Below are 141,613 nucleotides of genomic sequence, written 5' to 3' on the forward strand. Positions count from 1 at the left end.
ACCCGTGTCCCCTGCATCGGCAGGCGGACCCTCAACCACTGTGCCACCAGGGAAGCCCTAAAACAGCTTCTTTTTACACATAAGATGGTGTTGGACTAATAGCCAAGATATTTACTTAACAAGATTGCTGAGAGAATGTCAACCAAATTTGAAAAAGATTAAATAATTTACTTAAGATTATTTACAAGATTTACAAGATTATTACAAGATTATTTACAAGATTAAATAATTTACTTAAACATGATTAAAAAGAGAAATCCTTTTAAAGTGTTTCATTGTATATGCTATTTATGGAATATTTCATTTTGTAAATGTCATAATGTTTTCTGTTTGGTAGAATCTAAAGTTTTGCTCAGCATTAATGGTTCACAACTCTCTTACAGTTAAAAAGCACACAGTAGAACTGGTGGACCAGCTCCTATACCAAGAGTAGTTGGTTATCTGTGTCTCTAAAAACATCCAAGTTCCACATTTGTTTCTAGACCAATTAAATTCTGCCACCTATAATTAATTTACAAAATCCACTAAGAACCTTAGAGAATGATTAATCATTAAATGGAATGGAATACCTAGAGGTAGGATTAAATACTGTTGATATTATATCTATCATAAGAAAATGCTTGCAACATGGACAAAGCCGTGGTGAGGAAGGCAGCTGGGCTGCATCACTTTCTGTTCATCCAACTTGACCATGGGTTACCAGGGTTTTCAAAGCCAATGCTCTTTTTATTAATGCCTTATTCCCCTACATCACCAGGCTCGTTGTTTAGTCTAATATACTTTCTGCTTAGCCAGTTCCATTCAGGATTTTCTAGTTCCTTCCCATTTGGCTGTGGCAATGCATTCTTGTGAATGGGGGACATTCTGAAAAGTTTCCATTTTTCTCTTTGGGAAAGAATGTGGAACATAGAGCTATTCTAATTTTTATTCAACAGAATTCCATTTAGTATGATTTTCCTGAGAAAATAATTATAGTACTGACAATAACAATAATAGCTGAAATGTATTGAGTATGTAATCCATGCCAGGACGGTGCTAAACACTGTACATTTATTATTTTATTTAACACTTAAAACAACCATAAAAAGTAAATGCTAGTATTATCACCATTTTATAGATGAAGAAAATGAAGTGTAGGGATGGTAAGTAGCTTACTTCTAGGCCCTGGCAAAACGTGGTAGAGCCAGGATTCTAGTCTTCACAAGCTGACTCCAAAGACTGGGCACTCATGATAAGTTTTTTAAAAGATGTAGATAATTATCTCATGAGCTTCTTGGGACTTATGAGAAACTCATACATTGAGTAAGTAATAAAAATGTATACAACTAATACTGTACTTTTAGTAGTTACCACAGACAACCGAGAGAAATCAAAAGATAAATGTGAATCTAGGAATCTTCAGGGAAGATGGTCAAGTTTTTGCTTTTTTAGGAAAAAAAAAAAAAGAAGAAAAGAAAAAAATCAAGAATTGAAGGTAGGAGCATTGGAGTGTAAAAACAAGTTAGAGGGTAAAAAGGAGGAAGCATTTCAAAGACATCAAGAAAAGAGCCTGGCTCCTTCTGAAAGGCCAAAGCACCAACAGCAGACAAAGATGCATGAATACTCCTCAAGCCCAGTGGCTTCCAAGGGCTCTCCTGACCTCTAAAATTCTTGGAGTCAAGTGACACCATGACTGCTTCAAGTGAAATTGCTCTGCATCTATCTGCATATATGTGGATACAGATGTACATTCTGGCAGACACACAGCAAGCTTAATCCAGCCTCATGGCTTGTTTCTTTGCCCTAATCACTTTTCTTGAAGAGTTAATATCCACAATGACAGTTTATGTCTTTTTTTAGGTTTACAGTTCACATGAATGGGTTTCATGACATGATATCCTTTAATATTTCTTACAATCTGGAGCATAGTAGGTGTTCAGTAAATGAATTAAAAAAGAAAAAAGGAAAAGGAAATGTCATAGATATATCAGGGACTCCTACTTTCTTGTTCCCCAAGAACAAGATTTTAAACTTTCGAAAGTTTATTTTCCACTATTGTCTCTCTTCTGCCAGATTAGATCTGAAAATAAAGAAATGTAGAGTACTGGGTCTCTTTCTCCCTGCTTGTAATTATTTCCTCCAATCCGGATGTAGTTTCAAGGGTGGCCAACACTGTCAATCACCTCTACCCTCCTTTGAAACTCCTTGATTATGGGAAAGTGCTTTGCATGTAATCACTTCAGTTACTCAGTAAAACTTCTCGTGTTCCTTCTGCTGTTTTTTGAATTTGGGTATTTAAAGAGGCTTTGCTACCTTTTCCTTACATTCTTTAAAAAATATATTTGGAAGGAATACAACAAGATGGCTTTTAAGTATGATCACACATCTAGTTGTCCAAATTAGCTTACCCAGCCTGGAGGGTCCCTAGGATTGGAGCAGACTATTGGGATGGCAGAGGCATCAGAATGAGGGGCTTTTAGCTGAGGGTTAATCTGAAACTGCAGATTCCAGGGAGATCACAAGCTGGGAACTTGGTAGCAAGCTGTTGCATTTGAAACCATTCATTTTGTCAGAAATTCCCTGGCATGAAGTTCTGGGGTAACTTTATGGGCGATACACTTCTCTGGCCTTGAATTTGGTTTTTTTAAAAAAAAGCAAAAACAAAACAAAACAAAACCAAAAACAAATAAAGCGACCACAGCAAAAGACCCTCTTTGCTGGACCTCCCAGTGCAGGGAATGATAGCTTCAGAAAGAGATTCTCTCTTGATCTTTGAGGGCTATGACCTGCTCTATGATATTATAGTCACTCTGCTGGCAAAATCTGCAAAGGAAGCTGCCAGGCTCCTGATCACAGGGGGTGGTATGGGGTTTACAGGACTGGGCGAGGACTCCCTTCCCAATTGGCTCAGTGACTACAGTCCTTTCAGAATAACCAGTCACTCAAACCACACAGTGCCAGGGGTCACAGATTTCCCCACGTGAACCTCTGCACCCTTAGAAACTCAATCATGAGAAGTATGATGAACTTTCAGATTCAGTAATACATCCTCCTCTTATTTGAAAACTTACTCAAGACTGTATCAGCATCACTTGAAAATAAATACATTTATTAAGCACCTACAATGTTCTAGGAACTATGCTAGGCACTGGTGATACTGAGGTGAATGAGATCTGGCTTTGACCTTCAGGAGATCACAGTTAAATGGAGAAGTTTCTCCTTCTAATGGAGATTGGAATCCTCCTTCTAACTTGCACTGGGCTTAGGCCTTCATTCCCAAGGGATTATTTCTGGTGGAGCAAAATCAAATGATACTTGAACTGCCACAACTCTTCTCAAAGACAGTTTCTGTCCCCTATAACCAATTCCAGTCAAAATCTCCAGGCTGTATGCTCCTGTGTCCCAATTTCCATTTGCTTGATGTAAGAGAGCTAAAGGCAGAAGGATTCTGAATTTTTCACTTAACAGCCAAGAATTAGAGAAAAATTCAAGTAAGAAGAAATGAGGATTTGAATCAGATGGTGACATTGAGAAGATAAGAGCAAAACAAAACAAAACAAAACAAAAAAACCTGACAAAATATTTTACATCAACAGGAAAGTAGTTTCTATATTAATTCCTTCAGTTCCACAATCAAAAGGACAATGAAGGTTGCTTAACACTCATTAACTGTTTGTCAGGTTTTTTGGTGTAATATCTTCCCCTTATTCTTTATAAAACTCTTGTGAAGCAAGTACACCATTTCTATTTTATGAATTCTCTTTTTATAAGATAAGGAAACTGAGATTAAACTAAGTTGTCACATAGAGACGGTGTGGAGAAAAGGGAACCTTCCTACACTGTTGGTGGGAATGTAAACTGGTACAGCCACTATGGAGAACAGTATGGAGGATCCTTAAAAAACTATTAAAAATAGAGCTACCATATGACCCAGCAATCCCACTCCTGGGCATATATTCAGAGAAAACCATAATTAGAAAAAATACATGCACCCCAATGTTCATTGCAGCACTATTTACAAGAGCCAGGACATGGAAGCAACCTAAATATCCATCAACAGAGAAATGGATAAAGAAGATGTGGTACAGGGCTTCCCTGGAGGCGCAGTGGTTGAGAGTCCACCTGCCGATGCAGGGGACATGGGTTCGTGCCCTGGTCCGGGAAGATCCCACATGCCGCAGAGCGGCTGGGCCTGTGAGCCATGGCCACTGAGCCTGCGCGTCCGGAGCCTGAGCCTGTGCTCCGCAACGGGAGAGGCCACAACAGTGAGAGGCCCGCGTACCGCAAAAAAAAAAAAAAGAAGAAGATGTGGTATACACATACAATGGAATATTACTCAGCCATAAAAAAGGATAAAATAATGCCATTTGCAGCAACATGGATGAACCTAGAGATTGTCCTACCGAGTGAAGTAAGTCAGATGGGAAAAGACAAATATGATATTGCTTATATGTGGAACTTTAAAAAAAGGCTACAGATGAACTTATCTACAAAACAGAAATAGAGTTACAGATGTAGAAAATAAACTTATGGTTACGGGGTGGGGGATAAATTGAAAGATTGTGATTGACACATACACACTACTATATATATAAGAGATAACTAATAAGGACCTACTATATAGAACAAGGAAATCTCCTCAGTACTCTGTAATAGCCTATATGTGAAAAGAATCTAAAAAAGAGTGGATATGTGTATATGTATAACAGATTCACTTTTCTGTATACCTGAAACTAGCACAACATTGTAAATCAACTATACCCCGATTAAAAAAAAAAAAAAAAAAAGGAAAACAGACTTGTAGTTGCCAAGGGGGATGGGGGGAGGGAGAGGGATGGATTTGGAGTTTGGGATTAGCAGATGCAAACTATTATATATAGAACGGATAAATAGCAAGGTCCTACTGTATAGCACAGGGAACTATATTCAATATCTTATGATAATCCATAATGGAAAAGAATATGAAAAAGAATATATGTATATTCTATATATATCTCAATCACTTTGCTGTACACCAGAAACTAACATAACATTGTAAATCAACTATACTTCAGTAGGGGCTTCCCTGGTGGCACAGTGGTTAAGAATCCGCCTGTCAATGCAGGGGACACAGGTTCGAACCCTGGTCCAGGAAGATCCCACATGCCACAGAGCAACTAAGCCCATGTGCCACAACGACTGAGACTGCTCCCTAGAGCCGCTGAGCCACAACTACTGAAGCCCATACACCTAGAGCCCATGCTTCGCAACAAGAGAAGCCACCGCAATGAGAAGTCCGCGCACCCAACGAAGAGTAGCCCCCACTCACTGCAATTAGAGAAAGCCGGCGCACTGCAACGAAGACCCAACTCAGCCATAAATAAATAAATAAATTTATTTAAAAAAACCTATACTTCAATTAAAAATTTTTAAGAAGTAAAATAAGTTGGCACAAAAAAAAAAGCCAAAAAAAAAAAAAAGTAAAAACAAGTTATCGCATTTCTGAGGCCATAGCTAATAAGTGGTGAGCTACATTTTAAATTTGTTTACCTCTTTCCAAAACCCTTGTTATTTCCTCTAGAAGTGTATACAATCATTACTTCTGTTTTACAGATGAAAAATTGTTTTAAGGAAGTCATGGAACTGGTCTAGGCTGACATATCGAGGCAAGTTAGAAGAGAGATAGGAGAGCATGGCAAAAGAATAGTAGCTGATGCTTCCTGAAAAGAAAGGATGTGGGTGTCAGCTAATTCAAGATTCTGAACCTGATATGAAAAATGGTAAAGTCACCAAAAACGTTTTAAAGGTAGAAGGGTTAGTAAGTTTAAAGAGGAAGTTAATATGGTGATTTGTTAAACTGACTCTGAGTTGATATACAAATATTTTGTTGAGATGACCAGAAGGTAACTAAAGATAATTGAGAGGGTAGGTCATGTGACAGGCTTATTCTGGACATACAGCTTTGAAATTATACCTGCTATTTCCTTTTGATATTCTGGTCTTAACTCTCTTGTTAGCTCTTCCACTTAGCCTTCCCTAGTCCAATCTAAATTTTCCATTCCTACCTACCCATCACCATCTTTTTATGTTCTCATAGCACTTATTATTTCTGAAATAACCTTAATCATTATTTATTTACTTGTATGTTGTCTTTTCCCACTAAAATATAATCTCCAGGTGACCAGGGGCCTTTGCTTATCTTGTTTACCAGTGTATCTTCAGAGCCTAGAACTATTATTGGAAGAAAGGCACTCAATAAATTTTTATAGAAAAAATAAGTGAAAGAAAGAAGGAATAAATGTAAATAATTAAACCAAAATATATGTGCGTCTCTGAATTAAATACTGAGGATTCATAATTTAGTGAAGCTTATTACTTGGTGTTAAGGAGTTAAGGCATGACTATAAAGCAGTTTTCTGTGAGAAGGTATTTAGGTATAAGAAAAAAATGAAAGACTAAACTCTGGGGAGCAGCCAAAGACATGGTGTATGGGACAAAACTGATGCAATGAAAAAGAAAAAGAAAAGTATGATAGAATAATATAAAAACTAAGTGAGAAAATTGCATTGTGGTGAACATTTGTGATACAGGATAAAAAATTAAATTGCATTCACTGATTAATTTCAGAGATAACAAAAATATGTAGGGTCTAGTTAGATGCTAAGTTATTAACTCTATCTTCAGTCTTTCTTATTCAAAAATAAGTAATACGTTAAAAATTTATAGTAATTTTGCTTTTGGCCCCTAACATTCCTGAAATGTTTCAATGGTAATGTGTGAAATACAAATTTGCCTGTGCTTTTTGGATCATATTTACGTAGTATAATAAATATATAATAACAACAGAAAAAATATAATAATCTATGCTACATCTGAACAGTTAAGTGGAATTATCCTTCTCTACAGCAGAACACATTATTTGGCCTGTTACATATTATCATTTTCCTCTGAAATCAGTGGCCCTATGTGGAGATATGTGTAACATTAGTGGTAGTTCAATAGCTGGAAAAGATTAGCAAGAACGAAAACAATATTTCTCTTGGCAGAAAATTAAAATTACATTTTAATTACTACCACTAAAATTTTATTTTAGTGAAAGTTATACTCAGTTTGTAACTCATGGGGCCACTGTGTACTTTATAGTTAGTTTAGTCTCCAAATTTGTTTGAGTTTTGACTATTTTATCTTGAATGTCTTTGTTGTTATGATATATTCAATGGGAGGTAAAAAACTGACTTCTCTGTTTTTATTTCAAGAATTAAAATAAAGAACTTACAAAACAATTCTATTTTTTTCAGAAGTCATTTTCCTTTCTGTCATTAACAACAATCACTTTAAATTATAGATCCATCTAGAAAATTCATATCCTCTTTTTACATAACTAGATCCTATGCACATTTTTAACCATAGTAGCAGAAAATTAGGTTAATCATGAACACAATTAATGTACCACATTAGTAAGGCCTTGGGTAATTTTTATTCTATTGAAAACAATTATTTTTCATTCTTAAATGTATTGAGTCATTCAATTTTAAAATGGACTTATCTTTTTAAAATATTACACTTCCAGAAATCTTTAACGAATAGTTATCAAAATCTTGGTAAATAAAAGCAACACAGTAATTTCTCTGCACACATTTTGAGTAAATATTTATACATGTGCATTCATTTTTCATTAATATTTTCTTAATTTATTAATAAAGAATGGTGATTTAAATGCATTTTATTTCTATAAATGTTATGAAAGACTTCTTATCCATTGTTTTATTGTTTATTTTGAAACAGCTGCAGTCTAATGTTCCATGCCTAAAGTCCAGTAATACAGGCGTGATTCACCAAGTTCTATATAGATTCAAGTTTTAGGTGAACACAAATTTTAAGAATCAGTGTAGGTGACAGAATCATCTAGTTAAGATGCTTATCTTCATCTTTCTCCCTCATTTTCATGACACAGATTTACTTCAGTAAGATTTTGATTACATCTGCCAGAATGAACAGAACTCAGGTTGCAGTAAATCTGCTTTAGAACTTTGTTTCAAAAAAAAAAAAAAAAAAGAATGGTAAGCACATGATAGATAAATACTAAAGGAACTCATTATTTCACCAGTTAGCTGCAACCTGCTTTGCTCTGCTGCTCGACTTTCAAGAGGTTGTTTTTCTTACTCATTTTAAACTTTATTCTGAAATATGATTTTTTCTCCCACAGGCATTTTGCCAAACCTTAATAAATTTAGTGAGGTCTGACAAGTCTGTTTATATTTTTGTGAACTATGAAGATCAGGGGTTCCTGGAGTAGATGTGAAAGAGTGTAAGGTGTCATTTTGTTAATTTAAAACACATTATTGGACAGTTATTCCTGATCCTAACGGTATCATAATTAAATTTTATTCCAGTTAAAAAACAGGATCTTTAGTTTTAGATGTGGGTGAATATTTCAAAGGTTTTTCTTTGTGATTTATGAATACTTTTTGCATAGTTGTTTTAATTTTTGTGTTCCAAACAGCATTTACTTAATGATATGCATTTTCCCTAATTATGGTGGATTTCAATTTTGAACAAAAGATAAAAATTCTAACACCAAATATTTATCTGTAAATATTACATAAATCATATGTAAATATACGAGCTGATATAACCTTATAAGCATGAGTTAAAGCATGGATTACATGGGAAAATAACCGTTTAAAATTACTGCATTTATGAGGATTTATTATGTGGGAATAGTTTTACTACGTCGTTTTAATACTCCTATAAAATATATTTATGTACATTTTATATTTTATTGTTCCTAAATATCCATGAAGTATGTGAATATTCACAAGGCTGCTTGAAGAAGTGATACTGAGTGGGCACTGAGATACCACAGTGAACAAAACGTGGAGAAGGAAAATTTGCATCTGGATAGAATTGGTATGCTTTGATCCCCACAGTATCCATCTCCTGGGGTTGTTAGGAGGGTTAAATGGTATGTTGTTATACAAAATTCTTTCCCAGTTCTGGGCATATAATAGTTTGTCAATAGATGGCAGAGTCTACATTATAAGAATTGAATCCAATTGACATCTCTTTAGTTTTTAATTCATGAATAGAGTTAATCTGAGTTTCACTCTGTGTGGATTGGTTCATGTTTATGGCATTCCCTTCTCCTCTGGACTTGGTGATTTACGAGGGCAGTTGAACTTAAGAAAAAGCTGAAGTGAGTGTTTGAAAGGATTGGAATAAGGTGCACTGCTTAAAGAAGCAGTACACATCTTTATGTGTTTGAATGGGAGTAGTTTTATTTTTCTGGCTCCGGGAGGCAGAATCAGGACCAAATACATGAAAGTTATAAATGGTAGACTTCAGATCAAGATGAAAGAGAATTATCTAATGGTACAAATGCTCAACAACAGACAGAGCTACCTAAAATGATGGTGGAGTTCTTGTCTTTGAAGAAGTAAGAGGGGATGAATGACTACTAGTTGAAGGTGTCGCTTGCAACAATGAGTAATTGGGATTTTGGAATCGATATTTTATTTCAATATCGAAGAAGCCTGTAACCACTAATAGGGTTCAGAAAAAATGGAAAGTTATATAGACGTACACAGGAATGGGGCAGTCCTGAGTAATGATTACGAGAAATGACTAATCCCACTGCCATCCACCAGATGGAGAAATCAGTTATATTAATGGACAGGTTTCTCCCCATTTTCCACATTTAATTCAAGTTCAAATTAGAGGAAACCCTTTATCCCTTGTCCTTAGACAACCGTGCAGTATATTACTCTTTTTGTTTTGTTTTGCTTTGTTTTGATAGAGGCTAGTAATGTAGCCTTCAGAAGCAGAATGCTTGGGTACAAATCCTATATCTGCCATATACTAGTTTTACGTAGTAAAACTCAGACCCTCATCTGTAAAGTGGAGATAATAATAGTACCTATCCAGATGTCTGTTGTGATTTTTTTTACATATCTTCTATATTTTTCAAACATACTATTTCACATAACTCTGTGCCTTATACTTTTTTTTTAAAAAAATAATTAATTTACTTTGGCTGCCTTGGGTCTTCGTTGCTGCAGGCAGGCGTTCTCTAGGTTTGGCGAGCGGGGGCTACTCTTCGTTGCAGTGCGCAGGCTTCTCATTGTGGTGGCTTCTCTTGCTGCGGAGCACGGGCTCTAAGCACGCGGGCTTCAGTAGTTGTGGCTCGCGGGCTCTAGAGCACAGGCTCAGTAGTTGTGGTGCCCCAGCTTAGTTGCTCCGCGGCATGTGGGATCTTCCCAGACCAGGGCTCGAACCCGTGTCCCCTGGATTCGCAGGCAGATCCTAAACCACTGCGCCACCAGGGAAGCCCCTGTTGTGATGATTTTTTAAATTATTTTGTCTCATATTATTTTTTCCACATCTTTATTTGAGTATAATTGCTTTACAATGTTGTGTTAGTTTCTGCTGTACAACAAAGCCAATCAGCTGTGTTTTGAATAGTGCTCCCATAAATGTTTATTATTATTTATGATCTGGAGTTAATACGTTTAACTTACGGCAAAATTAATAAGGGAGATAACCTGGTGATTTCCCATGCACATTTCTTAAATTAATGAAAATGGCATGTCTAGTTAGTTTTAAATTAGAAAATACAGTGAAAATATTAAGGCTGCAGAAACTGGAAATGGATGGATAGTACTGACTAGCCATCATCATGACCAAAAACTATGATAAGTGAGGAAGAAAGGAAGAGAATAAACCCAGTTCTACTTGCTTACTCAACAGTTTAAAAATCACAGGAAATGTAATACAAAGAATGGAAACACAAAATGAAATGTAAAAATACATGAAATAATGTAATATATCTCTAGTGGCTCTCTAAGGTTATCATTGCTAGGCTTATTGGTAGAAGATAACTCATCCTATGGATGGGGATCATATCTCCTTTCCTTTGTATGGTCTCATATCTATTAGCACATTGGGCAGTCAAAGATTATTAACGTTATTTCCCAGCAGGTGCAAGAATTGGAGTAGGTTTTGACATATGATTTTATGTTTGTAGTAAGATGTGTAAATACAACAGTCATCCAAGAAACTGTAAATGGGTTGGAGGGGATAAAAATACTTTCAATTACCCACTTTACACCCATAGGTCCTAGAGTATGTGGCCAGGCTTTTTAGCAAAATCCATCTGTGTTTGACAGACTTTGTGTAATTCCTATAACTATTTTTCTGCTCCTTTTTAATAAATTATTTGGCTTTTTCTTTGCACTGCTAAGTCAATTTTTCAGTTACTTTTGCACAAGAACTTTGGATTTACATCCCAGAGGAGGCTCTGGGAAGTTTTAGGGTATCAGATAAACTTGGACTGGAGGAGTGCCAGACATATAAAAGAGTCTCCAACAAGGATAATACTAGTTGTAAAATCCTCCTTCCTTAGGAATCTGAATAGATAAAGGAAAAGATAGTTTTGCAACTTCCCCTTTCAAACATACAGATCTCTGTCTTTCAAAACAGCAGTATTGTTTGCTAATCTTCCTGCACTGTCAAGTGTGATTTTTTTGGGCTTTCTCCTGATTACTTGAATAGACAGCACATTGCAAAACGTCTCTCTCAGAGAGTAGTTAGTGCATTATTGCACAGGGCAAGGCAGAAACCACTATGAGGTTAAGATTGCCATCACAGACTGGTTAGTACAGACGGTTTTTTTTTTTTTTTTTAAACTTCCATATTATATCATTCAATCAGGACTTCTTGAATACTTACTAAGTGAAAATACATATGAAGTGAAAGCATCTTTCCAAATTACCTTTCCAAAGGTAATTTGGAAAGATACAAGGAAACACAAGGCTTAACTCCTACCTTTAAAGAGTTTACAAACTACTCAGGGAGGTTAGACATACACATATGTATTAGTTTTTATTGTTGTTGTAACCAGTTACTACAAACCTGGTGGCTTAAACAATAAAATTAATTACCTTAGTTAGTGTAAGTCAGAAGTCTGACATGGGTTTCGCTAGGATAAAATCAAGATAACAACAGGGCGATGTTCTTTCTGGGGGTTCTAGGGGAGAATCTGTTTCCTTGCCTTTTTCAGCTTCAAGAGGCTACCCCAATTCCTTAGCTTGTGTCCCCTTTCCTTCATCTTCAAAGTCAGCAATTTGCACTTCTCTGACTCTTTATCAGTCATCATGGCTCTCTCTCTGAAATAGCTGGGAAAGTTTTTCTGATTTAAAGGACATTTGTGATGAGATAGCACCCACTCTGATAACCAAACAAAATCTCCCATCAAAAGATCCTTAACCTTAATCACATATGCAAAGTTTCTTTTTCTCTTTTGCTATGTATATTCATTGGGTTGATGGGTTAGGACACAGACATCTTTGGGAGCAATTCTTCTGCCTACCACAACATGTGTAATCACTGTGGCATCTTTAGCACCTAGCAGAGTGCTCCATAAATGTTTTGAATCAATGAATGGAAAGATTTATAAAGCAATATATTAAAGATACAAGGAAAGTGTGTTTTGGGTTTTGGAAACAGATATCACTTGTACATAAATTTACAAGACCTGGCTATGGCTACAGAAATATATAGTTGTTTGAAGGAAAAGATTTCAAGTCAAAAGATTCAAAGATATCTATTTAGAATTTATTATAAGTACATGCTTATAGATATGTCATTGGATGTTGTTAAATTATCAAAAATAAATCTAATTTGATGCATGTAAATAGTTCCTAAGTTTTGCTATTACAAATCATGCACTGTTAAGATAGTATTTATTAGAGCTGAAATCAATCTCAATAGAGCATCAACGGACATAGACCTTGGGTTTTGCCTTAAATCAATGTCTAAAGATGTATGTCAGAGAACAGGGGATATTTGAGTGTTCTATAAAAGTAGAACTTTGCTTTCACTTTAAATTTTTTTTTTTGTAAAGAGCAGACTTTGGGTCACTTAAAAATGTAGCGGTCTACTAAACAGTAAACTGGCTTTCCTTAGAGGAGTTTATGGTAGTTTTGACCAATAGATTTTATTTATGCACTCATGTGTGTATCTGTAAACCTATGTGCATAAAATTAAATGGTGAATTTACTACTATTTTGTCATGCTGTTTGAAGACAAACGTCAAAAATTTTGGATACGTTAGGTGAAAATTCATAAAGCTTATTCAGAATCTAAATAGTTTTTGGTAGTCACTAAGATATTCCAGACAGTGCTGTAGGCTCTAACTGGCAAGGTGGACAATATCTATTCAACCATTTCCTCTGCAGACTTGAATGTAAAATGAGTGGGTAGCTTGAGTTACTTGGAAATAGGAAAAAAGCAGTGAACATTTTAGCATTGAGAAAGGGAGTTGATAAGAATCTTTTGGATAAAACATGCTGGCATTTAATACCTTTTTTACTGATTTAATGGAACAGAACACAAATACTGTTAGTTTCTTGATGCTGTATTTCCTTTAAGTAACTTCAAGGAATTTATTTTAATGACATTTATCCAAGCAAGATGCCAATGCAAAGCTGAGCATGCCCAAAACTTTTTACATTTTAAATTACCAAATTATTTTACTTATATTTAATTTTCACTCACATTACTTTATACTATGGAATTCTGTGGCTCTTTCTACTTCCCTAGATTAGTTAATACATGGATACATATGGAAAACTTAAATTCATACTTAGTGCCACTTAAAATTTATCACAAAATATTAACAGACACTTCGGATTAAATAACTGTTAAATACTAGGGGTTTTCCTAACATCATCATGCCAAGAACATGTCTTCCCACTGAATTTTAATTTAGGTATTTTCTGTTTGAGATATTAAATGACAAGAGCGTCTAAAAGGACAATAATAATTAAAATTGTATTGCATTCCTAAATATTTCCCACGTGCTTTGTATGACTATTCGCTAATCACTATGTTACCAAGGCTACTGCCCCAGCATCATACCCCTGCCTCTCCCTTGAATGGAAACCAATCACTCTTACCTAAATTTCAAGAGGAAACTGCAAAGAGAAAACAACAAGAACTGGTTAGAACCAACTAGGCCCAAGATGGTGGAAGACTTGACTTCCAGCAGTCCTTGAGCCTCATACACTCATTGTAACACATTAGCATGCTAAATGACACATCTGCCAGTGCCATGACAGTTGACAATTGCTATGACAACAACCGGAAAAGCCCAAGCAAGGACTGAAAAGGAGGGTTGCATCAGTTCCGGGTCCAAACCACACCCATGTGAATAAGTCATGACTATTCCTTCCAATTTTTCCTTTTCCCCACCCTTTACCTCAACCCTCCTATAAATTTGGTGTCTCTGCCCAAATTGGGTTGAGAAGTTGATTTGTGAACTAAGTTCTTGCTTTTCAATTCTTTGGGCATCGAATAAAGCTTGTGCTGTTTTAGTCTCAGCATCAGTTTCATTATTGGCTATGCAAATCCAATTGGAAAAAGAACCTCCCTGGCTGAGACAAGGAGGTCTAGGCTGTGGCTAGGGCCCCGGCGTGGGGGCCAGTCAACCAATTCAGCAACAATTACTATAATTAATAATTATAAAATAAATATAATTATAAATAATTGTTACAAGAAGTTGTCCTCTCCCTGGACCCACAGATCAGGCATCGCGAGATTTTTACTCTCTGACAGGCAGAGTCGATGTTCCTACTCAGCCCTGAAACAGCTACAGAAGACAGACCATTGCCCCTCTGCTTCCCATAAGATTATGGGAGTAAAATCTCTGAGCTGGGAATGAGACAGGAGGAAAGGGGGCAGGGCACAACTATTAGCCATTGAGGATAAGACAAAAACTGGTTAGAACAAACTAGGCCCAAGATAGCAGAAGATATGACTTCCAGTAGACCTTGAACATCATTATATGCTCATTGTAATATATTAGCATGTTAAATGACACACCAACAGGCGCCAGGACAGTTCTGAGGCCGACCATAAAAGGCCAAAAATTGAGGGGACTTCCCTGGTGGTCCAGTGGGTAAGACTCCTCGTTGCCAATGCAGAGGGCCCGGGTTCCTCCCCGGTCAGGGAACTAGATCCCACATACATGTCGCAACTAAAAATCCCACATGCTGCAAGTGAGACCTGGCACAGCCTAAATACATAAATAAATATTTAAAAAATTAAAAAAAAAAAAAAAAAGGAGGTGGAGAGGAACATGGGTTAAAGGCCTATGAAGCACCTCAGGGTCTTGTAAAACTGAGCAATGACCCAATTCCTGGAAATTTCCTCCCCTTCCCCAAAATGGCTGGAATAATCCTCTCTCTCATTAGCCTATGAAATTACCCAGCCTGTAAAAACTAACCACCCCATATTTCGGGGACTCTTGCCTTCTGAGATGGCCCACCCACTATCTATGAAGTGTGTATCTCCCTGAATAAACTTGCTTTCACTTAAAAAAATTATTACAACCCTAATTTTAATCAGTTTGCCAATGAATAGAGTGAATTAATTTTTCCAGTTTGCTCAGTAAGTGAAATAATTAGGACTTGAACTAGCTAGTCTTGACTTTGCACTCTTTGCATACATTAAGAAAGAATTAAATAAATCCATAATAAGGAATGTTAAATTGTAGGGCCTTAAGGTTATATATTGTATAGAAATCCTGAATTAAAAATTAAGCAAGACACTGTTTTTTTTCTGATAATTAACTTGTCAGATGATGCAGAATAACCATAACATGAAATAGCACTTCGGAGAGTTAGGAAGTTGTTTCTGAGCAAAAAGTTAGGGAGAAAAAAAGCAAAACAAAACCTAAAACCTGGAAAAAATATTAGTATACCTTTAAACACAAGAAATGTTATGATAAATATATTGTTTTGGGGTTGGATAGAATAGCTAAAGAAATTATTTTATTTACTTTTAAAAGGAGGTTATAACCTCTCTTATTCATAAAAATAAAAAATAAAAGTTTAAGATAGCTATAATCGAGTGTTCTCCATTGTGGGTGTCCTGCTAAATGTCATCACCTATTCAATAAATGAGGTGGAATTTTGTTTTAGAGTTTCAGGGTGAGAACACTTGGTTCATTCTAGAGTTATTTTTCTCCCGTCATTCAGGATTAGATTAAAGCATCCAGCAACATACTTCATCTGTCCTTTAAGGCTGGCATTTTACATAAGTTTGTTATTTTCCCCTAATATTGTGAATTGAAACAGCATATAAATTTAGCAATTAAAAAAAAAAAGTTTCAGGAACCATGAATTTGCCTCCTCATATTCAATGCCGCATTGCCAGTAAAAAGTGATGTTTCTGATGGATTTGGCTCTATAAAGTCTCCAGGGGTCCAGTGAGTACAAATAGTCCCAAACTTGAAAGGGGTAAGAAGTCAGCCAAGGACCCTACCGTTTAGAGTAAGGAGTCCCAGGCTCATAGATTAGGAATTTAAGGGTAAGCTTGCTTAACAACCTAAACCCCATTGCCTTACAAACAAACTAGATAGAAATTCAGTCATTTAAAAAAATTACCAAGGTTATTATGTTATATGGGACCATGCTATCATAGCATTAGTTAAATAGCTCTTTAAGTAACTCATAAGTAGGGCCAATAGACCAGATGAGCTATGTACAGTATAGAATATTATAAGGAAAAAACACTCCCCCCCCCGCACCCCCCAACACACATACGTCCACATTCATGTGAAAGCAGTACTCAACCAGGTGAAGCCTTTTTCTCTCAAGTTTGAAATATAATTCCTGGTATTGAGTGCCATCTGGTAAACGGAGTTGCCCTCAGATATCCCCAAGACCACAATAAACATGCAACATGTATATATAATAAAAAGGAAACCTCAATTTTATTGTGTGGCTTTTTAGATGTAAAAAATAAATGGATCAAACAGTCGCTTTGAAAAATTCCTTACTGTGAATATTTGTTTTCTTATACTAATGATTTTATCACTGTGGGATTCTAAACTCAGAAAAAAGACATGATTCCCTAAATTCATACATTTTACTAATACGTCAGTGTCCAATGTACCAGGTGTGGAATACTTAGGCTTTATAAGTTTGGGGGCACTCCACATTTAACAAAGCAGCCAACACCTGGAAATACACAAGGTGTATTGTAAACACAAGGTGATAAGTGTTAGTTAACTGGGCCCCCTGGATTCAAAGAATGGCCCCTTGTGGCTCAAAAAAGAAAACTGAAAATGCAGCATCATAGTTTAGTTTTAGCTCAGATTTCCTGGTGTTCTCAATGCCTATCTTCTCTTTACTCCCCAAAGGCAAGGGATAGCTCTAATCATGACTGTCCTTTTGGTTTCAGAGGAATTTTTTCTAACATACCCTGCAATTGCTTTATAGACATTAATGAACTGCATGAAGAAAAATGAAGATTTCTGCTTAAGTATGTATGATACATTTCTACAGAAAAAATAACCCTGCTTTTTCACACACTGGACCATTCCTACCTTGTGATGATGTTACTGTCATTTTCCTGGATGTTGCCTTGTGGTCTTACCACAAATTCTGCAGCAGATTTCCTGGGAGTGTGGCAAAAGTCAGGGGTAAGGGTTGAGCCTATGATTTGATTGAGTAAACATTAACCTTTTTAGTGGTAAATCAATGTTGAATTAACTTTAAAAACCTTACGTTACATCTATAATGCATCCTAAAGTCCTGCCAGCCGTTTTCAATTAGGTCATTTTTTTAAAAAATGTAATGGACAAAGACCTACCACTTTCCCAGAGACCCTATACTTGAATGTATGGGTTGTATCACATTCCTTAGTAGACAGGTGTTTTGTTAAAAATACCTATTTTAGGGCTTCCCTGGTGGCGCAGTGGTTGAGAGTCCGCCTGCCAATGCAGGGGACATGGGTTCGTGCCCCGGTCCGGGAGGATCCCACATGCCGCGGAGCGGCTAGGCCCGTGAGCCATGGCCACTGAGCCTGAGTGTCCAGAGCCTGTGCTCCGCTAACGGGAGAGGCCACAACAGTGAGAGGCCTGCATACCGAAAAAAAAAAAAAAAAAAAAAAAAAAAAACCTATTTTAAAAACTTTTTCTCACGACAAATTTTTCTGTGCTTGGTCTGTCCTGTGCGCCTGACATATCCTCCGAACAATGACCTGTCTTCTGTTCAAAAGACAAAGTAATTTGGAGTCCTGTTATACTTGTTCAAACTATGTAAAATACTAATAGAAAGAAAGTTGGGGGATTTCAAAGTAAATGTCACCAACGTACAGATTAATTTTTAGTATTCTTTTTCTTTCATCTTTAACAGCCATTGTTTTGCTCTACCCCTCTGCTTGAGCCTACAATCACATTAAAAGGACATTTAAATGACATCTTAGACTAGATAAACATTATCTAATAGAACTTTCTGCAATGATGGAAATATTCCATATCTGCATTGTTCATGATGGGAGCGACATACATTTGACGGTTAAGTATTTGAAACATTGATAGTGCAACTTTGAAAGTTTAGTTTTAATTTTACTTAAGTTTTTACATAGCCACATATGGCTTGTGGCTAACATGCTGACAGCACAGGGTGAGGTTTTTACATGGCCATTGTACCCTGTCTTGAAGAAATTTTCAAATAAACATGCTATCATGCCTACTTTTATCATATTGTTTTCTGATTCTGCTTCACTTATTTATAAATGTTTTCTATCTGCTCCAAAGTTTTAGTTGAACTAGTACTCAGTGTTAGACATTAGACACTTTTAAATTTTGTTTTCTGAACAGCAATTACCCAATAAACATTTTCTATCCCTAGAACATATACTCCTTCACTAGGAGCTACTGTTAAAGGTCCCTGTGTCTTAGTCTTTTTGAGCAGCTACAACAAAACACCACAGAGTGGGTGGGTGATAAAGAGCAGAAATTTATTTCCCACAGTTCTGGAGGCTGGAATTTCAAGATCACGGCACCAGCAGATTTGGTGTCTAGTGAAGGCCTACTTTCTGGTTCATAGATGGTGCCTTCTTGCTGTGTCCTCACATGGTGGAAGAGGCAAGGAATCTCTCTGGAGTCTCTTTTATAAAGGCACTAATCCCTTTCCCAAAGCACCTCCCAAAGACTCTACCTAATACTACCTAATACTATCATCTTTGGGAGTTAAGATTTCAATATTTGAATTTTTGGGGGGACACAAACATTCAGACGGTAGCACCTTGGATATAAGTCAAGGCAAATTAATGTGTCGACTAACACTTTATGTACATGCTCTGAAATGAGCTGTATTATCTAAAGGAAATCAATACAAATCATAATGAATTTTGCAATATTTCCTACATTAAAGGTAATCAACACAATTGTTTAGTGGTGAGGCCTACAGATGAAAAATTACCATTTAGAGGGTGGAACAAATAAGTAGGGAAAGAATGAGAAGATATGGTTGCATGGGAAAGATAAGCCATCTCAAAGATGACACAGGTACTTTTTTTCTTACATTGAAGGCAAGAATTGCATAAAAGTATAGTGACCACTAAAGAATTCATATAAGTAGAATAATGAAATTTTAAAGCTAGGAAGAAGGTTGGAAATCGTTCAGTCTGGATCTGTCCGTGTGGCATAGTATTTGATAGCAGTGACTTGACACCTGGATAGCTGTGGCTTAGAATCGCATGCTATTGGCAATTTAACCTAAAGCAAGTTACTTATGATCTCTAAATCTCAGTTTTTTAAATCTGTAAATCAGAGACAATAATAATACTTACCTCTTATACTTATATAGCTTCTGTTCAGGGGTGGGTGGGTAAGTGAGATAACACATTTGAAATGCTGAGCCAAGTATCAATACCTGCTACAGAGTATCCCACTTTAGTGGTAGGGAAACTGAGTTTTAGGGAGATTAATTAACTTTCTCAATTGTAACTGGGATTTGAAACCAGGCATACGACTAAACTGAGTCTACAGGAGTAGCAGTAGCAAACAGAATGGTATCACGTATGTGCCAATCACTTAATAAATGAAACGACTAGTCCAAGAGTGCAGAACTCATTAGTGGTCTGCAGAGCACAAAGTCCTATCAGTTTCACTCTGATGTAAATGCAAACATCACTGGTGCTTGAGAAACAGGAGGCTTTTGACGACAAGGACCTTTCTTTTCTTTTTGGGGGGGAACCAAGTGCAGGCTTTAAAAAAAACTACAGGGGCGTACATTTTTCCATTCAATCAATCCAGTTTACATGGAATACTAGAGACCTTAAACTTATGAAAGATTTAAAATGATATTATATGGGCAATGAATATCCATCCTGTATTTAAGTAATTACACAAATTATAGCATTTAAAGTATTCTCCTTATATTTTGTTTCATCAAAAATTTTTCAGAAACAGTTTTGGGGATTTACACAGTTTAACACCTAAGGAGTATAAAGGTAAGAGCAGGGCATGGGGAAAACATCATTATTATAATTTAGAAAGAAAAAGTATTATCAAGACAAAGTAAAATAACAGCACAATTCATTATTTTATTTGTGTAATTTATCATAGTTTTGGGAAATTTTAAATTGTTTATATTTTGGTTTGTTTTGTAAATTATTATTAAGCATCTCCTATGTTTGGTCTTAGGCTAATTTTAGTGATTATAATCTTGTACAAAAGACATGTGGTTCTTCTTATGAGGTTTACAGAAGTTAACCCCATCCTATGGGTTGTGACCAACAATGTTCAACTCTCCCACCTGAGTCTTTATTCCTTTGGGATCTTGAACAAGTTATTTAATAATAATAATAATTTACTTAAGTTTCCTCAACTATAAAGTGGGAATTATAATAATTCTTTTTAATGTAGGTTTATTGTAAGGATTAAATAAGAATCTTTTTAAGAGTACTTGGTACAATGCTTAGCATACACTAAAAACTCAATGCATATTAGCTGTCATTTCAACATAGATAAACCAAATAACCTGTCAAAATAGAAATATAAGTAAATAATTCTAAATAAGGTTAAGCATTTATTATATTTAATGTGCCAATAAAAAATTGTGAAAATATGTGACCTGTTAAATAAGTTTATTCAATGTCTTTTCAGTGCCCTGAATCTCTTATCCAGGATAGATTTTGCCCCAAGCTATAATGATAATTGCAATTATGCTTATGGCCCTGATTCTGTTTTCTCTGAGAAAGAGAAAACAAATAGAAAGACTGGTCTTCATTCTTCACCTATAAGAATTTACTTACAGAAAAATCTAGCTTCTTTAAAAGGCGTCTGAATCCCTAGTAAAGCACAGGAGATACCATGGGGCAATTCAGAATCATGGTCACGCAATATACTGAAATTGAGCATTGTAATAGAAAGTGAAAAGGAAAGTAAAATAGGCTGACAAATGATTTTTAAGTTTGCTTGGTTTTGTTTCTATAAGGAGAAAATGATCAAAGAGAAGGATTAACAATAGGAAAAGGTAAGATGAAGTGGATTCCTCAAAACTAGTTCTTAATCACTAGCTTCTCTAGCTCTCCCCCAACCTTAGGTTCTTTCTGGAGGTGGGGGTGGACTGAACTGGAGGATGAGTGAGCACTGTGCAGGGAAGGCTGTCTGTGGATGGTTTTAATTTCGCCCACTACCATCTCTGTACAGCTGCACACTGCTCCAGAGACATTCCACATTATGCCCACTTTCCTTTCTTCTGTGGACAGAGACAGTGTTCCTACCTGTACCCATTTCAGAGATACACAGGGGCAACTATCCTCCCAAATCCATTAAAAATAAAGCAAGCTCTTACCTAAAGTAATCAAAGCATCACCTCAAGGTGCAAAGACAAATCTCTAGATAACAAGTGTCTGTCCCTTATCTCCACCGCCACCCCAGTGCAAGCGCCTCCTCTCTCCGCTTAGATTTAGGGAGGCTGCTGAGCGCATGCAGGTGGGACGGAGCTAGAGAAGAGAGGGGTATGAATTATTTATGAATTCAGCCCCCTTAAGAGATTTCCAGTGAAAGTCAGTCTTAGAAGTTACCCACATGTGTGAGTGTGTATGTGTGTGTGTGCACAAGGACATCTAATCCATGCCACATTTATCTGTCAGGGAGAGGCAGTGGGTGATCCCAATGTCTTAGACGTTTTAAGAGGAGTACATGACCAGATTTTATCACAGACCCCAAATCAGACACATTTCTTCTATGTGCTTTTGGTACCTTTGTGGTGACTGGGGAGCTTAGCTCAGCTTCTGAAAAAAGCTACCTGCTTTGAGCCCATTGGGCAGGGGCAATTTTCCTGCCTGGCAATGTGGGTGCTTTTGTTTTGCTTGTTTATTTATTTTTACCCCACAATAACATACCCTTTTCTCACCGGACCTCTTGCTACCTGGGCTGGACCTGTCTGCGCTCTGCCTGCCAGCCTGCCTCCCCCCTCCTTCCCGGGCTCTGACCACCTGGGGAGCCTGTGTCCGTGTTTGGAATCCCTGGATTGCTCCAGTGGTGAAACGAGAGAGATTAGGAGCTGACGCACATTTGACAGAAAGGCAGTGCTTTGCTTTCTTCTTATGCTGCTTCCCCTTCCTCTTTTCCCAAATAGAGATGTAAACACGTGTATTTTCCTGTTTTAAATTTAGCGAATTGGTCCTCTGCCTGTGCCTTGATTTAGCTACTGGGCTGAGCCTTGCAGCTCCTTTCCCTGCTCGGATAGGAGCCACTGGGATCTGGAGCTCCAACTTCCAAATTGAAGCTGGCCTCAGGCCAGGTGACCTTCTCTTTGTAAGTTTCTTTCCTCAGCAGAGTGGGGGTGGGGTCGTGGGGAGCTGGGATCTGTTTGGTGCTGTTGGGGGGTGGGGGGTGGTGAGGAAAGGAGGGGGGTGGAAGAGAGTAAAGGGCTGTTGTTAAACAGTTTCTTACCGTAAGAGGGAGTTCAGACCTAGATCTTTCCAGTTAATCACACAACAAACTTAGCTCATCGCAATAAAAAGCAGCTCAGAGCCGACGGGCTTTTCTAGGCACTGAGTCGGAACAGGATTCTTTCACGCAGGCATCGCCAGTGGGATCCGCCAGCACATCCAGCAGCACCATGTGGGTGACCAAACTTCTGCCAGTCTTACTGCTGCAGCACGTCCTCCTCCACCTCCTGTTTCCCATTGCCATCCCCTATGCAGGTTAGTTTTCTCTTTTCTTCCTTCTTCTTCTTCTTCTTCTTTAACTCTCTCTTGCTAACATCTCCTTTTCCTAATGCTCTCTCTTTACCCGATTCCCAGCATCCTTCCTTAACTCTGTATGTGGTATGGGGTTTTAAAATCTCTCATTCAGCTTTCTTTTGACATTCTCTTTCTGTTTGAAAAGCATTTAAAAAGATACTTAGCATCCCCTCTGTTGTTTCCATCCCCCTCCCCATTGATCCAGCCCCCTCTCACTTAGCCTGATAGGGATGGTGGGACCGGAGCGAGATGCTAACACTGGCTGAGCTTTGCTGGTTTGGATAAATTTAAAGCTGAAGAGAGGGGGGGAAAGTGATGGTCAGTACAGCAGGGACATGGTTTTTTTTTTTTTCCCAGAGGAGAATTTTCCATGACAATCCACTACCCCACATCACTCAGTCAACATTCAGGGCCAAATCATGACTTAATAATTTTCATTTGGAGAAGGCAGATTAAAGTCTGAGTATATGCATGTTATAAAAATGAAAGAGAAAGCCTCTCTCCTAAGGTCTCATTCTTTCTGGGTATGGATGCCTGCCCTTTTGAAACTGCAGGGCCAAGGAGGCAAAAATTGTGTGACTCTGATTATAGCTGTAGAAATGCTCCTTTCAGTCTCCCATTTTCTCCCCAGAATTTACAGGTTGGGAAGGAGTTGCTTGGGAGTTCATATTGCCTGGAAGTTTAGAGGTTTCATTTGCTGCTTTGGGAAGTTTTCTGTTGTTATCAGGGCAAGAGGAAACATCTGTATTTGGTTGTGTTATCATTGTCGTGGCTGGGATGCCAATGGGAGAAGGTAGTGAGCATCATAGGTGGGCACAGGGGAATAAAAGAATGGAATAAATGCCCAGACAGTAGACATAGTTTTTTTAAATAAGACAGAGAAATATCTCAGTTATATCTTTTGAGGTAAGTTAAATATGACATTTATCAGACCTCCAATCTAGTTTCCAATGTAATACAAAGGTTGAAAACACCAAGAATTTGCAAAATGATGAGGAAAATCAGTCCCACCTGGCTTTCTTCGATTTTGTGATGTCCCTTTTGGAAAACAATGCTGTGTGGGAAGTGTCAGTTCGAGAACATTTATGTTAGATTTCTGAAGAGGTGAAAAAAAAAAAGTTCAATCTAGCAGGTTATCACCTTTGAGATGGGTCATGTTAAAATTGATTCTTATATGACATTGCTGCTTTGTGGGATTCTGAGTGTAAATTGAAATGACAGCTAATATTTTGAGGAGTTTCATTTTCAAAGATCAAAATGTTGATGGGCTGAAGTAGAATATGGTTACCTGGAATCATCTGTGCTTATGCATGGGGAACACAGTGTGGAAAACCCAAACAGTAGATCAACCATAGACAATGTCTATTTGTTTTTGGCATGCATTGCGAAGTTTTGGCAGGAGATATACATTTGTAATTATATTTCATTTTGGCTAATGTTGAAATGACTGCGTTTCCTGAGGATAGGGGGAATGCAGCCCAAGAGTATGCCGCAGGCAAGGAGAGGCCAGTTGGGAATTACAAGTAATAGAATAATTCCTAAAGTGGATAATGCTAAAATTGTTAACAAAATAGGGTCTGCCTTTGTCTGGGTGGCAACTTTATTTTGATAGTTTTTTAAAAAAATTACATTCCTCAAAGTGGAAAACATGGATAGTCCTCTTAGAACATATAAAGAAAGTCTGTTCTTTTTTATATCATCTAACATTGAACATTTAGAATTTTGTTGTTACTTGCTTAGGTTATACTTTTTGATTTAGCTTATGAGTCTGCTTTTTTACCTATTGTGAAATAAGACAATATTTGAAAAGAAGTGGATACTATAATGAGGTGACAACCAGTTATGAGCAGAATATATTATGGAGATATTTTTAGAGAAGTTTCAAAAAACTTAAAGAAATGTTCAATATAATAGACCCAAGCCATCTTTATAGGAATTGGTTTACATAGGATTATCCTCTGTCCACTCCCACCTACACTGGATACAAATATCCAATCCCCTCTAACAACAACAACAAAACATTAAATGAGCACCTACTATCAAGGAGGCTGTGGGAGATGTACAGATGAACAAGCGAGAAAGAAACCTACATTTGTTTTTTTTGTTTTGTTTCTTTTACTGACTCTGCACCCCAATACCTTCATTTTTCTTTTAACATTTTATTGGCGTAGGCGTATAATTGCTTTACAATGGTGTGTTACTTTCTGCTTTATAACAAAGTGAATCAGCTATACATATACATATATCTCCATATCTCCTCCCTCTTGCGTCTCCCTCCTACCCTCCCTATCCCACCCTTCTAGGTGGACACAAAGCATGGAGCTGATCTCCCTGTGCTATGCGGCTGCTTCCCACTAGCTATATATTTTACATTTGGTAGTGTATATATGTCCATGCCACTCTCTCACTTTATCCCAGCTTACCCTTCCCCCTCCCCGTGTCCTCAAGTCCATTCTCTACATCTGCGTCTTTATTCCTGTCCTGCCCCTAGGTTCTTCAGGACCATTTTTTTTTTTTTTTAGATTCCATATATATGTGTTAGCATATGGTATTTGTTTTTCTCTTTCTGACTTACTTCACTCTGTACAGCAGACTCTAGGTCCATCTACCTCACTACAAATAACTCAATTTCATTTCTTTTTATGGCTGAGTAATATTCCATTGTATATATGTGCCACATCTTCTTTATCCATTCATCTGTCGATGGACACTTAGCTTGCTTCCATGTCCTGGCTATGGTAAATAGTGCTGCAATGATCATTTTGGTACATGACTCTTTTTGAATTATGGTCTTCTCAGGGTATATGCCCAGTAGTGGGATTTCTGGGTCATATGATAGCTCTATTTTTAGTTTTTTGAGGAACCTGCATACTGTTCTCCATAGTAGCTGCATCAATTAACATTCCCACCAACAGTGCAAAAGGGTTCCCTGTTCACCACACCCTCTCCAGCATTTATTGTTTGTAGATTTTTTGATGATGAAACCTACATTTGTTGAGCGACTGTTATGGACCAAGTTCTAAAACAAAGCTTATTTAATTCTAATAAGATTGGCATTACTGGATTGACTCATCTTACATGAGGAAACTGAAGTTAAAGATCTTAATTTTTTTCTTATTATCTTACCTATTGGATAGAGCTGAGATTCCTACCCAAATCTATGTGAATGAAATATGCAATGTGCATTTTTCCCTTTTATTTATATTGAATACAGCAGCGATGAAATCAACTGAAACTTGCTCTAAAAAATCCATTTTGCTAAGTAAGAACAATTCTGTGTTAGAAGTATTATTACGTTACGGTTGAGAGTTCATTTCTAGCTCAGAAGATCGAACCAGGTTTAGGGAGTATGCAATACTCAAGTTGAGTGTGAAAATACAGGTAGTAGTACGGTCATTACTTAAGTCAGGGGAACACAAAGTAGCTGAAGGTACCGAAGCGAGGACAGGCAATCATGTAGGGCTGGTGTACTGAGTACCTGAGGAGGAGTATGGCCTGGGTTTGGAAAAGTAAGAGAGACTAGCAAGTACGCTTGAATATCATGCTAAATTACACTATTTTAAACATTATGGGTCACAGCTGGAAGGTTCTGAGTTGACAAGATACCTGACTGAAGTGTGGTTGTTTTAGTTGGTGTGTGGAGGAGAGCTGCAGGCAGAAACAGACAGTGAAGGAAGAGACCAGGAGGAGGATGAATGAGGAAGTGGCATGGAAGTAGGAGGAGGGAAATATCTAGGGAGGTCCCTATTCTCACACTGAACATCATTTCATTTGTAAATCTTTTTGGAAGAGATACTTATGCTGCTTCTCAAATACCAACATTTGATTTAAATCTGACTTGATCTCTTCCTGACATCTTTATTTATGATATTGTTCCCTTCTCTAAAGAAGGGATGAAAATTGTCCACTTGTGAAACCCAAGTCCTAGATAATAGAAATGAAGATTTGGACTGGTATTTATGATTTTTGCCTTTGGGAAGTAAATCTCCAGTCACCACCATTCCCTTCCATTAATTATTTGTGTACTTTCATCTTAACATCTTGCCACTTCAAGCTGTTAATCACTAATCATGTGGGTAGATTTCTCAGAATATGTGGAGCCAGATTCCTGCTCCTTTCCACACCCTGCAAATCCTTTCCTTTGCATGATTTTTCTTTGAAGTCAATGGTTAGTCCATACAGAGAAGAAAATATATGAGGTACTGAGAGAAATGAGTGTGAGGCCCAGGGACCAGAGGGAGAAATGTGTCTTTCTTCAAGCACCTTGATACATTTGACCCTACTTTCTGTTTGTAGCTTTTCACTAAGAGCCTAATGATTTCAGTTTTAAAATAGGGACTTTGGTTTCTTCAGGAAATATAGCTACAGAATGTTTTCCCATACTGAGGGAAGAGGGAAAAGGAGTTGCAATTTAAAATATAAGAAAGCATGACAAAGTTGCAGTGATCTCTTACCCTTTGATTTCATTTCAATGTTTTGTTTATAAACTTCAACTAGCAGTCATGCACAAAAAATAGTAGGGAAAAATCTGATCCAAAGATATTTTTGAGTTTCTTCCCAAATTAAGCTTGTTTTTTAACTGTTGTTAAAACAAGCATCAGTTGTTAATACATATGGAAGAGAAAGTTAAAAGTATTTTCAGCAAAGGAATTTTATTTTCAGATGCTGTTTTTTGAATGACTTCTGTTTTGAATTTTTCTTTTATTGAAGAAGGAATTAATTTTATTGATGTGTGGATTACATGACGTACAACTAGCTTGAACTTCGCATTTTTGAATAATTAGTTACTGACCTAATGATATGACTGAATTATAAGGGAAAGCTTCTAAGTCATGAGAAATAAAGAGTGAGAAGGGAATCTTAGTATCTGGTTCTGATTGCCCCTGATTAGATTTGTAGCCCCAGACAAGCTTTTCTCTCCTATTTATTATCTAGTAAAGGGAAATCATAGATTTATTTGCTTTTCAGGATACTTTTTGATCTTTAGATGAAAGGTAGTGATCGAAAGTTTATCAGCAAGCAAGAGTAGACTATTTTTATGACGTACAGCCAGGCATTAACACATTTCAATAGGACAGCTGAGGATCTGCAGAATTAAATATAATCAACGGTCCCACAGAAACCACTTTTCTCTAGTCATCCTCAGTGCCTTCCTTCATGTTGTATGGTTCTGAGAAAAGAAACCAGAGCATTGACCAGGTATTCTATTTTATTTGGTAATTGGTAAAATACATGTCTGAACTCAATGTTTGTCTTAGACTTTTAAAATTTAGTTTTATGTTCTTCTCTCACACTTAAACATAGGTAATAAATACATAATACATTAGGCCAATTTTAATCCTATACTTTTAGTTAATTGAATTTATTTTATATATATGTGCATATATACACACATATATATGTATATATATACACACATATATATACATATTATATATATACATATATATATATATATATACCACAATTTTTCCACTTTGGCAGATAGTTTTTTGAATAGATTTTCTGCGTCCATTAACCACTATTTGTTTCTGAGAAGTATTCCAATTTATACAGGAACTCAAATGATTTTTATGCCGTGAAACATTTCACAGCACCTAAGAAAGAGTGCACTAATGTCAAAAGAAGTGGAAACTCTTAGTGGAGAAACGTATCTCCCATTAACATGGTCCTGTGGCAAAAACCAAAATTTGAAAAGACTAATACCACTTCTTTGCTTGGGAGAATAACGGTTTCTTCTCTTATGCCAGAAATTAAAGGATGAAATTTCAAAAACAAAACTAAAACTTTGCATATTCATAACATTTTTAACCCAAATTGATTTCCAAATGATTGTAGTTTAAATAGCTCCTTTTAGTTCACATATAATATAACTTTCATTTTGTAAATTGAGTAATGGGATATTAGCATTTAAGGTAATTAAACAAAGTCACTTGGCAAGTCAATAAGAATGCCAGAATTATCATCAGTCTGCCAACGTTATGCAAGGCGTTTGGTCCACACTCAATAAATAACATGTTGAAGGATTATTTGGTTGACTGAATTTCTATGTTAAGATGTCTTTTAAATTATACCTGTTCTACCATAGCCATTCCATCTTATAGGGCAAAGAAAAGTTGAAGAAAAGAAAAGAAAAGAAAATGAAAGCATTATTACAGAAATTAGTACCAGTCTTTTGGGGATTGTGTTCTGGAGTTTTATAGAGAACCAAAATTTAGAGGAATTCATGTTTTCTCTTATTTACTGTGGACTTCAGGTTAGGATAGATATTAATGGGTAGCATCTCCATGTTTAATAAAACAACTGGAGCCAGTGGTTGCTGGCAGACCTAAGAGTATGATGGCATTCTTGGTACCTCACTCTGTTAAGCCGTATTTCCAAATTTTCTGCAGAAAAATTTTCACCCTCTTTTCTTGGCACGTTTCACCACGTTTAAAGACAAGAATTGATTTCCTGTTCTGCCATCCAAGTCACTTCTCTACTGATAGCTTTAAGCAAATCTTCAGAAACTGTTTACAAGCCGTTATTTCCACATGCTTTCTTAGCAAGTCTTAGAGAGAGATGGCATCATACGTGTTTAAGAGTGGGGGCTCTGAAGCCAGGCAGCTGGATTTTCAATCAGATCTTCTAAGTCATCAACTTTCCCGTGTCTTGGTTTCATATCTTAAAAATGTACGTATTATTACTGCCTTTGTTATAAGGGTATTCAAATGAATTGACAGGCAGGGGAGGGGCACAATTATATCCATCCTTGTTCTACAACAGCTGCAGTCTCTTAGACAATTTGATCCTCATTGTGAAGAGATGATTATCATTAGAAACCAGGTAACTTTGGGCAAATTAAGAATGAAGAAGCAAGTTCTTCATATTCTGAAGTTATCCATAAGATTAAGTCTCTTGGGATGTTTTAGCTTTGCTCTTCAGCTTTTTAATAGGAGGCTTCATGCTATCTAGGGGCCTGGTACAATACTTTGATGAAGAAAAATGATATTGCTACATTAAAGGATGAAGTTTTACATACATTTGATTTACAACATTTGGCTTGATTTCAAAACAAACACTTCAGTGATACTGAGAAATAGTGCCCAAAAGCACAGAAAACACTTATGTAGGAAATGAAAGGGCTAGAATATGAATAGTATGAAATACTTTAAAGACCAAGTCAGAAGAATTTACCCAGTGCACCATTTTTAGTGAGAAGTTTCTCACCTGTCATTGACTTGGCTTATCTAATTAGTACTATAATTTACATAAGGACCAATTGTAGAAGGAAATGACAGATTTAATTATAGAGCATGATATGATATGTCCTGGCACTTCCTTTCATACTGTTTGGAGAATACCATGTTATTTATTTCTTAAGAGTGAACTCTGTCCTAATTTTTAAAAGCATCCTTCATTTGAAAGAATGTAGATGAATGGCTCTGTATGTGAAGTTATTTTTTCTTCACTGATTAACTATTCCTCTCTTGCTCTTAAGTATCTGAGAGTATCATTACCCACATTACTCCACTCCCCAACCCCTGGAGGTCTGGTATGTTGTCAGATAAAATCATTACCTCGTAGATGATTCTTAGGGATATTTTTTTCTATATGAGCCTTAAAAGCTTTTCCCCTATGTTTTTAAAAAAATATTATTATTAATAGAAGGACAGAAGAAAAGAAGAAACACACTTCATGAATTCAAAAAGTCAGCAAAGACTACTCTAATAAAAGAAGACCCATTACTGAAGATAAAAACAAAAAAAATGAACACTGCAGACCAATGTGCCAATAGATGTATTAGGAATAAAGGACTTCCATTCACTTGCAAGTAAGTTGCTTCATTTCGTTCTTAGAATAATTTTCCAAATATAGCATGGACTCATTATCATCATCTTTTTTGTATTCAATGCAATGTACTCTTAAAATTGTAAGCTTGATTTTAGTTTTAACTCATTGCAACAGCAGACTTAGCTCTATTTGATGGAAATATGAGTAAGGGAGAACACATAAACTGAGATCTTTTAGAATCCACAGTGGCTTTAGTTATGGAATTTATATTTTCTCATCTTATGAACAGTTGAACTTTAAGAACTAAAATTCAATTAGATTAACTTTTTATCTCTCTAATATTTTACAATATTCAGAGTAAACTTTTTTTTTTCTTACAAGAGGAGTGGAGGAATTTTCAGAATAGAAGTTGGCCAACAACCAAAACTTACTGCAACTTGTATCATTGTCTTTAGGGATGTAAATAAAAAACATTGAGATAATTAGTTTAAAAAAACTAGAGGGACTGTTTAAAAGAAGTTAGCGGGTAGTGATGATGAAGTTTTAGGTGAAAAGTGTTGGGGCAATTCAAAGAGGCATGAGGGGACTCAAATGGAGAGTTTTCTTATCTTTTGAAAGTTTCTCTGTGACCTCCCAGGGAAAAATTCCTTACAACTTTGCCAGTATGCCAAAGGATAAAACTTGGAGTTTTGGGCCATGAAGGTGACAATTTCATCTGAATAGTTTTCCAAATTGCCAGAAGAAAATGCATTTCCTAGTTCTTCATAAATATTCCCTCCCCACACTTACTTTCCACCTTTTTATTCCCTATTTCATCCCACTTTAACAGGAGTGCACATGGTATCCTGTCACTTTTGAATTCTACTCTATTACATTTAGGTAGTTAACACATAATGTGAACACAGATTTTAGTAATGTCATGGCAAGAGGTCCTAAATTCGTCTTGCCTTTCTCAGAGAAGTAAGTGTATGGGCCCGAGGAGAAAGGACATGGTTAGAGGGGCTCTTCAATAGATTTAGCAGGAGGAAAGACTATCTCTTTTGTATTCATTTAGATCTCCTCTGGAAATATTTTTATAGCCAAACTGCCACTTTCAGGGAGATATTTCCTGGCACTGGGAGTGGGGAATTAACTTTCCAAGTAATTCTTATGATAATTCCTTCTTTCCCTGACTTTCCTAGAAAAGCCTTGAGATTAAAAAAAAATAAATTAGAGAAAACTACTCTCAATCAACAACTCAGCTGTGTAGATTTATGGAGATGTTCTTCTGGCAATTGAGGAGGTTGGATTTATTGTATTTTCCCCTTTCAGGGTTAGAAGGGCAGGGCAAAGGGAATGGAAGAACCACATCTCATTGTTGATTTTTAACTTTGAATTTGAAAATACACTCTTCTGGATCCACAAGTAAGGGAAGTATTGCTAAGCCTCGATTTTCACATTAGTCAGCCTTATGCCTAGAAAAAAACCAAAACAAAACAGCTTTCCCTTTGTTTTATTTAGGAGAAACTAAAATGATTTTGCTGCATTGGAGAACATATGTGACCAGATTAATAAAACTTTACATATCCCATATATACGAGGTTTCATGCTTTTCAACCATATTCTGGTTGAGTTATATTTAGTCTCCAAATTTATGGCAACCTGGGCAGAAAACCACATGTAGTAATACCAATGTACAGCTAAAGTTCTCTGCTCAGAAATGGTGTCATCCTTCACACTTGTGTATCCTAAATATATATACATACTTATTTGGAATCACTAAACACATTTCTTATTCAGAATTGAATGGACATACTTGTGATACGCTGAAAGTAGGTTCTTAATGAATTAAAGATCTTTTTGAGGACTTGTTACATGAACTAGAATCATTGAAAAACAATGGCAAACACACTAAAATGTTTGGAAAATACCAACCATGCTGTGTGAAAGCATCTGTGATTCAGTGGGCATGAGGTGGAGGTCTCAAATTTTGTTTCCTCTTGAGAAGGTATCAACAATATTGACTTTACAGAGACTGAAGTTGTTTTTTGCTGGATGAGAAAGATGACCAGAATGCCTGATTCTAAGCGTTTCAAAAAATTACTGTAGGGCTTCCCTGGTGGCGCAGTGGTTGAGAGTCCGCCTGCCGATGCAGGGGACGCGGGTTCATGCCCCGGTCAGGGAAGATCCCACATGCCGCGGAGCGGCTAGGACCGTGAGCCATGGCTGCTGAGTCTGCGCGTCCGGAGCCTGTGCTCCGCAACGGGAGGGGCCACAGCAGTGAGAGGCCGGCATAACGCAAAAAAAAAAAAAAAAAAAAAAAAAAATTACTGTACATGAACTGACTCAAGAGATGAAAATTTCTAACCATGACTGAGTAACTGGTACTGGAATTGCCCTTCTGCCATAAACAACTCAACAAAATAAATTATTGAAAGGAAGATGATAGTTAAAATAAGGCTAAGAGAAAGACTCCTGAAGTCAAACTTCAAAGAAGATATGCAACTCATGGAATTTGTCAGCTTGGATCCAGTCCATATAGAGGTGTAAAATGATACAAGCAAATACAATTTTCTGAGGGTATATGGAATTGTAACGGAATGAGAGAAAAGGGTGAATGAAATCAGCAAACTGGAAACCCTGTCACCCACTTTCCAGATGGAATCACCTTTGTATTCACAGAAGCAAATCTCAAATGTTCCTGATGGGGCTTATGAGTCACTTGCAAGGCAATCTCATGTCAAAGCCATATTACTGAAAAAAAAAGTAGTAGTTTATATATGTGTGGTACATTTTTATTTTAATGTTAACTAGTAGGTATTTGAGTCTGTAATTTTAAAATTTCTTTTTAGATGTTCGTTTAATTATCTTCATATGTATTCTTTATCTAATTACCGTGCTTTCAAGGTTATTTAACTCTCCCCCCAACACCCTACAATAGGGATATAGGAAATTTTACATGTATTGCATAAGTTCACTATCTACCAGATCAAAATTCAAATATATTATCAGCCAGTTTTTCTCTTTTCAAGTTATTCTGCCACAGTTGCAAAAACAGACTTTTATGTTTGTTCTTTAATACTATTTCAACTGTAAAATGTTCTTGTAGGTGGACATTTCAAAATGTCTACGTGTAAATCAAAGCACAAAGTTTATACATATAATTTTTGAAGTTAGTTAGATATAGAATAAAATGCACTATGTAAAAATATATAATAATAGTTAAAATACTTTAATTTTATAACATCTTTTTAATATTTGTTTTATAAAAGTTATTTCCCCTTATTTAAAATTACTTAAAAGTTGTTACAATGTTAAGAAATAAATGACTAATTTGAACTACATAAAATTATAAGAAAATTATGTGCTTTCAAAAATATATGATCTGGGGCTTCCCTGGTGGCACAGTGGTTGAGAGTCCGCCTGACAATGCAGGGGACATGGGTTCGTGCCCCAGTCCGGAAGGATCCCACATGCCGCGGAGCGGCTGGGCCTGTGAGCCATGGCCACTGAGCCTGCGCGTCCAGAGCCTGTGCTCCGCAGCAGGAGAGGCCACAACAGTGAGAGGCCCGTGTACCGCAAAAAAAAAAAAAAAAAAAAAAAATATATATATATATATATATATATATATGATCTGGAGGAGGATCTTCAAGATGGCAGAGGAGTAAGATGTGGAGATCACCTTCCTCCCCACAGATACATCAAAAATACATCTACACGTGGAACAACTCCTACAGAACACCTACTGAACGCTGGCAGAAGACCTCAGACCTCCCAAAAGGCAGGACACTCCCCACGTACCTGGGTAGGGCAAAAGAAAAAAGAAAAACGAGATACAAAAGAATAGGGACGGGACCTGCACCTCGCGGGGGGAGCCGTGAAGGAGGAAAGGTTTCCACACACTAGAAGCCCCTTCATGGGCAGAGACTGTGGGTGACGGAGGGGGAAAGCTTCGGAGCCGTGGAGGAGAGCACAGCAACAGGGGTGCGGAGGGCAAAGTGGAGAGATTTGTGCACAGAGGATCAGGGCTGACCGGCACTCACCAGCCAAGAGAGGTTTGTCTACTAATCCGCCACGATGGGTGGGGGCTGGGAGCTGAGGCTCGGGCTTCGGAGGTCAGATCACAGGGAGAGGACTGGGGTTGGCTGCGGGAACACAGCCTTAAGGGGGCTAGTGCGCCACAGCTAGCTGGGAGGGAGTCCGGGGAAAGGTCTGGACCTGCCGAAGAGGCAAGAGACCATTGTTTCATGGTGTGCAAGGAGAGCGGATTCAGAGCACCGCCTAAATGAGCTCCAGAGACGGGCGCGAGCCGTGGCTATCAGCATGGACACCAGAGATGGGGATGAAACGCTAAGGCTTCTGCTGCTGCCACCAAGAAGCCTGTGTGTGAGCACAGGTCACTATCCACACCTCCCCTCCCAGGGGCCTGTGCAGCCCGCCACTGCCAGGGGCCTGAGATCCAGGGACAACTCCCCCCAGGAGAACACACAGTGCACTTCAGGCTGTTGCAACTTCACACTGGCCTCTGCCACCACAGACTCGCCCCTAATTCCATACCCCTCCATACCCCCCAGCCTGAGTGAGCCAGAGCCCCCTAATCTTAAAGCTGCTCCTTTAAGCCCCTCCTCTCCGGGCAACAAACAGACGCCAGAGGGCATCCTACATGCAGCAGCAGGGCCAAATCCAAAGCTGAACCCCAGGAGCTGTGTGAACAAAGAAGAGAAAGGGAAACTTCTCTGTGCAGCCTCAGGAGCAGAGGACTAAATCTCCACAATCAAGCTGATGTACCCTGCATCTGTGGAATACATGAATAGACAATGAATCACCCCAAAGCTGAGGCGGTGGACTTTGGGAGCAACTGTAGACTTGGGGTTTGTCTTCTGCATCTAATTTGTTTCTAGTTTTATGTTTATCTTAGTTTAGCATTTAGAGCTTATTATCACTGGTAGATTTGTTTATTGATTTGGTTGCTCTTTTCCTTTATATATATATTTTTTCTTTTTTTTTCCCCTTTTCCTCTTTTTGTGAGTGTGTATGTGTATGCTTCTTTGTGTGATTTTGTCTGTATAGGTTTGCTTTTACCATTTGTCCTAGGGTTCTGTCTATCCATTTTTTTTAGTATAGTTTTTAGTGCTTGTTATCATTGGTGGATTTGTTTATTGGTTTGGTTGCTCTCTTCTTTTTTTTAATTACTTTTTTATTTTAATAATATTTTTAATTTTTTATTTTAATAACTTCACTTATTTTATTTACTTTCTTTCTTTCTTCTTTTTTTTCTCCCTTTTCTTCTGAGCCGTTTGGCTGACAGGGTCTTGGTGCTCCAGCCGGGTGTCAGGGCTGAGCCTTAGAGGTGGGAGAGCCAAGTTCAGGACATAGGTCCATCAGAGACCTCCAGGCCACTTGTAATATCATTTGGTGAGAGCTCTCCCAGATATCTCTGTCTCAATGTTCAGACCCAGTTCCACTCAACGACCAGCAAGCTACAGTGCTGGACGCCCCATGCCAAACGACTAGCAAGACAGGAACACCACCCCAACCATTATCAGAGAGATTGCCTAAAATCATAATAAGTCCACAGACACCCCAAAACACACCCCCGGATGCAGTCCTGCCCACCAGAAAGACAAGATCCAGCCTTATCCATCAGAACACAGGCACCAGTCCCCTCCACCAGTAAGCCTACACAACCCACTGAACCAACCTTACCCACTGGGGGCAGATACCAAAAACAATTGGAACTACTAACCTGAAGCCAGTGAAAAGGAAACCCCAAACACAGTAAGTTAAGCAAAATGAGAAGACAGAGAAATACACAGCAGATGAAGGAGCAAGGTAAAAACCCACCAGACCAAACAAACGAAGAGCAAGTAGGCAGTCTACCTGAAAAAGAATTCAGAGTAATGACAGTAAAGATGATCCAAAATCTTGGAAATAGAATTTAGAAGATACAAGAAACATTTAACAAGGACCTAGAAAAACTAAAGAGCAAACAAACAATGATGAACAACACGATAAATGAAATTAAAAATTCTCTAGAAGGAATCAATAGCAGAATAACTGAGGCAGAAGAACAGATAAGGGACCTGAAAGATGAAATAGTGGAAATAACTACCACAGAGCAGAATAAAGAAAGAAGAATGAAAAGAATTGAGGACAGTCGCAGAGACCTCTGGGACAACATTAAATACACCAACATTCGAATTACAGGGGTCCCAGAAAAAGAAGAGAAAAAAGAAAGGGTCTGAGAAAATATTTGAAGAGATTATAGTTGAAAACTTCCCTAATATGGGAAAGGAAATAGTCAATCAAGTCCAGGAAGGGCAGAGATCCATACAGGATAAATCCAAGGAGACACATGCCAAGACACATATTATTCAAACTATCAAAAATTAAATACAAAGAAAAAATATTAAAAGCAGCAAGGGAAAAGCAACAAATAACATACAAGGGCATCCCCATAAGGTTAACAGCTGATCTTTCAGCAGAAACTCTGCAGGCCAGAAGGGAGTGGCAGGACATATTTGAAGTGATGAAAGGGAAAAACCTACAACCAAGATTACTCTACCCAGCAAGGACCTCATTCATAGTTGATGGAGAAATTAAAACCTTTACAGACAAGCAAAAGCTAAGAGAATTCAGCACCACCAAACCGGCTTTACAACACGTGCTAAAGGAACTTCTCTAGGCAGGAAACACAAGAGAAGGAGAAGACCTACAATAACAAACCCAAAACAATGAAGAAAATTGTAATAGGAACATACATATCGATAATTACCTTAAATATAAATGGATTAAATGCTCCAACCAAAAGACATAGACTGGCTGAATGGATACAAAAACAAGACCTGTATATATGCTGTCTACAAGAGACCCACTTCAGTCCTAGGGACACATACAGACTGAAAGTAAGGGGATGGAAAAAGATATTCCATGCAAATGGAAATCAAAATAAAGCCGGAGTAGCAATTCTCATATCAGACAAAATAGACTTTAAATAAAGACTATTACAAGAGACAAAGAAGGACACTACATCATGATCAAGGGATCACTCCAAGAGGAAGATATAACAATTGTAAATATTTATGCACCCAACATAGGAGTACCTCAATACATAAAGCAAATGCTAACAGCCACAAAAGGGGAAATCGACAGTAATACAATCATAGTAGGGGACTTTAACACCCCACTTTCACCAATGGACAGATCATCCATAATGAAAATAAATAAGGAAACACAAGCTTTAAATGACACATTAAACATGATGAACTTAATTGATATTTATAGGACATTCCATCCAAAAACAACAGAATACACTTTCTTCTCAAGTACTCATGGAACATTCTATGGATAGATCACACCTCAGATCACAAATCAAGCCTTGGTAAATTTAAGAAGATTGAAATCGTATCCAGTATCTCTTCCGACCATACCGCTATGAGACTAGATATCAATTACAGAAAAAAAAACTCTAAAAAATACAATCACATGGAGGCTAAACAATACATTACTAAATAACCAAGAGATCACAGAAGAAATCAAAGAGGAAATCAAAAAATACCTAGAAACAAATGACAATGAAAACACTATGACCCAAAACCTATGGGATGAAGCAAAAGCAGTTCTAAGAGGGAAGTTTATAGCAATACAATCCTACCTGAGGGAACAAGAAAAATCTCAAATAAATAACCTGCGCTTACACCTAAAGCAATTAGAGAAAGAAGAACAAAAACAACCCAAAGTTAGTATAAGCAAATAAATCATAAACATCAGATCAGAAATGAAGGAAAAATAAATGAAGGAAATGATTGCAAAGATCAATAAAACTAAAAGCTGGTTCTTTAAGAAGATAAACAAAATTGATAAACCATTAGCCAGACTTATCAAGAAAAAAAGGGAAAAGACTCAAACCAATAGAAATGAAAAAGGAGAAGTAACAACTGACACTGCAGAAATACAAGGATCATGAGGGATTACTACAAGCAACTGTATGCCAATACAATGGACAACCTGGAATAAATGGAAAAATTCTTAGAAAATCACAACCCTCCGAGACTGAACCAGGAAGAAATAGAAAACATAAACAGACCAGTCACAAGCATTGAAATTGAAACTGTGATTAAAATCTTCCAGCAAACAATAGCCTAGGACCAGATGGCTTCACAGGCGAATTCTATCAAACATTTAGAGAAGAGCTAACACCTATCCTTCTCAAATGCTTCCAAAATATAGCAGAGGGAGGAACACTCCCAAACTCATTCTATGAGGCCACCATCACCCTGATACCAAAACCAGACAAAGATGTCACAAAAAAAGAAAACTACAGGCCAGTAACACAGATGAACATAGATGCAAAAATCCTCAACAAAATACTAGCAAACAGAATCCAACAGCACAATCCTACACCATGGTCAAATGGGGTTTATCCCAGGAATGCAAGGATTCTTCAATATACGCAAATCAATCAATGTGATACATCATATTAACAAACTGAAGGAGAAAAACCATATGATCGTCTCAATAGATGCAGAGAAAGCTTTTGACAAAATTCAACACCCATTTATGATAAAAACCCTCCAGAAAGTAGGCATAGAGGGAACTTAGCTCAACATAATAAAGGCCATATATGACAAACCCACAGCCAACATCATCCTCAATGGTGAAAAACTGAAAGCATTTCCACTAAGATCAGGAAAAAGACAAGGTTGCCCAATCTCACCACTCTTATTCAGCATAGTTTTGGAAGTTTTAGCCACAGCAATCAGAGAAGAAAAGGAAATAAAAGGAATCTAAATCAGAAAGAAGAAGTAAATCTGTCCCTGTTTGCAGATGACATGATACTATACATACAGAATCCTAAAGATGCTACCAGAAAACTACTAGAGCTAATCAATGAATTTGGTTAAGTAGCAGGATACAAAATTAATGCACAGAAATCTCTTGCATTCCTATACACTAATGATGAAAAATCTGAAAGAGAAATTAAGGAAATACTCCCACTTACCATTGCAACAAAAAGAATAAAATACCTAGGAATAAACCTACCTACAGTGACAAAAACCTGTATGCAGAAAACTATAAGACACTGATGAGAGAAATTAAAGATGTACAAACAGATGGAGAGATATACCATGTTCTTGGATTGGAAGAATCAACATTGTGAAAATGACTATACTACCCAAAGCAATCTACAGATTCAGTGCAATCCTTATCAAACTACCAATGGCATTTTTCATAGAACTAGAACAAAAAAATTCACAATTTGTATGGAAACACAAAAGACCCTGAATAGCCAGAGCAATCTTGAGAAAGAATAATGGAGCTGGAAGAATAAGACTTCTGGACTTCAGACTATACTACAAAGCTACAGTAATCAAGACAGTATGGTACTGGCACAAAAACAGAAATATAGATCAATGGAACAGGATAGAAAGCCTAGAGATAAACCCATGCACATATGGTCACCTAATCTTTGATAAAGGAGGCAAGAATATACAATGGAGAAAAGACAGCCTCTTCAATAAGTGGTGCTGGGAAAACTGGACAGCTACATGGGAAAGAATGAAATTAGAATACTCCCTAACACCATACACAAAAATAAACTCAAAATGGATTAAAGACCTAAATGAAAGGCTAGACACTACAAAACTCTTAGAGGAAAACATAGGCAGAACACTCTATGACATAAATCATAGCAAGATCCTTTTTGACCCACCTCCTAGAGAAAGGGAAATAAAAATAAACAACTCAGACCTAATGAAACTTAAAAGCTTTTGCACAGCAAAGGAAACCATAAACAAGACGGAAAGACAACCCTCAGATTGGGAGAAAATATTTGCAAATGAAGCAATGGACAAAGGATTAATCTCCAAAATATACAAGCAGCTCAATATCAAAAAGACAAACAACCCAATCCAAAAATGGGCAGAAGACCTAAACAGACATTTCTCCAAAGAAGATATACAGATTGCCAACAAACACATGAGAGGATGCTCAACATCACTAATCATTAGAGTAATGCAAATCAAAACTATAATGAAGTATCACCTCACACCAGTCAGAATGGCCATCATCAAAAAGTCTGCAAACAATACATGCTAGAGAGGGTGTGGAGAAAGGGAACACTCTTGCACTGTTTGTGGTAATGTAAATTGATACAGCCACTATGGAGAACAGTATTGAGGTTCCTTAAGAAACTAAAACTAGAACTACCATACGACCCAGCATTCCCACTACTGGGCGTATACCTTGAGAAAACCATAATTCAAAAAGAGTCATGTTCCACAATGTTCTTTGCAGCTCTATTTACAAAAGCCAGGACATGGAAGCAACCTAAGTGTCCATCAACAGATGAATGGATAAAGAAGATGTGGCACATATATACAATGCAATATTACTCAGCCATAAAAAGAAACGCGATTGAGATATTTGTAGTGAGGTGGATGGACCTAGGGTCTATCATACAGAGTGAAGTAAGTCAGAAAGAGAAAAACAGATACTGTATGCTAACACATATATATGGAATCTTAAAAAAAAAAATTATGAAGGACCTAGAGGTAGGACAGGAATAAAGGCTTAGTCATAGAGAATGGACTTGAGGACATGGGAGAAGGGGAAGCTGGGACGAAGTAAGAGAGTGGCATGCACATATACATGCTACCAAATGTCAAATAGCTAGCTAGTGGGAAGCAGCCGCACAGCATAGGGAGATCAGCTTGTGCTTTGTGACCACCTGGCGGGGTGGGATAGGAAGGATGGGAGGGAGTCGCAAGAGGGAGGGGATATGGGGATATATGTGTACATGTAGCTGATTCACTTTGTTATATAGCAGAAACTAACACACCATTGTAAAGCAATTATACTCCAATAAAGATGTTAAAATAGTATATATATATTTTATATATATATATATATATATATAGTCTGGAAGCAAAAAATCTTTATTCTTAGAAAATCTATGTGTTTTTCTTAAGTAGATGCTTATACATGGTGACATTATAATTAGCATGAACATGGTTAAGAAGGAGTTTTAATACTATTTCTTACTGGAAAGAAAATAGTTCAGAATTCGAACTTTATTTCCTGTATTTTTAGAAATGGTAACACTTAATGTGTTGAAAATTTTAAGTACTTTATATTCTCAGTTAAGGGATTTTTGTATTTATCATTTTTCTTTAGAAATACTTTTTTTAGTGAGCAAGAAAATACCAATGTAATACTTAGCTATAGGAATGATAATTTTAGGAGTTAACACATTTCAGCAATTTTTGTCAAGATGATATATCAAAACTGTATTCTCTCTGATATTAGTTTTTTATTTAAATTAAAAATGCTTATGCAAGCAAATCCATTTAGGAAACATTGACTTATGCAAAGTTACCTAAGAGCAGGATTTTCATCGCCTTTAATAAGCTTAAATGCTTTATAACTCACCAAGAAGGGATATGCAAAATTTCCCAAACATTTGATTTTAGATCCTTCTTTGCTGGAGAATCTCCTGGGGTGGTGATTTGTCTAATGCATTTTAGGACATGTCACTTTAGAATGTGCTTTATACAATTACAACCTTTAGAAGTTAATCATGATATTTCAAATATAATAATTTGTATATAACTGCAAAAATATCTTCCAACTTGCTGTGTACTTACAAAAAAAAATAAAGTCTTCAGAAATATTCCAAGTAGTTGTGCTATATATTGATTTTGCTTGTTGAAGACCTCATTCTTCTATGTGTCATTGAGAATAACATGAGAACATTTCAAATTTTATTCTATCTGATATTTAAATCTACACCTATAAAAATTTAATTTTGTTCTGTCTTATTTGGCTAGCAAAATGGTAGGTTCAAATATCCCTCATGTTTCTGTATATGTAATAATGCGTCTGTTTTTATATTGCCTTCCTTGTTTAAACCAGGTGCCTATTCTTTAAAAACTGTATAAATAGTAGTATTCCTTCTTTTCATTCAGATATTTTTTTCAGGGCCTTTGTTTTTGACAAAGCAAGAAAGCGATGCCTCTGGTTCCCTTTCAATAGCATGTCAAGTGGAGTGAAAAAGGAGTTTGGCCATGAATTTGACCTCTATGAAAACAAAGGTAACTTCCTTCTCCCTAAATATTTCGTAATGAAACCAGTATAAAATATATGTAATTGCCTGCCACAGTGCACTTTCTAACTGATTTTTTCATTATATCATGGATCTATTATGCAGTCAATTCATCTATTAAGACAGATGACACTACTGCCTTGACTATTTTCAGTATGGTACTTTAAAGAGAGCTTTTCCCAAATTTTCCATAGTTAGATTATCCCTCCCCTCTTTGTTTATTTCTAGTAACATCTCCCGGAACTGATATTCTCCACAGTCGTTTTAGAAAGTGCCACCTTAAGTTATTAGTTTAAGACATTTTATATAACAGCAAATTTTGAGTTTACTAAAGTATTCTAAATTTTAATAACTTTGGATAATTAATCTAAGTTATAGTGATGATTGCTGATAACAACAAAACGTGGAGGTTTTGAAAAATTAGTTGGATCTATTCCTAGTTACATACTTTTAAAAAATCTTTGAAAGAATTGAGACCATATTATTAATTTGTCTACTTCGGTAGTTTGATATTATATTCACAAGGTGTTTAGTTTGTTCAACAGTGGATTTATAATAATAAAATAATTGAAGAATGTTTACTAAATGTGTATTTTACAGAATAAATCTCTCATTACACAAAATAATAATCATGAATTATGTTTATGATAATACTATTTATTTCAATTTTAATGTTTTCTTAAATCATACTGGGTTTTTTATTAAACTTAGGTATTTAGTAATATACACAGACATTTCTTTGTTAATAGGGAAAATGTTTAAATGAAATTAAAATTAATTCATGTTAGAAAATAAGATGATCTCTATACACCCCAATAATTCTGTAAATCCTAAACATAATTCATAATCTAGTATAAAACCATCTTTAATCTTCTAGGTTGCTAACAACTGTATATACTATTATTGGATAGAAATATACAGCTTGTTTCAATTTGATTGTCCTATAATTTAGCAGCTGATCTGTTAGCAAAAATATGAAAATAATAATCAGCATAATGTAATTATCACATACACACACATACACAAAAACCCACACAATTTTACTGATATAAAGACAAATCAGTTATTTCCATTATCTTAAAGTAACTTTTTGAAGTCAATATAGGTTTACAAATTTTTGTTTTTAATATGTTCTTAAAATGGTCTGTGAATTTGAGCAAATCATTATGCTAAATTAAATTTGCCTGTCCAGTTGAGTATATAGAATAATCTACATTAAGTAGGTAGACTAATCTCTACAGTTATCCAGGTATATACTCACAAAATTAAAACTCCTCAATGGTCTTTTTTGTTTTGGATTACTCTGAAATGTATTATTTTGAAAATATTAGTAGAACTTTTAGGCAAGAAATTTCAATATGATTTGTGATGGTTTATAAGCATTACTTAAAGATTTGCATGGAATTTTATCATTTTTATTTTTAATATACACAGCAGATATGTTACACATAGTGATAGCATTTTTCTCTGCTTTCTTCTGATAGACTACATTAGAAACTGCATCATCGGTAAAGGAGGTAGCTATAAGGGAACAGTATCTATCACTAAAAGTGGCATCAAATGCCAGCCCTGGAATTCCATGATACCACACGAACACAGGTAAGAATAGCATGAAGAAAAGAGGATAGAGCCTCTCTTTTATAGGTTTGTTACCAATCCCAGGTTAGTGCTTCAGAATAATCCTACACTTCTATAATAATTTAGCCAACTCTGCAGAAGTGTATTAGGCCAAAGCTTATCTGAATTTGTAACTGCTATTTAGCCAAAGAATAAAAAAATTATCATTAAGATGTAGCCTAACATTTTTTCACCTCAAAACCTCAATTTATAGATCTTGGTGTTTGGGAAGAAATAATAAAAAAATAATTAAAAAAAATTTTCCCCTCTCTTTGCCTGCGAAGAGGCACAGCACTCTGCAGCTGGAGTGGAGAGGTTGCCTGTGATAAGTTGGAGATGGAACAGATTCTGATCTTACATAACCAGGGCCCAAATGTTCTTTAACCATGGTGGTTCTCAAACTTGACTGCACATTAAAATCACCTGCTACAAGCCCTTAACAAATCCTACCACCCGGTCGTCAACACAGACCAATTAAATCAGAATCACTTGGCACCAGTATTGTTTTAAAAGTTCCCCAGGTGATTCTAAATCACAGTCAAAATTGAGAACCTCTGCTAAAAATTCATGCCTCAGATTGACCAACTTTCCCATTTCACCTAGTGCCTAATGACTAGAGAAAACTTCTTATTCCTTGGAAATTAAATGTCTATAGTGAAGAGAAGAATTGTGTTCATTATAACAGATGAATGCTATTTAAAGATGAGTAAACATAATATCCATAGGCTCATTAGTCTGAGAATTTTAATCATCATGGAGGAGAAATATAGATATCTACTCACTAGAGAGCCATATATAGCCAGAGTTTTTCAAGATTTATTTCACAAAGAATTTTAACAGGAACTAAAGTAGTTTAAAACAGCTCTCCCTGGTTATTAGATGAATTGGAAGACTTAGTTTACCATGTGCCAAGTAGCTTGTTGAGCAGTATACCTGGTTTATCTCGTTTAGTCCTCTCAAGAACCACAAAGTAGGTGATTTTATTAGTTCTATTTTTTATATGGTGAAACTGAAGAGCAAAGATCCTTAGTAACTTTTCAAGGTCATGCACGACTAGCAAGTGGTATGGCCAGAATCTGAGGCCAGCCAGTGTCACTCTGTATCCTATGTTTTAACAACCCCAGGGCCTTAAACACCCAGCAAATCAGTAGGATACATGCTGTGACCTGTTTTTGCAATAGAGGTAGTAACTTGCTTGATGAATCCACTTTTTATTCCATTTCATTCATTTGGTGGGGGGCAAAACTATGCAAGATGATTTTACTTCAGTAAACAGAAACGGAGTTCACTGGCTCACATAAAAAGAAAAAGAGTTGGTTGCTCTACACTGGAATCAAACCTGTGATTTTGGCCTTGTTAACAACAGCTAGTAAGTGTCCAAGCAGATCAGCTTTACGGTGTTTCAATAACAGAAAACAACTAATTTTTCCAAATTCATTACTTATGAATTACATGAGTACCTCCAAAACGTAGTTTTATCTTTACATTACAAAACAAACAATGTAATTGGTTTTGTCCTCTCATAAGGATTTGCATGGTGTCACTTCCTGCATAGTGAGGAAAACATTTTGCTTAAATAGATGGATCTAAGTTTTTCATGAACAAAGGAATGGCGTTTGAAATCAATCCTACCCTAGTTGAGGAGAGTGCACTGGATGACCTACTAGAGGTCTTATTTCAACCCAAATTCTCTATGATTGTCATTCTCTGCTACAGGAGTACATGTGAAATAGATCTCCCTGGGAACTGGCTTCCCAGTCCAATCAGCTATTTTACCAACAAACATTTCCTTGTGATATAAAGCTTTAGGGCTGAGAGGACCTTGTACATTAATCAATTTTTTTTTATTCAATGGGAGAAACACATTTTCATCAATTAGCAACTTATTGGAATATCTACATGCTAGATTAATACTTTTAAGTGTTAACTAAAGATTAACTCTATGGAAAATTGAAAGAGAAATATGTATCTATATACATCTGTCTAGAGGAGTGATTTATTGTCAACTCCCTAAATTGAAATATTTTACAAATGGCTTAATGGGAAGATGATGATAGATGATGAAATTAGTACAGAAGCTTAACTAGAAAATCAGGTGACCTGATATCTACATCTATATCCTTCACTGGCCACCCAGCATTCATTAAAGAAGCAGATGATGGAATGGATCAAGTTTCCTATGAACACAGTTCATATTAAAAGAAAAGAAAAGGTGGCCAGCACCCAGAAGATCTAATTTATGTTTCAAAGTATATTTGGATATAACTCAATTTTAAATATTCCTTCACTTATCTCTCTAAAAATAAAGCCTTGCTCACAAGGACAGAGAACCAAAAATAGTATATATGTGAGTAAAAGTTTATTACAGAGCCTATTGACTGGCACAAGGTGTGTGTGTGTGTGTAATAGGTTCTCATAAACGTGTTGAATGAACACATAGAGTGCAAAGATCAGGGCTAGGCTTCATCGCTTGGTCAAGTATGGGATACTAAAGAAAAGCAGACTGAAAACTTCAGAATACAAAAGAAAACCAGTTAATCGGGGTAAAAAGTCATATACACCAAAGACTGAAGAGAAGAGATGACCCAGACTGCTCTTTACCCTGCATGTCCTAAAGAGGAATGTGATATGCATTGATATAGAATTGTGGAAAGCAGCACACATTTTTCTCTTCATTTTTCATTTTTATTAACTCCAGTGGGAAAACTTTATTCATCTTTTAACCATAGCTAGTTTTGATTTCTACTTTATCTCTTTCCCTTCCTACCTGCATTTTTCCTACTAAACTGTTGACTTATTCATTCACTACTTCATTTTTTTAAAATTAATTAATTATTGTCTGTGTTGGGTCTTTGTTGCTGTGCGTGGGCTTTCACTAGTTGTGACGACGGGGGGCTACTCTTCATTGCGGCACACGGGCTTCTCATAGTAGTGTCTTCTCTTGTTGTGGAGCACGGGCTTTAGGTGTGCAGGCTCAGTAGTTGTGGCTCACGGGTTTAGTTGCTCCACAGCATGTGGGGATCTTTCTGGACTGGGGCTCGAACCTATGTACCCTGCATTGGCAGGTGGATCCTTAACCACTGCGCCACCAGGGAAGTCCCATTCGCTACTTCTTCACAGCTTCTTCTTTGCTTTACAAATCCCCTGGAAAGGTGTGTGTGTGTGTGTGTGTGTGTGTGTGTGTGTGTGTGTGTGTGTGTGTGTGTGTGTGTGTGTGTGTGTGTGTGTGTGTGTAACAAAATCTCTAAAACTGTAGATATTTTATATGTGTGCATTTAACATGTGTTAAATCATTATTTAGTTTTTTAAACTTAATACATAAAATGATATAAAATGAAGGAGCTTATAATAATCTAATTCATTCCATTCATCTCATAAGTGAAGTTGAAAACCCGAAGAGTAAGTAAATTATCTAAGGGCTAGTGTCATATACTAGTCGAGTGATACATATGGGGCAACAATGTAGATTTTTGTGATCAACAATAACTTATTTTCAGTACTATACCAAGCTTTTTCAGAAAATAGAGTTATAGGGGGATTTTCTTAGGTAAATTTGATTAATGCGGTACTTTATGAAAAAAATATAAAGTAAAAGTCAGTTCTCATTCTATCAGAAAAATGAGTATTTCATTATAAATTTACTATGAAAAATTGAAGAACTGGCAAAGTGAAAGGAAATAATTTTCACACAATGGCACAAAGATTATCTTAAATTATTCTGGAATAATGGGGCTAAAACTAAGACAAAAGATATTTGTCCTTTGAAAATTACTGTTAGGAATTGTAAAGTCATGATAAGTTTTCATTATATTATAATTTTTGTCAGTCATAAGATGTAATGTCTAATATTTGTTCCCCAATATTTAAAATGCTAGTGAAGTAGGGATATAAACTCTTTATGTAAAGACATTTTGGCATTTCATGTTTATAATACTTAATAGATATCTTGAAAATGTTTGGTTAGTAGTAAGTCTCTTGGACTCTATTTTTGACCAATAATTTACATTTTCTGAGCACTTAACTCTGGTGTATTTCCTGTCCAAATTAAATAATTTCATTGCAAAATGTTGCTTGGTACCCAAGGCATGTCCATATTTATTTTATGCCACAGCATAACAAAAATGATTATTTCTTAACTAGAGATTTCAATGGGTAGGAAACATATTTGAATGGTATTTACTGAGAGACTAAGATCTTTGGACTTCACTGTAATTTAAGTACCATTTAGATCTCAGAGGTCAGTAAAAGTAGAAATTAAGCTTTATAGCAAAAATTGAACTGAATATTGAAAATGTAACTGGATTTTCAAAAAGAAGTGCTTACTAATGTTACCTATAGATATATATTGTTTACTTATGCTTTTTTTGTGTGCAGTCTAGCAGACACTTGCAGCATCATTGAGGCCAAGGTCACAAGCAATACAAAAGAATAAAAAGGGCTTTGAACTCTTCTGCTCTTATGTTGAAGTACTGTGTGCTGGTAACAAAATTATAACCAGGGCATTAGACATTTTAAATGAAGGTAATATACTGCAGTCTGCATGCAATGGCCAACTATTATGAACTAAACCTGAAAGCACCAAGCCCCAGTCACAGGGAAAACTTTTAAAATTTTTAACGAGAATAAGCATTTCTGTTTTTTACTATGACAGTCTGAAGACTACTAAGTGGAGTGTGCTTAATAACAGATGGAGTTTATTAAGTGTCAATTACTCTCTCATCTCTTTGAACTTCTCAAAACAACCACATAGGTGTAAGATGTTATAAGTTATGGTTATACTCAGTGTATAGGTAAGCTAGTAGGCTGAAAGAGGCTAAATTGCCCGCTGGGGTTTCCAGTTAGTAAGACAGAGCTGAAATTTGAGTCCAGATTCAATTTGTTTCTAGACCCTTTGTTCCTGTTACTTTATCAATCTATTTCTCAATTGTGCAGAAAAATGGGGGGCTATCATTCATAAGAAAAGCAATAAACAAACAAATAATTATCTCAGATAAGCAGTGTAATAGTGAGATTTCAAGGTCTAGGGCAGTGTTTCTGCAGTCCTCTCCTAAGTGGCTTTCCTCAATCATTTGCTGCCTTTGAGTGGAACTTTGAAATTGTGGCTCAAACAATGTCAATTAGGCTCCAGAATGATTGGCTCTTAGTGAATCCAGAGATGAATCATTCTTAAGGCTGCTGAATACGAGAATTCAGTTAGGTAAATGTCTATAAAATTTAAGTATCTTAAGCATAGATGGAAATGACAGAATTCAAGTTAATATCTATGGAGGTCTGAGATAGAATAAAGGATTTCTCCACTTTTGGGAAAACATACCCACTAGTTAGTAAAATTAATAGCCCCCCCCAAAAGTTGCATGCTCTTATACTGTAATGATTATCATTTTAAAACTAGCTTTTTGCCTTCGAGCTATCGGGGTAAAGACCTACAGGAAAACTACTGTCGAAATCCTCGAGGGGAAGAAGGGGGACCTTGGTGTTTCACAAGCAATCCAGAGGTACGCTACGAAGTCTGTGACATTCCTCAGTGTTCAGAAGGTAAATGAACCTGAATGCCATGTGGGGCACTCTGCTCTCCCTTTGTGTAAAACTGCAACTCACATTAAAGGTTAACAGAATTGAATCAAATCACAATGAATATGATGTTCATTCAATTGCAACTATAGATCATAATTTGAGCATTTTTATAGGATGTTTTAAAAACTGATTATCATCAGATTAATGCAAAATAATGGAGCAAGTTATCAGTTTGAATTTCAAAAGAGCCTGAGGTATCTCTTTGGGGAGAGTAAAAGTTTGGGCTTCCTCATCTGCTGTTTTGAGCTCATAATAGCTCAAAATCTGCTCCCATACATCGCCTGAAAGGAGCAGAATGACACTTAGCCCTTTATGAGTAATGCTAATTCTACTCATCCAGAACCCACTTCTGCAGAAGTTTTGTCAAAGCTATTTTGAAGTGGTGTGGCAAGGGTATACGGACCCAGAAGAGAATAAAGGAAGGGGGTCACTGAAAGTCCGAGTGCCCTGTGTGTGTTTTGGTGAACCAAATTTGATACATAGTCTGGAACTGAATACCATTCAGAATGGTATCTGAAGAGATCAAAACAGTAGATCACAGGATGTATGGAAGGCAGGCACTCTAAACCCATGTCTGTGTCTTCACCTCCTCTCACAGCATGAAAGGGCACTGTCCTTACTTTTACAGTGGAAACTGAATGACGGGCAAGAAGGAAGAGTAACCATTTCAGCATTGTATATGGTTTCATTTTTCTTGGTTATCTGGCTACTGAATAGCTGGCTTTTTAGTTCTGTCAGAAACTAAAATACTGAAAATCAAAATGAAACATGGATTGAATTCTGATCAAAATTTAGTAGCATTTTGAAGTACCTGGGGTGGGGATTATGGCTGAAATGCTGTCCAATTTTTATAGTAAGGTATTTTACCTGTTTGTTATTAACCAGATATTTTTTGAACTATTTCTTCCATAATATTCATTAAGTATTAGGTTGATATTTATCACATAAAAAGGCCATTGTTAGCTAACTGTCACAGAGAAGGTGAATTTGTTTTCTGTTGTTAGTTAATTTAACATTCTTGAATTCATGTGCGAGAGCCAGTTCCATCTGTTTGTAAATTCTTACTTTCCATTCCATATCATATTCTGTTCACTATAACTTCTTCATTGTTTTTCTTTTCTTTTAAAAATAATAAACTGATCTGTGATAACGTTATGAATGTCTGTTTTGTATGAATAAGTCTGTAATGTTTGTCTTAAATTTACACATGGAAGAAAACCCTACTTTTAGGGAACTCTCTGCTATCATAGTTTTCTGAGGTTGCAAGTTATTGGCAAGGAGTTTTCTTTATTGGTTTTGTTTGATCTGGGACAGTGTTTACAAGGGAAGGTAAATTGGTCAAACTTTAAACAGTTTAGCATTTACCTTGCCTGCCTAGTCTGTGGGAATGTGATTTTTCAACCCTTGATTTAAAAGAAGAACCTTCATCAAACTATATTGGCATATATGTAAAATGACAGGCAATGTAGAATAAATGTGATAAAAAATAAATGCTTGGAAAAATTTCTGGTATTCCTTAGCTCATTAGAGTATATGTCCCTAATATTTTTTAATGATTTGAGGTCATCGCACCTCCCTTAGAAAAGGGCATTGATCATTAGTATGAATGGCACATGATGCTATTGGTCACGGTGGCATTAAAGGTTGCAGATATGCTTTTTCTGGAAACAACTAGAAGTCTGAAAGAGTAGAATAACCCTCCTGTGAGAGAAGTAAACCAACACCTGTCCTATAGGCTAAACATATTTCAGGGACTGTGAATTGAGCTGTCATATTTAAATTCATGCTAACATAAACAATGTTTTAGCAGGATTTTAATGAAGAGGATCTAAAATAAGAAGAAGCATTGTCAATACATTAATGAAGAAAAATAGCTATTTATAAAATGGGTAATACAAAATATACAAAATAATGTTGATATGATGTAAATTTCTATTAAAATACATATATGAGGAAAAAGCCTCAAAATCCACAATGCTTAAATAGTATGATGGGTGAGACATTTTAATCTATGGATATTGTAAATGTCAAGTTCCAAAGGTTATATTATTATGGATGAAATATTAATGATCACATCATTTTGTATATTTTAAAATTAAATAAGAAAAGTATGTGGTCAACTTTGGACTGTTCTTTGGAAAAGGACAAGTAGAACAGTATATATTTTTTGAAAATTTTTTAACTATATTAAAACATTTGCTAAATAATCACCTGAAATTTGTCTGCAATTTTGGTTCATAAAAATATATCTGGTATTTAAAGATTAAAATTATTTTCTTTTAATTTAAACCTTTGAAATATATAAAGCATTCCAAAATGAATACTCGTTTATCACATTTAGAACCTTACATAATTATGTAAAGAAAATATTACCCATTAATGTTTAATTCAAAGATTCTGGAAAACAGAGGTATATAAAATTTGACTTCTTGCTTTAACATTTGCTTGGGATTTAAAAGAAAGCAATCACTAATCACTGAAACAGATTTTTTAAATGATAAATATTCAAGTAAATGCATTTTATTAAGCCATAATCATTATTTTTAAATACCTTACACTTAAAATACCAAATAATACTGCCATAACTTTAAATGTGTAATTCCATACTCTGTGTGGCAAAAGACTTTTAAAAACAAAGATTTAAATAAAACTATTATTTATAAATGTGGATTTGTGAGACTATTCATATTTTAAACATTCAGTTTTGCTGAAGTAATCACTAGAGTGGATTTGTCTGAGAGATATTTTCAAAATAGCTGTTTTAGTCTGTAAACTCAGATCACTTGTGGTTTTATGATTGATAAAAATGGAACACAGTAATTTTTGAGTTTAGTTAGTATATGAGAAAGGTGTTAAATTAATCCTAGTTATATTACAATTAATGTGTAGTTTTGGGGGTTTTCTATTAACAATTAGAGCAGAACTATAATTAGAAAAAGGTATTCATTTACTTATGAATATAAACATTTATTTAGTTTGAGCTTTTGTGAACTGGGACAGTATTTTGCTTTTGTTTGTTTTTTTTTTAAGGGAAGAACTTGCTGGAATGGTTAAATAATACACTGGCAACAATAGAGAGAGTCAAAAGGAAATACAGCAGGAGGTGCAGTCCTCACCCTCTTGCACTCCTATATAGATAATGCTTTCACCTGAGTCCTTGGTAGGTAGGTGGACTTGGTTTCCACCTATACGGCTTGACTTTGAGCTGGGAAAACTTAAAAGAGTTTTAGAATTCTTGAAGTTTGAGAAGTAAATATGAGTTCAAAATTTGCCTTTCTCGAAGTAATTTTTATGACTAGCCTGATGGTTTGATGCGATGGAGAAACCACAAATTTTTCATCCTTGAATAAGATGGCCAGTCTCGTTTCTCCTAGCCCCCAATAGGTGAGAATCCAACAGGCGGGCAACCTACTGCTATAAACAGGAGCGAAGAGGGTAATGAGGACAATACTGAGCAAAGGCAGGGAGACTGACTTTCTAAAAGTTTTGCTTTCAACCTATCTTAAAGTATGACCAGTAAGAATGTGTAGGAAACAAGTTAAAATATGTAGAACAAAGAGACAATTAGGGAGAATGGAAAGAGCGCTGGACTGGGGGTCAGAGGACCTATGTTCCAGGCACAGATCTGGCATTTTCTGTTTTAGGTAAGTCCCTTAAAACTTTTGTGAGCCTTGTTTTCCTCACTGCAAGGGTCAAATGATTTCTTATATGTTAAAATTACTGAATAATCAAAGAATATGTAACTATAATATACTTAGCATCTCAGTCCTATCACAGGATTCACTTAATTCCCACCCCAACAGCAACTTTCATTGCCTTCGAAAATCTAACATTCTTTGGGTTAACTTTTATTATTTTTCAATCTCATTAGTTCTGCACCTGCATTCATAACTCTCTCTTCACTTCACTATAAACAGCATACTAATTTATGTTTCTGTACCGTTTATGTTATTTTGCCCCTTTGTAGTTTATCCACATCTTATCCATCCTTCAAGGTCTAAGTAAAATCCATTCTCTCCTAAAAGCCAAACACTAAGAACTTTCAGAATTGAATAAATTATCTACAAACTTGCTACTCAATGTGAGGTCCAAGGACCATCATCATCATCATCCTCTGGGAGCTTGTTATTAATGCCCCAGTCCTGACTCACTGAATCAGAACTTGCCCTTTATTTAACAAGATCTCAAAATAACTTTTATGCACATTAAAGTTTGGAGAAGCACTGATCTACCGCTCACGCTGGAAAGCAGTCACCTTATAGAATCACCTGTTTCATTTGTGTAGCTATGTTTCCTTAAGAAAATTAAAAATTCTAAAGTTTCAGGAGAAGTGTTTTTAAATAATGCCCCAACACAGTTTCCCAGAAAATACTTTTATTCACTCTAATTAGAAAAGGATATACTCTTATAAACTGCATTTTCTGACTGAGACAAAATAGGTGTATTTTGATTCCTGAGTACTATACAAGATTAGAAATTGTACGCGTGGATATTTTATCCCCTTATTTGTGATCACAGGATTCTATTCTACTCTTTCATTCAATACAAAGGAGCAAACAACAATGATCAATGTTGTATCGTTTTCTGTGAACATATCAAACCTTGCATTCTTTTTAAAATGGGAACTAAGTTTGTACCCCCATTCAGATGGAAAGCTGAAACGTGATACGACATAACCTATGTGGGATTGACCTTGGCCAACCAGAGCACCTTTATCGGTATGCTCTTGGATCCCTGTCATTTATATTTCAGGAGCTTACTGACTGTTGTCTGGGGGATCTCAGTATCAAATGAGAGGAAGCTGAATTGGTCCCTTGTCTTAGTTCATAGATCAACCTGCACGAAAAGAAGCAGATGGATCAGGCCAAATGGTTTCATGTTTTAGGGATTTAGTTATTAACGGCCTATTAGGTTATAAAAATCAAAGTTCAAAAGTGACGATTCTAATAATATATCCCGAACTTCTACAAATACTCATTAGGCTAGATCCCGGTGGATAAAACTAAACACTGATATCTTTTCCCACTTCAGCTAATGTTAGACAATCAGTAATCACAAGATACAAATGATGTGTTTGGGGAAGTTTGCCGGATCTGTAGGAAAGCCAAGCAATGATTTATTCCACAGGATGCCTGCCGTGCTACAAATCAACCTGTCCATTTGAGAAGCCTTATTTTCAGCTAGTTGATGTGATTCAGAGTTTTCAGTGTGGTATAAGAGGCCAGCCAGAAGAGAACTATTAATTAACTTCACAGAGTCATCAGCAATATCCAGCATAATTAGATCAACTTACACATTTTAAAACCAGTGAGTACAAGAAGTTCAATAGCAGGTCATGTTCTATCCTAAGCTAGATAAGTATGCAAATCTGCTCAGTTATTCGATGTGGATACTCACTGATAGAAAGGAACCGTGATTTCGTCCTGTAAAATATTCACATTCTCAGATCTGTCTGGTCCTGATCTTGGCATTAACTGTAGAAGTATGATGTGTACTCATTTTAAATTATGTATTTTCTGTGTATGTGTTGCAGGGTAAGTTGAGAGAAGAGCACTATCGTGTTGACAGTATAGATATTGAGACCCCTGGCATTTTAGAACAACAAAGGGAAAATCCCCAAGAATTTTCAGTTTCTAGGTACCTTTTGGACAGTTATGAAAAAATTAGAAAGGCAGCATCTTGGCCCTATGGTAAATCTGTATGACACTAACTACAAAAATCCCATTTAAACTGTATGAAAAGTTCAGTAGGGAGTATTTTATACCACTATGAATGGATATTAAGCCCTAATTTAAAGTTAAAAGGGTCTATAAGTTTTTCTAAAAATCTCCTTGCTAAATAGGTGATTTACTGTTCTTTAAACGGAACAGTGGTGTTCTTGATTTTGCTGTCAGAAGCAATTAACATGCCATGCTTTAATTTTATTAGTTGAATGCATGACCTGCAATGGGGAAAGTTATCGAGGTCCCATGGATCATACAGAATCAGGCAAGATTTGTCAGCGCTGGGATCATCAGACGCCACATCGGCATAAATTCTTGCCAGAAAGGTAAAATACCACCAAATCCTGCGTCCAGTGATTCTATTTACAAACTGTTATTTGCCCCATGGCAAGTTACCATGGAGATTCTCTTGATATAATGTTTTCCTGATAGTCTTGGGGCACAGGGATTTATGATGAGGTATGTGAGAGTGCTGGCTTCACCTCCAACTGGGCTTGGCTGACTAGGTTAAGACTCCCTGAAATCAGGATGGTCCTGAACCCAGAAGCATCAGTGGCTGGAGAAGGAAACCAGTAATAGAAGCTTCCTCTTTCCCTTCCACAGCAGCAAAAAGAGAAAAGCTCATTCAATAATAAGCACTTTGACAGGCCCAAGCTGGGGAGGGCGGCATTACTGTTAAATAAAAGTGAATGTGAATCTCCTTCTAATGCCACACCTTCCGTGACTTAGGTAAAGTGCGGTCAATGTGTGACACCGTGATGCAGGTCATGCCCATAGAGAGGGAATGAAAGGTGGAGCAAACAATTCTTTGGCTGCTTTCTTGTGGTGGATTTTGAAGTTGCCCATCTGGAAAAGTCAGGCAACCAAGTCTACTTTTCTCCTCAGGAGTAGGTTTTGAGTTTAAATGGTTTAAAAATTATGTGTATTTTGGCCCATTCATTTCACAGGAAACATTTTAGTTGAAAAAAATTTTTCCTTCTTTTTATTATAAAGAATAAAAATACAAATAACTACAGAAGAAGGTCTATCCCCACCTTTCTTCTGAAATTGCTGAAAGGTGTTTTTCTTCTTTCTCTTTTTGTCTTGCTCTTCTAGATGAAATTAAAACTGCTTTGTTTTTTAGTGCATGTCTTTTAAGTGAGAGCAGAAGGAATATGGTAGCAATTAAAAACAACTCACCAATTCAGGACCCTGTTAATTTAAAGGGAGGTGGGTATAGAGAAAGTGGTGTGATGGAGTGTGTCTCTAGCTCTGCTGGAGGTGAGGGCATGACCTAGGAAGACTCTAGCTCTAAAATTGAGCTATCATTAGTAACATAGCTATTGAAACCTAACTTTCAGTTTGAACTTTAAGTCTGCCCTAGAAGAGGACCTGTTTTCTTAATGAGCATTCTACACGAGGCCATGTTTATGTAATCTGTCCTTAATTGGGCTTTGTAAGAAGGGGATTCAGTTTGGGACCTCAACCAGTGGACCGGTACCAAGTGGACCTAACTTATTAGCAAAGGGGATGGTACTCTAGCCTTAGTAGAATATGCACAGTAATAGATTCAGCAGTTAATGATTAGCAGTCCTCATAAGGCAAAACATAGAAAATCTCTTCTTTCCTCAGCTAACAGTATCCGAGCTAAGTCAAAAGTTATTTTGTGAGCTGAGAGCTGGGTGGTGTTCCAGGCAGATTTACATGACACTTTTCTTGGTGTGGTTTGCAGATATCCCGACAAGGGCTTTGATGATAATTATTGCCGCAATCCTGATGGCAAGCCGAGGCCATGGTGCTATACTCTTGACCTTGACACCCCCTGGGAGTACTGTGCAATTAAAATGTGCGGTAAGTTAGGGTCAAATTTATTGCTTCCTTTTCCTCTCACAGACTGGATCTAAGCAGGCGATTATTAGTGAGACAGGTTAACAACTATTTTACTTGATACTTTAACGTGTATAGGTTTTAACATTTTTAGAATGTGTTACATAATCCTACCCAATCTTTTGCATTTTCAGAGAGCCATTATTTTGAAAGAGATACACACACAAGTGCACACGTACACACAAAACATTTATACTTATGGTAAAGACAAACATTCTCATGTTACCAAGAAAAAGGGAAAAAAAATCTACAGAGGGAAGAAAATGATCAGGGATTATGTGCAGTATCATAATGTCATTAGGGCCATAAGAGCTAGGACCTCGGATTCTTACCTTCCAATCCTGTATCCTTTCCCTACCTATCCTCCCAGACATAACATGAGCTGTCAACTGACTATGCACATCTTCTGGTGAATGACAGAGGCTGCAATGTAGAAAACTAAGTCTAACAGAAGCTTCTCACAGACATCTTTAATCTCTAGTAGCTGATCCTCACCTCTCTGGCTGTCCTTATACACAGCCTGCATTCTCTTTCAACCTGTTTTTTTTTTTTTGAGGTACACGGGCCTCTCACTGCTGTGGCCTCTCCCATTGCGGAGCACAGGCTCCGGACGCGCAGGCTCAGCGGCCATGGCTCACGGGCCCAGCCGCTCCGCAGCATGTGGGATCTCCCCGGACCGGGGCACGAACCTGTGTCCCCTGCATCGGCAGGTGGACTCTCAACCACTGCGCCACCAGGGAAGCCCTCAACCTGTTTTTTAGCAGTCCTACTATCCTTCTACATACTGGCCTTTACCCAACTTTCCTGAGTTTATGATAAAAGCTTCTTTTCTTACTTGCTTTGTGATATCCCTTTAAATCTTGGTCCTCTCCTCCACAGTTAACTCACACACTTTTATTCTTCTCTGAAATAATCCTGGATAATAATTAGACATAAACATGCTTTTATTTCTATGTGTACAGTCTTATGTTTTCAACTGGATCCTAAAATGCTTTCAAATCAGAATTGCATAAATTTAGTAAGGTGGAATCATGTTATAAATTGGCTGGCTAATATAAAGATATGTATATCTAGAGAGAAAAATGTAAAGACATACAATCAGGTACCAGCACCCAGAATGATAAATGTACAATTATGAGGCTATGGATAGGGATTTGCATATTTCCCTAGATTGGCATGATGAGGCTCTTTCTTTGAACAGACTTATTCAGTATTATCTACACTATGATACTGCCAAGGTAAATATCTCTCCACTTAGACCTGCTAATAAAAGGAAATGTTTTGGACGACTCAAATAAAGCCCACAGAAAGGAGATGTGTCTGGCATATGTGAAATAACTGCAGAATCTGGAAGGCTCTCAATGTGAACACAGTGTTCCAAGGAAATTGAACCATCTGTTTGGTTCTTTAAAATAAGGGATGACTCTTGTGACAGTGTTTCTCTGTATAGATTGGTTAGTTCAACTCAATGAGTTTTTAAATCTTGTTAATCTGTCCATAATTCTAGACCAGCTAGGTACAATAAACCAATAGTTTCCCCTCCATTTTTCTTTTTGTGTGTGTTTTAGGCACTCAAAAATCGTCTCTGGAATAAGACCAGTATAAACAGACACACACACACGCACACACACACACACTCACATGCATATTCACTGGCATGTTCACCTTTCAACTGGCATGCATAAGACTGGCTATTTTTAAAAGACATTGGGAGAGGAAAAAAATAGAATGAATATGACACTTCTAACTATTAGATAAATTTCTTTTTCTTTTCTGTCCACATTTAGCTATTTATACAACTAACGTGCAACAATTCTGATGGCTTTTTTAAACAGAAGGAGATGTTTATAGGATGCTAATTCTGAGAAAATGGTGGCAGAATTTGTGACCCAAACCTATATACAGTATATAGTATATACAACCTATATAGTACATACAACCTACATAGTATTAATATATACAACCTATATACAGTATATAGTATCTACAACATGATGATTAGGGGGTGCTGAACCTCCTGGGTTCCTCTGTATCCGTGAGTTCATCCAACCTTGGGATCATGTAGTACTATAGCATTTACTATAGAAAAAAAACAGCGTATAAGTGGACCCATGCAGTTCAAACCCATGCTGTTAAAGGGTCAATTGTAGTTAAGATAAAAATATTTTGGAATATTTTTGGAATATTTTAAAAATGTTTTAAAATATTTTTGGAATATTTTAAAAATGTTTTATTACAGGACAGATTTTAGTTTCTAATTTATATAGAGAGACTATATTTTTATTAAAATTAATGAAATAAAGTGACATTCAGGAATTTTGGAAAGCATAAGAGAGAATGTCTTCCAGATATTTTGGCTTATACATATAGTAAAGGCTACAATGCAAAACTAAGGAATTTGGTGATGGTTTCAATTGTGTATTAATTTTCGATTGCTGCATAACAAATTATCAAAAACTTGGTAGCTTAAAATAACACATATTTCTTATCTCATGGTTTCTGTGGGTCAGGAGTCAAGGCATGAGTCAGGTGTGTCCTCTGCTTAGGATCTTACAAGGCCACAGTCCTGGTGCCCACCAGACCTATTGTCTCATCTAAGACTTGGTATCCCATTCCAATATTCTAATTCAGTTTCTTGTGGTTGTAGTGCTGAGATCCTCAACTCCTGGATACTGCCTGATGTTTCCTACCACATGACCCTCTCCACAATATGGCAGTTTAATTCTTCAAGGCCAACAGGATAGCTTTCTGTTACTTTCAACCTCTGACCTCTGCACCCTCTTCCATTTATTTATTAAGAATATTTTTCAAAGGTACTAAAATTTTATAAGCCAACTTTACCCAACATTCTGCACTGGGGATGAATGTCAAAAGGACTTGTTCAGAAATCATATCCTTTAGAACTTCCATATAATTTCTTTCCCCTTAACACAGAGTTGTGAAAGGTAAAAATAACAGTGTTTTGTTTTCCTGGGAAAATAGTATATCTTTATTTGGGAAAATGATTGAAAAATAACTGGTCAGTTTTTGCCTCCACACTGTGATTCAATGCAGAAGGCTCTGTACCTGCTTTTAAAGAGCTCACCTGATTAGGTCAGGCCCACCCAAGGAAGTCTTCCTTTAATTAATTTCAGGTCAACTGACTGGGAACTTTAACTACATCTACAAAGTCTCTTCACTTTTGTGGTACAACATAAGCTAATTACAGGAGTGGCTCTCCCATTATATTCACAAGTTCTACCCGCACTCAAGGGGAGGGGATTACAGAGTGTACATCAGTGGATAGGAATCTTAGGGGTGTATTAGAATTCTGTATACCACACACATATTTACATGCACTAGTTGTAAGAGAATATTGATTGTCACTTTTTATTTGTATCATTTGATTCTTCGGTGAGCTTTCTGGTTTTCTCTCAGTCCCAATTGCTTGAATTCATTCTGAGTTTTCAATATGTTTGAAGAAAAGAATAGAGTTTATGATTGTGTCACTTGTCTCCTCTAAAGCTGAAGGGGAATTTTAAAACTCTTTTTAAAAATTATATAATAACTGTATAAGAAGGTTATAATTGCTACCATTTATTTAACATCTACAGAAAGGTGCTTTCCATCTACTGTCAATAATCCTTATTTCAATTGTACAAAATGTGATTAGGTAGGCCAGTGAGAAAGGTGTGCAAAGACATGATGGGTGAAGCAGAACAGCAATATTCAAGACATGGTAATTAGGTTGATATGGGTAGGGATGGGGTAAAGACAGAGAAATGGAAGAAGATAAGAAAAATAAGATTGATGTGAGGCAGATGAAGTAGGATCCAAGAGTAGCCCATCCAGTTGCCATGAGAAACACTGAAAAATTAAGCAGGGAGAGTGGTCTTATCTGATTTGTCATCTAGAACAGTAGCTTCCAAATCGGTATCTATGAAACCCTGGGGAACACAAAGACTGTCCTAGGGGTTTATGGGCATGGATAGGTTAAAGGGCTGAAATTCCAGCTCCTAGTTTTCTATATGAATTCTTTTCCAAAGTCTTCTGCTTGAGATGCATGTGTTCCCAAGGAGTCAGTCAAGTTCAACTTCCTCCCTGCCCATTGACAACTGCCCTTTGCTACTTTATTGAAAAAAGCCAAACTGCTAATCCTTCCTGAATATTAATGTGGTGCACTGTCCTGGGGACACTAAACAAAGAGACCTTTGAAAATACTATATATTAATGCTGTTTATCATTTACGTTCTGCTAATAATTGTATAACTCTATCCATAACATGTATACATATATATTTGTGTGTTTGTGGCTGTATGTGTGTTTAGTATAGTGTGCATTTATCTCTTAGAATTTTGTGGTCACAAGAAATTTTTTAAAAATTTAAGTATATAAAAATCTTTCAGGAAAATATGATAGGTGAGGAATAAAAAATTCTCCAACATAAAATAAAATACATTACACTAAAATAACATTCTGTGGGTAAAGTGGAATGGAAAAATGATTCCAGGAGAAAAAGAACTTGATAATGTACATTTTATCCAGAAAAAGGTATAGGTATCAAATCACTGTGGTATTTAGAGTCCATTAAATCCATTTAGAAGAGTGATATAAAAATTTTCAATTTAAAACTATCGATAGTTAAAACATGCTAGAAACCACATCTTTTGCAGCTATTTAAACTTAGCACAAAAAAATGCAGATGTCAACTTTAAAAACAAGAGAGGGAATATAAATATTTTTTCAAAATTATTTTAGTAACAGGAGCAAAAACAAAAACAAATTAAAGAAACCAACAACATTTGAAGACTACTGGTCCAGAAGAATTACTATGTATTCTGGGTAATTAGCATGGAGGCTGGTGCATCTGATAAGAGTTGATTTTAACAGGCAAGTAAGAAAGAGAATGTGAACTAAGGCAGTAAGCAGTGACAAAACAATGTGGAGGAGGATGTGAGCAATATTAAAGAGTTAGAATGTCCCATATATAATGATGAATTGGATAATGTAGGAAATGAGAGGGAAAAGGTAAAGTCTAATATTCTTCCTAAGTTATTGGGTAGATGATACATATTTAAGAGAGGTATAAATTTGAGGAGAAAGATAAGTTTGGTTCTGCTTATATTGAGATGCAGGTGCTTCATGTCTGTGCTCAAAGTACATCTAAGTTCAGTCTTCCCTGAAGGTCATGCAGAGTCATAAGTGAATGTGATAGCAGAAGCCTTGGACATAGTAGCAACCCCAGGAAGCATAGAGAGAGCATAATGAGTTTTTGCCCCTTTTCTATAGAATTCATTAAATAAATATTTGTTGAATAGCTCTTATACGTCACATGCTTTCCTAGTTGCTGGGAACTTTCCTAGAAGTGAACAAAACAGACCAAGATCTATGATAAAATTAAAATTTCAGAATTTTAGCATGAACTAGTAAAGTAAAAGCTGACACTGCCTTGACACTGGGCTGTTTACACCAGATCCAAGGTTTTGAATACTGCTCTCAATTCCTTTTATTTGTTAAAAAGCTGAATGAACTACAAATTTATTCTTGTCACTTTGCTTCCAACTTTCAATCTTACAATTAGTATAACACTGAAAGCGAAGGATGAACATTGCTCATCTCCTGACAAGTGTGTAGCAGGGTATTCTGGGACAGGCCTTCTCAGTCCTCCTTCACACCATGTTCTTCAGAAGGTGATGTCTACCTAAATGGCAGCAGCCCACACATATTCTGGCTGTGTAACTTTTAACAGACTTCCAAGAATATGAAATTTTAAGACACTGCAAACATATAGCAAGATTGGAAGTCCCATGCAGTGCTTAAATGAAGTACTGATATTTTTATGGTTTTCCCCTATAATAATAACTTAATATTCTGAATAAGAGTTTGTTCTATTAGTTCACTGCTTTTCAGAGAGAAATAATATTTGTTGGGACTAATCGTGCTTTTCTGAAGTGAACTTTAGTAGCTCTTTGGCAACTGAAAAGCTAACTTGAGGTTAGTGTCCCTTATCTTGTGGTTGATGTCCCTTAGATATCCCATTGAGTATTTAAATCAGTCGGACTGAAGATATCTTTACACATTATTGAGAACCCCAAATTGTCTGCATGGGTTACATGAATCAATATCTACTGTATTGGAAATTAAAACATAAATTAAAAAACATTTAATTCATTAAAAATAATAAGCTCATTGGATATTAATAAATATAACATTTTAAAAGAAAAATAACTATTTTTTTCAGAAAAATAGGGAGGACAATGACGTTGCTTTAGATTTTTTGTAAATTTCTTTAATGTTACCTTAATTAGAAGTCGATAGCTGAGTGTCTCATATTTGCTTCTGCATTCAGTCTTTTGGGATATCATACATCAAGTGCAACTGGAAATTCCACTGTAAAAAGGACAAGTGACATCTTAGCATTGTTATGAAAACAGTTTTGACCTCCTAGATCCCTAAAAAGATCTCTGGAACCCCAGGTATCCCTCTGAGAACAACTTTCTTGCTACATGTCATACGTGTAAGGCTGATGTCCCATTAAAGTACACCTGCTAGGATATACCTGTTGGCTGTTCCAATTGTTCCCCACCTTTTACCACCAGCAACTTGCCTGGTTGGAGACTTTTATCATTTATTACCTTTTTCTCTGATTTTCTTCATTTATCCTATAGGATGGTCTAATCTGCTTTTTTTAAGCTCTCTTTTGCATGATTGGTACCACCATTTACACAGTTTAAAACCCAAAAGCCTAGAACAATCCTAAACATGCTCTTTCCTTCACTCCTCACATTTGATCCATCATTAAGTCCTGTCAGTTTTATTTTCTATGTATCTATCAAATCTCCATTTCACTTCATCACTGTCTCCTTTACCCAAGACAGCATTATTTTCATCTTGAATATTTGGGTGGCCTTCTGAGTGGAGCTATATCCACGTTCACCAGCTTTTCCCTCCAATCCCTTCTCCACACTGCAAACAGGATGACATTTAAAAAAAAAAAATCTGAATATATCATTCCCTATGCCTAGCATACCACACACATACACAACAGTTTAAAACTCTTTAATCATTTTCTTTGATCTTAGGACACAGACAAAACAAAACCATCCTTTACTCCTCCACCCCTATCTTTAGCCTCATATACATTTCTCTCCATGCTCTCTGTTCCAGCCAGAATAGTTTTCTCCCTATACCTCATATTTTCCATATTCTCATTATAGTTCCTTCACCCCTGCCATCTCCTCTCCCCTGAAAAATTTTCTCTTCCTTCCTCACCTAGTTGACAGCTACCCATTGTTCAAATTTCAAGTCAGTTATCATTTCTTCATTTGACTTCCCCTGACTCGGTCAAATTCCTTATTGTATATTTATAGCAACATAAACCTCTCCTTCCATGTACTCAGAATTTGGTTTTTACATTTATTTCTGAAGTTATTTGGTTAATAGCTGTCTCTATCAAAATTTGTAAGCTCCAAAAGAGTAAGGACCAGGTCGTTTTTGTATTCCACAGAGTTACCACATTGCCTTGCACGTGACAGGAGTTCAATAAGTCTTTGTTGAATGAACCACGGTTACCTTCCTGCTCAGTGGTAGTTTTCATTTTCTTTTAGTGTCTCCTGGAATTTCTTCTATGCTTCTTGATTTTCATATGAAAACTTGGCTTTTCCCAAACATTGCCAACCAGGAAGATTTGCTTCATACCTTCTTCCCATCACCTCAACTCATTGTCAGTTTTCATGCTTCCATGAGCTAGTCTTGTTCCTTCATTGCTTGATGTCTTGATGTCTTTTCATTCAACAAAATAAACAAATCTTGTCATATTTTACCTTATTTTTCACTTCCTCTTTCTTTTCCTTCTTATTTTTTAAACTTCTAGATATGTAAGTGTCCACAGCCATTTTATATTTTTAAGAGCTTTACTGAGGTATAATTGATATGTCAAAACATCACATATTTAATGTACACAGTTTGATAGGTTTGAACATATGCATACACCCATGAATCCATCTCCACAATCAAAGATTATAACCATATTCATCACCTGCAAACATTTCCTCCTGCCCCCTCTTGCCTTTGTGTGTGTGTGTGGTAAGAATACAACTCTCTTAACAACTGTTTAGTATACAACACAGTATTGCTAACTATAGGTACTATGTACAACATAGTATAGTAGATCTACTATACATAGTAGATCTCTACAACTTATTCATCTTGCATAACTGAAACTTTATTACCTGTTGAACAACTCTCCCCTGCAGAAGTGTGGCCGAGGCAGATCTTTGATAGTTAAGATTTCTATCAAAATTATCATTGAGGACTGAATTGTGCTCCCCAGCACCCACAATTCATATATTGAATTCTAAGCCCTGAATGCATTTGGAGCTAGGGCTTTTAGTAGATAATAAAGGATAATGAAGTATAATGGCGGGATCCTAATCCAATGGGATTTGTGGTCTTATAAGTAGAGGATGAGAGTGATCTCTCTCTCCATACCATATGAGGACATAGCAAAAAGGTATGTCTATACCTACATCTACAAGCCAGGAAGAGAACTCTCACCAGAAACCATTGGCTGCCACCTTAATCTTGGACTTTACAGCTCCCAGAATTATGAGAAAATATATTACTGTTGTTTAAGTCACCCAGTCTTATTTTGTTACAGTAGCTTAAGAAGATATGTTGCCATTGGTACTACATAAAAATAATCCTTCCTCCTAGTAACTAGTGTACGCTGGCATCATTTTAAAGGAATATGTAACGTTTTAAACCTCAGTGTCTTTGTGTGTTGGGAAAATAATTTTAGCAAATTATTTTCTTTCTTAAAGAAAGCTGATTATTTCTCTAAATTTTATTAATTCATCCAAGGCCAGAACAGAGATTCATAGAAATATAATCCTCTTATTGTATTCTGTGTCAGGAAAAAACAATGCTATCAATATCCTTTCTCAAGGGAAAGATCTTGTATTGGAGGTCTTTTCCAAGTCATCTTCTAAGGAGTAAGAGTATAGGATTGAAGACCTTTCATGAAAGTCTTGTCTTTTGAGTATTTTATACCAGAAACGTCTTGGATAAAGTCCAGAGAAAAGTTTCAGACAGGAATCCCAGGTCCACATGGAAAGAAAACGTGCAAGCAATTTGAGGTTTGTGCTTTGGAGGTCTTTATACTATTTTCCCATGTCAATTTTAAAACAAGAAGCTCTTTAAATTTACATTGAGCCTGATCCTGCCCTCTGTGGCCCAAAGAGCACAAGTCTGTTGATGGGAGAGTAGCTTTACACACTGTTCTAAATATCCAGGGACCATCATAAAGTAAATCCTATATTTCAGTTGCTCTTCAGTAGCTGGGAATAAGAAGTGGGTTGGGTTGAATTATTCCAAGAATAATCAGGTATTTGTCCAATGGCCTAAGAAGCAACTTGTTCTTAACTACAGGCAAAAGAATAGCAATAGCTTGTCACCACTAAGAAATCCAGGTTTTTTGGAGGGTTAAGGGGACAGTAAACATAAGGATTTACTTATTGTCCATGTAAAGCTTATGGATCCCTAGGTGTGGTTTTCTGTAATATACATTTGCACTCACATTCTCCAGTTGCCATTCATGGACCTCTGTCAGGGCCTTGTGGCCTCTCCACAAGGATTTGGCTAGTCTTTCATAGAGAAAAAGGTTCGATTTATTCTATGTTGTCTTGTTGTGTTGATCTCTTTCTGTTGGGGGGCAAGAGGGTCTTCCCAACAATTACATAACAGTTAATGTTCATTCTCTCAACAAATGTATTCAAACCTTAAAGTTCTCTACCAAATAGTAGAGCAATCAGATCATAGCAGGTCCACACCAGCAAAGTGAAATTAGTGTTCCAAGAGGTAACCATTATATTTGATCATGTTCTAACAGGACAGTGAAAAATTTCAAGAGCAAATGTTGTTTTCTTTAAAGCATTTCCAAATAGAAAACTTCATGTCAGTCATGAAAGAAAAACATTCCTTCACTCACAGGCCACTGAGGATCATATAAATATCTTTGCATCTGCTTCCAAAGGGTGACCACCACTGACACCCCTGGCAAAATGTTTTGTGAGGAACTCTCAGAAGAGTTCCTGGTATTTTCAGTGTGAGCTTGGTAGACATACTTGCAAAAACATTTGTGGATGCGGGGATGCAGTATTTTAAAAACATGTTGCTTTGGCTAAACTTGATAATCTTCAGCTGATATTGGGGATGTTTCTGTGTTTCTTTAACTCTTCACTAGGCCACTGGAGACTCTTCAGAGCCTTCCCTTTTTCAGGTCTCATGTTTAAGTATTAAGTCCAAAGGAATAGCTTTCCCAACATTTAATAGCCCTTTCCCAATCAATTGGCATGAAACATTTGTTTTGTTTTGGCACCAAATTTTGATGTTTATATAGTGGGACAGCTGAAGGAGTCTGTTTTATTGCGGTTCAGGAATAATTCCTTTTGTTCGAATCATAAGTATTCAAGCAGGCAACAAAGATCAGACATTTATATCAAAGTTAAATGGTCTATGGACAAATCATTCATCATGGTCCCCATCAGATAATATTTATTAAACAGCTGCATGAAGTCGCAAAATAACTCTTACTAATTGATGAAAACTGTAGTTACCTTGTTGTACTAATATATCTTTTTTTGCCTATATTATTTATTCTATACATTACCACCAGAATTATGTAGCTTTTGTTTATGGGGTTACTTTTAGCAGCTGAATGTGAAATGGGATAAATACAGATGCACTAACTTCAGAGGGTACTTTTTAAATAAAGAAAAATACTATGTGAATATTGCTAGTTTGTAGTTAAAATCAAAATAAATATTTCCACTGAATTAAAACACAACAATAAGTAACACTGTCAAGTTGTTTTAGTTATATATTTCAAAGTTACAGATGCTTATTAAAATGAGACAAAAAAATAATATTATTTAGATTCTTTACATCTTGATAGGGCCTGACTTAGTCAGCTCAGGCTACTATAACAGGATACCAAAGACAGGGTGGATTCTAAACAACAGAAATGTATTTCACATAGATCTGGAGGCTGAGAAGTCCAAGATCAAGGTGACAGCAGGTTTGGTGTCTGGAGAGAGCCTGATTCCTGGTTCACAGATGGTTCACACTTTGCCCTGTGTCCTCATATGGTAGAAGGAGCAAGGAAGCTCTGCAGGGTCTCTTTTATAAGGGTACTAATCCCATTTATGAAGGCTTTGCCCTTACAACCTAAACATTTACCAAAGGGTCCAACTCCTAATACCATAACATGGGGATTAGGATTTCAACATATGAATTTGAGGAAGACACAAACATTCAGTTTATAGCAAGGCCTAATGAAAATTTGTATTTATTCTGTACAATATTGTATTTTATTAATGTGCAGTAATTCTTTGTATTCTGTAATTTTTGTAATTTCAAAAGGTTCTAGTTTCCACCTCCAAATTAGAATCTGTTAAATAATCCAAATTATTTAATCCAAATCCAAAATTTTGGTTTTCAATCTAACCATTTTAACTTACATTGTCTTTTAGTGAATATTTAGTGACCCCCTTAAAATAAGTTTATATCATGTTTTAAAATATAATAATGAAAGTTTAGAAAAAAATCTTTGACATAATTGTTCAAATGAGGATTTCACTTTTAAAGTGAAAGATTCTTTAATTAAATCTTGCTGGGAACCTCTGCAGTTGAGGTGCAAAGTTAGTACAACAATTCAGATCTCTGAACTTGACACTGAAATTTTAGTGTATCAATCAGCAGTGAAATATTTTCCTCAGTATTCTTATATAGGTACTCTTTTCTCTGACCTAAGGTTTTTGTAATATAGATATTTCTTTTCACAGGGACTCCTAAAATTTGAAAACTTTACCCTTAAATTAGAAAAACTTTAATCTTCTACTAGCTTTTAAATTGTATCATTCCTCTTTTTTCATTGTTTAGGTTGGTGTCTGGAAAATCATACTAGAGTCCAAGGAGCTCAGTGTGTTAATCTCTGATGGGCTTAGCCTTGAACTAGATACTTAGTGAAATGTGATAGGCCCATATCTAGCCAAAGGTGGCCCTGGTTGACTCATCAAGACTGGATCCTTTGGTTACAAGTTCACAGTGCTAAAACAGTACTGAGAAGAATGGATCAGTAATACACGAATAAAACAAAACACACACAAATAACTAAGAAAGTAAGAGAGCTGTAGTACCCAAGTCAGGCAATGAAATCTGTGATTAGTGGAAGTGCTTTTGCTCTGGCTGCCCTAACTCTGACTTTCCTCCCATTGTCAGTATTCTGAGTCCTAACTGAGGTCACAAATTTGCTGCCCAGGAGCTTGTACCCAAGAAGTGGGGGAATCAAAACTTTTCTTCTTAAAATGTTAAGCTAATGAATTGATAGATTCCTGGGGACATTCGTTTTGTCTTCTTTCACATCATAGTTTTACAGTTAGAATGATATATGTCAGTACAAGCTTGAACTTTTTCCTGTTTTACAGTTGTCACCCTTTAAAGACTTCCCACACATACTCATTTTCCTCAAATCATGTAACAATCAACTCAAATCATCAGAAAAATAGCTTAGTAGCATTTGTTTTAATGAAATATAGTTCTAACCCTCAGAACCTATGAAATCCATCTTATTTTCTATTTCATCAAAGAACTTCAGGTAATATTAAAATCGTAATGAACTTGGTTAAACAGCACCAACTTCTTCTATAGAAGTCATTTCTCTCAGTCCAAAATTTTTGTTCTTCCTAAATCAATATATATTACAAATATCAATACATATAAATTCTCTAAGCCATCAACTCTCAATAACCATTCTATAGGTCAATCTCTGGACATTTTCTCATGTCCATTTGAATTTCCTTTTAATTTAGGATATTTCTGAGCTGCGTTTCTATTCCCTAAAGTAGATACATAAGAAATAAAAACACATTTTAAGATGAGCTGAAGAAGAGATTTGTTTTTAAAAAGAAGAGTTATTAAAAGGGCAATTTTTGGAAATCTGTACATAAAACATTCTAGTGATTGGGATGGTCATTAATTAATCCTCCTTTTTTTCCCCACAAAACTTCACAGAATAACTCCAAACTTAGGCTCTACTTAGTTTGCATGGGACTCAATGAAATAAAGCATTCAGCCACATAAGGTAGTAATTATTTGTAAGAAAGAAAGAAATTTAAAATAAAGTTAAAGAGCCACTTTAAAAGAATTTACACCATTAAATATGGAACACTATTACAGACATCCCTAGCCTCTGAAGGCATGTCTAATTCTAACCTCTCCTTTGGAGAAATGATGCACCGAATTCCAGAATGGGTGAATCAAAGACATTTATTTATTCACTTCTTAAACTATCCTAGAGGCTGTCAACTTGAGTTTTATGCAGAGGCACCTTGAATAACCATTTAGGTTATAAAGGTAATTGGGGAGTTTACATGGAAACAAACATTTTCATGAATGTTTTGAGAAGGTATATGAATTTTAGTTGCTCCAGAATGTTTTGAGTTATATTTTATGCAAGTGAGTAAACCTTAAGACAAAAGACAAGAGTTCAAGTTGTGGTAAATTTAATTTTGTACTTTAAAAATTTTCTTACTGAGATTTTCAGGATCTTCATGAAGTATGGTAAAGCACTGCAGTTGGACTAGGAAAAAGGCATCAAATAAATCTGCCTAGAAGCAAGTAATATTTCTTAAATGCCAACAAGTTGATTAAGAAGAAAAATGTAACATATCAGCTTAGAATATATTTATTATTTTAGAGGAAAACCACGGTTAATACCATTACCAACTTTTTAACTATTTAAATAAACTAATTTTAGGAGTAATTGTATAGTAATTTCAGAAATACTGTATATTTGGCATGTATAAGTTATAGCGACATACGGAAGTAAAATGCCTTTAAAGAATTTTTCAAGAATAAACTAATTTAGTGTTTGAATGAAAAGAACTGGAATGGAGATAGTAATAGTGACAAACTGATTTTTAAAAAATAACTCTGTTCTCTAGACTAGCATTAATTTTCTTTTTCGTACTTTTTTTAATGGCCAAACTTACGGCACAGTGCTAAAATTTCCCCACTTGGTCACTATATTATTTGTAGATGTTTTCCAATTTCAAAAGTAAGAAAAGTGATTTTTAAAAAACATATACGCAATACTTAAGCATTAATAAATAGAGAGATTTTACACCTATTGTTAATAATGAGTAGATAGATCCAGGAAATTTAAATATTATTAAATGATGCTTTTTAAAACAGGTCTAGATAAAGTCAAGCCAGAATGTTCTTTTTCTAAGTAGAGAAATTCTATGGTTGAGTCCACCATGTTAATTCCTCCTTTCGTTTGAGTGAGACAGTAGTGATAAACTGAATTTTTTATTCCATTCAATTATTATAAAAATTATGTGACAGAAAACCCTGCTAATAAAATGCAAGTGAACACTAAGAGGTAGATGACAGATTGAAATATTTTATTTAAATTTATATTTCTTTTTACCAATAGCTCACAGTACTATGAATGACACGGATGTCCCTATGGAAACAACTGAATGCATTCAAGGTCAAGGAGAAGGTTACCGGGGCATCATCAATACCATTTGGAATGGAATTCCCTGTCAGCGTTGGGATTCCCAGTATCCTCACCAGCATGACATAACTCCTGAAAATTTCAAGTGCAAGTGAGTAAATTAGAGAAATATAAATTTCAGTAGGCCCTGGGGGAAATGAGGCAGAGTGGTTGCTTTTTACTAATTTCTGTGTGAGTGATCCTTAAACTTTAGTGTGCCTAGGGAAAATTCAGCAATGAAAAGGCAGATACATCCCCCCAGAGACTTTGATTGCTCAGGTCTGAAATTTGGACTTGAAATAATACATTTTAACAAGCACTCTTGGTGATTCTGAATCAGATGGTTGATGTACCATCCATGCTTTGGGAAACACATCCCTAGGTTTCTGATCACAGCTTTGCTCTTGCAGGTCTATTTAATAAACCTATTAGTGGTAATGATAACCAGGCAAGTTTCAAAATAGTGCCTTCTTAAATTTTCATATTAACTTTAGGGGAGATTACAAGGCACACCTTGATTTCAACCAACATTGTAAACTGATGAGTTTTCAGCCTTGAAAAAAATTATTTTTAAAATTTTGAATGAGTGATTTTTATTGTTTCTAAATTTTCTTTAAAAAGTGGGGAAATACAACAGCTGTTTAGATGAACCAAGCGGAAGAAACTGCCCTTGAATATCAATTACATAGCTGTTATGTTCTTCTCCATGGCTGCTTTTCTTCACCACTTGACTTTTGTTAGACAGACAGCCACAATGCCATGTGTTTTTAAATTGCCCACCTTGTTATTAGGAACATAAAATGATTGCTTTTAAAATTTATAACACACGTGTCATTCATAGTGGCTTTGCTGAAATAGCACCTATAAATAACATATATTGCCTTTATGTAACTGGCTTTTAATAAGAGAGCTTAACATTTCAAGATGGAGAACTATGAACATTAGTTGGCCCATCCACTGGAGAGGGGATATAGTCTATGCTTTTTATTTTATTTTTAGATTTTAAAAGCCAATTCAGAGTTCTTTGCTTAGACAGTAAATATTCATCTGTTATGTTTTTAAAATTATTTTATAATAACAAATTTAGAGTTGCCACTCTGGGGTTTATTTCCTTCATTTTCTTCACAGCAATTCACTCTCTATTTTTGACCCATGTGTTTCATACCTCAGAAATAAACATAAAAGTAGAGAGAGAAAAGAAAATGAGAAACGAATAGTTAAGGGAGACAAAGGAGACTGTCAGTGCCATGCACACTTTTTGTCAACTTCTAATGACTGGTAATACTCAAGTTAGAGATTGTGTATGTGTAAGTACCCAAATGAACCTCATCTGTAAGAAAAAAGATAATAATTATAGAAATTGAATCCACACATTTCACAATTAAAAATGACCAAAAGTTTAGCTTACGTGTTATTGGAATTTAAGCCATTCTTTCTTAATTGGTTATTTGGTCAAGGTAACCAAACATAAATGTCAAAACAACCAAAAAGTGAGCTGTGTTATAAAACTGATAAAATCTGACTCAACATTTTACTCGGAGTATTGATGCCTTTACTGTTTGTGGGCTAGCAGAGAATGGAATACTGGTTGGGTATCTCTGATTGTACTAAACACGATATGCCCCAAAACTGAGACTCTTTACAAATGACGATCCTTAAAACACTATTTGTAGGGCAGGAATAGAGACATAGACGTAGACGTAGAGAACGGACATGTGGACACAGGGTGGGAAGGGGAGGGTGGGACAAATTGGGAGATTAGGTTTGACATAAATACACTATCATGTGTCAGATAGTTAGTGGGAATCTGCTGTATAGCACAGGGAGCTCAGCTCGGTGCTCTGTGATGAACGAGATGTGGGGGGCGGGGAGGGAGGGAGGTCCAAGGGGGAGGGGATACAGGTATACATATAGATAATTCACTTCATTATACAGCAGAAACTAACACAACATTGTAAAGCAATTTTACTCCAATCAAAACAAAACAAAACAAAACAAAAACACTATAACTGAACAATACTGCCTGTGGTGAATGTACATGAATCATATAATCATTAATTCGCTTTAATAATTATAAACACTTCTCTCTTCAAGTGAAGGGAAAGAACTTAGAAAAAATATTTGAGCAAACCTTGACTCTCATTCTTGCTTAATCTAGATTAATGAGGTGCTTCTCGATATAGATTATAAACGCAGGCCTAAACTAAGATTTTTGATAGCCTCAGATCTCTGTTTAATTATCTTGCCTTAAATTAACAACTTGAAATAATTTAACCAATTATTCATCTAAAATTGCAAATTTGCGTACACTTTATGTAAAATTCAATGCACGTATTTTGTACTGACAGTTTTTTTAAACATGAGTATAAATTGGTCAGAAGAAAGAAAAGATTTTCTTCATCATTCCAGTTAATAATTTTATAAGGGTAAAGGCTTGAATATAGGTTATAAATAAGAATAGTTGCTATACAATGGCCTTAGCTATTGGCATTCACTGTTCTTACAACCTTAAATAACAGGTGTGTCAGGACCTATTTTGGCTAGATAAACTATTACCTGTTGATTTTATAACCAAACTCAAGCTTCTTCTTTAAAAACTTTTCAGTTTCTAATGGTCAATTTGGATAGTAATAAAAGTGTAGTATTTTTAATTGGGCCTAAATGAAATAATGTACCTTCCAATAGACTGAATATTAATTTTGTTAAATTATTAGCAGGGATTTACGAAAAGAAAGTACATGCTTTCTTCAAATTAGAGAGCATTATCAGGAGAGCAAATCATAAATTTCACATTTTATTTAACGTGAACCTTGCATTAAGGTAAAATCCTTTTATATACAGATAATATTAGTTTAGACTTTTTTCTTATTGTGAACTCTAAATGTCTAACTATATCATTGGTAAAATAAAGGAAGTACATGTATTACATTGACAACTTTTTCTATAGTTAGGTTATCTATATTGTAATTAGGATTTACTTTTACAGAAATATAAAATTGCATGTTGTAATCTCTAAATCAAGAAAGAACTACGTTGGAATTAAAAGAAATCTATGTAGTGAATTAAATAAATCAAAGAAATACAGAATTTAAAGAAGAAATATCTGTCATGTGTTTTGTGGCAAATGTTTGAATAGGTGGAACTTCATTTTTAAACAAGATAAATTAAAGACTACTAATTATAATAGCCTTTCTTCTGTAAAGAGAATGTGTTTCTACGTTATATACAGTCCATGAAAAAGTAATAACAGACCAGTTTTTAAAAATTGTAACAGTTGAGAGTCCACGTCTTGAAAATGAGTGAGAAGAATGAAGTGGTACTATTTCTCTCTTTCACGAAGCAGTAGTGTTTGTGTGAAACTCCAGGTCTGTGGAAGAAAAAGAATTCTGAAATCTGACAGCATTTTATTTCAGTAATGTGGGCAGTGTCAGTTGTGTATACTGAATTCTAAACTGTTATAACTATCCTAAATCTAAAACGTAGGGCTCTATTTATAGAATGCATACATTCTAGGATTCTAGAAATGTAATAACACTGACTTCACCAATGTAAGAAACCCTGGCAATTTACATTAACATGTTTATTCTCAATAGGGACCTAAGAGAAAACTATTGCCGAAATCCAGATGGGGCTGAGTCACCGTGGTGTTTTACCACTGATCCAAACATCCGAGTTGGCTACTGCTCCCAAATTCCAAAATGTGATGTGTCAAGTGGACAAGGTAATAGCTGACATTTTGCAGTGTGGGCATGATTAAATTCAATGGAAATGCCTAAATGGAGTACACATTACAGCAGAAGACTTATTTCTTGTTGCACTGTTAGCAAACAAAGTCACCAAGCCTGAAGTTGGATTTCTTTTATATATTAATTTGTTCAATATCCCTTTATTTATTTGAATGTATACTAGTGCCAGGGACAGTTTTAGGCACTGTGGATATACCAGTAAACAAAACAAAATTCTCTGACCCCACTGAACTAATGTCCAGGAAACAAAAACAAGCAAAATTAAAATGTAGGTGGGGGGCTTCCCTGATGGCGCAGTGGTTGAGAGTCCGCTTGCCGATGCAGGGGACACAGGTTCGTGCCCCGGGCCGGGAAGATCCCACATGCCGCGGAGCAGCTAGGCCTGTGAGCCATGGCCACTGAGGCTGTGCATCCGGAGCCTGTGCTCTGCAACGGGAGAGGCCACAACAGTGAGAGGCCCGTGTAATGCAAAAAAAAAAAAAAAAAAAAAAGTAGGTGGGGATAGTAAGTTAGTTTGTGTAAGTGCTAGAGAGATAAATGTCCCAGAGTTAGAGGGAGGAGGATGTTGCTATTTTATCTTTTAATGGTCTGAGAAGATCTTACATATTAAGGTAACATTTAAGGAGAACCTGAAATAAGTCAGGGAGCAGCATGTGCCACGTGCACATACTTGTAAAGAGCATTCTAGGTAGAGGAAACTGCAAATGAAAATGGCATGAGATGGGAGAGTGCTTGAAAAGTTAAAAAAGAAACAGCGCATCATTGTGGCTGGTACAGAATGAGCAAGGTTAGAGAGCAACTGGGCTAAAATTCTATAAGCCTAGTAGAAACTGGAAGGATTTACACTTCTATTCTGAAAGGGGAGAGACTCTGTTGTAGGATTCTAAGATGGGAACTAAATGATCTGTCTGACTTAAATTTTAACTGGATGACTCTGGCCGCATTATGAAAAATAGCCAGAACTCCTGACAAAGGGCCAAAACGGGAATCAACTGAATGATTGCTTCAGTAATTTAGGCAAGAGACGAGAGTGATGTGGACTGGGGTGTTAGTAGTAGAGATGATATGTAACAGTGGGATTTGGGATAAATCACCATTGTGCTTGGAAACATAGACACCATTGAAAATAATTGTTTCATGGAGCAGTGGTTGAGAAAAGTCACATTGAAATAGGTTTAAAAAATCATTTGTCAAAAATTAATAATAATGGGCTCTGGGCATTTATTGGTATATAATGAATTAGGAGTTATGATTTTTAAATAATCACATTCTTTCACATAAATTTAATTATGATGGTCGTGGCCATGGTCAGTCCTAAATCATTCTAAAAAGTCCAAGCCAAATTTAAAACTCTATTTCATGGATTTATTGCCCTGTACATACTTCTTCCATCCCCTGACTTTCCTCAGTGCCATTTTTTGTGAACAACTCGGAAAACAGTTGTAGAGGGAAGAAGAGATGAGTCCCTTTTCAATCAATTTCACTGTTCTTGGGCAGACTTTAAAGGTCAGTTGGAAATAAAGTTGAAACCAATGATTAAGGAAGGTTTGGTACCAGCTGGATCTTCTTTGTCCCTGCCTTAGTCATTTAAACAATTACTGATAATTTCTGAGTGATAGAGGCAAGTGAGAACAATTGTTTTATAAGCTTCTGATGTGTATTAAGATGCTTTTATGTACATAAATATCACTTATCAAAGATCAGGTAATAGAATATGAGGATTTGGGGTTTTGAAAGTTAAGCTGATGTTATTGCTTATATAATAGAGCTGCACATTAATAGATGAAGAAATTAGCTTTAGGGAATTTAAATAACTTGCCTGAACTCTCAAATTAGCACAACTGTGAGTCACTCAAATGCTCCTTAAAATGACCTTTCCATTACTCCATGCTTTTTCCTTTTCATTAATACTTTAACAATATATTATATTCCTTTTCTTTAACAATATATTATACCTGATTTATGCAACAATGTGCTAGGCTCTGTGGGGCAATTTGAAAATGAATAAGTCCTACTTAAGAAACACTGTTAGCCAATTCAACATACAGCTGTGAAGTTTTAACAGAGAGTTATGTCATTGTATAATACTGCCAAGCTAGTAGTATGGATTGTTACATATTTGATATGTATGCATGCATGCACACACACACACACACACACACCAAAAGGATGTTGCTCTTATCCTTCTCTATATAGAAGGAAATATAAATTCCACATATAGGTTGATGAGTTAAAAACTTTTGCTCAAATCTTGCAACATCTGATTTAACATATATATAAAAGCTCTTCCAGTTGGATATTAAATAACTCTGTTAAAAAAAAGAAAACTGAAATTGCAGAATTTCTTTAAAAATACTGATAAAACACAGTGTATTATACTATGTAAGGTACATTTAAGGCAGGAAACAAAACACAATTCACAGCTTTAAATATTTATATCAATAATATACATAATGAAGACAGGGAAATGAAATTTCCCACTCAAAGAGGTGGAGGAAAAAGTAAAACAAAAGCAACACATGAAAGAAAACAACTAAGATAAAAGCAGACATTAATAAGGTAAAGAAAAGAAAACAGTAGAACTAATGAATAAAGCCAAATGATGATTCTTTGAAAAAATTAACAAAATAGACAACCACCAGATAACTGACTCAAGAGAGGAAAAATATATGAAATAATAATTATGAAGGCAGAAATAACCAGTGAAACAGGAAAACATGAGATTATTTTATACAACCTCATGTAAAAACTGAAAATGAAAGTTAAATGGGTAATATACTAGGATAATTCAAGTTATTTGAATTGACCCTGATAGAGAAAGAAAACTTAGACTCATTCCTACAGAAGAGACATGGAAATTTACTAATAAAATATTCCACCACAAACACATCATGCCTAGATGAATTCATAGACCAGGTGATCTCAATGCTATGTAAATTGCCCTGTAGCTTAACCAATGCAGTAAAATTTCCAAATTATTTTTATGATGGAATTATAATATTGAAACCTAAACATGATAAAGGTATCACAGAAGAAAACTATAGACATCTCATTTGTAAATATTAATAGAAAAATCTTAAATGAAATTTGAGTGAACAGTTCAATAAAGAAATTAAGTAAATAATACATAATGATTGAGTGGCGTTTAGGCTGAGAACAAAAATGGTTCAGTTTTAGAAACCCATTAATATAATTCATCTTAGATGTAAGAAAAACAACCATATAACAAATCTTAATAGATTTTGAAATTACTGTGACAAAATTCATGCATTTTTCATAAAAGTACTCAAGAATCTGTGGAATACACACATACTTACACACACACCCATATATCCACTCATATATATATATGTGTATATATATATATATATATATAGTACATACATATAGATATATAGATGTAGATGTATCTCAGTCATAAAACCACCACTTACTTGATGCGAAAACATTAGAGGTATTCTTACTAAGGTCAAAAAGAAAACAAGAATGTCTAGCATCTCCTTTACTATTTAATATTGTAAATATAATTTAACATTATATTTCTCTTTAACATTGCATTGTTGATATTATTTTTTACAATAAGATAAGAAGGCATATTTATTGATTGGGTAAAAAGGCAAAAGATTTTTGTGAAAATGATATAATAGTAATATACTTGGAAATCTGAATTCAAATAATAAAAAAATCACTAAGGTAGCAGGATACACAATTAATATACAAATATTAATAGCATTCATATATGGTTTTGAAAATCTAATTAAAGAGAAAACTACATCTATAATAGGAAACAAAACTGAGAAAAACTTAGGAATAAACTTAGGAAAGTTGTTGAAATCTATGTAATTAAATTTTAAATTACTACTGAAAGCCCCAAATTGTACTTTAACATGTAGAAAAACATCCCTTGTTCTTGATATGAGAACTCAACATCATAAATACATCAATTCCATCTAAGCTAATTTGTAAATTTAATGTGATATTTTCTGATATCAAAAACTTCATTCTAAATTTTTCCTAGGAGAATAAACATGTAACTATACTAAGAAAAACCTTGAGAAAGAAGAGTGATGAGAGGTAAATAACCCTATCAGATGTTAAAATATTTTATAAAGAGTTTATAATTAAAAGAATGTAGTTCTAGCACATAAATAAATTGACAGAACACAGAATCCAAAAATAGACTCCTTACTGAGATTACATTTAAAATGTGGCACTATATGTCACTGGGTAAAAATAAACTTTTAAAATATAATAATGGATCAATAAAGTACCGTTTGGAAAAATAATAAAATTAAATCCATGCCTTACACCATACCCGAAAATAAACTCCAAATGGATAAGAGATGTAGTGTAAAAAGGGATACCATATATATACTAGAAGTAAACTTGGAAAAATGCCTTTATAACTTAGATGTGGCGATATGCTTTTAATTAACACTAAAAATCTAAAGGCAATAAAAGAAAAAAATAATAAGCTACATCAAAAACTTGCCATGGCAAAAAACATAAACAAACCCATCATATTTAAATTCAAAAGACAAATTTGGAAATAAGTCTTAAAATGTATATCACAGATAAAGATACATATTTTTAATATATAAAAACTGTGAAAGCGAAAGGTATAGGACCAAAAAATTAAATAATGGACAAAATACATGAACAGAAAGATTTCTTTAGAGAAAAATATAAAAATTCCCTTAAATACATGAAAATTATGCTTAAATTCACATGTAACAAGAAAAAACTAAAATATAAGTGTTGAGATTTTTCATAATATGAGACTTTTATTTCTCACATATAAATTCACAAAAATTCAAAAGCTTGACAACACTATCTTGGCAAAGCTGTATGGGGAAATTAACTCTCATGCTTTGCTCTTGGGAGTGCAAAATGATAAAAATCCTTATGGAACAGAATATTACAATAATTAAATTACATATACATTCACCTTTTGGACCAATAATGCACTATTTGAATATACAGCTCCAATAATATGCAAAAACATATGCACGAGTTTTTCATTGCAGCATTTTCTGTACTAGCAAAACAACCCAAATCTACTCTGGCGAAATCACACAATGGAATACTGCAAATTTGCAGAAAGAATGATAAAACTTTTCATGAACTAATATGAAGTGATTTTCAGGTATATTATTAATTAAAAAAAAAAAAGCACTAAAATATATATTTGGTATTCTATTAGTAATAAATAAACGGATTTACTACTAGTAATAAAGAATGGGATATAAAAATACATATATAGTATATACATATAATTATATATTTATATTACATATGTATGTGTGTGTGTATACATGTTTGCCAAAAAAGTAAAAAAAAAAAAAAAAGAAATACAAGAGCCATAAACAAGAAACTAATGAAATTGGTTACTTGTAACGGTGGGTAGTAGTGGGTAGAAATATGACACAGAAGCAAGAGGGAAAATGAGAACACTCTGAATACACACTTTCATATAGTTTTGACTATCAACCAATATTAATGTTTTAATAATGCTTTAAATGTTCAAAAAGTAATCTCAAGAAAGATGGAAAAAAACACGGAAATGTGCCTATCTGTATATCAAATAGATACCATTACTACAGAATTTAGAAAAAAATTCCAAATAATTTTTAAACACAATTTTCTGACTATATATAGCCTCACTGGAATACATTTAAAGTTAGATAACTTTAAATACCTTTTGAACTTTAAAGTGTAATTTTGCTGTATTAGGATGTAGCAGCTTTAACATTATTTTGTGTGCATTGGAGAATTCAGAAAATGAGGAAAAATACTGATGTTACCTAGAATCATGGTTCTCACTATGGGAGAAGAAATACACAAATGAAGAGGAGACAAGGAAGAACTCTGGTGCTAGACTGGAGTCAGAGGGATCAGTTACTCATGAAGACACACACACACACACACACATGCACACACTTCCCAGCTCTATCAAATGAAAGGGACTAGAAACAATGGTACCAAATAGCAATGAGCACACATAGCACCCACGTCTTCTCCTTACCTTTCATCACTAACATAAACAATGGCTCCTTGGTGAAATTGAAGATTCCAGGCCTGGGGCAAGAAAAACATAAAGTGAAGCTGGAATATCTTATGCCAGCAAGTTAATAAGTGCTCAAAATTTATGTCTTCCTCTCAAAAACCCATAACCCAGATCTAATCATGAGGAAACCATCAGACAAACCCAACTGATGGACATTTTACAAAATACTAGTTCTCCTTAAAACTGTCAGGATCATCAAAAAACAAAGTCTGAGAAAACTGTTACATCTAGAAGAGCCTTAAAAATCATGACAGTTAAATGTAAGGTGGTATCATGTGGGATCCTAGGACACAAAAAAGTACACTAGGAAAAAACTAACAATTTAAACAAAATATAGGTTTCTGTTAGTAATAATGCATCAGTATGGTAAATAGTTGTGAGAAATCTATCATACTAATATAAGATAGTAAAAGTAGGGGGAACTATGTGGTATATTAGAATTTTCTGTACCAACTTACAACTTTTCTGTAAATTAAAAACTATCCTAAAAAAAGTTTGCTAAGAAAAAAAACACCTAGCTCATATTCAAATAAAACGGTGGTAGTGGTAAGGAGGATCTCTTTCTCTAATACAGAAAACACAGGTGTAAAATCAAAAATGTATCAAAGAGCAGTACCAATATATCACATTGCACAATTGTTTTCTTCAGTAAGAAATTATCTGAAGAATTTACTACCTAACAGCCCGAAGTTTAACCTTTCCTAATGTAGAAAAAAATAGCACTGTCAGAGGAAAATATTTTAACTGATATATTCTGCATATGTACAAGAATTGGATTTTACAAATTTATGCTTTCTGAAAACAATTTTATTGTATATGGTAATGACTGATATATTATCTGTATCAAATCCTATCCTATTTGAGTTTTTCTATCTAAGTTCAAATTTATGGATATCAAAACATGACTATTGAATATATTATTATATTTCCTTTTTACTAAATTAACTAACTCCTGGACAAATTATTATTCATTTAAAAATTTTATTAGAATTTGTACCTATTATTTATTCTAATCACATAGCATAATTAAAACCAATGATAATATACTATGGCTTACCAACTTTAAACCAGAGAATAATCTTAATGTTAACGTACGTTTGTAGATAATATTTTATAGTTAAAACTACAGTTTTTATTCATATAAAAATCAGAATTCTTAAATAGTTACTATTAAAATATGCAGGATTATTTCAAAATATGGAATAGTGTTTCTTTTCAAATGTAGAACTGCAACTTACATATTTGAAAGAACTTAACTTCTTTTTATTATTTTTTAAAATTCCAAATACGGACACTTCTATAAATGTTTAATAGAACGCAAACTGCTCAGTTGAGAAAAAGTGAAAAATAAAACCACATGGGAAATGATAAAAGACACAGGAGCCATTTTAACATGGCTTCCATTGGCTAAAGATGGAACAATATGAGCATCAAAATGAACAACAGGAATAGATAATATATCATGCTGAATAAAAAGAGAATCCATGAGTCCATATTTACATTACTACTTCTACTAGAAGACTACTACTACCACTGCTACTACTACTAGTAGTAGTACTACTACTTAAATGGAAGGAGTAGAGGAGAAGGAAAAACTTTCATTTACAGAAGAATAACAAGAAAGAAAGAAAAGTAGGAAATAAAAAAATCATTTTAAAACCAGCAGAGTAATAACTGATTCATGCAAAATTAATCAAAGTATGCCTAAGCCATTTTGTGAAAATTTGTTTGGGAATAGGATGTAGTCAGCCTCAAAGGCCTCAAAATTTTTTTGTTTGTTTATCTTATATATGAAGAGAAGTTTTTCCTTTATACCACTTAACCAAGTTATCAAACTCATCAACGATAATTGAACAAACTGCCATCATGTGTCACATGAAATAATCCTGAAAAAAGGACAAAATATCACCTAGGCAATATTTCTGTATTTAACTTGATTTCATTCATGAGACACTAATGAGGCAAAATGAAATTAAAGAGCATTTGTGAAACAGCTGGCTTGGATGACTCAGAATGTCAATCTCACGAAAGACAAAAATCAAAACACAACAAATGTGACTGGTATATGAGTGCTCATTATATCATTCTTGTGACTTTCCTGTGGAGTAAAATTTTTCAGAAACTATTGGAAAATATAAGTCACTCACAAAATTCTCATTTCTTTGGTGTCCCTAAGAGCCACTCACTTAATTTTTTCTTTGAATTTGTAATTTGATACATAAACTTTCATTTTAATGAAGAAGAAATTTGACTAAAAATAAAGATATTTTATGAGAGATAGTTAAGTGTCTTTGCTTTGTACAGATTTCAGTGCTTTGTTTTAATTTTTATGTTGATTTTCATGAATTCATATGCTTGTAAAAGAAGTCTTTGTCCTATACTCCCTAGTATTCATTAGTCTTCTTTCCATATATTTTATGTTTAGATTGTTATCGTGGGAATGGCAAAAACTATATGGGCAATTTATCCAAAACACGATCTGGACTAACATGTTCGATGTGGGACAAGAACATGGAAGATTTACATCGGTATGTAAATTTCTTTCTTTCAATATATAGTATGTAGTGATAACAGCAAATAGGTATATTGAGGTACATTGGTATTTCTTTCTATTCATTTATATATTATAGTAAGCTAATAAAAACATTCGATTGATCGTTCTGTGCAACTCAATTTAACATTTTCTCTCTACGTGGCAAACTTAAATAAACAATTCAAAGCAGTACATATTTATTGAGGATTTACTATGTGTTCTGCTGTGTAACAGGTGCCTCGGGAACATTAACAAAAAGAACATTAACATACATTTGGGCTCCACCTTTAAGCATGATATAGTCATACGGAGAAAACAATTACACAACTGGATAAGATATTGTATAATGAAATGCCAAATCTAGTGTTTCAAATAGTATATTATAGGATTATATTCTCATAATTATTAATATTAGTTTATAAAATTGATAAGTGACCATCTTCATGTATATACACACCTTAAAATTCCACTTAACTACTAAAAACTTATTGAGACATGTTTCCTTGTATAGCTTTATTCTGATACACATGATTTTTCTATAATTAAAGAAATGGATATGTAATTGAAAAAAATCTATATATTTCAGAGAATTAGAGATTTTGACATTGGACATATTCACAACAAAAGCAGTTATCTTCCACTTGACCCCAGCAGTAGTGCTAGTGTGTTTGAAATTACAAAAGACGTATGAGACATAGTTGCAACATAGAACAGAGTTTTATTAAATATCCTGGAATATATACAGCAGGATTAAAAGAAAAATGGTAGTGTCATTTTTTTTTTTTTGCGGTACGCGGGCCTCTCACTGTTGTGGCCTCTCCCGTTGCGGAGCACAGGCTCCGGACGCGCAGGCTCCGGACGCGCAGGCTCAGCGGCCATGGCTCACAGGCCCAGCCGCTCCGCAGCATGTGGGATCTTGCCGGACCGGGGCACGAACCCGTGTCCTTTGCATCAGCAGGCGGACTCTCAACCACTGCGCCACCAGGGAAGCCCACTAGTGTTATTTAATAAAGTATCTACAACATGGTTGCTTTCTGTGAGTTGTTATCTCATTTGACCATCATAATCCTATATGGAAGATATTTCTGTATGTGTGAATAAGAATTTAAGGATCCAGAGAAGTTGAGTCATTTTGCTCCTGGTTCCACTTTAGCTTTAAAGTTCTTATTCTCTTTCAAAATTTACTCACTAGTGGATGGTATTTTTTCGACTAATTTACTTCACAAATAGTGATAGTTATAAAGCAGTGTTCTCTAACATAAATATGCAACTGACATATGTAATCGCACTTGTACTTTTTAAGTTTTCCAGTAGCCATACTTACAGAAGTAAAATTAAACAGGCAAATTTTTAAAATAATGTTTTTATTAATCCAATATTTCTAAAGCTTTTCATTTCAATATGTATTTAACATAAAAACTATTAATGAGCTATTTTACATTTTTATATTAAAGCTACAAAATTTGTTGTATATTTATAATTATAGCACCTTTCAATTTGGACGAGCCACATACTAGCTTTTCTGTGGTTACTCTGGCTAGTAGCTACTGTATTGGACACTGTAGCTCTAGGACTTCAAAGTTAAGCAGAATTCTGACATCATGGATCTCACTCTAGTATGGAATGGCAGAAAACAGCAAATGCCAATGTCATATTAGAAAATCCACGAAAAAAGCATATTTTATGTTATGGGGCTGCAAACAAGTGACACCCACACTTAAATGGTCAGGAAGTTTTCCTACAGGAAGGGATGTTAGTTGGGACATACGTAATAAGAAGGAGTTAGTCAAAGGAAGTGTAGGAGGAAAAGTACATCAGGCAGAAGAAATAACTTGTTCAAAAGCCCCAAAATGGAAGTGTATAAAAATCAGAAATAACTTTAATAAGTTTGAAACAGTATAATTTGGTTAATGTCCAGAGAAGAAATTCTCCAGTGGCAAAACCATACAGGACCCTGTAAGCTGTGTTAAGAAATTTGAAGAAAAAAGAAACGAAATTGAGTTATTTGTAGTGAGGTGGATGGACCTAGAGTCTGTCATACAGCGTGAAGTAAGTCAGAAAGAGAAAAACAAATACCGTATGCTAACACACACATATGGAATCTAAGGGAAAAAAAAAAAAGGTCATGAAGAACCTAGGGGTAAGACGGGAATAAAGACACAGACCTACTAGAGCACGGACTTGAGGATATGGGGAGGGGGAAGGGTAAGCTGTGGCAAAGTGAGAGAGTGGCATGGACATATATACAATACGAAACATAAAATAGATAGCTAGTGGGAAGCAGCCGCATAGCACAGGGAGATCAGCTCGGTGCTTTGTGACCACCTAGAGGGGTGGGATAGGGAGGGTGGGAGGGAGGGAGATGCAAGAGGGAAGAGATATGGGAACATATGTATATGTATAACTGATTCACTTTGTTATAAAGCAGAAACTAACACACCATTGTAAAGCAATTATACTCCAATAAAGATGTTAAAAAAAAAAAGAAATTTGAGTTTTATCCTAAGCATTAAAGGAATTCATTCAAGAATTTTAAGCAAGAATTGGCATGATTAAAATTAATGCTGATTTCAACACTGATATTTTTAAAAGCATTTTTAGAAATATGGTGGGGTGGATCTAGCTCTTCACGGACTTGTGAAAGACAACTGTAACCAACTCTGCCTTCAGTGATTCCATATTAGAAGTCTGACAGTTTTATGGTGGAAGTAGTTACAGTTACACTACAGAAATATGCAAGAACAACAAATAAAGACCCTCTGCCCCCATACACACTTCAGAGTGCTAGTTGTTAAACATTTACCAGCATACCACTGGAAACACGTCACATATTTATTCAGGGATGCAATGGTTATAACTCAATTCATTGAGTTTAGGTTTGCCTTTGGAAATAGTTAAAAGTCATTTGGAACCAACTTGTAGGATACTGATGAATGATTAAGTTGCACGGTACCATTTTGGTTTAAGTACAAACTGTGACTGAGTAAAGAGGTAACACTGTGTGGTGGTTTTGAACACTGACTCTGGAAAGAGCCGTGTGTTCAAACACTTGTTCTACAGCTTAAAAACCATGTGACCCTAGAAAAATTAATTGTCCTCTGTGGATTTCAATTTCGTCAAATACAAAATTGCATAATCTTCAAGCCTGTCTCATCAGGTTGGTCTAAGGGCATATATGTAAGTCATCTGTAATAGAATATGTCACATAGTAAGTATTGTATGTCTTTACTGTCGTATTGGTCCAAAAAGTAAATCCAAGTTTAGTAAGATAGCTCAAGTTTCTATGTTGAAGCTCTTCCCAGTTTTTTAAAATGACACATTAATTATGTTCAAGCATGGTAGTAATTAGTAATCCAAAACAAATTAAGTTAGGATGTATAGTTTTCATGACATGGTCAGGATGGCCATGTGGAATTTGACTTCTTTAATGTTACTGAGGTAAATGTAAATATTGATGTTATATGAGTGGGCATGGTCTTATAACATAGAGTATTTTTGCTTTACTTCTGTAATAAATTTAGTTAAGATGTAAAATGAGAAAGGCTGAAGTGTTACTCAATTATCTGTCAAAAAATCATATTTTGTAACTATATGACCAATGAAATTTTAGAATTTAATAATTTTATTAGCACATTATTATTGTTTTCCGTGTATCTTCCAGTACGTTGTCATAGTAATGTTGCTAGTGATGCTTCTTTACATGTTTCTGAAACATGAAAAAATACTTTTGCAATAGCTTGCATTTTCTATGCATTTTCTAACTTAGATCTTTGTCACAGGGGTATTGTTACCTTGCCAGTATAGTTATTAAATAGAAGCAAAGTCATAAGATCTTTTATCACTTTATCTATGCTGATTATTCAGCCTTATTCCTGAGTTAAAGAACATCCTTCCAAACTGCAAGAACAACAACAAAATAAGTCTCAAAAAAAAAAAAAAAAAACAAAATTCACAGCAGGTAGCTTGTGTTGTATCTGTAATGAAAGTTATGCACTAGGATTATATCTTCTTCGTGACATTTTGTTTCTCTTGGACAAGATGTGCATTTTGTGATGTTCAGAGTTTGTTGTTTATGCAGGCATATCTTCTGGGAACCAGATGCTAGTAAGCTGAATAAGAATTACTGCCGCAATCCTGATGATGATGCCCATGGTCCCTGGTGTTACACGGGGAATCCTCTCATTCCTTGGGATTACTGCCCTATTTCTCGTTGTAAGTATATTTTGTGATCTTTTTCAGGTGAACCATTTTAAGTATACTGCATGCCCTCTAAAATGATACCTTAACCAGAGGTGGAAATAGTATAGGAGGGCTAGAGTTGATCCCAAAATAAGGATGCATTCCAGACAGCAACACACATACAACTTCATCTCTCCTCTAGACAAGGGGACAATCTGCTGAACTTTTAAAAGAGATTTTCCTCCCTCAGAAGATTTCTATTTGGAATTCAGAAGTAATACATGGCCATTGTTCTGACTGGGCTAGACAGACCTCTCCGCCCCCCACCCCACCAATAAATACTAACTGTTCAGCCTCTGAAAGTAGCAGAGCTCTTAGCAAAGTCCCCAGCCCACTAACAGGCCCATAAACACATCAGAGATAGTTGTGCTTCCATTATCTTCTCAGCTGTTTAGGCCAAGACTAAGAAGCCTAAAACATTCCATCTACTTCTCTGAGCCCAAGATGATTTTGTTTAAAAAGTATTAGCACATAAAGTAAAAGATATACGTAAAATGTATAATATATGTCTGATACACTTCATGTAAAAGAGCACCTATATAGCAATAAGTAAAAGATGAGATGATTCGAGAAAACTGAAGATGAATCTTCAAGAATAAACTTAATAAACAAATGAAAAGATGTTAAAACTTAATAGTAAGAAAATATAATAATTATAATGAAAAGATAAAAGCATAAGAAATCATTTCCACCTATCAGGTTGGCAAATAAGAAGGTGATTGCTAATGCCTAATATTAGTGAGAACCTGGGTAATCAGACTCTCTCAATACTGTGCTGCTCTGTGTACTGGGAAGCCTGTATTGAAGTCAGTTTGGGGAAACGTATCAGGATTTTCAACCTCTGCACGACTGACATTTTGTGCTGGATAAACCTTTGTTATGGGAGGCTGTCCTATGCATTATAAGATGTTTGGTAGTGTCCCTGGCCTCTACCCACTAGATGTCAATAGTATCACCTCCACTGAGAACTGCTAATGGAGAGTAATGTATATTGAGATGAAAATATATCCTCAATATGTTATTGATTGAGTGAAAAAGACTTATAAAACTCTCTTAGTAGCAAGAGACCATTTTACTGTAGTACATGTCTCACAGCTCTGTTTATAGTAGATATCTATTTTTTTTTTTTTTGCGGTACGAGGGCTTCTCACTGTTGTGGCCTCTCCCGTTGCGGAGCACAGGCTCTGGATGCGCTGGCTCAGCGGCCATGGCTCACGGGCCTAGCCGCTCTGCAGCATGTGGGATCTTTCCGGACCGAGGCACGAACCCATGTCCCCTGCATCGGCAGGCGGACTCTCAACTGCTGCGCCACCAGGGAAGCCCTATAGCAGATATCTTTAAACACTATGTTAAACTGCCTTCTTGTTTAAAAAAGACTCGTTTTATATGTTCAATAAGAGTCCTGTTTTAAGAATATTTTTCACGTGAGACAAGGCAGTAGCAAGTACCTTGAAAATAGCAGCAAAAATACTCACTTTAAAAGAGATTAGATTAAGAAATGATATTTGCTTTAAAACATAAAACACAAACACAAGTCTATATTTTCCATAATATACATCAAATTAAAGAGATAATTTCTCACCATAAATTGTAACACTAGTCACGTTTCCTGAAATTTTAGCATAAAAGCAAACTTTTAAAATATGATGTTAATCAATTATATCTATAGTTAAAACTTGGAACTTCGCAATCTATTTTTAATTAAGAAATTTTCTATAATAGTAAGTAAATATCTTATATGTTCACAAAGAAATAGTATTTCATATTGTTATATTTCATTTCATCAGCTTTAATCATAGCCTTTCAAATTAATTAGTGTTCTCCTAATGTTCCTAATTTATCCCAGATTAGGGTTTGCATAGGTCCTGAAAATGTTCTTTTATAGAAGATGTCTTTCTGGTTTTAACATTAAAATAAACAAGCAAACAGACCAACCTTTCCAACCTCTCTGGTGTACAAAAAAATTTTTTTAATGGTGAAAGTTGTTATTTTTTCTAAGTATTAGTTTTATTTCATGGTACCTCTTTGTGAAGTTTCTACGATTAAGAATAATGGAGGCTAATAGACTCTTCAATGACCTAGGAAGAAGGATAAAAGTCAATGACCTGGCTTCTAAAACAAGTTCTATTGCTTTCTCTATAGAATTCCAGATTTCTAAAAATCACAGTAGCCTAATTTTAGTACGTAGATATAGTTAAGAGTAAAATGTTCCCATAGAGAACTGTGATTTGGCTTATAAATTTGAGACAAGACTCTAATAACTTTAAAGTTTTTAAAGCATATTTTCAACTAACATTTTTAAACTAAAAGTAATGTGCTATTGAAAGACTTCAGCGTGTTGCTAGTATTTGATTAAATGCTACTGCAGATAACTCATTTATTTCAATGTATTCTGAACATTAATTAATTTCAACAAATATTTCTACACTGTCATTTTTCTAAATAATATTTATAGCCAGGATTTATTTACAGTTTTCTTGCTGGTGAAAGGCTAATAAAATTTATCTATAGAAGATTTGAGTTCTTATTTATTTAACTTCAGAGACTATATATCATTTTCATACTGCACATTTGTATTACAAACATGTAAAGGTTTGTATTCCTTTTAAAAAAATGCTTACAAAATAATATTTAACATATATTTTTAAGGTTCTCAAGATGCAAAAATAAAACTGTAGAAATGTCTATATTTGTCTATACACATATACACAGTATATCTTAGAAAATTCTTAAGTATTAAGAGAGCATAGTGGTTTAGAGTTTCAACTCTGATTTCCTGGGTAAGGATTTCAGTTCTATCACTTTAAGTGCCTTGGGTAAATTACCTCCACCTCAGTTTGTATTTATTTATTCATTTGTTAATAATTTTAAATTGTGCTCCTATTGTGTGCAAAGCCCTATATATCATTCTAGGTATAGAAAATATAAACAATGTTTCCTACGCTCAAATCGTTTTCAGTGTACAGAGGAGACATTTTACATACATAATCGCAAATAAAGTCATTTAAATACATACATATTAATATTAAAATATATAATAAGAATGGGAATACAAATGTCAGCGTGGAAAAACGTGTGCTGTTCATAAAGTTTCGAATTTGAGTTGAAACTTTAAGGATCTATTAAAAGAAAGTTTTATTTATGTTTTCAGTAAGAGCACATGTTTGGTTCTGAGGCCATACACACACACACACACACACACACACACACACACACACACACACACTCCTACACTTCCATAGGAAAAACTTTTATCATTGACATGTTTTCCTTCTTCAAATTTAAGGTGAATCAATATAAAGTAAGATTTGTATCATATATAGTTGTTCAGATTTGAGTACTATGGTGGAGATGTAAGGGAAAAGTAAAAGAGGAGAAGTGAAAATAGTATTTTAAGGTAAAATGGAAAAGGCCTAGAAAGCAGAAGAAACTAGAATGCTTTCAAAAAATTCATAATCTAACCAGCAACTCAGAATCTCTAGAAATCTGATTTTAAGTGGTAATGCAGCTTCTTCTAAATTGTGAGAAATGTTGGCTTAGAGGAAAATCTATATATATATACTCTTAATTATTAAAGCCCCTAAATGATAAGATCTACACATTTTAAAAAATTTAAATATTTTAGTAAGGTACAATAATGAACGAAATACTTTGTTGATGTATTAACTTGATGCATAGAAATCGGAAACTTGATATGCAGTTAAGAATACAATGAATAGTGTAGTCTTTCTCACCACAAACGATACAAAGAATAGATATCTAGTTTTTTATTTTAGAATTTTTATGTAAATAACTTGAGTGGAAAAAGCAATATCCTTGATGTTTTAATGACCACAGTTGGCCTCCATCCTAATTTGTACTGTGAACTAAAACAATGACCTCAGGTGACTAAGACAAAACCATCCCCAAGAATAAACTAAAGGGAAAGGGAAATGATGAAATTTGTATGTTTACGCTTATTCACTTAAAATATCTAGATCTGGAAAATGGACATAAATAAAAACGCTTTAGCATGTATTAATTTTCTCAAGATTTCCCATAAATAAAAATCAGATTTGCGTCTATTACAAAGGAATCCATAGGCCATTTTTGTTTTGTTGCCGGTTTATTTGAGCTCAGGGCACTTCCAGAGACTAACAACCAGCTGGGTCTAAACAATGCCTGACTAAACTCTATGTCATCAGTTTTGGACAGTCACACACTAAATTCCAGGAAATGTACTTCATTCATTGCTACTTAAGTATTTTCAAATCCTAGCATCCTCCAAGCCTTTCTCTTGGCAGCAATTAAACCCCACTCAGTAGGGAGGTTGTAAAAAACTAGTAAGTATGAAATTTTAGTTATAATTTATTGGCAGTTTCTGGTGTTCTTTTTTTTAAATACTTTTCCCCTTACTACCTAGAAAAACCAGTCTTTGAAATATACTAACAAAGCATAATTATATTTGGCTATCCCTCTTTTTCCATGAGTGACCTTGATTTCTATCTTCTCGAATTCTTAAAAAAGTTTTCTGAAACATAGGAAGTTTTAATTATCCTTAACCATAAGTAAAAAAAGTAATTTTCAGAAAAAATATAAATGGGTCAAATTAAAGCTACATAGTTTATCTATATGAATGGCCCAAATAAACAATAATAAGCATTAGGGCTGTTCGGTGGAATGTTCATTGTGTACGATGTTTGGCATCTTGGGAGAATGAGGCAGCTCCTTGGTGCTAGCAGTGTAATTCAAACTGCCAACATCCATCAAACCACATACCTGATAACCTTCACAGTCATAAAACAGGGCTTTCCTCACATGACCCACTACCAGTAGGTGCATGCTTTCAACTTTGTCTAAAAGTGATACATAATTACTCAAAAGAGTATTATTGCATTTTATTTTTGAATAAAATGTAAAGAATTGTAGTAAATTATCCATTTATGGATATTTGGATTTCAATACACAATTCTGGTTCTATATAACAGAAATATGTATGTAAAAATTATGTATATATATATATATTTGTTTTTACAGGTGAAGGTGATACCACACCTACAATAGTCAATTTAGACCGTAAGTAATCTTTCAAAATAATATATGAGTCTCTATGTGTCAGAAGTGATGTCATTATTTTCTTCATAGAAAAATAACTTATCATTATATAAACTTCCATCATAAAAATAAAATAATCTATTTTATTTTATTTGAACATTTTTTTTCTGTGTGCATGTGTAAAGGTGTTACAAAGGCAACTGCATACTGAATATCAAAATTCAATGTTCTGTCACAAAATATGTTATATTTAACTTTGAAAAAAGCACGTATATTGCTTTTACCTAATTGGGGGCAGAAGGTATCCATTGGACTTTCACCATCCTTTAAATTAAATCAGGATGCTACAGTCAGAAAGAATGAAACCAGAAGGTTGGAAAATTATGCAGTGTCTTTATCCTGCTCTATCTTTAAAGCTCTTTGCATGCTCTACGAGGCAAAAGATGACACAATCTGAGAGGTTCAGTTAATCCTCAGCTTAAGGAAATCTGTTGGGAGCTGCTTGTATCCGATTTTCACACATTTTTTGGGCTGAAGGAAGTTACTCAAATGTTTTGATTTAAGAGACCACCTGCTGTGTCCCAGGCTGAAGAGCAAATGGAAATCTATTTTAGACCATGGACAAGAGTGGAAAGGATAAGGCAAGGAACACCAAGGAGGGTCAGGAAGAAGTTTACTTCAAAGAATTCTAAATTATATCTTTTGGATATAATGATTTAGACATAATTATGTCATTTGGATTAAAATTTCAATTAATATAACTTTGGTAACATGTTGCAAAATGGTTCTACATTCTTACTATACAAATTCATGAGTAATAAACCAAATATAGTTTTTTTATTTTCACTTACGCTATTGCTTTTCATTGACATTTAGAAATAAGCACTGTAAATAACATTGTTCCATTTTATGTTGAGGTTGTTAAGGGAAATACAATTAATGTTAGACCTGAAGAACTTGTACCTAGTGAGCAAAGCCACTCTCACTATCATGGTAATGCTGTTGACCTTGAGTTGATTAGTTTTTCTGTGCTACCCATCTACTTAGATGAGGATAGCAAACATTTTGGGCCTGATTTGGCACTGTAGTTACGCTATTTACCTTCTTTTGTCCAAAATGTTCTTCTGACACAATTACAGTAGTTACATTTGTGTAGTTACCATTGCACTAAAGAAAGCTGACAGGCACGGATTATTTCAAAATGTTTTATCAAAATGTTATGTTTGGTCCTCTTTTTAGATCCTGTAATATCTTGCGCCAAAACAAAACAGTTGCGAGTTGTAAATGGGATTCCAACACGAACAAATGTAGGATGGATGGTTAGTTTGAAATACAGGTAATTATTAATAGACACAAATCATACATATCTGGATTATTTGCAAAAGTTATATTCCCAGCAGTATGGCCACGGGTAGTCGTGCAGGTTGTGCCCTCCACAAGGCACCTGTATGAGGGGGGGCACAAGAGGGGACTAATCACATTCTGCTTGCCAAAAGCCATGGATTTTGCAATTTGTGCCTCCAGAGATGGTGCCATTTTAAATGCTTACAAAGGTCCCATATGTGTTTGCATTGTCCCTGATATGGCACTTCAATTCTCGTAAAGCAAACGACAACTACACAGAGAACCTACCTATACCTTGATATCACCATATAGTTATACTTATGTTGTTAATTTCCCAATCTAGTATATTATGAGATTATTTTTTAACTTGTCTATGCACAATCATATCAAAAATTTTATATTTGTTTTTAATTTCTGACTTTTTGTCATTCTAATGAAAAATAGCAATAATTTAAAATTCTAGGACATTTCATCATTAAGGAAAAGATTAACAATTTATACTGATAGTTGAACAGTCTTGAAATTATAATATTCAGTGTGGATAAAAAAATTCTTGACATGTCTATTTCTCAATGTTGTAAGGATCAATGCCATGTTCTATGTAAAATTTTTCAAAATATACTATTATACAAAATTAAGATTAGTAATTATGTTGTAAGAATTAAATATTGAAAACAGGAGTTAGCTTAAAACCTGATCATACAACTTTCTATGTACTACACATATTGTACTGTATGGTAATCAGAATGTTAAAATATCTTTGTCTATATCTATCTGTATTGGAGCCTCACCATGCAACATACGCCAAAGTGCACCTGAATTCTAGCCACATTTTCCCTTGTTTTCAAGACACCCCATGTTTCTCTCTCCGAGCCTTTGTGCTGTGGTTCCCACTGTATGTTGTAGCTTTCTTCCTCTGTATTTTATGCCTGGAAAATCTTTCATTCTTTAAATACCAACTGTAATATCTCCTCTTTTTGGAAACCCTCCCTGTTCCTTTACCTCTAGCCTCCTAGAATAGAGGAAGAATATCCATTTTTTTTAACCATAACCAAATCACAGTGGCATTAAATTAGAATAGAGACAACTTGAAACTGAAGTGTTTTTTAAATAAGTCAATTCTTAACAAGCATGAAGTTTAAATACTTTGATATATATATGACTTTAGATACCAGGTAGAAGATGGCCTAAAGTTCTCTTTTAGTGTATCTTTCTTCCAAGGAGTAACTCATCAATTTTATAAATATTTATGTTGATAATTGTAGGGTAGCTGTCCTGGGTGTGTAGTACCGAAATAGATTTATGAAACTCACCAGAATATTAAAGCTGCTGTGCAATATGAAGACTTAATGAAGGCTGTAAAACTGGGGGGGGGGTGTTATTTTCTTTATTATAGAAAATGTTCCAAGAATCTACATCTTTGAACTAATTAGAGGATCTTTGCAAATCTCATTACTCGAGAAAAAAAAAAAGGCAAATACTTTTCAATTTATTCTTATTCAAAGGAGACTTCCTTTGGAAGTCACCATCCTTGGAGAAGCAGGTGAAACTGTTTTTCATCAGATCAGAGTAGTATAAACTTTTTTTAAAAAAGTACTTTTCCTTTTAAATGCAAGTTCTTAGTAACAACAGCTGTTTAGCTATTCTTCCAAAACTCACAGAGAGGAATAGAAATTCAAACTCGATATATATTCTTAACCTCCTGTGTGGTACAGGCCATAAATAACTGTGGTCTTAGTCTGGGAATCTTATTCTATTACCCTCTGAAGCACTGAACATCTGTACTCTTTGGAAATGTAAATTGTGAATAGTTGTACTTTTTTCCATGTGTCTGCCAAAAAATAATGGATTTACAGATTTTGGATACATCAAATAAATGTTCTAGTATTTATTATTCTCTACAAATATTTTATAATTTCCTAGATCTCTCTTGCAAAATTGTTTTGATTTTATAAATAAATGTTATATTGTTGGTCTTAAGCTGAACAAACAAATTACTCAAACTCAGTTATACTCTAAGTTAATATATCAGAACTACATAATGGTAATGAAAGAAGGGAATAGCACATAAATATTATATATGGTTACCACCAGATGGTTTTTAGGTTTTAAATAAAAACTCAAATTTGCAGTTTTCATAATCAAACACTGAATTTAAAATAGGTCTAATTATCCTATATTTGTAGCACATACTTTCTCACACAAGAATAGACACACACACACGTGAACATATGTGTTGGGAATGGATCTTCATGTGTAGTGACAGGGTTCCTCATACAAAAATAAAGTTGCTTTCATAAAATTGTAATCACATTATGAAAAAAGTTCTAATGCTATAATCATCAAATATCATCCTTCTGATAAAAGGATTACTCGTTTTATTCTAGTTGGGTTAATGTCTACATTTTTCTCTCAATGTGTTTAACAAATGGAGCCATAGGTTTTGCATTAATTGGCAGGCACCCTTTCTGCACAGAGGTTACTTGTTTCTCTTTCCTCTTTCTCTTAGAAATAAACATATCTGTGGAGGATCATTGATAAAGGAAAGTTGGATTCTTACTGCAAGGCAGTGTTTCCCTTCTCGGTAAAGTATTTCTGAAACCAATATTTGTTTTGAGCATTTAAAAATATGTATGGCTTCCATTTAGCTTTTAGGCTTAAGAATGTGTATTCAACAGAGATTCACCAGCATAGGGTGAACAAATTAATTTCTTTTTTTAGATTTAGCTTATAAAATTTACCTTGACTTAACTGATACTTACTTATGGGTACTACTTCTGTTCACCTCTTTCCACGATTGGCACTACTCTCATTTGAGGAAAAATTTTGCTAGAATTATGTTAATAATTTTTATCCCAACCTCCTTCTTGCACTGTATATTTCTAGATATTCTTTTTCTGAATTATCAACAAACTTCTCTCAATCCTCACTTCTTTCTTATGTAGAACAAGCCTCAGAATAATACTGAGAATAATTTTCAATGGAAATTAGCCTAAGGAAAAAATAAGGAGGTAGCATTTGTAAGCTTACTCCTTGATTCCCATTAAGGTCACATTGATTTTGTTAGTATAAATATTCAATCCCTATTAACAAACCAAACACACACATTTGAGATAAAAAGGAAAATTTGCAATAAATTATAACTCATGTAATGTGCTTTACCTGAGAATGTTTCATAAATGACCTACTCTCTAGCAAAAATAAGCAAGTTTTCAAAAAAAAAAAGCCATTTAGAATTTCAGCAATTTAAAGGTTCTTCCTGCTTATATGTTCTTGTAGTATTCAGAATCTCCCATAACAAATGTGTTGCTCTTTATTATATTTTAAAGTTTAAATTTAGGTTATTTATCTGCCCTTATAAGCTAATATAACAATATATGTGATTAATATTACATATTTTAAAGTTATTTTTTATATTTTAATTTTTTACTTAGAAACAAAGACTTGAAAGATTATGAAGCTTGGCTTGGAATTCATGATGTCCATGGAAGAGGAGATGAGAAACGCAAACAGGTTCTAAATGTTACCCAACTGGTATATGGGCCGGAAGGATCAGATCTGGTATTACTGAAGCTTGCTAGGTGAGTTCCTTTAGATAGTTTCATATTTTTAATATAGACTGGAATTGTTGAAGCTTTTTCTTCAACTATGTTCTTATTCTTTCTCTCTCATGTAGATGTATTATAAAAGCATATGTCACATGGGGTGTGTGTGTGTGTGTGTGTGTGTGTGTGTGTGTGTGTGTGTGTTCAGAGGCAGAGAGAGGGGCATTTTCAAATTTTTCAAAAGTGAATAAATGAAATTGGACCAACAGTATGATCAGCCTGCTCTAAAACCAAAGGTTAGTGAGCAATTATATGATAACTTTAACAGGTAAAATAATGATTAAAAAAATAGCAGTGACCATTTGTTCTTAAATATTTGTAAGTAAATATTCATTTCTCTACTACCTACTCCGAAGCACAATTGTTTATTCTCTCTAAATGAATCATATTAAACATTCACACTACATTTTAATATGTTAATTTTGTGTTGAATCCAATCAAGGTTACTTACCACTATATTTTCTCTTTTCAGGCCTGCTGTTCTGGATGATTTTGTTAGTACAATTGATTTACCTAATTATGGGTGCACAATTCCTGAAAAAACCACTTGCAGTGTTTATGGCTGGGGCTACACTGGATGTAAGCTATTTCTAGAAAGATAAGGCAATATCATATGTATTTTGTAAAAATATTTTGTATTTCTTTATTTTTCTCACCTTACCCTGCGCTCATTAACTGTACATATTTTGCGCCATTCTAGTGATCAACTCGGACGGTCTATTACGAGTAGCACATCTCTATATTATGGGGAATGAGAAATGCAGCCAATATCATCAAGGGAAGGTGACTCTGAATGAGTCAGAAATATGTGCTGGGGCTGAAAATATTGTATCAGGACCATGCGAGGTAAAGACAGATATTTTTATGTAAGGAGTATGTGATGGATAGCATAGTTTCTTGTGTTTATATTTTCTATTTTTCTCAAATGAGAACCATTATAAACCAACCTGTTCTAAGAGAGAGGAATTGAAAAAGATAACCCTTATTATCCTTGTACAATTTTTTAGCTAAATAGTGAAGCAATCCATGTTTCATTAGCAGCAAACTAAGATGACATTTGTCTCTCAAGAAACAAGAAAAGAATACAGCCAAAACTCTAAGAGAAAGCTGTTCAAATTAGAAGTATCCAATATGCAGTTTGATACAATAGCTTGCATTTTTCTAATGTTTTTCTAAATGTATCTGATCTTCCCAAATTCTAACTTAACTCTATTAATTTTAATAAGAGATACATGCCTGCTTTTAAACTTTTAAATATGTTTTTGGTTAAGCCAGTGTGTGTATGTGTGTGTGTGTGTGTGTGTGTGTGTGTTTAAACAAATTCTATTTAAAAAACCAAAAGGTCAAAGTTTATGATTTTAAGAGCTTGGACATTTTCATTTGTTAAGCAACTGTTCTTTCCACTTGGCAGTGTTCCTATCCCTGTTTCACATAGACAAGCTGTTAAACTGTTTTTGATGTTTTTCAGTTAAAGAATTTTAAAATTGCATTAAAATAATACGATTAAAAACTGATTATGTGTTTATAACCACTTTCAAATCTGGTGTTTTTTCCAGTAAATCAGTATCACTAAGGTTTTCATCACAAATGAAAATCTACTAGGAGAAAGAATTATTTATTTATCTGTTTGTTTACTTATTACTGAGTTCTGTAAACACCAAGTTTTGAGCTAGACCAGATCTTTGAGATATTTAGAAAGCTTGCACTTATCCCAGCCCTACTGCCATTACTACTTTGACATCTGCTCTTCAGGAATAGCCTATAATCTGGTTTGTCATCTATACATTCTTAGATTCCTAACTTTAGCACTGAAAAATTTATCACATAGTTATTTTTATCTATATAATCAATCAAATTGATTCAGCCACTTCTCAAAAATGCACTCATCCTCCAGGATTTTTTTTTTTTGCATCACTGATATTTGAAACAGGGTAATATAATAATCAAACCAGGGAAATCTAGACACCTAAAAAAATCTCCTAAACATTTGTATAATAGCAATAGCATCACATTTAGTGAAAGTCCCTCAAAATCAATTCTCAAAATGAATTGATTTGAAGAGTTCATATCAGTAATCACTGGTGCATTAATTTAAAAACCAGATTAACAGGGCTTCCCTGGTGGCGCAGTGGTTGAGAGTCCGCCTGCCGATACAGGGGACACGGGTTCGTGCCCCAGTCCGGGAAGATCCCACACGCTGCGGAGCAGCTGGGCCCGTGAGCCATGGCCGCTGAGTCTGCGCGTCCGGAGCCTGTGCTCCGCAACAGGAGAGGCCACAACAGTGAGAGGCCCGCGTACCGCAAAAAAAAAAAAACAAAACAGATTAACACCTGTGGCAGAGTTTATATGAAGTCTCTTTGAATAAACTATTTTCCTTAGTGTTTTATCTTCTATTTCACCCCCACCTTGATTTTCTCTGTCACAGAATGTTAATAGCTCTCTTCTTTCCACCTGTATTACAGAACTAAATTTTGCAGTAGTTTAGTTTTATCTCATCACATCAGTACTGGGGGAAAATTAAGATAGTCGGAAGCACTCTTCTGAATACAAAGATGCCAAAAATTAGTCACTGCAATCCTAGGAAGGCTACATGGCCCAAAAAAGTGATGCAGCATTTTTTAATGATTATATATAACAATATGTATAAACATATATGTATATAAAAATATACACACGAATCATTTTATCAATCTATTCATCTTTCATCTATCACCTATCTATATATGATGATACAACAGGATTACCATACAAGAAATGCCATGAAGTCACAGACTACCTTCCACAAAGGGGAAAAAAATATAAATATAACTATATTAACTACTAAGACTAAGTGGAGAAACATTCCTTCTTTCTGCCTGGGAAAGCAATTTCCACATAGTAAACAGAATTATTTTACCACCTACAAGTTTTTATTTAACTGTTAAAATCATTCTGGGGGCAGGATTGAGGGAAAGGAAAAAAATTAGAAATAAGAGAAAACTTAATGTGGGTTAATCCTTAAAACTGTATGATTACAGGTGAGTTTTTGATACGTGTATTTTTCTACATTTTCCAAATTTTCTATATTGAACATACTTTGACCATCAGAAGTAAGTCAAAATAAATATGAAATCTACCTTCTTAAAGAGCTATCAATGGTCACGTGTTAATTAGTCTGCATTCAACAAAGGCAAAAAACACTTTAAAACGTGAGTCCTACTTAAATGATAACTACACATGATAGAACACTTTGAACTTTTGTACTTATCTCAGTCCAACAGAAAGACAACCAATGGCCTAGTACATCAATTTTATGTCTTCATATTTCAATGGAAGTTATTCTCTTGTTTTGCATATATGTATATTTGAGATATAAATCGATACAGGAAATGTTAATGAATTGTCAAGTTTTATTTCTAAAATAATACTTTGTTGTTGTTATTGTTGCATGTCTTCTTCCTAGGGAGATTATGGTGGCCCACTGGTTTGTGAACAACATAAAATGAGAATGGTTCTTGGTGTCATCGTTCCTGGTCGTGGATGTGCCATTCCAAATCGTCCTGGTATTTTTGTCCGAGTGGCATATTATGCAAAATGGATACACAAAATTATATTAACGTATAAGGTACCACAGTCGTAGCTGATGTAACTGTGTCTGAAGCTTCCAATAATACAACTCTCCTTTACATGAAGATTTCAGAGAACATGGAATTAAAATGTAACTTAAAAAATCCCAAGACAACTACTTGAGTGTCATGTTTGTTAAGATACTCACTAATATTTATGGGTGTTTTCTGTTGTTTCGTTTGTCAGTGTTATTTTGTAAATGTTGAAGTGAATTAAGGTACATGCAAGTGTAGTAACATATCTCCTGAAGATACTTGAATGGATTAAAAAATGCAAAGGTATAACTGCTGGATGCTAAAGATATAATGGAAAAGATCAACTAATCTCTCTCGGCTGCTTTCCAAGGTTAGTTTCTCAATAATAAATAAGCCATAAGTTAAACATTATTTCAACCTCACAAAAACAATTTATATCTTGTGTCCTTAAATTGTAACTCTATATTAAATTATATTACCTTTAATATGCCATACATTATATTTCATTCATTTCTCCTCACCATGTATCCTGTAATACTGGTACATATACTCCTTTATAAACACATATACCTATACACAAATGCCTGGGTACACATGTGCATGCACTACAGTTCAAATTGTAGTGTATCTAATATAGCCCCTAAATGTTCTGAAATTGTGTACTTATAGTTTTTCCTTAATAAAAATATAAAAAATTCTAAAGACCAGTAGAAATATTAAAGAAAGGTGCAAGATAGAAGTGACTAGATCATCCTCCATCCATAATCTGCAGATGACCTCTACTGGTTGGCACGTGAGGTGTGGTCATGACCTACGAAATTAAATAACACCTAACCTAGGTTCTTACATATATTTATTATCCAAGTTATTTTATGTAGTTTCTAATTCTTAAAGAGAAGAGGCTAATATGTGTAGTAGTATTATTTCTTTCCTTCAAATTTAGGGACAATTATTTATGCAAGATGTTTTTAGATCTTTTTTCCTAAAGTATTTAAAAAATTCTGAGATGACTAATTGAAGTTTAAAAGTGTTTTGGTCTTTAAAATGTATGTAAATATGTTAACTCTAAGACTTGCTGCTGTGATTGGCTTCTATCTCACCTTCTTTAAATTAAAAACAATATTTAAGAGGAAAATTTCCATGTCTCCAAAATTTGTAAACAGCTTTTCATCAAATTATGCATTAAAATATATATTGAAGAAAGAAGTCAGAACACTTTTCTCTACCTGGAAGTCTTTTAGCCTAATAAAACTTTAGTCAAGTAAAGGAAAAAAAATGTAAAAGGAAAGGAAAGGAACTAGCTTGTCTAAACTCTGTATTCAGTTATTTTTTAAAGTACAGTTAAATCTGCTGAATGAGATATTTTATCAAAAATATCTTCATTTTATCTTTATTTTACATAGATCTTTCCTAATGCATGGGAAATATTCAGATTTTGTATTCTGTATGATAACAACCAAATCATACTTATTGTTGTATTAGTCATGATTAGCTAAAGATCATGTATTTGCCAAGAAATGAAATAACAAAGAGTAATAGGATAGGTCTGAATTTTCACAAAATATTCCTGTATAAAAGTTCTCTAAAAATAATTATTTGAATATTTTGAATCTAGTATTTCCATTTCTCTAATTTGTTTCTTTTGGATGGTCTCAATTAAGGCCAGGGATTCAAATGATGCTCTAAATTCTCCCTAAGACAATGTTCAATCTTGAGTAAAACGGTTTTAACTTTACTCAAGAGCTTAGTCCACAGAGTATAGGGCAGCAAATCCAGAAATGTTTTTCCAAATTGTGCCATTTTATTTATTTATTCTCTGTCATAAGATACGTGCTGGTATCAAGAAACAGTGAAAGCAAAGAGAGATCCAACAAGTTGCTAGTCCATACCAGCTTACCTGATTGTATTTCTCTCTCCCTTGTGTACTATACCATTATAATCAACATACAGAAATTTCAAAGGCATATTGTCTAAATATTAAAGTATTTTTCAGTTTCTTCTTGCTAAATGGCAAAATTTTATTGTCACATATTAATGATATTTGTAAAACATTTACTGAATTGTAGTTCTTTTAAATACTCACATTTTAAAATATTTCTTTTATGTCTTTTCCTCTAAATTTCCACAGAGAGATAGGGATGACCTAGATACAAAATGAAGCTAACTTTATAGACATTTTGAACTCAGTGTTTTCCATTTTATTAAAGGGTAAAAACAAGACCACCAATAAACCATCAGACGTGTAAAATGCAGTTCTTTCTTTGAGAGTTTCCTTTTAATAGGAGGAGATTGATGGAATTGATAATAAAAGCAAGATGAACAAGACCCATGTTATTTTAGGTGGTACAACAGGGAATAATCATGTCATTTTTCTCTGGTGAAAGATACTATTTCCTGGGCATTCTTTTCTTAATAAACTACAAAAAAAAATAAATAATCCAATTTATCTAAAAATCCATTTCGAGTCACGGAAAAAAGATCTTTTAAATTAGAAGTTTTCAACGTTATTTCTATTTTGGCTGTTTGAATAATGGTTATATGCTGTTATAATTGTGGACATTTTCTTATGTCTACCAGGAATAGTAATGTAAAATTAAAATATTTGTCATAATGCCTCTGCCGTGCAGAAGGGATGATAATCCTTTTGTATACTTCTTTAATTTTATTGTAAAATGTGTAATGACTTTTACCTATCTGCTGTGGGCAGGTCCTCAGTACAATGGTTTATATTGAGTCAATCTCTAGTATTAACAGGCTCTTGCTTGCTATCTAAGTGTTTCAAACTATGGGAAATGTGAGACACTGGAAGGCAAGAAAAATAACAATAATGACATGTGATAGCAAAATTGTATTTCACTTATTCCTGTGAATATTTCTTGTTGGTACCAATGGTACTGTACAAAGTGAATGTTATAGCCACAATATTCTCTTGAAAAAAACACTGTCAAGAAATAAGAAATTGCTGTCAGGAATTTTCTTGTTGTTTCTAAACATTTTTTAAAAAGAAATAATGGTTTTGCAATATAGGGATCATGAGGTAAAGAATTTTAGTAAACTCTCATACTAAAAAACTTTTAAATTGACTTGGTCCAAAAAAGAACTACTTTCAATCAATTATATCCCATATTTATAGACAAACTCGTTTGAGAAATAAAGGTATTTTAAATAAGATATAGTCTTTATGTGAATAAATTACTTCTCACAATAAAATCCAATAAGAATTTATCTTTCAACGTTCAACTGAATTTTCAGCTAAGAATTTACTAATACAAAAAAAGATGTTAAAATTCTCTGGACCCTGTAAATCTTGACAGTGTAATTTTAAGTAGGTTCATTTCCATTTGCACAGAAAGTTTCTGTCTTTAGGAAACTGAAAATGGAATACTGTGGATGTTATGACTGTCTTGTGTGTAAATAGGAAATAGATAATCTGCCTATTGAGTGGTATAGCTGGACGCTTACCCAAAAGGGGAACACTGTGGTTATGACGTGTATATACATTTTCTGTAGTTAATAAAGTTGTTATTTTTATAACCATGATTATTTTATTATTAATAATAATAAAATATTTTATCAAAATGCTCTTTTTCTTATTTTAGTTATATACATGGATATATTTGAATCTGCTCTAGAGCCTAACGCAGAAAACAACAATGATCTCATTGACAGAAATAACATATACTTTGTTGCAAGAAATGTCATGTAACCTGTCTATAGAACTAAGACAAAAAAATATTATTCTATTCCAACTTGTATCTATGGTAATATCAGTGGTCTTCAGTAAACTATTAATCTCTATGCACTTCAGTTTCTCCCATTGCAAAATATAATTATTCATTCTTCATATTTGCTAGAGTGGTGCTATGATATAATTTGCTTATAAATATATATATATATATATATATATATATATATATAGTGTCATCATGAATGATCATCTGAATTTCTTTACCATATCACTATATATTACAAAGGGAATTATAATTCAATTAATCAATTTGGAATATATCTTCAAAATATGCATTAAATTCAGAATAAATATGAATCAAATTCACTCATTTCATTCAAATTGGAAGCAAAATTGGAAGAACTAATTATAAACTGATCTAAACAAAAAGAATTCTGTAACACCATTGCCTATTTCAAGTTATATTATACTGCCTCTCCCTCCAAAAGGTTGCTTGGGCTTCCCTGGTGGCGCAGTGGTTGAAAGTCCGCCTGCCGATACAGGGGACAGGGTTCGTGCCCCGGTCCGGGAAGATCCCACAGGCCGCGGAGCGGCTAGGCGCGTGTGCCATGGCCAGTGAGGCTGTGCGTCCAGAGCCTGTGCTCCCGCAACGGGAGAGGCCACAACAGTGAGAGGCCCGCGTACCGCAAAAGAAAAAAAAACCAAAACGTTGCTCTACTAATTTTTCTGGCATAGATACTTATCTCAAGTGATGATTAATGTATCTAATTCTAGAGCCCATTATAAAATACTTAATCTTCTTGATGATTATGGTCCAAGCAGAATATATGTACTCAATCTTTTTTGGTGTCAGTAAGAATATTTCAAATGTATATCCTGTTCGATTTTTCTAAATTTTGATTTTTTTACACTCTTTTCTAAAACTCCATTCTATCCTAAACCTATACTGTGCTATTTCCCCCATGATCCCTTACCCACCCCCACTAACCCAGCAACAACATTAATTTTTTCTCTGTATTTATGACTGTTTCTGTTTTATTATGATTGCTCATTTATCTTTTTTTTTAGAGTCAACGTATAAGTGAAATCATACAGCATTTGTCTTTCTCTATCTGACTTTCTCTATCTGACTTTCTCTATCAGATAGATACCCTGGATACCCTCAGGGTCTATCCATGTTGTTGCAAAAGGAAAGATTTCATTCCTTTTTTTACAGCTGAGTAATATTCCATGGTATATATATATTTACGATTTCTTCTTTATCCATTCATCTATCCATGGGCACTTAGGTGGCTTCCATATCTTGTCTATTGTGAATAATGCTATAATGAACATAGGGGTGCATATTTTTTTGAATTACTGTTTTCATTTTATTTGGATATATACCCAGGAGTGGAATTGCTGGATCGTATGTTAATTCTGTTTTTAATATTTTGAGGAACCTCCACACTGTTTTCCATGATGGCTGTAAAAACTTACATTCCCACCAACGGTGCATGGGTGTTCCCTTTTATTCACATTCTTGGCAAGTCTTGTTATATATAATCATTTTGAAAATGGACATTTTGACAGGTGTGAGGTGCTATCTCAATGTAGTTTTGATTTGCATTTTCCTGATGATTAGTGATATTGAGCATCTTTTCATGTGCCTGTTGGACGTCTTCTTTGGAAAAATGTCTATTCAGGTCCTCTGCCATTTTTTAATCAGGTTGTTTGTTTTTCTGATGTTGAGTTGAATGAGTTCTCTATATAGTTTGGATTTTAACCCCTTATCAGATACATCATTTCCAAATATCTTCTCCTATTCAGTTGGCCTTTTCATTTTGTTGATCGTTTACTTCACTGTGCCAAAGCCTTTTAGTTTGATGGAGTACCGTTTGTTTATTTTTGCTTCTGCTTCCCTTGAGGACATATCAAAAAATATTGCTAAGATCCATGTGAAAGACACACTGCCTATGTTTTCTTCTAGAAGTTTTATGGTTTCAGGCCTATGTTTAAGTCTTTAATCCATTTTCAGTTTATTTTTGTACATGATGTGAGAAAGTAGTCCAGTTTGATTCTTTGGCATATAGCTGTCCAGTTTACCCAACACCATTTATTGAAGGGGCTGTTCTTGCTTCCTTTGTCATTGATTAATTGACCGTATAAGCGTGGGTTCATTTCTGGGGTCTCTGTTCTGAACCATTGGTCTATGTGTCTTTTTCTGTGCCAGTACCATACTCTTTTGATTACCATTACTTTGTAGTATAGTTTGAAATCATGCAGGACTGTACCCCCAGCTTTGTTTTACTTTCTCAAGATTGTTTTGGCTATTTGGGGTCTTTTGTATTTCCATACAATTTTAGAATTATTTGTTAATTTTATATCCTGCAACTGTACTAAATTCATTTATTAGTTCAGATAGCTTTTTACTGGTGTCTAAGGGTTTTCGATATCTAGTATCATGTCATCGGCAAATAGTGACAGTTTTACTTCTTTCTGTCCAGTTTGGTTTCCTTTTACTTCTTTTCTTCTCTGATTGCTGTGGCTAGGACTTCCAATACTATGTTGAATAAAAGTGGCAGAAGTGGGCACCCTTGTTTTGTTCCTAATCTTAGAAAAAATGTTTTCAGTTTTTCACCATTGAGTGTGATGTTGGCTGTAGGTTTGTCATATATGGCCTTTACCATGTTGAGGTATTTCCCTCTACCCATTTCGTTAAGAGTTTTTATCATAAATAAATGTTGAATTTTGGCAAAGCTTTTTCTTCATCTACTGAGATGATCATATGATTTTTATTCTTTAGTTTGTTAATGTGGTATGTCACGTTGACCAATTTGTGGATATTGAATCATCCTTCTATCTCTGTGATAAATCTCACTTGATCATGGTATATAATCCTTTTAATATAGTGTTGAACTCAATTTGCTAATATTTTGTTGAGGATTTTTGCATCTATGTTGATCAGTGATATTGGCCTGTATTTTTTTTTTCTTCATGGTGTCTTTGGTTTTGGTATCAGAGTGGTGCTGGTCATAGAATGATTTCAGAAGTGTTCCTTCCTCTTCAATTTTTGGGAATAGTTTAAGGAGGATAAGTATTAATTGTTTAACTGTTTGGTAGACTTCACCTGTGAAGCCATCTGGTCCTGGACTTTTTTTGTTGGGGATTTGTTTTTTATTACTGATTCAAAGCCATTACTGGTAATTGGTCTGTTCATATTTTCTATTTCTTCTGATTCACTTTTAGGAGATTGTCTGTTTCTAGGAATTTATCCATCTTTTCGAGGTTGTCCATTTTATTGGCATATAATTGTTTGTAGTAATCTCTTATGATCTTTTGCATTTCTGTGATGTTGATGGTAACTTTCCTTTTTTCATTTCTGACTTTATTGTTTTGTGTCCTCTCTCTGTTTTTCTTGATGAATGTGGCTAAAAGTTTATCAGTTTTATTTAACTTTTCAAAGAACCAGCTCTTAGCTTCATTGATCTTTTCTATTGTTTTTAAAGTCTCTATTTCATTTATTTCTGCTCTATTCTTCAGGATTTCTTTCCTTCTACTAACTTTGGGTTTTGTTTCTTCTTTTTCTAGTTGCTTTAGGTGTAAGGTTAGGTTGCTTATTTGAGATTTTTCTTGTTTTCTGAGGTAGGCTTGTATCACTATAAACTTCCCCCTTAGAGTTGCTTTTGCTGTGTCTCACAGGTTTTGGATTGTTGTATTTTTGTTTTCATTTTCTCCAGGTATTTTTTAATTTCTTCTTTGATTTCTTTAGTGACCCATTGTTTATGTAGTAGCATATTGTTTAGCGTCCACATGTTTTTGTGGACGCTAAACTATATTCATTATTTTCATCTTTCTAGTTTTGGTCTTTTCTTTTGCCCTTAGGGAAATTCCTTTAACATTGTGGTAAAGTCAGTGCTGCTGAATTCTTCTAGCATTTTATTGTCTGTAATCCTCTTTATTTCTCCTTCAAATCTGAATGATAGCTTTGCAGGTACAGTATTCTTGGTTTTAGGTTTTTCCTTTCATCATTTTATATGTATATTGTCGCTCTCTTCTGGCTTGAAAAATTTCTGCATAAAGTCAGCTGACGTATTCTGCTTTGCTTTTAATGTGCAGTCACCTCCACTCAGTTTAAGCTCCTTGGAGACATCAGCAATGTCTTTTTTTTTTTTTTTAAACATCTATATTGGAGTATAATTGCTTTGCAATGGTGTGTTAGTTTCTGCTTTATAACAAAGTGAATCAGCTATACATACACATATATCCCCATATCTTCTCTCTCTTGCGTCTCCCTCCCACCCTCCCTATCCCACCCCTCTAGGTGGTCACAAAGCACTGAGCTGATCTCCCTGTGCTGTGCGGCTGCTTCCCACTAGCAATCTATTTTACGTTTGGTAGTATATATAAGTCCATGTCACTCTCTCACTTTGTCCCAGCTTACCCTTCCCTCTCACTGTGTCCTCAAGTCCATTCTCTACATCTGTGTCTTTATTCCTGTCCTGCCCCTAGGTTCTTCAGAACAATTGTTTTTGTTTGTTTTTAGATTCCATATATATGTGTTAGCATACAGTATGTGTTTTTCTCTTTCTGACTTACTTCACTCTATATGACAGACTGTAGGTCCACCAACCTCACTACAAATAACTCAGTTTCATTTCTTTTTATGTGTGAGTAATATTGCATTGTATATATGTGCCACATCTTCTTTATCCATTCATCTGTCGATGTACACTTAGGTATCAGCAATGTCTTGTTATTAATATTTGTATATTCGTTATTTTGCACAGTGCTTACACATAATACCCAATATATATTTTATAATTATTAATATTCTATAATCCATCCTCTTTTTGAGGGCTTATCAGTATTATCCAGAGATTTTGTAGTGTTTGTAAAAATTGTGCAACTCTCACTGAAGGTTAAGAAATTGGGGTTTTATATTTAACTGCATTATTTAGATTTGAATTAGTAAGTGGGACTATTTAAAAATAGTTTATTGTACTTCACACACTAGAACATACAGCTGGAAAAGAGAGGAATTATTAACTTTAAGAGTTTTTACATTTATATTTGTAAATGTAGTTATTAAAATAAAAATGGAAAACTAGATTTTAGTTTGCCAACGGATACAGGTATTTACTTCATACAACCTAATATAATGTTGATTATGTTGGTGAATATTTTACTGTCTGATTTTCGTTTATGAAGCCTTGATGTCATAACTTTTAGGGGAAAAGGATTATGTCAATTACTGCAAAAAAATTCTGATTCAACAACAGTCCACTCAATACTTACGTGCAAATATGCCATCTGCTGTGCATTGAGAAGTTTCACAATATTGTTACTTAATTAGCAAAGGATTTTCATTTGATGAGCTTTCTTAATTGAGACAAATCTACTCAGGTAATATGTTACAATAAAATGAAATAGAGAAAAAGCAGATAAGTATTTTTGTGTTTCTTTTCCATATATTTTTAGCACTTTATAAGATATTGTCTACTTTTCAGATATCTTGTTTTTTAGGTGACTAAAATCCAAATACAATGACAGTATGGAATATAAGACTATACCCTATAACTTTATTTTCTATAAAAGAATAATAATAAAATATCTAAAAAGTAGAAATTTGACACCATGGATAAAAGTTAATTACGTCTCTTTAAAGTAGAGAAGAGAAGGTGCACATAGGATTTAACAGCTTTCTTTGGCTGTTCAGAGTCATTCTGAGAGGAAATAAATGCTTAGATTTTTCTGATTAAGAAAGTAAGAATTTGGGAAAAATCAGATTGATATTTCTGTCAGACAGTTTAAGTATCAGGTAGAACTCCCTAGTTCTGAAGACTATAGAATACAAAAATGAATAAGAAAACTGAGAACCTCTTAACTATGGACGTTTCTTAAAATAGGGAATATTTCATCATTGACTTGGGTAAGCTTTACCCAAACTGGTCTGTCATGGACCACCACTCTGCAGGACACTAAAAGCTGTGCTGAGAACAAAGTGTTTGGGGCTTGAACAAGTTTTAGAGATGCTGGGATGCGTTTTTTTTTTTTTTTTTTAACATCTTTAGTGGAGTATAATTGCTTTACAATGGCATGTTAGTTTCTGCTGTATCACAAAGTGAGTCAGCTATACATATACATATATCCCCATATCCCCTCCCTCTTGCGTCTCCCTAACACCTTCCCTATCCCACCCCTCTAGGTGGACACAAAGCACTGAGCTGATCTCCCTGTGCTATGTGGCCGCTTCCCACTAGCTATCTATTTTACATTTGGTAGTATATATATATGTCCATGCCACTCTCTCACTTTGTCCCAGCTTACCCTTCCCCCTCCCCGTGTCCTCAAGTCCATTCTCTATGTCTGCGTCTTTATTCCTGTCCTGCCCCTAGGTTCTTCAGAACCATTTTTTTTTTTTTTAGATTCCATATATGTGTTAGCATACGGTATTTGTTTTTCATCTAAAGCATTATTCTTTACTATCCCCTTTCCTTCTTAGTCACAATCATTTGTATTTCCTAAATCCACTTGTAAAAACTAAATATAATGAGTCAACCTAAACTTAACAAACACAGAGTATGAGTATAGATTGTCTACATTCACAGTCAATGTCCCATTTTTACTCTCTCATCTTCTCTATTCCTTTTTCACTTGCTGCCTCCCTCGATTGTATCTTACCTGTGACCCAACAGGGAAAAACAAAATTCTCAATATATTAATGTTACTCTGTAAAATATTACAACCCCCTTCTCACCTTCAAGGGCTTTAGCATCTTCTCCTCTGCCATAACATACAAGTGAACTTGGCTGGACCTTCAGCAAAACTGCACAACAGGAAAGAACTGAGGTATCAAATGGAGGCACAAAGGCAAAAGTTCAACTGTCCCCTTGACATCACTACTTGGATGTGCTCTCACCATCTGAACTGAATGCATCCAAAACTAAACACTACTCCCTCTTTTCCCCTCAATCTTCTTTTCAATAAAAGGCACATCAGTCTGGTTTGCACAAACTACAGTCCAGAAAGACACTTTTTACCTATTGGTCTACAAATGTCTATATGAACTGTCCTTGACTGTTTAACTCATCCATTACCTCTTTTCCTTTTGTCCACTGTATTTCAGCTATATCAGACTCTTTCCATTATGGGAGTAGGCTAAACTCTTTACTTCCTCAAAGCCTATGCATCTGCTATTCTTTCTGCCTGGGATTACCCCCCACCCACCAGTTTTTGCCTGACTAATGCCAGCTTCATCCTTCAGCTTAAATGTCACAAATTATCCCCCCCCACTCCTGACCAAGTTACACATCTTAAAGTATGATGCACTTCTATTTCAGAACACTTATCTCAGTTAATTAAATTGTTATTTGCATAGTCTCTCCTACTAGATTGTAAGCTCCATGAGAACATGGGCTAGATTTAAATTCTTCACACGTTTACCTTCAGTACCAGCTAAGTACTACATAATAAACATTTTTTAAGTCAATGTATCAGTAATTATCTGCTTGCAGGATATTTTATTTTTCATTCAACTCCAAAATACAATCTCTTTATAATTTCTAAATTTTGTTTGCTGTTAAAATAGTAACATCTCCAAATTGCTTCAGTTGTAGTGTTGGGGAGGTTGTTTCTACTGGCCTCTGTCATACACTTCTGTTTCATGTCAGCACATATTTATTGATCACCTACTACGATAGGGCTAGGTGCTGGGAATACAATAGTGAATAAATAAAACTTGGTCTCTACCTTGATTCTAAATACAGGCACGTCTGGGAGATAAGCATAAAACAAGAACCTGAAAGTGTTAACTGAGAAGTGTGAATAACTTCTGGAGCATATGGTAAGATTTCACTGAGCTTTTTGCTCATCTTCCTCTATACTGTTGTAGCTTTAAATCCTGCTAATTTGAATATTAGCTTTTTCTATTTTATGAACATTTCCATCATTGCATTACTAATTATTATTTTTTTGATGCAAAACTTCAGAAGAATTTTATTGGATTTATAATTGTACTCATTGAGCATAGGGGTGATACTGCAAATTTTATTCGAACTTTTTTTGGGGGGGCTGCGTTGGGTCTTCGTTGCTACGCATGGGCTTTCTCTAGTTGCAGTGAGCGGGGGCTACTCTTTGTTGTTGTATGTGGGCTTCTCATTGCAGTGGCTTCTCTTGCATTACTAATTATTTAACTAAATTTACAGTTCCTTTTCTTTCATCTTTCCCCTTTTTATTCAGTTTTCCAGGTTCCTAATCTTTTAAATTCTGCCCCCTTTTCCTTACATTCCTTACTCTTATGACACTTTTGGTAGACTCAGAGAGGTTTATGCATTTATTATCAAGGAAATAAAGTAAGTTCTCAAAGGGAGAGAACACTAACAATATTAAGAGATGAAATTATAAAGGTTTCTTTTGCTAGTGCAAGATTGATAAATGTTTTATCATGATAAGTGTTTAATTATATTTGAAGATGATCTAATAAAAATAAATAATGTTTATTCTGTGCTTTCTATTTGCCAGACTCTGTTTTATCTCATTTAATCATCATTACAAAGTTATATAGGCAGGTTTTATATTCATTTTAGAGAAAAGGAAGTGTTCAAGTAACCTGTAATAAGAAGACACTTATGGGCAGATTTTCAATATTAATTCTGCTTGACTCTTTCACTCTAGCCTGTCTAATGTGTATTTAATTTAATTATTTTCCAGCAAAGGAGGGCAAAGGGGGAAACTCTTATTTAAACAAGAAAACGCTGCCATCATCTGGGAACTATATGAGCAAAAAGCTATTCAGGGGTCAAATTGCTTTTCAAGCAGGCCTTGCCCAAATCTCTGTGAGGCATCAGCTAAAGGAGCATGGCCTCCTCACCTTCAAATATGAATGGCTAAAATATGAGTTGCTTGTAATGCCAATTACGATGGAGCTGAACGTCAGTGGGGTAAGGAGCTAGTTCAGCAGGGGAGGTTTCTTTATCTTTGATGGGGGAGGTGGATATAGCTACTGACAAAAAAAGTACAACAGCCTTGTGAGATATAAATAGAAGGAACCATAGAGAAACAGGTAGTGGTAAGAATTCAAAGGGGCTCCAATGGGGAAAAATAACTCAGAATTTATTTTGAAACAAAGAAAAGTAGTAATGGTGCTTGTCCTTTACTGCAGATACCAGAGGGTGTTATATGAAAGAGGGAAAAACCGTCAAAGGAAATTATAATCTTTTACAAAGGGCCACTGCGGTCCTGGGAAAAACTTGATTTAATGTATATTTTTTGCATTATACTCCATGAAACCATAGACTTTGATAGCTGCAAAGGCTGTCAATTTACAGAGAAAAAAAAGAGAAAAGTGTAATTACTTATCTAGGGTCACACATCTAGAGGTAGAGCCTATCCCGGAAACAAAATCTACTCGTTTTTAAAATTCAAAACCTTGGTTTTATTATTTACGTATTTTGAACTGAGGTCATAAAATACGTAATACTGAAATTTAGTCAATACCTCAAAAGAATTACAGTACTTAAAAAGAATTTTAAAAGAATGGTTAACAAAAACTTAAAATACTGCCCAAGTAAAAGTGACGTCCAATTTACTTTACAGCCTAAAGGGATCTGGCCTAATTCCTGGCAGAAAGGGCCATCCCAGGTAGAGATCTAGAAAACTCCACCACAAGGAGTAAGCCAAGGTGGATGTCATCTGGCTTACTTCCCTAGCTCAGTTTGTGATCTGACCCGTTCTCTGACTGGGAAGAAGCCTTCTAAGGATAAGCTGGGGGATTATTTTTTTGGCAAAAATGGAACTGAAATGCAGAAGAAGCAAAAACACATGCTAACAAGCAGTAGCATAAAATGAAATGATGTGCACAGGACTGTCCTTTCCAACCCCTGGGGAAATAAACCTACTGGGCTAACCAATTCAGAAATTGATAAGAGTTCCTCACCCAGAGATTTTACTTTTTAAAGCAGTTTTTAAAAGATTGGCTTTATTTGCAGATTAGAATTGCTTTCAGTTCCTCCTCTAGGGTCAGGGCTGTTCTGTGGTTGTGCAACCTGTTAAGGAGATGAGTTTGAAATTCTAGCTCTAAACTTCCCAAATACAAAGTTATACATTGGGATTAAAGGCTTATTAAAATAGTACTTATAATTCCCAATATTATACACATGATTTATATATTCCTCAGCTACCTTAATTCATCAGTTTGAATTTTCAAACTCTGCCTCTATGTACCTCATGAGCATTCTCAGGACATTCACGTCTAAAAACATAACAAAGGCCTACTTTAGTGTAGTGATCTTGCCTCGGAAACGTGCAGTCTCTGCATCATGTAATAGTCCTGTTAGGGGAAGAGGTAGGGTTGGCAAATGTGGCCTCTGGATCATTTCAAGTTTTATCACTTCAGCATATGGTCAATGATGTCGAGTTGGTTAAGCTTGAGTTTTGTGGAGTTTTTTTGGCAATAGTAATGACAAACTGAAAAATGTTTTTATTAACCTCACAATAATGTGCCACACATTTTAGTCAACTGAATTTTTTTGGATTTTTCTTACAGTGCTATGCACTGTAATGCATAGCATTACATTTTTTTTCTGCAAATAAAAGAAACTATCGATAAAATGACTTACAAATTTTGTTTCTCTCTTATGTGAAAGAGAGCTGAAGGTCTTCATACAAAGCTGCTATGACGGCTCCTTGGTCATCAGGTTTCTTTTTATGTTTCTGAGTCACACCGTCTTGGCAGGTGCTTTCGTCTCAAATCATTTCAGTATCCATAGTGGTCTGTGGTTTTTGTCCGGGCCTGCAGTACCACACCACCTGTCCACACTCAGTCCCCACAGCTGATGTCGAATACTGCCAGTCCCAGGGCCATTTTATAATATGTTCCTCGGGGGGAAGATTCTGTGGTAAGGGCAAAAGTGAGTTATTGTCCTGACCTATAATTGGCAGTGGTCCTTTGGTGGTCAACAGTTGAACTCGGATGGTGTTCACTAGTTGTCTCTGGGTTAACGTGGCATAGGCCCTGGGATGATTGCGGCTGGAATGTTCGGTTATAGATTTCCTGTCTCAATTGTTGCTTAAGTAGTCCTTTCATCCTTTCAATTAGCCCAGCAGCAGTGGGGTTGTAGGGCAGGTGGAAATGCCAGCATATGTCATTTTTAGAGGCCCATTCCTGAACTTTGTGGTGGGTTCCTTGGTCACTATCAATGTCGATGGGGGTCCTGTATGTCGTGCACAGCTCTTCTAGACCCTGCATAGTGGGTTTCTGCATTGCTCGATGACTCACATAGGCCTTTTATAATGTCTCCCATCCGTTGTAATGCATTATAGACTGCATATAGCTGTTGTTCTCTCACACTGTATCGTTGCTCTGACCCTTGCCATAGCTATGACCAAGAAAGGGTAGTCTTATCATTTTGCCATTGTCACAGGCCCCAGCCAAACCTGGGTAACTGGCCATTACATTGAGTTTAGTGTATCAAGAGTGCAAAATGCTCTCTTGAGGTTTACTCAGAAAGACAAAACTCCTGTGCCTCTTTCCACCTGGATGTCCAATAGGTACTTCAAACAGTATCTTCCAAACCTAGAACAGGTTCTTTCCCCCTAAACCTGATTTTCCTCCAATATTTTCTATTTTCTATTCCAGTTGTGGCAGTACCATCTGCAAACCCACCAAACTAGAGCCCTGGCTTCTTATAGTGAGAGCCCTGGTTCATACCATTCTTCTCCCCCTTCCCCACCGCTCAGATCTCCAGGTGTGCTGATTTTAACACCTAATTATGCCTTGAAAAGGATCATTCCTCTTCCTTTTCACCTCTTCTTCCCTGGTTGAAGCCCTCATTATTTCCCTCCACTGCCTCCGTATCCTAAAAGGCTAAATCCAAACTGGTTCTCCCTTAAGCCATCCTCTTCCATCCTGATAGAGTGATCCATTTAAAAGGCACATATGACAAAGGCAGAACATACATATGACTCTCCATCTGCCAGGATGCAGACCCCAAGCTTCTGAGTGACCTCAGAGCTCACTCCATCCCTCTTCCCTCCTAGTTAACTCTGCTTCAGGCAAACAGATAGCATGGTAGCTGCTTTAAAGAAGCGATTTGTTTTGTTTTACTGTTTGTTTGTTTTTATTTGTTCCTTTGTTTCTTTCCTCAATAACTTTGTCATGGTCTGTCTTCTTGAAATAGTTCTGCCTACCATCTCTGTGGTTTGCTAACTTCTTAAGTTTTGAGGTTGACCCTAGGTGTAGCCTCCTCTTGTCCTTTATCCCAACCAGCTGACTGGCTGGGTCCAACTTTCTTGTTCAGTTTCTGCCAGCCCTGTTGTCTGGGAGCAAAACACTGCTCTAGATCAATTCCATCTGTTTTCAGATGGATATCCTTAAAGAACCTATTTTCCCTGAAGCAACAGAATCTCATTTCTGTAGTTGTTAGCTGGGCCTAGCCCCTTGGAGCTTGAACAACAGTCAAATGTAAAACTCCTGTGACATTATTCTCACAGTTGATCCCTCTTCCTTGGAGCTTCTGTTTCCACATCATGTCACCTAATATGCTCACAACTGCAGGGGGAAACAGGTGTTTATCAATGAACCATAGATTCTGATATTTTTGCTTTCCCTTCCATGAAATGGAATTTAGAAAACAATACACATAAATGCTTTCTAAAATAATTATGACCTTGGGTTTGTTTTAGTTTTAGATTTTTAGTTAATCAGTAGTAGTTTGGATCACCCTAATTCTTCAGTTAAGTAATTAACTGTCTATACTTTTGATACTTTTGTTGTTATAGTTTGCAAGTATTCTGATAGTAATATTTTTGTTTATTAATACAAAAGAAAACCCCATGGGTGTGGGTTTTTCAGTTAAAATTAGGTTTGGCTACAACTGACAAAAATTCAAAATAATAACTTTATTTCTGTTTCATATAAAAGCAATCTGGAGGTAGGAGTCCAGTGTTGGCATGGTAAATTAAGGAAATCATTAGGGATTCTATTTTATTGCTGCATTATTCTCAGTACTCAGCTCTGTTTCAGGTCCAAAATAGCTGCTCAAAGTTCTATCATCAAGTCTGTGTCCCAGACAGCAGAAGAGAGAAAGGAAGGATGGAAAGGCACCCTGCGTGTAAGAGCACTTCCCAGGAGTCCCCTGGCCATAACGTAGTCACATGGCCAAACTTGAGTTGAAACTGTGACTAGGATAATGTGGTCAGACTCTATGTGCCAAGCTAAATACTGCAGATGCTATTACTAAGGGAGAAGTGGAGAACAGATTTGGGGAATGCTAGCAAACTCTGTGATAGGGAGGATTTACTTTTTTAAGGAAAAAATTAAATTTTTTGAGGAGAATGCTTAACATATAGCTCTCTCTTCCTTGTGTAGTAGGGCTTAGAGGGGAAGGGTGGAAAGATAACAAATTAGCATTATTCTAACACTTAGAGGAATACTGACATAATTATCTAACTCACTAATAATAGCATTTTCTTTAAATGACAGGATCAGCCTCTGAAAGGGACAATCAGGTATTCGTAAGGAGTTCAAATAAGTATTCCATGTTATTCAGACTGAGAATGGGAATATATGCTAAAGAAAATTCGTAGCCCCCCACATTCTCCTTTTATATTCTTTTTTTTTTATTGTTTTCATCTGATCGTAGTCTTAAAATTTCACTTTTTAATACAGTTTACTTCTTATTATGTGTACTTTCTGGGGAAAAATGTATTGTACAGTCAGTGTACAGTCACTGGTATTTTCATAGGGGTTACATTGAATCTGCAGATTGTCTTGGGTAGTATGGTCATTTTAACAATATTGATTCTTCCAATCCATGAACACATTATACCTTTCCATCTGTTTGTGCTGTCTTCAATTTCTTTCTTCAGCATCTTATAATTTTCAAAGTACAGGTCGTTTGCCTCCTTAGGTAGGTTTATTCCTAGGTAGTTTATTCTCTTTGATGTGATGGTAAATGGGAAGCTTTCCTTAATTTCTCTTTCTGATACTTCATTGCCAGTATACTGAAATGCAACAGATTTCTGTATATTAATTTTGTATCCTTCAACTTTATCAAATTCTTTGATGAGCTCTAGTAGTTTTCTGGTGGCGACTTTAGGATTTTCTGTGTGTAGTATCATGTCATCTGCAAACAGTGACAGTTTTACTTCTTCTTTTCCAATTTGGATTCCTATAATTATTTTTCTTCTCTGATTGCTGTCTCTAGCACCCCCAAAACTATGTTGAATGAAAGTGGTGAGAGTGGGCATCCTTATCTTGTTCCTAATATTAGAGGAAATGCTTTCAGCTTTTTGCCATTGAATATGATGTTAGCTGTGGGTTTATCATATATGACCTTTATTTTATTTATTTATTTATTTATTTTTGCAGTACGCGGGCCTCTCACTGCTGTGGCCTCTCCTATTGCGGAGCACAGGCTCCGGACGCGCAGGCTCAGCGCCCGTGGCTCACGGGCCCAGCCTCTCCGCAACATGTGGGATCTTCCTGGACCGGGGCACGAACCCGTGTCCCCTGCTTCGGCAGGCGGACTCTCAACCACTGCGCCACCAGGGAAGCCCAGCTGTTGCAATTTAAATCAAACATATTTATATTCTTGTGATAAAACATGTAGTAGATAAAAAAATATCACCAAAGCCTGACACTGTAGGAATTTCTTTTATGGAGTCTATGTACTTATGAGGAAGAAAGTTTTATTCTACCATGGTCAAATTCTTAAGTTAAAGTGTATATCTAATGTAATGCCTACTTTTTCATTATTAAATAGACATTTGATTTGGAAAATATGATTAGGTAATCTACTTCAAAATAGTGATGTGTTATATACCCAAAAATTTAAAGCATATTTATTAAAGATAATATAAAACAGCTAATATTTATTGAGTGCTTCCTATATGACAGACACTAGAGTAAGAAATAATACAGTTTTCTAATTTAATCTTTAAAATAATCTGTATATCTTCATTTTACCTGCAAGTTAATGGAACATTAGAAAGTAGGCATGGTTGATAGCTATTAAGTGTTCACAACCAATTTGCGCTTTTTACCACAGATTTTTTCATCTTGCTCTACCATGACATGAGCTTTATTCTCAGTCTTTTATAATATCAGGATGAAATAGCTAAAACATCTATTTTGACAGATATACTAGTGTTGTTGCTGTATTTATATGGTCTGCCTTCCTGGGTTTTAAGTATATGTTTCAAGGAGTTAAGTTATTTTCTGCTTGTTGATATTCATGATAATTTCTTGCAGCAAGACAACAAACAATTTATTCAAGAATGTGAACCTTGGTCCTGCTCTAAGTTACATTTGTTAATTAATTTAACCTGCACGTATTTATTGAACAGATGTTATGTGTCAGGTACTTTTCTAAGCACTGGGAACCCAGCAGTGAGCTATCCAGGCAGTAAACCAGTAAACAGATTTTTAAAAATATAAAAACAATGGTTTTAGAACTGAGAAATAAAAGAGTAGGAAGATAAACAAGAAGAAAAGCCTGTAGTATTAGACCTATAATCAGGGAAGAACTCTCTCTTCATGAGGATCATATTTGAGTAGAGATAGAAAATATAGGGAGGAAAAAGATGTGCTCCATGGGGAGGGAAGACAGAATAAAGGACATGAAATGTCAAGTACTTGGAGAATGAGAGCAGCAAGGAAGCCTGAGTGTCTGGAGGAGAGTTTGGAGAGTAGTGAAATGAGGTTTGGAGGTAGACAGGAGCCAGATCATGTATAGCTTTGTAGGCCATGGTTAGGAGTATGGGTTTATTCTAAACGTAATAGGAAGCTCTGCCTAGTCAGCTTGATGGAAAAGCCTCAGTCTGGACCCCTGCCAGATATCACTGCAGAAAGGACTTAAAGCTGCTGCCCACAGGTAACACATTTCACTTCTCTGTTCAGTTCATTGATGAGAGCGTCCTTCCCCAGGGAGTGGGAGGGAACATTTATGAATAATAACATAATGTACCACAATAGCTGTTACTTTGAGGGTCCTCTGTGCCACCCAAACAAATTTCAAATATACATATAACAGAATTTAAATCACATGATTTTAAATAAATTTTCTCAATTTTGCAAAAATCCCCACCAAAGTTCCAGCTCTTTCAGTAACAGACATATCTGCCAGACAAACAGGTCAACATTTCTATTTAAAGCTCTAGAAAAAGAATCACTGGATTATTGAGATAATTATTTTTGAAGCTCTTCACACATATAATCAAGTTGCCTTCACACTGGGTTGGATGAATTTAAACGTCCATCAATAACATATGAAAACTTAAGTGTCACTGGAGCATCATGAGTAGTTTGTTTTCTGGCTTCATGTGTTTTGGTTTCTTCATATAGCACAATAGGAACACTTTTTCCAACTTTGATTTCCAAGAGGAGCTAGAGTTTCAATGCCCCCCAACCCCCACCAAGTCTCTCTCACTCCGAAGATGTCCCTTTCCATGCTCTTTCCACTAGCAATGGATATGTGGGGTGAAAAGAAACAAAGCTTTGTTTTGAAAACCACTAGGATATTCATTTTGTTTATTACTATGACATAACCTAGTCTATCTTGACTGACAGAATTACGCGTCAGAGGATTGCAACTAAGATACACTAAGACCCCTACTTGAAAGGTCAGTCAGCAACAGCACACAATAAGCATTAAGATTCTATGACAATTTTGTCAATTATACCTCCATAAAGCTGAAAAAAGAAAAAAGATTCTATGGAATGAGAAAACAAATGGTGGTTTCATGTATGAAGTCAAAATTAAATTTCAGCTAGGCAGATACTCCAAATAAAGAGGTGTTGACTTAGAGCTTACCTACCTCTCATAGGCAGCTCTGGTTTGGGCCAGGGTGAGTGGTGTCAGGGAGTTATTTACAAGTATTATTATTGATTCTTGATAGCATGGCCGAGAAGGCTAACTCATCTAGCCTAAGGAAACAATTACATATATAGAGAAAAAAAGCATGCAAATATATTTATCATATTTAACTATTTTGTAATATTTCAACACTGAAAAAACCCTAAATAGCCAGCTTGAGAATGATGTAATATATAGTACAAACTCATAGATATATTTTGCTGCTATTAAAATATATGTGCTGAGGTTACATGTAAAATGCTTCTGCTTATGAAGTCTATATATATAGCACAGTAAAAATAAAAGTGAAAAAGAAAACTGTGGATGGCAAGAAACCAAAATGGTGACAACTATAGTCATAAGATGATGAACAAAGGAGTGATTTCAAATTATTCTTGCTACTTTTTACTAATTTTTATTACTCTATAGTGTATGCAAACACACACATTTGAAAAAGGAAGAAATAGGGGCTATAGGATTTGGCAGGTAGAGTGTTATAGTTGATCTTAGAAAGACAAGATTCAATTGAGGGTGAAAAGAAATTAAACATGATGTACTGGATTAGCAGGTAATTTTAGTTTGTATTTTTCCAGATGTTCCCTCTCAGCCTTGGGCTTTCTAATCAGAAAAACATACTATTACAAATGCAAGATGTTCATAAAGTGTTTAAAAGAGAAAATCATAGTGCTCATCTACATGAAAAATAGCATTTTCCCCTTTAACATTGCCAACATTCTTTTATGCAACTCATAACGAGACTCTCTGTAACTCCATATTAACCCATTTCATAATCTTACACCATCAATTTATCATTTGAAAATGATGAAAACTTTATTAACTCTAGCTGGAGTCTCTGAAGATATTTCTTGTGTCACTGTAGGTGCCATATACTGAAGTTTCATTTCATGCTGTTTATCACCTCAGTCCCTGACCCCTTTTGCTTCTAATTCTGTGTTGAATAAAGGAGGAGATTTATCTTTACTTACTTAATTGTAAGCCACACAGATTGCCTCTGTGGTCCTTACACGGCAGCAGTGTTGGTAGTCAGTAACCAACCATAAACGAGTGGAAACATGGCTCCGTATGTGTCTTCAATTACCCTCCCCTGGACTTTCTCACTGTCAACCTTATCACTGAGGTAAAGCCACTACTTCCCCTTTACATTTTTGTGAGCTGGATCCCTTTGTAAAAGGAATTGGCGTTTTGATTTTTAATGCCATATTTTGTGTCTTATCTTAGTGTAAAATAAATTGTGTGTGTTTGTATTACCGAGTTTCGTATTTATAATAAAAATGTAAAACATGCCTACAACTATAAAAAATGCAAAAGATGTAGAACAATATAACAATATAAGGTATAATTGAAAGTGACCAATCATCACAGAAATTATATTAACAGTTTGGCATGTATCTTTCAAATTGTATCTTATGCATATAATACTATATACTTTTGTATGCTCAACACGATATCATGTGCATGTTTCCATGATCACATTTATGGATAAATTATCTCTCTTATATCTGAAATCATTCTATATTTTAGTTTTATACATAGATGTCAGCATTTCACTTGAAAACTATTTGTTTTTTTGTTTGAATGGATATCACATAACTTTATTATGTCACTTTTTTTAATCACACTGCTCAATCCCCAAGATTTCCTTATGGCACCTTCAAAATGAGTTATTATTTTTTGTTTTGTCTTGTGAACATAACCATCAAAAATTTCTTATTTCAGTTTAAAAAGAAAGAGAAAGGGAAATGAAACATTGTGCTTTATATGTGCCAGGGTTTATACTAGGAACTTGAAGTGTATAAATTATTTTTTATCTCCATAACAACCCTGTGAATAAAAGCCATTGGTGATAAAGTATTTACTGAACACCTGCCATGTACCTGATACTGTGTGAATTTTTTCCAGCTATCATGCAAGTTGATATATAATCACCATTTTACAAAAGGGAGGGAAAACTGGCTCTAAAGGTTAAAAAGTAAAGGTGATAATATGGCTGTGATAGTATATGAACATGTCTGTATAAATACATAGGCTTTAATCTTTCCATTAAACCATTTAATGTCACTTATTTAAGTGTTAGTAATAAATAATATTTGTTTTACACTGCTCCACATTTTATCTTCCTAAAATAAAATGTAATAATCCTACTTAAAAACCTTCAATGTCTTCAAATTCTCTAAAGGATTTAGTCTTAAATTATCAACAATGTTTAAAAGCCATTCAAACATTTGTCCCCTGCTTCCCAATACCATCATCATACTGAACTAATTTTCATTCACCAAACATGACATATTGTTTTACAACTTTGCATATGCTTTCTCACATGCTATCTCATTTCACTTCTACAAATGGTGAACATATATTCATATTTCATATACCATTGAATTGTCACCACCTCTGGGAAGTCTTCCTAGACTTCTTCAGAGAAAAAAATCACTTCCTACTAGGAGCTACTAAAAAAATTTTTGCATGCCTTTACCATAGTACATATCATAATAGAGCACAATTATGTTTTTATTTCCACTGGAACACAGACTTTTGGAAAGTAAGATCTGTGTTTGAGGCTTCTGTTTGTCTTCCCAACAGTCTAGCCTACTGGCTAGAATAGTCAGTGCTTAAGAAATGAGAGCTAAATAAATCTCATGAAATACTTATTTTAAGGTTATATACCAACTCTGACAACAGAATAAGAAATTACTAAATCTACAAAAAGAATACTGATTTAGTGTAAATCTGCATCTTTTGGGGGAGTGTATTTTTGTACCTTGTGGATGATACTGATCATGGTCTAAAATTTATCACTTTTGTGGCTTATTCTACTCCAGAGCTGATATGAAAAAGGTCAGAATGCTGGACAGACATGTCTTTCCACTATAGGACAATTCAAAGAAGCCAATAGATATTGCCAGAGTTTACTATGGTATTAGGTCCAAAACATGTATATTGTTTTGCTGGCCACAAGAAGAAGACCTGAGGGAAGACTCCCTTTGGCCTCCTTTTAAAGGCACCAAACCGTTTCATGATAGCTATACCTTCTTCATTTATAATTTTCCAGTTCTGGTAAAGCCATATTGGAAACCAGACTAGCGTCTCTTTTATTGAAGTTTGCTGACATTTCAGCAGCTTTTGATTCATATTTACAATCACCCTCTTCTTACAATTTTAGAAACAGGGACTTTCCAGTGCAGATATAAGAAACTCATTTCAATAATATCCTATATTTGAAGGTTGTTTTCCTCTTATGAGCAACTTTACTGGTTGAACACATATTTATACTATCATAAAATTCTTTTCCAATGAGGTATTGATTTTTATAAACTGAAAGTCAATACTTTATTAAAAATAAGATTACATTTAAGTGAGAGAACTCTACCAAAATAGTGATTAATTGCATTATTATAGTGTTTAAACTTCTTACCTTCAATTATTCCATAATATACTAGAAAACAGCTATTGTATTTAAGCATAGGATTGGCTTTATTTCGGCGATGAATTAAGTCAAGTAGATGCATACATGATGATAACACAGGGAAGTTAATTTGGAAAAGCAATCCTTTGAACACAATCTGGCACACACTGAAGTTATTCAAAGACACTCTATTCATCTATCAATAATCTGAGATTGGCATTGGGAAGAATACATTTACCCTTTTCTCATGTCATGCTTGCCTCTGTTAAACCCATTCTCAGTTTTTCTTCAGGGAAGAGCTAGTTGCTGGTCTCTGATCAGAGCTCAAGTACAAGATGTCATCAACCGCAATAACCAGCAAATGGGGTAACAATAACTTAAAGGGTGGTTGCCATTGTTCGGTTCTTTCTCTTCCACTTCCTCTTTGTAGGTGGTTGAACGGATAAGACCCTAGCTAAGCCTTCCAGCCCTCACTCTCTACCTCTGCCTAGAATACTTTTACTTTGGTTATATCATGACTTACTTTCCTCAGGTCTTTGTCAAAGAGCACAGCTCTCAGTGAGACCTTTCCTCATCCACCCTCACTACAAACTGCATTCCTATCCCTCTGGCTCTCCCTATTGCTTTTCGCTGCTTTATTTATTCCCCCATGCCAGCTATGATCATCCAATATACTGAAAATGTAATTTGCTTGTTAATCGTCTCTCTTCTCTCAATGGAACATAAACTCCAGGAAGGTAGAGAGATGTAGGTTTAATCTTATAATCCTAGTACTTGACACAGTGTACCAGGTACCCAGTATTCATTTACCACATGAACGGGGGATTAAAAAAGATCAGCGGAAGGTTGTATGCCCAAGTTGTACATTTCAATTCAAGTTCACCAGAGTTCTCCCTTGGCATTATAGACACTGTCTCAATGGGGACTTTAATCTTTAACTTGCTGCCATTCTTTAAGAATAATTCTACAGGGAAATTAACATGGTAGTAGAAGACAAGTGGTTAGTTTTCATAAGCAGGGGGGAATATGGTTATTTCTTTGTGTCTGGATGTAATTATCAACAAATACCATCAAAATCTGATTATAATATCTAATAATAATAATAAACAAGTGCCCAATAAATGTTTGCTTATTCACAATAATGTTGAATTTTTCTTTATTTTACCCATCTGAATCTTTAGAGAAAATCAACAGGATGAGAAATCTGAAAAGTATCCTACTAGACTCCATGCCTGATTTTTCATCTATAAAATGTGGATACCTCCATAAAATGGAGGTAATAATGGTATTCTCACAGTGAAGTGCTTACAGTTGTGTTCAGCACATATTAAGTGTCTGATATAAAATTAGCTAATATTCCCACCATCATTCAATCAGTTACCAGGCCTTGGTGAATCTTTCTCTTGCTGTCTGTCAACTCTATCCTCTCCTTTTTGTTACCAATGAATGATAATGTATTGTTTTCTAAGTTGTACACACGCCACTAGTAGTACAGAAGATTATTTTAGATTGCATATAAGAATAAATTAAAAAATAGTTATTTATTTTATTTTAAGATAATATAAGTATTCTCTCTGAATGAATAGGTTTGAATTTTAAAGCAAGTTGATACAAAAGAAAGCAATAAGTAAAGACATATATAGGTAATACATTGATATGCAAAAAATCTTGATGATTTTTATGGAAATAACTGATGGTTGAAAAACATGTTATCTGGACTGTTTTTTTACCCCAGCCTCATCTTTACTTCTTTCTATCTCCATAGTAATTTGATTACTGTAGTTTTATAATCATTTTGAAATTGGGAGGTGACTCTTTTCCCACTTTGCTTTTTGGCAAATTCCTTTTTGCTATTCTTGGTCCTTTCTATTTCTATATAAATTTTAGGATTAGTTCATCAATTTCTGGGAAAGAAAGCCTGCTGGAAATTTGATAAAGTTGTACCGAATCTGTAGATCATGTGATTTTTCTTCTTTAGTCTATTAATATGGTAGATTACATTGACTGATTTTTGAATGTTGAAGTAGTCTTGCATCACCAGAATAAACCCCATTTGGTCATGATGTATAAACCTTTTATATGTCACTGGATTCTATTTGCTAATATTTTGTTGAAAATTTTTACATCTATATTTATAAAGCATATTAGTCTATAGCTTTCTTTCCTTGTGGTATATTTTTATGGCTTAAGTATCAGGGTAGTACTGGCCTCATAGAGTGGAAAAGTGTTCCTTCTTCCTCTATTTTCTGAAAAATTTTGTGGAGTGTTGATGTTATATCTCCTGTAAATGCTTAATGCAATTAACCAATTAATCCATCAGACTTTAGGCTTTTTTTTGTGTGGGAAGATTTAAATTTACTAATTGCTTACTATTGCTAGTGGGATGTAAAATGGTGCAGTCATGTGAAGGGTGACCTGGGTCTCAGGTCTCAGATATCAGTCAACTGTCTTGGGAAGACACTATGGTGGGAATGGAGGACAAGGTAATAAAAATTAAAATTGTACTGAGGTATCACTATATACCCACCACAATGGTTACAGTAAAAAAGATGGTAAATATCAAGTGCTGCAAAGGATATAGAGTAACTAGAACTTGTATCTGTGCTGGGGGGAGTGTATATTGGTGTGGCCACTTTGGAAAACTAGTTTTATAAAATAAAGCTGAGCATCCTGATACCCTATAACCTGGCAGTTCAACTCCTAGATATATACCTAACAGAAATTCATAAACATGTTCACCACTAGATAGGTACTGAAGTATTTATAGCAGCACTATTCCGAATGGGTAAATACACTGTAGAATATTCACACAATGGAATATAACGTAACAATGAGAATTATTTATCTACAACTACATTTAATATGGATGAATCTCACATTTATAAGGTGAATGAAAGAAGACAGACACTAAAGTATATTACTAAAATATGAAATATAACTTTGACTCAATTTATATAAAATACCAAGCAGGCAAAACTAATCCATGTTGTTAGACGTCAAGGTAGTGTTTACCTGGGGGGTAGGAGAGGTGGACAGTAAGGCCTAGAAGCAAGCACAGGGAGTGCTTCTGGGGTTCTGGTTATGTTCTGTTTCTTGAACTGAGTAAGTTCAGGTTGTGAGAATTCATTGAGCTATATGCTTATGATATACGCATTTTCTGTATGCATTATACTTTAATAAAAAAGCTTAAAAACAAACAAAACAATCCCCCAAAACAAAACAAACGAACAAACAAAAACACAAATGGAGAATTTACATGCACACTTTAAAAATTAATTTGTTATCTTTTAGGAAGTCTTATGAAAGGTAGAGCTGGTTATTTTTACCTCTATGATAATCTGACATTTTATATTATATAATATTTTCCTCTATCATCTTATTTTTAGTGTTTTTCAGGTGTATATGCACAAATTATCTCATCCATTAGACTATGGTCAGAGGCTCTATCTCCATCCCTAGCAATAAACATGGCACAGAGCAGGCAATAAATAAATGTTGAATGGCTAAATTAATGAGTAAATACATATGTATTCCTACCTTTCAAAAATATATATGTGTAGATATAGAGAATATAACAATCACTGTTAATGATTTACACAGACTGTACTTTCTACTACATTTTAACTGTATTTTTTTCACTGAAATTCCTCTCGAAAAGTTCCACCTTTCATGCGTTGCTAATTATCAAACACAATGCCTTCATTTCAGACTCCATCTGAACTCCATAAACATTTGAAACATTAAATGTTAACTCCACTCTTCTCCTCACTTCCCTTAGAACATCAGATGCAAAATACCTTTATTACACTACTGTTTTCCTAGGGCACATTTATCTGGTCTGCTTCTTTTTTTTTTTTTTTTTTTTTTGTTTGCGGTACGCGGGCGTCTCACTGCTGCGGCCTCTCCCGTTGCGGAGCACAGGCTCCGGACGCGCAGGCTCAGCGGCCATGGCTCACGGGCGCAGCCGCTCCGCAGCATGTGGGATCTTCCCGGACTGGGGCACGAACCCGTGTCCCCTGCATCGGCAGGCGGATTCTCAACCACTGCGCCACCAGGAAAGCCCTGGTCTGCTTCTTTATTCTCCATTTTAATTATAAATCATCCAATTTTTCTAGATATAAATTTTAGCATCATTCATAATAATTCCCACTTTGTCCCAAACCATATACAATTGCATAAATGTTTTGTGCATTACTCATTAGATTGGTTTTTAATGTTAATGACTTGTGCGTTCCACAGTATTTCTGGCTTGAACTCTCACCTAGATATCGAAATGCCTTCTTAACCTGTTGTGTCAGAACCTCAAATCCAGGTAACTTACTCAAAAAAGGGGAAATTTGTTGGCTTATTGTATCAACTATGTACTGCCACAATAATTTTGCATCAGAAAAAAACATAAAATGTCAGTGGAATATAACACTAAAATTTATTTTGCTCTGTAAGTCTGTGAGTTGGGTGAGCAATTCTGTTCACATGGACTGGGTCTGAATAACCTTGGCTGGGCTAGTTTATGTGTCTGAGGTAGACTGGCAGGTTGGCTGCCTAGTAGTTAGGCTGACTCAACTTTTTTCCATATGGTTTCTCATCCTTCAGCAGGTTGCCCTGGGTTTGTTCTTATGGCAATGGCAGGGTTTCAAGGGAACGTAGGCCTTCTGAGGCCAAGGCTCACAACTGGAACACAGTCACTTCTTCCTCATTCTATTGGTCAAAGCAAGTCACAGCCTATCCTAGATTTAAAGTGTAGGGAAATAGATGCTATTTTTGATGGAAGGAGATGAAAATTCACATTGCAAAGGGCACAGGTAAAGAGAGAGAGGAAGAGTTGGTGCCATTTTCACACTCAATATACTATACTCACATAAACAAAATTTGGAAATGGGATGGAGCTGTTTTCAGAGATTAGATATGGGGATAGAATTCTGTCAGGAATTAGTCTCTTTCTCTCTTCTCTTCACCTCTAATCTGTAACTGTCAGGCAGCTGGCATACATACTCTTCTCTGGTCCTTTAGCTGTAGCCATGGATAAATGATAAATTAACCCAGCCAGGGTAAGGTAGGATGCTCCTTCTTTCCAGATTCAGAAAAAAAGAAAAGGAGCATTAACTAAAAGGGGGAAGAAGAGTGATGGGAAGGCAAAATCGACATGACCCTGGTCTTATGCAATTCACTTCCTTCACATTCTTATACTACACAGCATTACGAGTAGTTTTCTCTATTAACATCTCATGGCGTTATTTCTCAGCTTAAATTCAGTGATCCTTCACTGCCTCAAGTTAAATACAAACAACATGATGTGATGTGCTTGTCAATTTGCTACAAACATATCTCTCCAGGCTTTTATCTGCTTCTTTTTTCCTTGGTTACCCAAAAATATTTTAGCCATAGTGATGTATTTGCCATGACAAAAATGTACCATGCAATTCTGCCAGAGCTTCAATTACATTTTCTTCATTAAATCTATATTTCCTACGTGTTTCCTGCCAGACCATTTCAGCACCTGGTAATGTATGATCAAGTCATACTGTATTTCTGTCCCTAAACTCCTAATATTTTATGATTCAGTGCCTTTGCTTATGCCCCTTAAATAGTATGCCTTACCCTTTCTTATTCTCTATTTGGTATAATCCTGATTATTCTTCAAGTCCCAGGTCCAATATCCTCCTTTCCATGAATTTTGCTTTATCCATAAATTAATTATTCATTGCTCTCCCATAATCCCTCTCATACTATATTCTGATTATTTGTATTTTTCTTAGAGCTTCTCCCTCTAGAATTCTTTATTTGTTGTCTTTTAATTCTCTGTTAGCATCATGCCTAGACTGTACTACCTAAACAGTAATTGCTAATAATTATTTTGTTTGTAATAATTAGTAATCCTCAATAATTTATTTATTTAAGTACACATAAATACTGGAGGCTGAATTGAAAAAGGATACTATGTAGTCATTAAAAATATTTGCAAATCTTCGTGAATAGACAAACCACTATGTTTCAATCCTGATCATTAGCATAAAAATAAGTGACAATTTTAAACATTCACTCTTCTCCAAAAACCCTTAAAAACACCTGAATCTAGTGAAGTTCAAAACTAACTTATCAACTTTATCTTTAAAATTTCATTATTGTATTAGTTATGAACTATTCTCTTCTCTTGCACAAAAACTGTGTCACTATCTTTTGAAATTAAATATCTGATATTTCTTCCTTGGTCTAATACAAATGTATCCTCTTTCTAAGCAGAGATAGATGCATTTTTACTTTGTTCTGCAGAACCATACATGCTAGTGATAAATGAGCAGTGTCTGTGGTTACAGTTGTTCTTATCTCTTTTGAAGCAGAAAATCTGGCAGTCTCTTATCTAAACTTTAACAAGTGGAGATAAACCTTGATAGAAAAATGTTTCTGGACTGCCATCGCTTTTAGCAAGAATAAACTATTTAAACTAAAAGCAGCTGTTTGATTGTTTCCAAAAAAAAAAAATCTAAAGTAGAATTCTCTCCAAAGAATGGCACATAATTCAATGTAGCTTTCAATCAAGTGCAAATGCAACTGTACTGCACATTTATCTGTTATAAATAAAAGGCCATTTTATAAATTAAGTTCTTTTGGCTTTAGAACTAAGGTGGCTATTGAAATAATGTCCAGTCTGTGCCATTAATATGATCAAGGAAGTAGTGTTAATGTTGTAGTAAGGCTATTAAGCTTATAAACATCTATATTTTATTTTTGTAACAATCAATAAATCCATTTGCTAGATTTTAACTCATGTCTCAGCAACTGGGAGTTCCCCAGAAGGTTCTCAGAGTAGACTTTGGCTCTTAATGGAAGAAGGAAATTGAAGAGCAGCGTTCCTGTTCCCTTTCGGAAGGGACTACAGAAGGAAAAAGAAATTCACGGAAGAAGAGAAAAAGATAAATCCTAACAGTGAAGAAGGCACCAAGTAAACAAATATCTCTGCATTATGAGGGATAGACGAATACATTTTAAACTTGAAAATTGTCATCCCAATCTGTTACCTTCCCTTGCTCCAATTAGCTCACTGTTCTGACTTCCCTGACTGAACTGCTGACACAAATTGGCTCTTTTTTTCTTTTTTAATGCTTATCCTTTGGGATATTTAGGTAACAACGTTTTCTCTTGCACAAATACTAGGCTGATACATAATAAAATATAATGTATTTTCAAGTTGGCTTATTAACATAACTTTCAAATTTCTTTCCTTCCTCCCACCCTCCTTCCCTCCCTTTCTTCCTTCTTTTCTTTTTTCTTTGTCAGAGCAAAAGAGAACATTACCACAGTTCAGCAAAAATTATTCTTACCTATAAATAAATTATTATAAAATATATGTATCTATATTTTAACTAACTTACATTAAGATCAAGTGGTTAATTAAGCTAACTTGCCTTAAACTATAATATACACTTGTGTGAATCTAAGTGCCAAGGAATCATTTTTCTGCCCTTTCACAGAATGGAAGTCACCAAGTTTGACTTCCAAGTTACTGTAGTACTTTCTAACTCTTTCAGCTTTGGCTTAAAGACAGACATTTTACCTTTAATTAACTTTAAAGTACACTTTAGAATTAGTGTTAAATTTTGTTAGAAATTTGAAATGTGAGGATTCTGCACTGTGCATATGAACAAATAACTTCTACTTTAGGGGTTTTCTTGGGTAAATTCAGCTGTCTTACTAACAATCTCCATAGCTGATGCTGAGATTAAAGGTATCAATTTGCTTTATCTTTATCCTTTGGGAGAGCTACAATCTTTGAATAAGAGTTTGTGTCTGGTATCATATTTTAGTTGTGGTCCCAGTTTTCATAGCATAGAAATACATAATAGATGAATTCAAGTAATACTACTACTTTAAAATTATGAAATCTTTTTCTTGGCACAAACATGCATTTCATAGTTATGATTTTCCAACTCAGATTATTAGTGACAACAGATAGCCGTGACGGGGTAGGACATTTCTGTTCCACTCAGATTGGGTGGAGGTAATTGAGAGCTGACTATAAGACAATTACATTTATTCAGGAAAAAGAAAGCCAGAATAATTCCTTAAAGAGAAGTCTTTAAGACTTACTGTCATCAAAACTGAGCTGTTAAAGTAATTTTCCTCTTTAAATTGTGGCATTCCCCCTCCCCTCAAAAGGACTTGAATTTTCTTAACACTCTGCTTCCATACATTGAATAATCACACTCTTAGTAGGTGTTAAATATATACCAATTCCAACTACTTCATTAGAAAATAGAGATCTTCAAAGAGGAAAATCGCTAGTGAGTTATAATTGTAAGTAAATATAGTTTCAGAAAGAGTTTTATCCAACCTAATGGATTGGTCTACCTTCTTTCAGTCTTTCAAACCAGTTAGAAGTTAAGATTTGTAGAACAAGGTACTTTGGGGCAGTTACCATGTAAAGCCTTGTGTTTAAACCAAAATTACTCTTGGAAACATTACAAGCTATTTGTTATCTTCTGCCTATTTATAATACCCAGAGATCTCTTGAACTAGTTCCCAGAGTTAGTAAACAGAGGACAGTTTATCAGGATGATTCTTTAAACATTGATTCTAATTTTTCTGTACAAATTTTAATTTATTCTTTTAATTTTTACTAGTTACTTTTATGCTTACATTACCATATCACTTATACCCAGACATTAATCCCAACCTTAAATTGTCAAATGGCTGTTTCCTCATATATTTTTACTATTTAATCTATAATCACTTACTAGATCTTTTAGTGAATTTAATAAATGCCTTTCCTCTATGAAAATACAAAAAGGACAAAGCAACACCCTCATACTTCTTGCATTTTGGTAGTGGGTTTGTGTTGAGATTACGCTTCATGACTGATTCATGACTGGAAAGGCATCTCAGTATCTATTCCACTTAATCGAAAATGGTTTGTGTTCCATGTGTGTTCTCCAACATTTAAACCAGTAGACTTAAATGATGGCATCAAAACTTTCCTTTGGCTTCATGGTTTATTATGGCCTAATCCTTTATACAATTTAGACATTCTATGAGTTATACAGAGCTACTAACACTTTCGTAATTTTTGTTTTCACTTTGTAATATCTCCTGTGGTTTAAAGTTCATACATCCAAAATTTTCTCATAGCACTTAAGAGCCAAAGCTCTCTTCTGAGTACAGATTTGCATCTAACTGATGATGCATAATGCCTGCAACAATTCTGAATTTTCTTTAAGATTAAACATCCAATTCTTAAAAATTCAAAGTATGATGACTTTCCCTCCCTTGCTTCTGCTATATAAAGCAACTGAATTTCACTTTAGCAACATATGTGAAGTAAATATACTTATCAGGGGATTCATTCATGTCTACTGCCATTCAATACCTGCCAAAGACTCTTTTAAGACACTAACATTTGAGGACAGCCTACAAGACATTTTTAATATCCATCAGAAAATATTTTCCAAGTTCTATCCCAGTATTAAGAGTACATAAAAAAAAGTGTCTGGACCTTCTGTTTCAGTCTTCTATATTGATTTAATATAATACCCTGTAAGTCATAGAAGAATTCTTTAAGTCCTAGCCATTAAAACAGTGATTCTGCATCTTCTGGAAAATTTTATAAAAAGTTATTACTAGAATAATTAAAATTAATTAAGACACCTTTGTGATAGTTAAAGATATTTTCTACTCTATTGTTAAATGTCATGGAGTAAAATTCCCAGTTGATTTCTGAGGAAAAGATGTATATTTACATGTGATTAGTATAATTTGTGAGTAGCACAGTATCTGTTTGCCTTTTTTGGCCTTGATTTTCAAAAATGTATAATCATTTATAACAATATTGGTAATTTTTTAATCTAGGGCTTGATGATTCCTATATCTGTGGCTTAAATTTATTTTTAAATTTCATAATGTTTTTCCCTTTTTCCTGTATATTTAATTTTATTCTTCCCAAAATCTTATTGGAAGAGAGTGGAGTATGCATGATGAGTAAACTGAGATGAGAGAAATAAATACATTGTGAATATAGAAAGAAAAAAAGCCCATATAGAAACACAAGAGAAGGAAAAAACCTACAAAAAACTCCCAAAACAACTAAGAAAATGGCAATAGGAACATACATATTGATAATTACCTTAAATGTAAATGGATTAAATGCTCCAACCAAAAGACACAGACTGGCTGAGCGGGTACAAAAACAAGACCTGTGTATATGCTGTCTACGAGAGACCCACTTCAGATCCAGGGACACATATAGACTGAAAGTGAGGGGATGGAAAAAGATATTCCATGCAAATGGAAAAGAAAATTGGAGCAGCAATACTCATATCAGACAAAATAGACTTTAAAATAAAGACTGTTACAAGAGACAAAGAAGGACACTACATAATGATCAAGGGATCAATCCAAGAACAACATAGGAGCACCTCAATATATAAGGCAAGGGCTAACAGCCATAAAAGGGGAAACTGACAGTAACACAATAATAGTGGGGGACTTTAACACCCCACTTACACCAATGAACAGATCATCCAGACAGAAAATTAATAAGAAAACACAAGTCTTAAATGACACATTAGACCAGATAGATTAATTAATATTTATAGGACATTATATCCTAAAGCAGCAGAATACATTTTCTTCTCAAGCGCACATGGAACATTCTCCAAGATAGATCACATCTTGGGTCACAAATCAAGCTTTAATAAATTTAAGAAAATTGAAATCATATCGAGCATCTTTTCCAACCACAACACTATGAGAATAGAAATCAATTACAAAAAAACAAAACTGTAAAAAAACCCCACAAACACATGGAGGCTAAATAATATGCTACTAAATAACCAATGGATCACTGAAGATATAGAAGAGGAAATAAAAAAATACCTAGAGACAAATGACAATGAAAACATGATGACCCAAAACCTATGGGATGCAGCAAAAGCAATTCTAAGAGGGAAGTTTATAGCAATACAATCCTACCTCAAGAAAGAAGAAAAATCTCAAATAAACAATCTAACCTTACACCGAAGGTAACTAGAAAAAGAAGAACAAACAAAACCTAAAGTTAGTAGAAGGAAAGAAATCATAAAGATCAGAGCAGAAATAAATGAAAGAGAGACAAAGAAAATAACAGCAAAGATCAATGAAACTAAAAGCTGGTTCTTTGCGAAGATAAGCAAAATTTGCAAACCTTTAGCCAGACTCACCAGGATGAAAGGGACAGGACTCAAATCAATAAAATTAGAAATGAAAAAGAAGTTACAGCTGACACCGCAGAAATACAAAGGATCATAAGAGTCTACTAAAAGCAACTCTATGCCAATAAATTGGACAATCTGGAAGAAATGCACAAATTCTTAGAAATGTACAACCTTCTGTGACTGAACCAGGAAGAAATAGAAAACACAAACAGATGAATCACAAGCAATGAAATTAAAACGGTGATTAAAATCTTCCAACAAACAAAACTCCAGTACCAGATGGCTTCACAGGTGAATTCTATCAAACATTCAAAGAAAAGCTAACACCTATCCCTCTCAAACTCTTCCAAAAAATTGCAGAGGGAGGAACACTCTCAACTCATTCTGTGAGGCCACAATCACCCTGATACCAAAACCTGACAAAGATATCACAAAAAAAGAAAATAACAGGCCAATATCACTGATGAACATAGATGTAAAAATCCGCAACAATATATTGAATACTAGCGAACAGAATCCAAAAAAACATTAAAAAGATGATACACCATGATCAAGTGGGATTTATCCCAGGGATTCAAGGATTCTTCAATGTATGCAAATCAATCAATGTGATACATCATATTAACAAACTGAAAAATGAAATTATATGATCATCTCAGTAGATGTAGAAAAAGCTTTTGACAAAATTCAACACCCATTTATGATAAAAACTCTCCAGAAAGTGGGTATAGAGGGAACCTATGCCAACATAAAAAAGGCCATATACTACAAACCCATAGCAATCATCATTCTAAATGGTGAAAAACTGAAAGCTTTTCCTCTAAGATGAGGAACAAGACAAGGATGTCCACTCTTGTCACTTTTACTCAACATAGTTTTGGAAGTCCTAGCCACGACAATTAAAGAATAAAAATAAATAAAAGGAATCCAAATCAGAAAAGAAGAAGCAAAACTGCAACTGTTTGCAGATGACATGATACTAAACATAGAAAATCCTAAAGATGCCATGAGAAAACTAATAGAGCTAAACAATGAATTTGGTAAAGTTGCAGGATACAAAATTAATACAGAAATTGCTTGCAATTCTACAAACTAACAATGAAAGATCAGAAAGACAAATTAAGGAAACAATCCCATTAACCACTGCAACAAAAAGAATAAAATACCTAGGAATAAACCTACCCAAGGAGGCAAAAGAAGTATACGCAGAAAACTATAAGATACTGATAAAAGAAATCAAACATAACAAAAACAGATGGAGAGATATACCATGTTCTTGGATTGGAAGAATCAATATTGTGAAAATGACTATACTACCCAAAGCAATCTACAGATTCAATGCAATCCCTATCAAATTACCAGTAGCATTTTTCACAGAATTAGAACCAAAAATTTTTACAATTTGTATGGAAACACAAAAGACCCCATAAAGCCAAAGCAATCTTGAGAACGAAAAATGGAGCTGGAGGAATCAGGCTCCCTGACTTCAGAGTATACTACAAAGCTACAGTAATCAGGACAGTATGGTACTGCCACAAAAACAGAATTATAGATCAATGGAACAGGATAGAAAGCCCAGAGATAAACCCACGCACCTATGGTCAACTAATCTATGAGAAAGGAGACAAGAATATACAATGGAGAAAAGATGGTCTCTTCAATAAGCAGTGCTGGCAAAACTGGACAGATACATGTAAAAGAATAAAATTAGAACACTCTCTAAAACCATACACAAAAATAAACTCATAATGCATTAAAGACCTAAATGTAAGGCCGGACACTATAATACTTTTAGAGGAAAACATAGGCAGACCCTTTCTGACATAAATCATAGCAAGACCTTTTTTGACTCACCTCCTAGAGTAATGAAAATAAAAACAAAAATAAACAAATGGGCCCTAATGAAACTTAAAAGCTTTTGCACAGCAAAGGAAACCATAAAAAAGACAAAAAGACAACCCTCAGAATGGGAGAAAATATTTTCAAATGAAGCAACTGACAAGGGATTAATCTCCAAAATATACAAACAGCTCATGAAGCTCAATATCAAAAAAACAAACAACCTAACCCAAAAATGGGCTGAAGACCTAAATAGACATTTCTCCAGAGAAGATATAGAGATGGCCAATGAAAAGATGCTCAACATCACTAATTATTAGAGGAATGCAAATCAAAACTACAATGACACATCAACTCACACCAGTCAGAATGGCCAGCATCAAGAAATCTACAAACAATAAATGATGGTGAGGGTGTGGTGGAAAGGGCCCCCCCCTACACTGTTGGTGGGAATGCAAATTGGTGCAGCCACTATGGAGAACAGTATGGAGGTTACTTAAAAAACTAAAAATAGAGCTACCATATGACCCAGAAATCCTACTCCTGGGCATATCCCAGAGAAAACCATGATTCAAAAAGATACATGCACCCCAATGTTCATTTAGGTCACCACAGAGCATTGAGTAGAGTTCCCTGTGCTATACAGTAGGTTCTCATTAGTTATCTATGAGAACTATTTACAATATTCAGGACATTGAAGCAACCTAAATGTCCATAACAGAGGAATGGATAAAGAATATGTGGTACATATATACAATGGAATATTACTCAGCCATGAAAAGGAACAAAATAATGCCATTTGCAGAGACATGGATGGATCTACAGACTGACATACAGAAGTAAGTCAGAAAGAGAAAAATCAATATCGTATAATATCGCTTATATGTGGAATCTAGAAAAAATGGTACAGATGAACTTATTTGCAAAGCAGAAATAGAGAGACAGATGTAGAGAAGAAACGTATGGATACCAAGGCGGGAAGGGAGGGTGGGATGAATTAGGAGATTGAGATTGACATATATACACTACTATGTATAAAATAGATAACTAATGAGAACCCACTGTATAGCACAGGGAACTCTACTCAGTGCCCTGTGGTGACCTAACTGGGAAGGAAATCCAAAAAAGAGGGGCTATATGTATACATATAGCTGATTCTCTTTGCTGTACAGCAGAAACTAGCACAACATTGTAAAGCAACTATATTTCAATAAAAATTAATTTAAAAACCCCAAAAACCCAATCAAAAAATGGGCAAAAGGTCTAAATTGACATTTCTCCATAGAAGACATACAGATGGCCAACAGGCCCACAATAAGATGTTCAACATCGCTAATTATCAGAGAAATGCAAATCAAAACTACAATGAGGTGTTACCTCACTCCAGTCAGAATGGCCATAATCAGAAAGTCTACAAATATTAAATGCTAGAGAGGATGTGGAAGAAAGGAACCCTCCTACACTGTTGGTGGGAATGCAAACTGGTACAGCCCTCCTGGAAAACAATATGGATGTTCCTTAAAAAAATAAAAACACAGTTACCATATGATCCTGCAATCCCACTCCTGGGGATATATCCAGAGAAAATTATAATTCAAAAAGATACATGCAGGGCTTCCCTGGTGGTGCAGTGGTTGAGAGTCCGCCTGCCGATGCAGGGGACACGGGTTCGTGCCCCGGTCCGGGAAGATCTCACATGCCGCAGAGCGGCTGGGCCCGTGAGCCATGGCCACTGAGCCTGCGCATCCGGAGCCTGTGCTGCACAACGGGAGAGGCCACAACAGTGAGAGGCCCGCATACCGCAAAAAAAAAAAAAGATACATGCACCCCAATGTTCATAGCAGGACTATTTACAATAGCCAAGACATGGGAGCAACCTAAATGTCCACTGACAGATGAATGGATAAAGAAGATGTGATACACACACACACACACACACACACAGGAATATTACTCAGCCTTAAAAAGAAGGAAATATTGCCATTTGCAGTAACACGGATGTACCTAGAGATTATCATACTAAGTGAAGTAAGCCAGACAGAGAAAGACAAATATCATTTGATATCACTTATATGCAGAATCTGAAAAAAAAAAGATACAAATGAACTTATTTACAAAACAGAAAGACTCACAGACAGAAAACAAACTTATGATTACCAAAGGGGAAAGGGTTGGGGAGAGATAAATAGGAGGTTGGGATTAACCTTCCAACCAACAAGGACCTAATGTACAGCATCAGGGACTACACTCAGTATTTTATTACAACCTTTGTAATAACCTATAAGGGAAAATAATCTGAAAAAGAATATATATA

The 141,613-nt window shown here is 35.1% G+C and overlaps 1 protein-coding gene across 1 annotated transcript; it reads left to right on the top strand.

Moving 5' to 3' along the window:
- The first annotated feature begins 22,370 nt into the window (after positions 1 to 22,370).
- HGF (hepatocyte growth factor) lies at positions 22,371 to 104,328 on the top strand. Its single transcript, XM_027123785.1, has 19 exons — positions 22,371 to 22,576; positions 22,845 to 22,968; positions 30,655 to 30,820; positions 42,739 to 42,851; positions 44,347 to 44,461; positions 49,872 to 50,014; positions 55,982 to 56,102; positions 57,488 to 57,606; positions 72,119 to 72,293; positions 75,775 to 75,902; positions 84,420 to 84,522; positions 88,606 to 88,739; positions 93,783 to 93,821; positions 95,040 to 95,136; positions 97,654 to 97,728; positions 98,579 to 98,725; positions 99,222 to 99,328; positions 99,450 to 99,595; positions 102,192 to 104,328. The coding sequence occupies exons 2-19, from the start codon at positions 22,884 to 22,886 to the stop codon at positions 102,366 to 102,368; spliced, it is 2,190 nt and encodes a 729-aa protein (XP_026979586.1). The 5' UTR covers positions 22,371 to 22,576; positions 22,845 to 22,883; the 3' UTR covers positions 102,369 to 104,328.
- Positions 104,329 to 141,613: the final 37,285 nt, after the last annotated feature.

This window comes from Aethalodelphis obliquidens, unplaced genomic scaffold (genome assembly GCF_003676395.1).
Source record: "Aethalodelphis obliquidens isolate GAN/ISIS:26980383/991018 unplaced genomic scaffold, ASM367639v1 scaffold27, whole genome shotgun sequence".
Lineage (NCBI taxonomy): Eukaryota > Metazoa > Chordata > Mammalia > Artiodactyla > Delphinidae > Aethalodelphis > Aethalodelphis obliquidens.

Excerpts from the sequence above, each read along its gene's own strand:
- HGF (XM_027123785.1), top strand. The coding sequence starts at position 22,884 with ATGTGGGTGACCAAACTTCTGCCAGTCTTACTGCTGCAGCACGTCCTC. Across the intron at positions 30,821-42,738 it reads GGACTTCCATTCACTTGCAA|GGCCTTTGTTTTTGACAAAG; the intron begins GTAAGTTGCTTC and ends TATTTTTTTCAG. Across the intron at positions 95,137-97,653 it reads ATGGTTAGTTTGAAATACAG|AAATAAACATATCTGTGGAG; the intron begins GTAATTATTAAT and ends TCTTTCTCTTAG.